The sequence below is a fragment of the Sus scrofa genome, chromosome 4 (genome assembly GCF_054392235.1).
Source record: "Sus scrofa isolate SSC_HxYL_T2T_F1_AM1 chromosome 4, Sscrofa_HxYL_maternal_Yorkshire_Landrace_v2.0, whole genome shotgun sequence".
Classification (NCBI taxonomy): domain Eukaryota; kingdom Metazoa; phylum Chordata; class Mammalia; order Artiodactyla; family Suidae; genus Sus; species Sus scrofa.
This window is the reverse complement of record NC_139386.1, coordinates 80,831,337-80,961,285: the sequence shown is the minus strand read 5'-3', so window position 1 is coordinate 80,961,285 and position 129,949 is coordinate 80,831,337. Positions and strand designations below refer to the sequence as shown.

The following is a 129,949-nucleotide window of genomic DNA, read 5'->3' as shown; positions in this document are numbered from 1 at the left end:
TTTTTCCAATCACATTGGGATGAAACAAGAAATCAGTTACCAGAATAAAACTGAACAAAATCACAACTATGTGGAGATTAAGCAACATGCTACTGAACAACCATTGAATTGATAAAGAAATCAAAGGAGACGTAAAAAAATACCTAGAGACAAATGAAAATGAAAATATGACACACTAAAATCTGTGGAATGCAGCAAAAGTGGTTCTGAGAAGGAAGTTCATAACAATGCAGTACTGCTTCGAGAAACAAGAAAAATCTTATGTAAATAATCTAACCTTAGGCCTAAAAGAACTAGAAAAAGAACATCAGAGCCCAAAGTTTGTAGAAGGAAGGAAATAATAAAGATAACAGAAATAAATGATATAAGAGACTAAGAAAACATTAGAAAAGACCAATAAATCTAAGAGCTGGTTCTTTGGAAAGATAAAATTGAGAAACCTTTAGCTAGACTCACCAAGGGAAAAAGAGTACTTAAATAAATATAATCATAAATGAAAGAAAAGTTAAAACTGATATCATAGAAATATAAATGATCATAAGAGACTACTGTGAACAATTATATGTCAACAAATTAGAAAAACTAGAAGAAATGAATAAATTTTTAGAACCATACAATATTCCAAGACTGAATCAAGAAGAAATAGAAAAATCTAAATCAACTGAATACTCATGAGGAAATTGAATCTGTAATCAAAAACCTCCCAAAAAACAAAAGTCCAAGAACAAACACCTTCATTGGTGAATTCTACTAAACATTCAGAGAAATTCTTATCCTTCTCAAACTCTTCCAAGAAATCAAAGAAGAGGAAAATGCTGCCAAGGTCACTTTACAGGGCCAGCATTATCCTGAAAACAAAACCAGAGAGAACATCACAAAACAAGAAAATTACAGGCCAATATCACTGATGAACATAGATGGAAAAATCCTCAACAAAATATTAGCAAGCCTAATTCAATAATACATTGAAGGGATCATACACCATAATTGGGTGGAATTTATTCTAGGGTTGTGAGACTGTTTTAACATCTGAAAACCAATCAGTGTGACATACCAGATTAATGAAATGAAGGAAAATCATATCATCCTAATAGATGCAGAAGAATCATGTGATAAAATGCACATCCATTTATGATAAAAAACTCTCAACAAAGTGAGTATAGAAGGAACATAACCACAACATGATAAAGCCACGTATGCCAAACCCTTAGCTAACATACTCAGCAGTACAAAGCCAGATGCTTTTCCTCTAAGATCAGGAATAGGGGAGCCCACCCTCTTCACTTGTATTCACATAGTATTGGAAGTCCTTGTCATAGCTATTAGGCAAGAAAAAAAAGACATGAGATTGGAGAGAAAGAAATAAAACTATTACTATTTGAGGATGACATCATTTTATATATAGAAAACCCTAAAGACTATACACACACATGCACACACAAACAACTACTAGAATAAAGGAATTCAGTAAAGTGGCAGGGTACAAAATCAATATACACAAATTGGTTATTCTCTTTTCTAATAATATGCTACAAAGAGAAATTAAGAATGCAATCCCGGGAGTTCCCATTGTGGCTCAGTGGTTAATGAACCCGACTAGTATCCCTGTCCCTGAGAATTTGGGTTTGATCTCTGGCCTCACTTAGTGGGTTAAGGATCCAGCATTGCTGTGAGCTGTGGTATAGGTTGCAGAGTTGGCTTGGGTCCTGAGTTGCTGTGGCTGTGGTGTAGGCCAGCAGCTGCAGCTGCTGGACCTCTAGACTGGGAACTCCCATATGCCTCAGATGTGGCCCTAAAAAAAAAAAAAAAAAAATACAATCCCCATTTACAGTTGCATCAAAAAGAATAAATACCTAGGAGTAAATTTAACTGAAGATGTGAAAGACCTGTACACTGAAAACTATGTCATTGATGAAGGAATTTTAAGAAAACATAAATAAATGGAAAGATAGTCCATGCTTATGGATTGGAGGAATTAATATTGTTAAAATGATCATACTATTTAAAGAAATCTACAGATTCAATGCAATTTGTGTCAAAATTCCAATGACATTTTTCACATTATTCGTTTTCACAGAAACAGAACAAACAATCCTAAAATTTGCATGGAGCTTCAAAAGATCCAGAATAGCTAAAGAAATCTTGAGAAAGAAGAACAAAGCTAGAGAGTCGTCCTCCCTGATTTCAAACTATGGTATGAAGCTGTAGTGATCAAAATAGTATGATATTAGTATTAGAAACAGACATGTGTAAAACAATATAACAGAACAGAGAAACCAGAAATAAGCCCACACATATATGGCCAATTAATTTATGACAAAGGAGCCAAAAATATGTGATGAAGAGAGGACAGACTTTTTAATGGTGCTGAGAAAAGTGGGCAGCTTCATGCAAAAGAATGGAACTACATCACTGTCTTAGGCTATACACAAAATTTAACTCAAAATGGATTATACACTTGCATGAAGGACCTGTAACCATAAAACTCCTAGAAGAGAACATCGGTGGTAAGCTGTCTTGGTGATGAATTTTTGAATCTGACTCCAAACACAAAATAAAAGCAAAAATAAACAAGTGGGGCTATATCAAACTAAAAAAATATCTACACCATAAAGGAAACCATTGGCAAAATGAAAAGACAAACTACTGAACAGGAGAAAATATTTACAGGCCATATATCTGATAAGGGGTTAATGTCTAAAATATAAGTAGCTTATAAAACTCCATAGCAAAAAAACAAACAAACAAACAAAAAAACACAACAACCAAAATAATCTGATTTAAAAAAATAGGCAGAAGCAGAGGATCTAAATAGATATTTCCCCACAGAAGGTACACAGATGGCCAACAGGCACGTGAGAAGATGCTCAACATCACTAATCATCAGGAAAATGCAGATCAAAACCACAGTGAGATAGCACCTCGTGCCTTTTAGAATGGCTGTTATTTAAAAAAGTAAAGAAATAGGAAGTATTGGCGAGGATTTGGAGAAAAGGAGACCCCTGTACCTCAATTAAAAAAAAAAAAAAACTGAAAAAAAAAGAAAGAAAATAGAAATCTATTTTAGAAAACACTGTCATGTAAATCTGATAATTGTTTTTGGACTTTAGAGTTTCTATTTTTTCTTCTCTGGAATTTACTTTGACTATTTCAAGTTGAGCTAAGAAACGAGATTTAGAGTAAAGAGACTTAACAGATGTTTACTTTCTAAGTCATTTAATCACATTCTAAGTTTTTCCTGTTATATAGTGCTCAGTAGTGCTTACCCTATCTTATAAGATGTGAATATCAAGTTTCAAAGTTAAGTCACGCTTTATCAGAACTCCTGATTTTCTCACCCGACCTGCCCTCGCCCTCGGTCTTACTCTCTTACTCTCCTGCGTAGTAGTAGTGTCACCACACACCCAACCATCCAAGCCAGGACGCTGCAGGTGCTTCTGACTTGCTTTATCTCCTTGGCCTCCAGAATCTGGCCCTCCAGAAATCTGGCCCTTTTTAACTCTGTCACTGGAACATCCTGAGTTTGTCTTTCTCCATCGACTTTATCGCTTGTCTGAGCTGCCTCTTTGCTATAAGTTTCCCAACATGGCCTTCCAGCTTCTTTCCCCCTTAGCATCCAGTCTCCAAAGAGCAGCTAGAGTGATCTTTTAAAAGTATCAGTCAGACCTGTCTTCCCCTTGTTTAATCTGTCCTCTGCTCACTTCTCTGACCTCTTTTCAAACCACTCTACCCTTGTTCACCGTGTGAAAGCCACACTGGTCTTCTCCTGTGTCCCGGTGGCCTTTGCCACAATCTAAAGTAAGCTCCCAGTTGTTCCCAACCACATCAGCCTGGTTTATTTTCTTTATAACACCTCGTTGATCATGTATTATTCATGTATTTGTTTACGCTCTATCCACTAGAAACTTAGCAACAACAGAACAAGAACTCTGTGTTATTCAGTGTTCTGACCCCAGCTCCTAAATAGTAACCACTGCATAGTTGATGTTGGATAACATTTGTAAAATGAATGAATGAATAGAATACTTTGTTTATTTAACAAATATTTATAATATATGTGCAAGGTGTGCAAATTAATATATGAGCAATGTGTACAAAATGAAGGTAAATCATGGAGTCTTGCTTAGTGGTAGGCAATGGGGGATAATCTCGTATGGCTGAGTGTAGGGGGGCAGATGCAGAAGCAAAGCCTGGAGAGTCTCAGGGGCTTGACCCAGTCACATGGCCTTAGTAAGCTCCTCCTCCTCCAAGGGTGTGGCTCCTTCTGGGGCCTGTACTACATGTGATTTAGAGAAATTAACCCATGTGGAATAGGAACTCTCTAGTAATGTCTGATTCTTCTGAGCCTTTGAATTGATGTGAGACATAGGCTTTGGTGCATTTGTTACTATTTTCAAATTACTACTGCTTGATACGCGATCCAGGCAGTCTTGAGATGAGCTAAACTAGGTAAGAAACTGCCTATTTATTTTTTCAAAGTGTTAAAGCATCTTGCAAACATTTCCTGTTCCTTTTCATATTCAGTTACTTTTTCACTTCAGGGTTCTAGAAAGTACCATGGAAGAGAAAGAAGAGAAAGAGCAGGTTCTGAAATGGAAGAAAAATAGTTCGTTTTTAAGGATTTTCTAGTTCAGTGAACAGCAGGAAGTACCAGGTTCCTCTTCTCATGAAATCTCGTCAAATGTTTAATCTCAAAAGACTCCAGCAGTTTATAGAAACGTTCCAAAAGTTGTGCCAGCTTATTTGAACGGAAGATAAATTCATGCATTTAACAGTCCCTCAGTCAATTGCAATTACCACCCTTGATCTTCCTCGTACAGTTCTTGTAACAAACTGGCTGTTGTCACGAGGAACAGCACCAGAAATGATGGGACTTGGAGGCAGGCTTTGGCTTGGCATCTGATTTGCAAGAATGCTTAGCATGTCCTTATTCTGTTTCTATGTCTCCAACTCCAAAATGTAAGCACCAGTGCCTGTGTTAATACCTTCTCTGTCATGCTGAGCACCCGGTCGTGTATGACACCCTAAACTCTTGAAGTGCCCCCCAGTGTATCGGTGACTATTCGCCTTTATTACTTGTTTTTAAAGAGACATTGGATAAATTCAATACATAGTAAGAATAGAATTTTTTTTTTGTTTTATACAACAAAATTTTATGATACTTCAGTGCAGGATTTCTCAAAACATTTTCCTCAACTTTTCTCATCCTAATACCTTCTTTATGCTACAGCCAAAGTCCAGCAGACAACTAACCTCAAGAAAGCATTTGTTGACTTTGACTGTATATCATTTTCCTCCAAGAAAAGATAAGATTAAATTTAGGAGTAAATAATACATGTACCAGAGGAGTCCTGTGGTGCAATTGGTTGAGAATCCAACTGCAGCGGCTTGGGATGCTGCATAGGTTTGATCCCCAGCCTGGCCCAGCCGGTTAAAGGATCTGGTCTTGGTGAAGCTGTGGTGTAGGTTGCAGCTGTGGCTCAGATTCAGTCCCTGCCCTGGTAAAAAGAAAAAAAAAATACATATGAAGAATGTTTCATAAAACAAAGTAGGACATAAATATAGATGGTGGTAATTACTGTTGGTTATTAATTGCACTTAGTCTTAATCCTAACAGGCAGGAAAGAAGGAGGTGGAGTGTGAGCCAGAGAGGAGGGTGGTGAGCTCGCCCTGCCCCCCGATCAGGTGCGCCCCTGCCACAGAGGCGGCCCTCACTCCCACCCTGGGACTGCTCCTCACTCAATCGGAGACTTGGTGGCATTAAAGACCGACACTGAGAACGGAGGCAAAGGACGGGGTGCCTCTGAGCTGTGCAGGTAGGGACGGGCAGCTCGGCATGGGAATGAGTCAGACGAGAGAGAGCTGGGGGCAGAGACCGCAGTGTGTGTGAAGGATCTCGTGACTGTGAACTTCCTTCAGGACATCCTCCCCTGGGACACGAAGGGAAGGGCGTCTTCTCGTGAAGCCGTTCCAACGGAGGAGAGCTGTGGAGGGTCTGTTGAGGGTCCCTGAGGGGAAGCGAAGGGGCTCCGCGCGCTGAGCAGCGCCCGCGCTCTGGCTGCGTGGCACAGGCCTGCTGCGCCACCTCCAGGTACTGTAAACACACATGGAGCCTTAAGACATTTAACACCCCTGCTGACACCAGCTTTGGTGATGACCATGAACACAGAATCTCCTCGGGTCCTTCCTGTCAATTGCTTCATTAGCAACCACCGTAAGTGAAACCAGAGCTTTCAGAGTCCATTTCAAACCTCCAAGCCTCTTTCTTATCTGTAAAGTGATAGTCTCATTGGTGATGGCTAAAAGATAGAATTAAAACAAATCACTTAGCCAGTACCTGGTGAATAGCACCTGCCTGATAAGCAGCAGCCATTGCAGGTGCTGGGAACCCCCGAGTGGGCAGTGCATCCTGGCCCAGTGGGGCAGGTGTCCTGAGCTCTGGGCTCTGTGGGAAATTGGAAACCACACGGCTTGGTCCTTGGTCTCTACTCCCTGGTGGCCATGCAGCACATGAAGAGCAAGAAGACCCTTGGTCTTGTGGCAAATGAGCGCTTGTCTCGCATGCAGGGGGATGAGGATGTGCTCCGTGAGCTGCATGTGGTCGAAGGAGGACAAGCCATCTTCCCATGTGTGTCCTGAGTCGTCAGGAGCCTGCACTGCACCTCAGTTGTCTCACGGTTCTTACCTTCACTTCTGAACTGCTTAGTTACAGGACGTTTTATTCTGCTTCTCAGAGTTGTTTGACCCATTGAGAGCTGCTTTTTCAGCATCACAGCACAAGCCCTGGTGGACCTGGGCTTAAATGTAATCTCAGAGAGATCCCTGTGGCCTGGCTACGGTCGTGGCCCTGAGGCTATGAGAGAGTCATGTCTGTGCCCCGCCTGGCTTTGCCCGGGCATGTCGCTGCTTCCCTCTTGATGTATTTCCTCATCAAACCTTACATCATTTTAAACTTTAAGCATCAAGCACAATAACACCATCACCTTTCCCGATAAAATACTAAACATGAAATGTCAAACATAGAAGAACAGTTTTTTTTAAAAAATATATATTTTTTGATTTGCCTTTCTGAGAAAGCTATCTGCTTTGTCAGAGTATTGGTTCATGGTATAAAAATTCCCGTTTATAATTAAAATTAATAATTGAGGAGTTCCCTGGTAGCCTAGTGGTTAAGGATTTGGCATTATCACTGCTGTGGCTCGGGTTCAGTCCTTGGCCTGGGAACCTCCACATGCTGTGGGTGCCACCATAAAAAAATTAATGATTGAAATATCAAAAATACTTCCAGATGGAGTTCCCGTTGTGGCTCAGTGGGTTAAGACCCCACTAGTATCAGTGAGGATGCAGGTTCTATCCTGGCCTCACTCAGTGGGTTAAGGATCCAGTGTTGCTATGAGCTGCAGTGTGGGTGGCAGACCCAGCTTGGATCTGGCATTGCTGGGACTGTGGTGTAGACTGGCAGCTGCAGCTCCAATTCAGTACCTGGCCTGGGAACCTCCATATGCTGCAGGTATAGCCCCAAAAAGAAAAAAAAAAAACCTCTCCATAGATAGAGACAGCGAAGAATTCTCACATAGCGATTCCTGTTGTAGCCTGGCCTGTGGATCTGGGTCTGACCACAGATTCACAGGTAATGGGTTTCCTTGCTTCTCCCCCTTTGCTTTGCCAGTGGTGAGGTGCCTTGTCCACGTGCACACTGGGGCCAGTGGTGAGGTGCCTTGTCCACGTGCACACTGGGCGACTGAAGCGAGCAGAAACAGTCTGAAGTGTCCCTGTGTCTCCACGGGGGGAGGGGGGACTCTGGCCTGAAACCACTACACAAATCCAACCAGCCAGTCAAATTTCAGAGGGGCAGGTGTGTCTGCACAGATACTTTCCCGTGTTCTCAGGGGCCTCTCCAAGGTGGCCGTGTGATTCAAAGTTGGGGCGTGCTTGATGCCACTCACGTTTTATTGTAGAACGTCTTTAGCACACGTCTTCCTGACCTGACTTCCTAATGTGCTTTGTTTTAGAAGTTTTCTTGAGAGAAAAATGGGACACACTATCGTAGCAATGAATAATAGAACAAAGAAAAAGACATTAAAAATTAGTGATTGTGTAAGAAAAAGAAAAAGTGAGATGCTATCAGGAGAAGTGTCTGCGAACATGTCCTATCAGGACTGTGAAGTACAAAGGCTTATGCTAAAAGGTCAAGTCACAGAAGGGCCATTAGAGGGCCTTTCACAGAACCACACGACGGCCTTTCTTCAAGACATCTTGGATGGAGGGGCTCTGTTCTTCTCACACGTCTTTAAACCCTTTCATAGTCCCTTTGTCCTTTATACACATGCGAGTCTTTCTGTGTAGTAGATGTTTGAGGGGTTGCAGTGACATAGATGATTAGTCCAGTTAATTTTTAATGTTATTTTGTGTATAGGGGGAAAAAGGACTGTTGGGGGTGCTGAGATTAAAAATAGGAATTATGTAAGGCAAGGGTATATTTCTAAGAAAGAAGACTCCCAAACCAGTTTGAGAGTACCATTTCTCAGATGTTTTTGTGGTTGTAGTTCATGAAGTATTTTGAAACATCGGAGATCTTAAAGCTCACCTAAGCCTTGTATTTCTTACTGCAGATTACACAGACGCTTTCATCACAGTGAAGGGAGAAAACAAAATTATACCAAACTTTTTATTTTTATTTTTATTTTTTTAGGGTGACACCCAAGGCATATGGAGGTTCCAAGGCTAGGGGCTGAATCAGCTGCCAGACTACACCACAGCTCACAGCAGCACCAGATCCTTAATCCACTGCGCGAGGCCAGGGATTAAACCTGCGTCCTCATGGTTAGTGGTCAGATTCATTTCCAGTGAGTCACGACTGGAACTCCAAATTGTGCTTAACTTTTGCATTTTAAATTAAATGCATTTTAATTTTGAGCAGAACTGAGTTTAGATGCCACGATGATGTTATTGATATCATAGCAAATGATCAGTGATATTTTCCCGTGAAGGATCCTCCTAGTGTTCCTTCATTCTGAAAGGCTCCCCGCTCCTCCATATGGAGGTCCTTCATTCTCAGAGGCTTCCCCCAACATGGGGGCCCTTGGTGAAGGCCCCATATCTCCTGGCCGCCTGCCGGTGGGTCTGCCACATGGCATCCTGTGAAGTTGCAGACTAAGGTTTTGAGAATCATCTTCATGGTGGGTCTTCTTGAGTTCATCACTGTGACTACCATTTTCCAGAGGGTAGGAAGGGCATATTATAGATTGAGATTAAAGCTGGACAGGAAGTACAATTGCAATCAGTGTATAAAAAGAGTAAAAAAAAATGCAGGTTTCATGGCATGTTTTAAAGTTTAGAATCAGAGATATAAAAGTGTTTTTTTTTCTCCTAGTTCGATTTACTTATTTTTTTTTAATTTTTAATTTTTTTGTCTTTTTCTAGAGCCACACCCACGGCATATGGAGGTTCCCAGGCTAGGGGTCTAATCGGAGCTGTAGCCACCGGCCTACACCACAGCCACAGCAACGTGGGATTCGAGCCATGTCTGTGACCTACACCACAGTTCATGGCAACACTGGATCCTTAACCCACTGACAAGGCCAGGGATTGAACCCACAGCCTCGTGGTTCCTAGTCGGATTCGTTAACCACTGAGCTACGACGCGAACTCCCCTCCTAGTTCGATTTAGATTTCTGTGTTGTTTTCCTCAATGGATAGAATGTAATGGAAATGCCAGATAATTTCAAGAGTTCTGCAGTGGAGAAACTGTGGCAAAAATCTTTTAGTTTATTACCAGGATAAGTCCATCCCAGCCACAGCGGACATCCTTACTGCTGCTTGGGTTTCTCTACAAAGTGTCCAGCAGTTGAATCAGAAGGCAGCAACACACGATAGACCTAGTTTAGTTCTGTCTTGAAAACCAAAGATACTTTAAGAAACAAGAAGCAGCCAGGAAGCCGACTCTGACAGTCCTGCCTGACCTTGTGGCATCGTCGTTCAGATTTGCTTCGTGGCAGAACAAATTCTGAGCACAGGCGGTTTGTCTGGGAGGGGACCCCAGCGTGTACCTTTGAAGTGAAGGAGCTGGGAGAGCAAAGCAGGAAGGGAGAAAAGTCAGCGCAGACCCGGCTGTGCTGTAAGACTCCTCGCTAGGAATCCTAGCCAGAGACCTCAGGGCAACCCTGGGGACATCCCTTAGAACTGTCCCCAAGGGGAGCCTCTGGCAGAGGAGCAGGAAAAAGAAGGCCGGCAGCACCTGCGCTTGTGCCGGGGCAGCAGATAAACCGGGAGCAGCCCTAGAGGACAGGGCTGGGCCACCTGTCATTTCTGCCACCACAGGTGACCTGTGTCAGGAAATGTCCCATGTGAAGGCACACTGGGGACGCAGGAGAGTGACACTGAGACTGTGTAGGGACACCGAGAACATGCAGAGTCATAATCTGGTGACGGAAATATCACAGGACTAGCAAGGGTTCAGGGTTTGGCCTAAGCAAGAGAAGATTTCTATCGATGGTGTGGAACCAAGAGTTGACACACCAGGTGGCATCTATCTTCAAATCTGAAATGGAAATTGAAGCTGGTAACAATGCAGGCAGCTGTCAAGGCAGCCCTTCCTCTATAGGAAGTGCAGGCTGTACTGGGCCTGCACCTTTACCTCAAGGTGGGGAGCAGAAGTTCAAAGTCAGCTGCCATTTTGGGGAATGTCTGGGACTTGATTATGTCCGTGACCCTTCCTCAGGCAGTCTTAGGGTGGCTGTCTAGCAGCATCTCTGTGAAGAGGTGAGACATGAGGAGCTCTTCTTATGTCAACCCCAGGACAGCACATGCATTAGGTCTTGCGTCTCTGGAAACCTCAGGGAGTTTTTGACATGATAAGGTGACTATTGGGGAATGAAGGTCCCAGGATGGGCTTTCCCAACAAACCCAAGAATGTGCTTCCTGTTATTTACAGAAGAAGGTAGAGGACAGGGTTTACTGGAGAGAGACAGGAGGGAAGGAGGGAGAGGAAGGGAGGGAGGGAGGAAGGAGGAGGAGGGAGAGAGGGGAAGAGAGGAGCTCCTCTGCGCCTCCAGGAAAGTCAGAATTCAGGGAAGTAACTGTGGCATCGGCCCGCGGCCCGACCCGAGCCCCTAATAAACTGCCTCCTGAGGTCAGGATCCAAGCAAGAGAGAAGCTGGCAGCCTTTGTATTAGGGTTTTTTTTTTTTTTTTTGGCTTTTTTAGCTATTTCTTTGGGCCGCTCCCGTGGCATATGGAGGTTCCCAGGCTAGGGGTCGAATCGGAGCTGTCGCCACTGGCCTACGCCAGAGCCACAGCAACGTGGGATCTGAGCCGTGTCTGCAACCTACACCACAGCTCACAGCAATGCCGGATTGTTAACCCACTGAGCAAGGGCAGGGACCGAACCCGCAACCTTATGGTTCCTAGTCGGATTCGTTAACCACTGCGCCACGACGGGAACTCCAGGGTTCGTTTTTTTGTTACACTGGATGCTACTCTAAGACGGACATAAAACTCCAGGAGAGCAAAAAACAGAGCCAAGATACACTTTTAATAGATAACAAAGTAATTTGCTTGCTTTCCTTTCCTTCTCATCCCTGACTGTAGTGAGAGGGCCTCCTGCAGCCCCATGCTGCTCCCAGTCGACCCATGGTCTGTCCTTACTGCTGCGTTGGTCTCGTGCTGACTCACGCCATCGGGGGCACCAGGTCGTATGTTTCCAGTAGACACGTTGTTGCTTGGAAAACTGCAGAAGGTGCTGCTGCACTGTGAGGCCAGGGACCGTCACAGTGCTGGGCTGCGAGACAGCGGTGGTCTGCCAGCCGGGCCGCGTCTGGTCCGTCTTCACCTGGGAGAAAGTAGTGCTGGGCCCCGGCTGCCTCCCAGGAGTGTGTGCGTGGGGGGACTGCTGTCATTTCCTCGGTATTGTGTGTGTGTGCTGGGGGCGGGGGGAGCAGGTGTCATTTCCTCAGTATTGCACGTCGTCGAGCATCACTCCCTTGAGCGTTTCAGTGAAACGGTCTAGTGCTAAGCATTGCGAGGAAATCTTGTCTTGTCATCTCTTATAGTTTCAACATGCTGTGTGTCACAAAAAGACCGGAAGCTTAACACTGCAGATTACTATGTCACTTGTGAGAACATTTGTTTAAATGTTGGTTTCTTTACTAAAATTGTGATGTTATAACAATTCCACACCGGATTAAACAAAGGGAATTTGAGAGAGAACTCTCGGAACAGAACCTAAGAGAGAAAAAGGTGGAAACCTGGATAACTCAGGCTTTCCCTGAGCCTCACGAGGAAAACTCCACCAGCCACTCCCTGGGCTTCTGCCCTGACCCACAGCCTGAGGGCTCAGCCTGCTCCCTCGACCCTTGCTGGGTCCAGTTTTCTCAGGAAAACTCCGTTTCAGCCGGCTGGGGCACAGGACAGTCCAGGCCCTTGGGTGCGGCTGTGCAAGGACCGCTTTCCACGTGAGAGCCCAGCTAGTTGTGGATGTGGGCTCCATTTTGACCCGTTGGGTCCTCAGCATCGGGGACGCCTCACAGCCTTCTCTCCACCCTGCTCATCCACAGCAAGTGAAGTGTGGACGGGCATCGGGTGGGGATTTGGGGGTGCCCAACCACGACGGCTTTAATTGCTGAGCAAAAGGTGGGCAAAAAAGAATGAGCCAGTCCCACTGAGAATACTGACCAGACACCACTGCCCACTGCCAGCACGGAGAGGGTCAGAACGGCTCCCGGGCTGGAGGCCGGAAACCACGGCCTCTACCTCTCTGTTGCATGCTTGATCATTAAGCTCAGCGGTTCCTTTCTCAGGGAGCCTGTTGAATTCAGCCCCTCTCTGTGGCTCCCGCCTCGACCCTGATCGCCGCCCTGTCCCCTCCCTGGTTACTCAGTGGTCCTCTGATCCTGCTGTTCTCTGCGCGGTCGACCGGCTTCCAGCGTCCGAGCTGACGGTGCTCCGTGTTCACCAGCTTCCTTAGGACTCTGGCTTATCACTTTCTCTTTCATTTTACTTTGCTCTATTATGAATATCACTCTCAGCATTTATTGTATAGTTTTGCCCAAAGTTTTTCAAGAAAAAAATGTGGGGGAAAATACTGTCCTTAAAGCGCTGTTTTAATTACCTTATCCCCTGTTCAAAAATCTTTAATTCTCATTGCCAGTCCCAAAGTAAAACCAAAAAACCTCCACAATCTTTTGATTCAAGACTTCATACCACCTAACTCCATTTATCTCCCCATTTTTTTTATGGCCACAAATGGAAGTTTCCAGTCCAGAGATTGAATCTGAGCTGCAGCCATGACCTACGACATAGCTGTGGCAACACCAGATTCTTTAACCCACTGTGCCACAGCCAGAACTCCTTCAATTAGTTTTTTTTTTATGTTTGTCCCACTTTCATTTCATTTTTTATTTGAATTGCATTTTTTCTTTTTTCTTTTATTATGATATTTATTTTTTTCCATTATAGTTGATTTACAGTGTTCTGTCAATTTCAGCAAAGTGACCTAGTCATACACACACACACACACACACACATATACACACACTTTTTCTCACATTATCCTCCATCATGTTCCATCACAGGAGACTAGATTAGTTCCCTGTTCTATACAGCAGGATGTCATTGCTTATCCACTCCAAATGCCATAGTTTGCATCTATTAACCCCAAGCTCCCAGTCCATCTACTCCGTCCTCCCTTGGCAACCACAAGTCTGTTCTCCGAGTCCACAAGTTTCTTTTCTATGGAAAGGTTCTTTTTTGCCGTGTATTAGATTCCTGATATAAGTGATGTCATGTGGTATTTGTCTTTCTCTTTCTGACTTACGTCACTTAGTATGAGAGTCTCTAGTTCCATCCATGTTGCTGCAAATGGCATTATTTTTAAATTTTTTATGGCTGATTAGTATTCCATTGTGAACATGTACCACATTTTCTTAATCCATTCATCTGTCAGTGGACATATAGGTTTTTCCATGTTTTGGCTGTTGTGAATAGTGCTACAATGAATATACTGGTGCAGGTATCTTTTTGAATGAAAGTTTTGTCTGGATATATGCCCAAGAGTGGGATTGCTGGGTCATATGGAAGTTCTATGTATAGTTATCTGAGGTACCTCCATACTGTTTTCCATAGTGGTTGTACCAATTACATTCCCACCAACAGTGCAGCAAGATTCCCTTTTCTCTACCCCACCTCCGGCATTTATTTGTGGACTTAATAATGATGGCCATTCTGACCAGTGTGAGGTGATACCTCATAGTAGTTTTGATTTGCATTTCTCTAGTAATTAGTGATGTTGAGCATGTTTTTCATCTGCTTGTTGGCCATCTGTATGTCTTCTTTGGAGAAATATCTATTCAGGTCTTTTGCCCATTTTTCAATTGGGTTGTTGGGGTTTTTTGCTGTTGAGTTGTATAAGTTGTTTGTGTATTTTAGAGATTAAGCCCTTGTCAGTTGAATCGTTTGAAACTATTTTCTCCCATTGTGTAGGTTGTCTTTTTTTTTTTTTTTTTTTTTTTATGGTTTCCTTTTCTGTGCGAAAGCTTGTCAGTTTGATTAGGTCCCTTTGGTTTATTTGTGCTTTTATTTCTGTTGCCTTGGGAGACTGACCTAAGAAAACATTTGTACAGTTGATGTCAGAGAATGTTTTGCCGATGTTCTGTTCTAGAAGTTTTATGGTGTCTTGTCTTACATTTAAGTCTTTAATACATTTTGAGTTTATTTTTGTGCATGGTGTGAGGGTATATTCCAGTTTCATTGATTTACATGCAGCTGTCCCAGCACCACATGCTAAAAAGACTTTTTCCCATTTTATGTTCTTGCCTTCTTTGTTGAAAATTAATTGACTGTAGGTGCCTATGCTTATTTCTGGTTCTCTCTTCTGTTCTGTTGATCTGTATGTCTGTTTTGGTACCAGTACCACACTGTCTTGATTACCGTAGCTTTGTAATTGCCTGAAATCTGGGAAAGTTATGCCTTCTGCTTGGTTTTTGTTCCTGAGGATTGCTTTGGCAATTCTGGGTCATTTATGGTTCCATATAAATTTTTGGTTTGTTTATTCTAGTTCTGTGAAAAATGTCATGGGTAATTTGATAGGGATTACATTGAATCTATAGATTGCTTTGGAGAGTATGGCCATTTTTACCATGTTAATTCTTCCAACCCAGGAGCATGGAATATCTTTCCATATCTTTGAATCCTCTTTAATTTCCTTGATTAATGTTTTGTAGTTCTCAGCATATAAGTCTTTCACCTCCTTGGGCAGGTTTATTCCTAGGTATTTAATTTTTTAAGGGTGTGATTTTAAAAGGCATTGTGTTTTTATATTCCTTTTCTAATATTTCATTGTTAGTATACAGAAATGCAACCGATTTCTGAATGTTAATCTTGTATCCTGCTACTTTGCTGAATTTGTCGATTGGTTTGAGTACTTTTTGGAGTCTTTAGGGTTTTCTATGTATAGTATCATGTTATCTGCAAACAGTGACAATTTTACCTTTTCTCTTTCTATTTGGATGCCTTTTATTTCTTTTGTTTGTCTGATTGCTGTGGCCAGGACTTCCAGTGCTATGTTTAATAAAAATGGTGAGAATGGGCATCCTTGTCTTGTTCCAGATTTTAGGGGTAAGTCTTTCAGCTTTTCTCCATTGAGTATTATATTTGCTGTAGGTTTGTCATAAATGGCTTTTATTATGTTAATATGTTCCCTCTATACCCACTTTGGTAAGAGTTTTTATCATGAATGGATATTGGACTTTGTCAAATGCTTTTTCTGCATCTATTGAGATGATCATGTGGTTTTGACTTTTCATTTATTAATGTGGTGTGTGATGTTGATTGATTCAAAGATATTGAACCATCCTTGTGAACCTGGGATGAATCCTGCTTGGTTGTGGCGTATGATCTTTTTTATTTATTGTTGGATTCAGTTGGCTAAAATTTTGTTGAGAATTTTTGCGTCTATAGTCATTAAAGATATTGGTCTATAATTTTCTTTTTTGGTAGTATCTTTGTCTGGTTTTAGTATTAGGGTGATGGTGACTCCATAGAATGTCTTTGGGAGTGTTCCTTCTTCTTCAACCTTTTGTAAAAGTTTAAGGAAGATGGGTGTAAGTTCTTCTTTGTTTGGTAGAATTCACCTGTGAAGCTGTCTGGTCCTGGACTTTTGTTTTTAGGGAGTCTTTTATATTACATATTCAATTTCATTTCTAGTGATCAGTCTGTTCAGTTGATATATTTCTTCTTGATGCAGTTTTGGAGGGCTATATGTCTCTAGAAAGTTGTCCATTTCTTCTAGGTTGTCAGATTTATTGACATATAATTGCTCATAGTATTCTCTTATGGTTTTTTGTATTTCTGCAGTATCCACTGAGATTTCTCCTTTTTCATTGTTTTTTGTTTGTTTTTTTTTTGTTTTTGTTTTTAATTTGAGTTCTTTCTTTCCTCTTCTTGGTGAGTCTGGCCAGAGTTTCATCAATTTCTTTTACCCTTTCAAAGAGCCAGCTCTTGGTTTTATTGATTTTTTTTTTTTTTGTCTTTTGAGGGCTGCACTCGCGGCATATGGAGGTTCCCAGGCTAGGGGTTGAATCAGAGCTGTAGCCGCCGGCCTACACCACAGTCACAGCAACTTGGGATCCGAGCTGTGTCTGTGACCTATACCACATCTCACAGCAACGCCAGATCCTTAACCCACTGAGCAAGGCCAGGGATTGAACCTGCAACCTCATGGTTACTAGTCGGGTTCATTAACCACTGAGTCATGATGGGAACTCCTATGTTGTTTTTTGAATCTCTAGTTTATTGATTTCCTGTATGATCTTTATGATTTTCTTCCCTTTGCTGACTTTGGGTTTTGTTTGTTCTTTTTCTAATTCATTTAGGTAGTGGGTTAAGTTGTCGATTTGAGATTTTTCTCCTTTTTTGAGGCAGGTCTGTATTGCTATGAAGTTCCCTCTAAGCACTGATCTTGAAGCATCCCATAGATTTTGAATGGTTGTGTTTTCATTATCATTTGTTTTGATATTTTTAAATTTCCCTCTTGATTTCCTCATTGTCCCATTGGTTTTTTTTAGTAGCATGTTGTTTAGTCTCCATGTAGTCAGTTTTTCCTCATTTCTTTTCCTTTAGTTGATTTCTAATTTTATGCCATTGTGGTCAGAGAAGATAAGTGAATTAATTTCTATACTCTTAAAATTTGTTGAGGTTAGTTTTGTGCCCCAGCATGTGGTCAGTCCTTGAGAATATTCCATGTGCACTTGAAAAAAAATGTATATTCTGATTTTTTTTGGATGTAATGTCCTGAAAACAATTAGTTTTTATAATCATTCTCTTGCAGCATCTCAGTGAAGGTGGACTATTTTTTTTTAATTTTTTTTTTTAATTTTCCCACTGTACAGCAAGGGGGTCAGGTTATCCTTACATGTATACATTACAATTACAGTTTTCCCCCCACCCTTTCTTCTGTTGCAACGTGAGTATCCAGACGTAGTTCTCAATGCTATTCAGCAGGATCTCCTTGTAAATCTACTCTAAGTTGTGTCTGATAAGCCCAAGCTCTCGATCCCTCCCACTCCCTCCCCCTCCCATCAGGCAACCGCAAGTCTCTTCTCCAAGTCCATGATTTTCTTTTCTGAGGAGATGTTCATTTGTGCTGGATATTAGATTCCAGTTATAAGTCATATCATATGGTATTTGTCTTTGTCTTTCTGGCTCATTTCACTCAGTATGAGATTCTCTAGTTCCATCCATGTTGCTGCAAATGGCATTATGTCATTCTTTTTTATGGCTGAGTAGTATTCCATTGTGTATATATACCACATCTTCTGAATCCAATCATCTGTCGATAAGGTGGACTATTTACCATTACCTTTTTACATCTATCCCTCAGAGTGAGCTGTCTCTGCTCGGGAATGCCCTTCCTTACTCTGTTTTGCATGTCCTTCTCCTGTCTGCCCTTTACTTCCCATTCAGATTTTTATAAGTTTTTTTTTTCATTTTTAAAAAGTTTTATTCATGTATAGTTGGTTTACAGTGTTGTGATAATTTCTTCTGTACAGCACAGTGAGTCAATTATACATATGTACACATATCCATTCTTTTTCAGATTCTTTTTCCATGTAGGTTATCACAGAGTATTGAGTAGATTTCTCTGTGCTGCACAACAGGCCCCCATTGACCATTCATTCCACATACAGTAGCATGTACATGCCAGGCCCACCCCCCGGGCACCCCTACCCCAAGGTGATTTCTTTTAAACGTGCTTTTCTTTCTCTTGAAGATAGTTTATTTTTTAAATTTTATTTTATTTTATTTTGCTTTTTAGGGCCTCACCTGTACCTGCAGCATATGGAAATTCCCAGGCTAAGGGTCTAATTGGAACTACAGCTGCTGGCCTATACCACAGCCATAGCAACGTGGGATCCAAGCCATGGTTTTCAGCCTACACACATCTCACAGCAGTGTTGGTTCCTTAACCCACTGAGTGAGGCCAGGGATGGAACCTGCATCCTTATGGATACTAGTCAGGTTCGTTTCCACCAAGCCACACAGGAGCAACTTGAAGGTAGTTTAGATTTGTTCATCGCACTGTCATGCCTACTGTCTCTCTCACACACACGCATTCTCCACTGGGGCTGCTTACTGCTGTCACCTCCACTACCCCCATGCATCACTTCCTGAGCTCCCTTATTTCCTGTCTGTACTCTGCCAGCGTGGCCTTGTCTGCAAGGAAGAGACCTATGTGATAGCTTAGCTTAGTTTCAATGGATTATAGATGAAAAAATTTTAATTATAAAATATAGTAAGTAATGCAAAGTAATATCACATATATGCACTGCCCTGACATCACAAATGCTGGCATTTGATGTTCTGTTGGAGAAATGGCAGCCAGGGCTCACTCATAAACACCCTAATGAGAAAGGGAGCTATAGAATCCCTTCCTTCCTATCTGCAGGGCCAACGAGATGAGGTCGATCCCAATTCCTAACTCTTAGAGAAGCAGAAGGGCAGCAGCACCAGCAATAGCTGGCAGGTACAGCAGGCCTGCACCAGAAACAGGCTGCTCGGAAGCCACTCTGCTCACTCCTGCGCCATCAGAGCCTTTTCTCTGTGTAGAGAAGGTCAAGGACAGCGTCCCCCAAGGCAAGTGACAGACTGGAAGGCTGCCTGGATGGGAGAGGAGACTAGTGCTGCCCGCGGGAGCTGGATGGCCTGGTTGCCTCCCAGAGCTGGGGACGCTGGCTAGGCTGGGCTGCTGGGCATGCCCGTGCTGGGCAGTGAGTCCTGGGCGCAGGCAGCAGAACTGTTCAGGGATGCACATCACAAAGTGTGAAAGAAGGAAAATCTCCGTCTGCACCTTGAGAGTTGCTCGTGGGAGAGGCTGAATTAGGGTGGACCGAAAGCCCACCAAGTGCTTGCTCCTTTCATAAGCCAGGGGAGAGGGATGCTCAGCTGAGGTACAGAGGAGAGGAGAGAGGGACACTCAGCTGAGATACAGATCGCGGCCACGGGCAGAGGGCACTTCTGAGCATCACAGATGCTCCTGTGAGAATCCACGTCTGCTTTTCCTTTTCCCTCTTCAGTTGAATACCCACACCCTTATGGTTTTATTTATTTCTATACATGAAGATTTTACGTTTCTGCCATTTGTGCATTTAATATAGATAGAATATATACCACTGAATTTCTACCGTTTACACATAAGACTTGGCTATTTGAGGGTGAGAGCAAGCAGAATTTGCATTTGCATTGGGCAGGCATTCAATTGACTATGAATCAAAGTCAGTATTCTTACTTACTGTTTGTATTAGTTTGCTGTGAGTGCAGTAACAAAATGCTGCAAAGTCGTAGCTTAAAGTGGCCTCTATTCTGGAGGCCCAAGTCAGAAATCTTGGTCAGCACGCCCTGGGGACTCCGGGGGGCGCTCTTTCCCTGCCTCCTCCAGGGCTCCTGCTGAGGGGTGGCTGCCCACTGTCTTCCGGGTTCCTTGGTTGCAGCTGTGTGACTCTGTCTCTGCCTCTGCTGTTACACGGCAGTTTTCCTACTTTCCTGTCGCTCCTCCTCTGCCCCTGGAGCCGAGGGCTGACCTCGCTCCAGTATGGCCTCATCTTAGTCAGTTACATCTGCAGATGTGATCATGTTCTGAGGTTCTGAGTGTTTGTGAGTTTGGTGGGGGGACAGTGTTTCATCCGGTGTATATACTGTTTGAGTGGGTCCCACCTTGTATTATCCACTTCAGCTTTATTAGCATTAAATTAGGGAGCTTTCGACTTTTCTGTTTGTCACCAAACTTGTAGTAGTGTATATATATGCCGTGTGTGTGTGTGTGTGTGTGTGTGTGTGTGTACCTTTAATAACAAAAATCAGTAAAAAGAAGTTCATGTCTACCTTTTAACAGAAACAATGTCATTTATGACTGTATTTGTTAACCCTTCTGCCCTAGGTGGGCCTAGATATGCAGACAGTTAATGGCAGAGGGCTTCAGCCTCAAGACAGGAGGCTCAGCATCACCCTCCATAACCCTCACTGGTTTGGAAGTGGTGTTGATGTGAGCTTGTGGGAACCGGTTATTTGAACTAAAGGCCTGCCTTGGGCAGTTCTGCATAGGGGGAGATTTATGGATGGATATAGGGATCGAAAAGTTAAATACAAATAAATAAAGTTTAAGCAAGCTATCTAACTTGACTTGTCAAGGCAAGCAGTGCAACCAGCTCTGTGCTCACAAAACCAAGTTGTTGTGGTCATGTCCGTGGTGTGATCAGAGGCTCACTGTCCTGGGCGGGGCGGGGCGGGGCGCGCTGGGACGCTGCACAGGGTCCTAGGGCCGAGGTGCCGAGAGCATTCAGGAACTTTTCCACCTCCTCCTTTCTAGCCAGGTTTTTAGTTTTTTTTGTTGTTAGTTTTTTTGTTTTTGTTTTTGTTTTTTTTGGAAAGATTGAGATCATTTCCTTTGTGTAAAAGTGGCAGAAAGGAGTTCCCGTTGTGGCACAGTGGTTAACGAATCCGACTAGGAACCATGAGGTTGCGGCTTCGGTCCCTGCGCTTGCTCAGTGGGTTAAAGATCCGGCGTTGCCGTGAGCTGTGGTGTAGGTTGCAGACGCGGCTCGGATCCCGCGTTGCTGTGGCTCTGGCGTAGGCGGGCAGCTACAGCTCCGATTCGACCCCTAGCCTGGGAACCTCCATATGCCGTGGGAAGCGGCCCTAGGAAAGGCAAAAAAGACAAAAAAAAAAAAAAAAAAAAAAAAAAAAAAGTGGCAGAAAAGAAGACTTGAAAAGGTTGGACAGAAGGGACTAATCCTGGAGACTTTCTGGAGGTGCAGTGCCACCCCCACTTCAGGCCACACTCACCCTTTCATAACCTTCATCCTGTCTTACTGATTGTTGAGAAGAAGGTCTGTGGCCCCATCGGAATAAACCACCTCCCTGCAGGCCCATGAGGCAGGCCTTTGAGCAGAGGGCGGGGAGGCCCCAATCAGGGTCCTGCTCAGGTTCTGTCCTACACGCGGGTTGCTGCCCGTCACAGGGCTGAGACTCGGCTCTCTGCTCCTGGGCGGCCTCCTGTGCTCTTCCCGGCTGCTGCTGCTTCATGGGCACTCGCCCGGTCCTGCTCCTTCTGGCAGGAGCCTCGTGGGCTCTCTCTGGGGTATTTACGTTAATTGACAAAAGGGGTGACTCCTCTGCCAGGGAGCCTTTCCGGGGCCTCAGGTGGGCCCAGTGCTGCTTCCCTGTCTCTTGTACCAAAGCACAGGATATTAACCTGGTACTTCCCACATTCAGTTATATTTCTTTGTTTATGTCTAGCCTACCTCCTCCAGCTCTTAGAACACTGCCTCAAGGTCAGGTCAGTTGTCTCCTGTTTTTACTCTCAGGCCCCACCATGTTTCTAGGAATAGAAGAGGTTAAAATTGCACGTGTGCTCAATGCAGCTGAGGGGCATGTGTTCATTCATCCCCGATAGGCCCTAGAGGAAGTCCCCTTGAAGGAAGGACTGTAAATTAGAACATGGAACCTAACAGGTTTAAACATGGCTTAATCTCCCTAAGACATGTGTAAACAAAAGTATCACTTACTATTCATCTGTAAGTATTAATACAGTACCAAAGAGTGACTCTTCGAATTAGCACAGGAGTTAAAAAAAGAAGCCTGATGTCGCCCTGGTATAGACATTTAAGCAAAATCTGCTTTATAATAGCCACTTCAGGGCCTCTGGGTCCGGAGCACTGATGTCGCTGGCTGGTCAGCCATGCAGAGACCTCTCTGCCTTCACCGTCTGGCAGGGAAGGTGGGTTTTCCCTGGCTCCGTCTCTGCAGCTTCAAGCACTGGCAGGGCTGCATCTTCTTAAACTGAAGCCAGCCTGAAGGTCCCCTCCCCCCTCCCACCGTTATTAGTCACAGACATTTTCCTGCCTTGACTGCTTGGTGCCAGCTCCCGTGGTTATTCTCCAAAACCACACATGAAGGTCCACGGCCTTAAAAGGTTGTATTCAGAGACCTTCAGTGTCCACAGGCCAAACCTCGAGCAGCACACAGTATGTGCTCCGTTGGCAGTTTGTGAATAAATGATGACCGGGGTGACGTACAGATGGGGGCTGAATGCCTCGTTTGCGGAGTGGGGCAGGGAAGAACCCGGGCTGCCCTGTGTAAACAGCACCTTCTTTACACGATAGCAGTTGACAGGGCAGCTTGTCCCCGTGCCAGCCATGTGGGAAGCTGAGGATGTGGTGTCAGGCTGAAGATGCCTGCACCCCTGCTGCCTCCCCAACAGCCTCTCTGGGTGTCCTGTCCCCTCCTGAGGCAACCTCCAGGGACGTGCAATACCCTGGCCTCACTCATCTTAGCTCCTTTTCATCTTTCCTCTGCTTATTGAAACCCTTGTCCTTCAAAGCCTAGGGTAAAATGCTGTCCATGCCATGGGGCTTCCCCCACTTGTCCAGCCAAAGGGAGCTGTCTTTACTCTCTTGAAAGCCCTCCAGCCCTTACTGAGGCCTCCCTGTGGTGCAGACTCAGGGTGGAAGCCACTGTCCTCATGGAGGGTTAGATGATAAGCTTCCTAAGGGTAGGGTCAGGTACACTTGTTCTTATGGTTCAGCGTGGTTTCTTCCACCAGGTAGGGACATGGCCATTATTTAAAGAAAGAGGAAGACAGGGAGGGGCTGATAAAAACACAGCAGGATCCCAGTTAGAAGAAGGCTGAGAGGCTCAGTTGCCTCTGTGACAGCCTCAGTTGTGACATTAAAAATTGTTTATATCTTTATTTACTTTCAAAATAATTCAGCCCATGTGCAAATGGTTTTATTTTATGTTTCTGTGAAAGAGGAGGAAATGATGAATAACATGGATAAGAAAGGATGTTGAAATTTTGATAAAGTACAGAAATATAAAATACTATTTTTATAGGAAAGAGAGAATAATAAAAATTATCACGAGATAGTGAGCAAGTATCTAACTTTACTTTTTTTTCTTTTGCTGAAAGAGGCCACTATTAATCATTTCTTGCTATTCTGAGCATGTATTTGTGCTGCTGCAGATCTCTATGCTCCTTTTTGTCAGTTTGAGCCCTTCCTCGGTCTGGAAGTGACAAGTGGTGACGGTGGGAAGCTGACAGAATGAGGCGCAGGCAGGAGAGTCTTGCTCATTTTTCGGGGGGTGGGGGTGGAGACACGGAGTCTTCTTACAGGCATTTAGTGTTTCCTCTGTCGTTTTCAATATGAATGAGTGCTTGCTGTATCTGAAAATGTTTCTCAGACAAAATCTAATCTCCACCACCTTCTTAAGCCCTTTCCTTACCAGAAACAGCCCACATGTCTTAGGGCAAGATCTCGCAAATGCATTCCGTGGCTGTCTGCTTTAATCTCAGAAGACTAGGGAAATGGTGTTTGTTTCTGGGTTGCTCTTCCCCAGTTACCCCAGTGAAGGAACCTCCCGGTGATCCAGAGGTCTGTGAGCGTGCTTTTGCGTGGCCGCATGATGTGCGCAGTGGTCTTGAGCAAGCAGGCTCTTCCTGTTTGTTTTTTATTCCATTCCTTTATCATCACCAAGCTGCTGTAAAAGTTTACGGCTCCAATACGCCCATCTGTTCACTGGCTTTGGGGGCTCTTCATGTTCTGATGTAAAAACATGGTTCACCGCCCTCAACGACTGGCCTGGGCTAGTTCTCTTAGTTCCTTCTGCCGCACATTATAGGATGGAAGTTGAAGGATGGGTGTGGACACAGGCCTAGGCAGCTAGATAGAGGCATATGCAGAAGACGATGTAAGCAACTAAAATCCTGTCCTGTTCTCTTCATTAGAAATGATCTATGAACTGGGACTTTGGGGTCAGTAGATGCAAACTATTACATTTAGAATGGATAAGTGATGAGGTCCTGCTGTACAGCACAGGGAACTATAGCCAGTCCCTTGGGATAGATCATGATGGAAGATAGTATGAGAAAGGGAATGTAGAGATTTCCAATTGTGGGTCAGCAGGTTAAGAATCCGACCAGTATCCATGCAGATGGAGTTCGATCCCTGGCCCTGCTCAGTGGGTTAAGGATCTGGTGTTGCCCCAAACTGCAGTGTAGGTCGCAGAGACAGCTCAGATCTGGCATGCTGTGGCTGTGGCTGTGACATAGGCAGCTACCGCTCCGATTTGACCCCTAGCCTGGGAACTTCCATATGCTGTGGATGGTGCCCTAAAAAGATACAAAACAAAAACAAAAACAAAACAAAACAAAAAAAAAACCAAGGAAAAGGAATGTGTATGTATGTATGACTGGGTCACTTTGCTGTACAGCAGAAATGGGCACAGTATTATAAATCAACTACACTTTAATTTAAAAAAGTGTATAAAAATATGTTAAGGAAGCAAAATTGTGTGCCAAGCAAATCTTTATCTTAGCTACTAGAACATAAAGAAAAGAAATGGTGCATGAGTGAAGATCTGATGGCAATATAAAGCTATTTTTGAAAAATTCCACAGAAATGATGACCATTGATGAGAATGAAGAGTTTTGATGATTTTGAGTGTTTGAGAATCTAACCCTCAACCATGCAGAAGGAGTTATTTTCAGTAGGTCTCTAGTGCTCAAATGTCTCTGCGGCCTTCGGAGACTTAGCATTTCTTTTGTCCTGTAGTTCCTGAAAAAAGAGAAACCATGGAAGAGACTTTCTGTAAGTGGACTAAACAACAGCCAGGTCTAGAGGATGGTTTTTAAAGGGTTAACTGGTCAGTCAGTAAACCCTACTTTGGTTGCCAGGATGAGAAACTCATTAAAGCTGATTTTAGAAATGGCACTGTTGGAAGTGACTCTCATGGAAAGCAGCTTTAAGAAATAAAGCCTGACATTAAAAGCCAGAAAGTCACGAGAGCGCCAGTCACTCTCTTTGGATTTTCAAGGTGTCTCTGGTTGAAAATTTTCATTCTCCTCTCTGGAGACCAGCCTCTTCTGGAAAGCCCTTCTCCCTTATCTTGCCAGCTTGTAGCCAACTTGGGGTCCAGGCAGCAAAGGGCCTTAACAGTACCTGTACCGCCAAGCCTCCTTGGGTAGTGTCATCGGATCACAATTTCTGTATCTCTTACATCAGAATATTGAGAAAAATCTGATTAACTCATCTCTCCTCCAGTCAGCTAGGATGGGAGGTAGGTCTTCTGTACAGACCTTGCCCTCCAAGACATATCTCTTTATGGAACATCTGAGAAGAGGGGTGGGGGGGTGGGGGGGAAGGGTGGCAACCACCTGAACTATGTTTGCAGTGATACCAGCTGTGTACGAGGTTCTGTGTTTGGCGATAAGAAAGAACAGTAGTAAATGGTATTTACTGACCATTTATTGCCATCAGATAGCATATGTCCAATGATACATTTAAATATGTTTAATCCTGCATCCTTGTGGCCGAGGTATGATTATGATGCACAGCAAGGTAGCATGACGAGGGGCTAAATAAGTGCGTAAGATAAATGGTATGTGGTTAGATTCTAGAAGAGGAAGGGCAAGGACACTGAGCTGAGATGGTCAGGAGACCCTCCCATCTGGGGAGGGTCTTTTTCTTTTTGAAAAGAGATGAGTTGAATGGTCCTGAGACTGAGCAGAGTGTGTGAGCTCACGTTTACCTTTAAACACACCTGTTAACACTGCCTATCGACTTCAAAGTCAAGGTGGGAGAGTAAGTCCCCCAGTTCAGCCTCTGAGCTCCCAGACATTCTCAGCTCCCCCCTCCCCGGCCCCCGTTCAAAGACCCCCACACACACCTCACCCTGTCTCTCCCAGCAGCCTCCTGCCTTCAGCCACACGGGAGCTCAGCTCGAGCCTGGACGATGCCTTTCTCCCCCCGCAGTGCCCCCTGACCTCTTGCTGCCTGTCAAGTGGCTGCTCACTGTGCACCTTTCAGCTTGGCCATCGTGTTTGTTCTTCATACTTTGTCCTCCCCATTCTTGCCTTTCAGAGGTGGCCAATCTCCTCTCCACTCCTGCAACACCTGTAAGTATTCCTTACATGGCCTATGACACCCTGTGCAGCCACATCGTACACATCCATTCTTCTTTTACTCGGCAACCTCCTTCCGCCCAGGCTCCTGTCTCGTTCTTCTCGAATCTCCAGCACTTGGCAGAGCACCTGGCACACAGAAGGTGCTTCCTGAGTGCTCTGGCCCGGCTGGATGATGGAAGGGGTATGTGATGTTAACCATGACGGTGGTTCCTGCGGGATTACAGTCACGTTTGGGTACCACCTACTAGGACAGGCTGCGTTACCATGTGACTCTTCATTGCAGCTTCGCAACAGCTCTGCCAGGCAGGTGTTCTAGGCAAGGAGGCTGAGCTCAGGAGGGCAATGCGACAAGGCGAAGTTGGCCTTCTGAGTGCAGACTTCTGCACAAGCTGCTTCTAACACATACGCTTGGCTGGGTCCGAGGGACACTGCCAGGATGAGCTGCTGTTCACCACAAGCCCTTTCCAAAGTGGGAACATTTTCACTGACTTCTACGGCAATGTGAGTCCTTCTGCAGACGCTGAGGAAAAGCTATGAAGGGGACACCTCTGAGAGAAGACAAGCCCCCACGCAGGATGAATTTAAATGGTGGCACTGTTTTTTCTGTACCAGAGTCCCTCAACCAGGCAGAGAGGGCGGCTGCTCTCTGGTCTAGCCCAGAGTCAGGCTCCGGGCTTGGCCTGCTCTCACCCTCATTTGGGCCTTACCTGAGCAGTGACCGGCTGGTGGCCCAGTTGCACTTAGCAGTGTGGTGAGTGGAGACTGAGGGGCAGGCTTAGCCACTTGCACGTTTTATTCCTCAAGCCACAGCTATGGTGTCTTCCTTCCCACGAGGGTAAGGACACAGTGGACTGGAATATGTTTGACTTTAGAAAAAGCTATTTCTATAGTTACCTTTTAGTCTTCAGAATTAATGTGGAATCAACCTTGTAAAAATAGAGGAAAACAGTTAATTTTCTCTCCTTTTTTCTTCTCTTTTTTCCTTTTTCCTCCGATGGCTTCCCTTTATGTCTCGGGGATAATTCACTCAGAAGCTGAGCTTTACCTTCCAGGTGAGGATTAACGACAGCTTCAGTAGAAGGAAGCACAACATGCTCTTGATACGGCCGATGTCATGCAGTGATCCCTAGTGGGCTTCCCCCCGCCCCCAATGGCCCCTTGGCTCATTCATGCTTCACATCAGACTTGCAGTGCTTTCTTGCGCTGAAGGTAGAGGACGTGTAAGCCGTGCCTCGGTAGTTAATGCACGTGCCCTCTTGTGTGTGAAAATCAGCCCAAGGATTTGCTCCCGTTAAAGAGTTAAACTCACTTTTCGCCACTCATTTATGATATCATTATAACTGCACTTCCCTTTTATTTTTGCAGAAATGCAAATAAATCATCAACCTAAAATACGAGAGGAAGCAAATGGTAAATGTTGCCACTTTTTGTCTTTTTAGTCATTTGAAATAATTTATTTCTGTTTTAAGATCACCTGCCCTATACAATTTTTAGTATATTCTAGTTGAGTTTAAAATATTGATTAAAAAATACTGAAAATGAACCTAGAAACAGGTATTAAATTATAGTTTGACTTATAAAGAAACTGATATTTATAAAGAAACTAACTAGCAACTTTGGCCACTAACACTTTTCCCCTCTAATAATTTAAATGTATGGGGGGAAAAACTATTTTTCAAATAATAAATAATTTTTATTATTTATATTTTTTTAAATCACTAACTTTGCATACTGGTTTGTCAGTTTTATATTTAAGTCTGTTGAGATTAACTTTTTCTATTAGCTCCTCTTAAAATCAACTTGCAACCTATTGACATGTCCACTTTAAAGCTGATCTGAGTGAGATCTATAAATGCATATTCTAATATGCATATCAAAACAAACCTCTGTATTTTCAAAAATGTTTTTACAGTGTGCGGTAATTTGAAACTAGGCAAGTTTTAATGCCAATATTGTTATATTCATAAAGTCCTGTATGGATTAGGATGGCCGCTGAAATGCAAACATCATGTCCACCTGATAATTAGCATTTGCATTTATTGATAGTAGAAATTGCATTTTGGCTTACATTTTACTTTTTGTTTTTTTAGTTATTTATAGAGGAAAGGCTGTGCATGTGTTAACATGGACAGAATTTTACTAATGTTTAAGAACCTCTTAGTAATTTTAAGGGGTCTCAAAAGGTCTGTGTCTTACAATAAGCCCCTAAGTAATAAAGCTTGAAATGACATTCTAAGTAGAAAATTATCCATTAATTCCAGAACTTGGCAGGGCATACATGAATAATGGAGGCTAATAGTTTTAAACTGAAGATTCTCATTAAGGATGAAAATGTTGAAAGTCCTTTGTTAACAGTATTAGCCATGTAATCAATGTAAGTGACACCAGATATAGTGAAGTGAGTTACATTATACAGCAGAATTGTTTACCTAGGAATTTGGTAGATACAGGGGTTTTTTTTGTTTGTTTGTTTTTTGTTTTTAGTAGATATAGTTTATCAGTGTAGTTTTGATTAAAATAAACTATTATAAAATTTTTGGTTATTTCTCTGGTTTTAGTTTATTCTTATGGTCTCACTTAAATGTTTTTGTTTTTTTAATACAGATGTAGATTAATCACAGACCTTATCTTGTTAGAGACCATCATTATTTTTCTGTGAACGGTCCCCTCTTATTTTATTTCATTCTTAAATTCTGAAGAATATGATCCAAATGTCTTGAAATATGATTCTAAAATTATGTTGGTCGCCTTAGAGTTATATGAATAAGCTAATTTGTGATGTGGAGAAGTTCAATAGTCTAATGTGATGAGGCTGTGTTACATTGTGAGTAAGTGTTGACGAGCAAACCCGAGTCTCAGATCTTAAAAGTACATGAAGCACGTTTACATAATTCCTAGCTTTTTATGTGGCTGCGGTAGGCGGAGAGTAGACCAAGATGCTACTTACGTGTAAGGCTAAAAGGAAGGCTAAAGGAAGGAATCAGCTGAGTTCATTTCATTTCATTCTGAGGTGATGAGCAGCAAGTGCAGTTGTGTAGCCTCGCTAACTCTGGGCCATGTTTACTGAACTCCCACAATGACCTAGCACGTGTTTCCCAAATCTTGACACCTTATAAATATTTATCATTCTATGGGGAAAATCATTTCTGAGTTAGACTGGACATGGTCATGACATAATATTTTTAGTATACATTGCTGGATTGAGTTTTCTACCTCGTCGGTGTCCTTTGTATAATGCCCTTATTGCTAGCCACTATGCTAAACCCTCTTATCAGTGCCAGTACATTTGTATTAGTTCTATAGTAATAAATACAGTTAAATTAATTCTAATTCTAATAAATTTTCTCAAGATACTTTTGAATGATCTGGAAAAACAGCCATCTTGTATGTGAATAATGATGCACCTTTTCTTGTCCTAAGATGCTGTCTAGGCTCCTGTACAACGTGGAGAAGCAGCAGTGCTAACGTTGTAGAGACACACAGAGTGTTTGCTATGTACGGGCCCAATGTTGTAGATATATTCATTTCTTTAATCCTCACAATAACCCATGAAGTAGGTGGTATCATTGTTCCGTTTTACAGGTGATGAAACTAAAGGACAGGGAAGTTTTTTTTTTTTTTAACTTGCCTAAAATCACACTGATGGCAAATAGATTTAGAATATGAACCCAAATGGTTTGACTCCATAGTTTACCATTTTGCTTTAAAGGAACTTCTGCCCCCAGACATTAAGAATGTGTGTGCTTATGCTTGTGTATATATCGTCTCTATCTTTGGGTTTATTTTGTTGTGTTATTTTTCTAACTTATTAGGCCATATTTCTAGGTCTTTAGCTTTCAACCTTACTTCAGACTCAAGTGAAAGGAGGTTTTTAACTGTCAAGGGAGATTATTGTTGTCAGTGTTATCCTTATTAATCGCTTTTTCACGTAGAACTTCCGTGGAGATAAATTGTGTTTCCGCTAAGCTTCCTTTGCTGACAGTTATTTTCTGCCCAGCCTTTCACTAAGGGTGCAGCCCCATTGGGCTCGCTTCCAAAGTCCCGGGTGGTCCGGCTCCCACCTCCCTTGGCCGCCCCCCCACCGTCATTGATCTTCCCACAAGGGCAGCCCCAGCCTTCCTGACTGCTGACTGCTCACCACTCTGTTCTGCTGGTGCCCCTTCGATTGTTATTATTATTATTTGGCATTAGGAGATTTTTCTTAGCTTTCTTGAGAATGAAATAATGTACAAAACATTTGGAGTTTTGAGTTTGTTATATGTGTTCTTTGTTTTAGTTTTTGCAATTTATTTGGAATCTAGTTGTGTTATAGTGCAAGGGCTTTAAAAATATCCTCCCAAGAAACAGAGTCAGACGTGTCAGAAACTTAAGTCAAGCAATTGGTAAATGAAAGACCTCAGCTCTTGACCATTGCACAAACTGCTGCTTTACTTTTACATGGCTCCACTTTGCATATGTTCTCAAGGGTTTCTGGCTTGAGGGGCCGGAACCTGCCTGGAGCATTTCTTTATTTACAGCTAATGCTGACTCTTTGTAGAATGTTTAGCAGCGTCCCTGAGCTCTAGTCACTGGATGCCAATAACATTCAACTCCGGGTCGTGACCGTAAAAAATGTCTCCAGGCCTCACCAAATGCTCCCTGGAAGCAAGATCACCCCCGTTGGGAACCACTGACCTGGAGAACAGTGTTATGTGGGAAAAGGGGCTGAGGAGTGTCTGGAAACATAGATGGGTTAGACCGTATTTGCTAAAAATGTTTGCAGTTGTAACACTTCCTATCCCGTGTTCTCTTCCAGAACCTTGCAGATTCTTCCTCAAATGGTGGAAGCTTCCTGGGGAGGCCTTTAGACCCTTCAGCTGAGGGCACAGCAGCCACGCTCCGTGACATCTCTGCCATGCACTGGAGGCCACAAAAGGCGGTATGGCTTCTGCATGGCTCTATCTGGGGTATCTGTTCATGAAACCAGCCCCACACTCTGGGGGGGGGGGCGCCTAGGCCACATGGGGAGGCCTGCACGGAGAGGCACAAAGGCTGTTGCCCTGACCCCCAGCTGAGCTTCCACCAGCGGCCACACCAGCTTGCTAGTCACGTGAGAGAGCCGTCCTGGGTGCAGAACCTCTGGGCTGCAGTGGACCAACCCAGCCAATGGTGTGTGGGCCAGGGATGGTCCTTCTCTGCCAAGTCTGCCCTGACTGTAGACTCATTGGCAAGAGCCGTAATTATTGCTGTCTCAAGCCGTTACGTTTTAGTATGGTTTGTTACACAGCAGTGGATGAACAGGGCAGAGGGATTGGTATAGGGTCACTTGTGTGGACGTGCATACACCAGTCAAGACTTGAATTCTAGGTAAAATAAAGACCATGGGTTGCTAATCTAAGTCCTGTCATACAGTGGTGGCTTGGACTAAATACATGGAGATGAAAACGTGGAGTGTGTGAGAACTGTTAGCGAACACTCAGAGGAGGCAAGTTGAGGTTTCTCTGTTAGCCAGGTAAGGTGGGGGGTTAGCAGGTGCAGGGGGACGTGGGGAGGTTCAGCAGCACTTGTAAGTTTGAGGGGGATTTGGGATAAGGACACGGCAGAAATGCCATGGATGAATTGCTGGAATCCAGGCTCAGGATGGTCCCAGGAACCTGGGTGTCTGGTAGCAACTTGCCACTTAACTGTCATGCCGGCTTCCCTGCTAAGGATCAAGTTTGGAAGTGGAGCTGAGTATCCTAACCAGAGAGGCAGGGATTTGTGGTAAACGGCACTAAACACAGTCATTCTACCTTCATCGTGATGTAGTACAAGCTGCAGCGTGCAGAAAAGCTGCTGAGCGTCTTGGTTAATGGTGCAGATTCTAAATCTCGATGGCACCACTTCCTCACTGCGTGGCTTGAAGAAATCAATGTCTTTCTCTGTGAGCCTCTGTTCTTTCTTATAACGTGGAGACAATGATAGAAACCATCAGGGTGCTGTGAGGATTAGGTACAGCACTTAAACAGACCCTGGTGCGTCTGATCTACCCAGTAGATGTTCGCTGTTAAACTCTGCTTTCCCTCAAGATGAGATGTGTCTCGGGTCTTGAGCATCTGGTGGAAGCCTCGCTGGACCAGCATCTGGGCTGGACCTAGGAGCCCACTGTGGTGCTGTCCACGGTCTCTGGTGCTGATTCTTTATGTAGCCTGTATGCTGGGTGTCCTTCACCACAGCAATGCATAATAAACAGAGTCAGAGAAATAACAAGACTCACCCTAAACCAATTCAATGTGAAATATATAATAGATTCATTGCTGGTAGTGTTTTATGGTTGTTTTCCAGATTTAAGGTGGATAAAATGAAGCATTGTTTGAAACCATATTCTAGGAAGCATAACTGTTTCTAATTCAGTTCAAATTTATCCCATCTCCTATGGTAGTAAGCTCATAATTTCCCTGTTGCTTTATATTTATAGTAGGATTAATGATATTTGACTCTTGGAAGCACAAAAATATTTGTAAAGTACTTTAAATTTTCGAAAAAAAATCTCATGATCCTCTTACGAGGTTGCATTTTGAAGGACTTGTGAGTTTATATTCAAAGGACTGTTTAGAGATAAAATTATCAAAATTAGAATAAAGTAATAATTTGTCTTGTTTATAATATCTTTGCCAATCTCATTGAAATATATTTACACACCCTTCAAAATTTGGGTGATACAAGGTCAATATTGTTTCTATTATCTTTGTGCAAATAACAAGACCAATTATGAGATAAATAACAATGTCCTTGTCCTTTGTACAAAGAACCACAGTAATGGCATATCATCAGAAAGACTCGTTCTTTGTTAATTGAGAAATATTTTTATATTGTGCTGAAATGTTCCTAGTAATACCTTGAAAGTCCTTCCTCACATATGAGGTCTTTCTTTTCAAAAAATGTCTTAACAGATCCCCAATCTTTCCATCATTCTTCTTTTGAGAAGCTTCCATGTGTCAAGTGTACTAGGCCCTGAGGACACAGGGACATTTAAGGGAGGGAGGTGCATAGTGATGACGTTCATTTGCATGTCCAAGGGCGGGCGGAAGTGCACACAGGGTCCCGGAGAGGCCGGGGGAGAAGGGTTCATTCCAGTGACTGGGAAGGGGCCCTGGAGATGCTTCTCAGAGGAGGTGAACTTTGAGATGAGCCTGGGGTCAAAGGTGTTCACCAGATGGAGGAGAAGAGGTGGAGGAGGGACATCAGGGCCAGCTCTGGAGATGGGAAGGTGCCCTCTGGAGGCTGAAGCATGGAGCACAGCAAGGGGCTCCTGGGAGGAGGGGCCTCTGTGGCAGTGCTGTGGGCAGAGGGTGTCAGTGCTACGAGTGGCCTTGAGCTGAGCATTGGGCAGGCATGCCAGCCTATAAGGGAGGTGAAAATATCACCATGGAAGAAAGGATGGAGAGGATGTGATTTGTTCTGGCTTCTCTCATGGAACAGGGGGAATGTGGGTGGAAGGAAATCTTGGATTTACCACCTCAAGTCTGGGGGACCCTCACGGGGCTGTGGCTGAGGGGGTGGGTCTGGTTAACTTTAGGGCCTGCAGTTCTCCGTCTCTCCTGCCGCGATGCTCCCCCCTCCATCAAGGAGGAGCTGCACAGGCATCTCAAATGTGAGAGTACCTGTCTTCTTAGGCTGCCTCCACCTACCCGTCTGTAACCAGGCCTGCAGAGGTGCTGCCTGCAGAGGTGCAGCCCCAGAGGTGCCCCGTCTGTTACCCTCACTGCCTCCTCCGTGAGGCTGGGGCATGTGTCAGGGGCAAGTGCTGCTGTCTGTGCCAAGTGTGCCAGTCCCACGGTTTTACTGAGCCTCATGTGACTTCACGGCAGGCAGCTTTGAGAGTTTTCCCCTCAGTAGGTGAGCTAACGAGTCCAGGGTAAGAGCTTAATTTACATGCATCCTCCCTGCCTTTCTGTGAGTATTCATTCAGTGGATAGTTGCCAAGTAACAGAAAATGCGTCTAGCCTTAGATGTTTCTATGTTTAACCACAGGGTCATTTCTGAGCTACAAAGTCAAGTGCAGGAACCCCTGGAACAGAAGGCACAGAATAAGGTAAGGACAAAACGTTTGGCTCTAGGGGCTGGCGTGAACTCTGCCCGTGATGGGAACTTTGTTCACCAAAATAACTCATTCGTACCTTCCTAAAAATAGACCTCCAATTAGTTAAAAAAAATGTGGAGAGGAAAATGTTAACAGCAGGCCTGCAATCTATTTTTTCCCCTTTACCTGGGAAATGAAAGAAATGCCTCAGTCAAATCCCTTGCATACCTGCTAACATTCAGACCCCCTGGAAGAAATGGTAACGGCGTCTCTAGGTAAAGGATGATTGAGAGCTCCTGTCTGTGAGATGCTCTCCTCAGCTCTTCCAGTTTTCTCAGCCCAAGAAACTGCCCCAGACTCAGCGGCTCAAAACAGTAATTTGCAATACGGTAACCCCTTTCAGTGGGTTGACATGGCTCAGCTGTAGGTGAATTTGCCTGGACCCTCTCCTGTGATTTAGTCCGACAGGATGGCAGTGCAGGATCTGAAGGTACACGAGCCGGACGTCCCTGGGGGCTCAGCCACGCAGCCAGTTCCTGGGCTGGGCGCTCACCTGGAGTTGCCTGCCTCCCCGAGGCCTCTCTGTTGCCTTGGGTTTTCCCATCATGGCTCCTGGGGTCCACCAGGGAGGGCTCTCACAGAGCCAGGCTGACATAGACTCGGAAGTCCCAAAATGTCACTTTCTGCTGCATTGTATTGGCCAAGGGCAACCAAGTCCTGAGGGGAGGGAAATCGACTTCAGCCCTTCTTGGAACAGGAGAACTCACCCCTCCAAAGAGCAGGCAGGCTGGGAGGTACCAGCCAGACCTTCTTCAAATAAGGTCACACACACAGGGGGCCACACCTGATCTGTCCAGGTTGCCTACTGTAAGTAAAATAGGGCTTAATAACGCTGCATGCGTTGTTTATAGCTTGCATGTTAAATCTGAACCAGCAAGTGTTCTAATGTGGGCTGGAGGGGACAGTTTTGAATTATCTTGTTCATCTCAGGCAGGAGTCTGCAACCTTTTATGATAAGAGGCCATTGAATCTGCATCTTAGGCTTTGCAAAACAAGGAACCATGGACAATTCATGGACACACGAGGGTGCTGTGGTCAGTGACACTTTAATTACAAAAACAGATGGGGGCGGAGTTCCCGTCGTGGCTCAGTGGTTAACGAATCTGACTAGGAACCATGAGGTTGCAGGTTCGATCCCTGGCCTTGTTCAGTGGGTTAAGGATCCGGTGTTGCTATGAGCTGTGGTGTAGTTTGCAGATGAGGCTCGGATTCGGCGTTGCTGTGGCTCTGGAGTAGGCTGATGGCTACAGCTCCGATTAGACCCCTAGCCTGGGAATCTCCATAGGCTGCGGGAACAGCCCAAGAAATGGCAAAAAGACAAAAAACAAAACAAAACAAACAAACAAACAAGCAAAAAACAGGTGGTGGGCTGGATTTGGCCAGCAGGCCACAGTTTGCCAACCTGGGCCCACAATCTCTCCAAGAACACTTAGCCTGTGGTTTGCTAGCCAGTCATCAGTGAACTTGATATTAGGTAAGATCTATAAACTCTGTTGAGTCTGATTTAATAGTTTGACTCACATGGTCCCTTAGAGCCTCTTGAATGTCTATCACAAAGCTTTGACATAATAGGGATGCTTAATATCTGTAAATCATCTGGTCAGCAAGTATTACTGAATTCCAATGGTTGGCATAGCCTTAGGCCCTGAAGTTCAGGATTTTCTAGTTCAGTTGTATCCGTATTTATTGCGTTGAGCTGCATGAGAACATCCATTGAGAGAGCATATACTTTTCATTGGTTAAAGTGAAAGTGCCTGGTAAGCCTCACTTGTTATTGACAAGACATGCAGATCTGTGTGGGCTGTTTAGAGATCAGATAGTGTGTCTAGAAGACTTTTAAAATATTTTTAACATGAAAGAAAAAGTTCTGCGTCCTAAGATGTAGTCACCAAGAAAATTTTTCTTTGTTCTGCAGCAGGATTTCTTCAAGTGGTGGTTGCTGCTATAGTATCATCCCAGATTTAAGGTTGAAAGCCAACAAAAAGAGGATAAAATGGGACAGTCTGAGGTAGATTATCAGTAATCGTTTATTTCTTAGTCAACAGACTTTTTTTTAAGCCTTTCAAAACACTGGTAAAGACAAGATAAATATGTAGACTTGAATTACATGAAATTTTTTTCCTTTGAAAGCTTTGAGTTAATAGAAATGATTTCTAAAGGGGTTAACAGATGACAGTGTTTTCTGGTATGATTTCTTAGAGTCGAGTAGGTAGCAACTTTAAGGAAAGAAAAGGAGAGAAACATATATAGACAGAATATCTGAACTCATGTTCTTTTGATTTTTTTGGTGAAGAAATTTTCAGAAATTATAGGAAAAAAACCTTGTAACTGTGACACATGTTATAAGCAATACAAAAACTAAAAACATATTTTTAGGTCTGATACAAATAAACTTTCTCAGGACAGTGGAACTTTTAAATATAGATTCAGAGTGTTCCTCTATGTTATTTTCTACAAATATTCCTGTTTTGTATTTTTATTATTATTATTTTTGCCTTTTTAGGGCTGCACCCTAGGCAAGTTCCCAGGCTGGGGTCGAATTGGAGCTACAGGTGCCAGCCTATACCACAGCCACAGCAACGTGGGATCTGAGCTGCATCTATGACCTACACCACAGCTCGCGGCAACACCAAATCCTTAACCCACTGAGCAAGGCCAGGGATCGAACCCACATGTTCATGGAAACTAGTCGGGTTCATTACTGCTGAACCACAATGGGAACTCCAAGAAATTCTTTAACCTCTTTTTTTTTGTTCTCTTGTGATCACGCCTGTGGCATGTGGAAGTTCCTGGGAGAGGGATCAAACCTGTGCCACAATGGCGACCCAGAGCCGCTACACTGGCGAAGCCAGATCCTTAACTCGCTGAGCCACCGCGGGGGGGGGGGGGTCCCTTTACTTCTTGAATCATTCATCAAAGCAAGGGGGAGCTTTCTCTAAGAATTGGTATCATGATAGGATTCTCAGTGGAATTACAGTTTGAAATGTGCATGTTCCTGTCCTCCCACAGGAATTGCAGCCCCTTAGGGCCCACTTGCTCCAGGGTGGAAGGGCTTGGCCCCTTTTAGTCCTCTCCTCCTTGGCATTTTGGCACCAAGGATTAGGCTCCATCTTTATGGAGTGTAACATTTCTAAGTGTATCAAGTGTAACAGTATGTGAAAAATTTACCTGACACGGGTTTTGTTAAGCCAGTCAGGGGTACTGGAATGATGTCTGTGGGTATATTGGGGAGGGAGAGGAGCATTTGTATTAAAAGGGAAGTTAACACCTCGGGGGAGGCATTCCTGAGAACTCAGTGTCCAGAATGGTGGTAGGTCTTTGCCACATTTTGGAAACGTAAGCAGTGCTCACGAGGCAGGGTGTGTTTATGGAGCCTTTTGAAGTGACAGCAGAGACATCTTTCAATTGCCCCTGCAATCCAGAGGTGACCCGTGGTGAGTAGATTGCGTGCCTGCGTGGACTTCCCGCTGACAGGTCCTCAGCCTCTCTCTGTTCGCTTGACTGCCTGGTGTGGGCTCAGTGTCCGAGGCTTTCACTGTTGGGCAGTTGATGGTGTCGTTTTCCAAGGAGCACAGAGTGATCAAATAAATACCATCTCAATTTGTCTTTCCAACTAAATCAATCGTAAAGCAAGACATAGTTCTTTTTAAAAGATGTTTTCTGTCGTGCTCTGCTCGTTCAGCCTTCAGCTCCTCTCGTTCAGCTCCTCTCGTCGGCCCTGCAGGAAGCCTGGGCATCCATTTTGCCTACATGGTACATTGTCTCTGTTTCAAACGCATCTTTTCTTCATCCTCCCTCTCTCGAACCCAGATCCCTTTGCTGGGTCCTGCAGACAGCATTCTAATCCTGTATAATCCTCCCTGTCTTGTTGGTTCCTTCCAAACCTTTGGGCACTCCTGTATTTTTTCTTGAAAACCTTTTTAGCTCTTTTTGCTTTGTCTTTAGGTCTTCTGCATGCTCCCGGTGATTCTGGCATAGTCACCAAACTGTGTTACCTAGCTTGGCAGGACATTCCTAGTGTAGACCTGCCTTCACACCAGGCTACCCGTGTGTCTGTCTTCCAGTCCCACGCAAAGATTTGACAGAGATGCCTAAACACACTCCTAAATCTTCCAGCCAAGCACCTGGTACTAAATACTTCCAAAACATATACAGTTCTGAAAAGACCAAGGCTTATTTGCTTTGTAATGGAAATGCTATATTTCCAAAACTTTTCCACATGCTACCTTCCAAAAAGGAGCCCATGATTAGCAATTATGTTAATATTTCTTGATTTCACTAACTATTCACTTCATAACTAAGTAGATTAAATAGAATTCCTCATTTCCTAGTTTCAGTATGGTTCTCCTCCACAATTTCGTATTGATGTCCTTTTTCCTTTGCAGAAGGAGATTGGAAGGTTACTGTCGTCACTGGGGATCTTGAAAATGCTGGCACCACGGCAACAGTGTCCCTTTACGACTATGGAGAAACAAGATGTGCGGGTCCTATTATTTTGGGCTCTGGGAAACACCAACTGTTTAACGCCAACAGTGCAGATACCTTCAAGGTAAAATCTCATGCTGTAACTTTCTTACTAAGACATATTACAACATGCGTTCCCTAAGATGGAATAGAGGACATTTTCTTGGGGAACATGAAATCCTTTGTCCTAAGGGAGTTAGGAAATAGAATAATGACAAGGATATAAGATTTTTGTTTCTCCCCTACTTTTCATTTGTATAAAGCCATAGAGTATAGGAACTTAAGAAAGTTTAAAAATTAGAGGGAAAAAATTTACTCATAATCCTGCTGTCAAGTCAGATGTTTCCATTTGGAGTATCTTTTCTGGTACTCGTCCGCGTCCATGGAGCATGAGGCTCTGCTGGACAGAGGGTGCAGCCCCAGGGCCAGGACTTGGTCTGAGGGGTCAGATGGTCAAGATTCAGATGCTGACTTTACCACGCACTAACCCGGTGACTTCTGCCAGTCCCTCAACTGCCATGTGCCTCAATATCCCTCACCTCAAAGGGTTACCATGACGATTAAATGAATTAATTCTTGGAAAGTGTTTAAGGCAGTACCTGAAATGCTCCATAAATGTTTGCTTTTAATATTGTGTAATGCAAGAAACTTTGTGGTCCCTGATTTAAACAAGGAGCTGGTCTTTCTAGTTATAATTTTTATTGATTAAATACTGTGTATGGAAAGCTCCAGCTGACATGCCCAGCCTGGGTTGGGCCAGGCCAGGCCAGGGGCAGGCGGCCATGGAGCAGGATGGAGACTAGCTGTCCTGCGACTGGCTCTGAAAAAACAATACTGAGTATGTGAAATTTACCATTGTATTTACCATAGGTGAATGAAGCACTTTGTTGGACATTTATTTTTTTTAAATTTTTTACAAGGTATAGTTGATGTACAATGTTCCTTCAATTTCTACGGCACAGCAAAGGTGACCCAGCCACCCACACACCCGTTCTTTTATTTTTCTAACCCCAAAGACCAGACAACAGTTCCCTGTGCTGTGGAGCAGAAGCCCGCTGCTCTTTGTTGGACATTTAAATGGCTTTGAGGTCTTTACTATTGTACATTATGCTGCAACAAACACTTTTTTACCTTAATTTCTTTTTTTTCTAAGCAAAGCTCTTTTTTTTTTTTTTTTTTTTTTCCTAACCACTGCTGTCTTATTCCATTATGACAAATTCTGAGAAGTGGGATTACCCTTGAGCCATTCTAAAAGTACTTTGTAAAATGGTCTAATTTATAGCACAGTGCCCAGGGGAACATAGAAAGTAATTGGTAAATTTTAGTTGTTATTAAATCATTACTACCCAGCCCTAATCATGGTATCTATTTCTGCCGTACATAGTGTTTAATATCTTTTAATTAAGTTTCTCAGCACCTTATTGCAAGTGATAGTATGTGATCGTAGATCTATGTAAATTATCTTCACTTCTTACCTTTTTGTTCAAAGAGCTTTATGATGATCAGCTCACGTACCATAACACGCCCTCATTTAAAGTGTACAATTTATGGTGTTTAGTACATTCACAGAGTTGTCCAGCTATCACCATACTCTAATTTTAAAACATTTTCACAACCTCAAAAGAAAACCTATAGGCAGTAGCAGTAACTTCCCAACTCTCTATTCTCCAGCCTTTGGAAATCAGTAATTTACTTTTTATCCCCAGATGTTTGCCTCTTCTAGATAATTCATATAAATGGATTCATACAACATAGAGTATTTTGTGTGTGGCTTTTTAAAATTTAACAGGAGTTCCCAGTGCGCTTCAGTGTGTTAAGAGCCCAACTCAGTGTCCGCGAGGATGCAGGTTTGATCCCTGGCCTCGCTCAGTGGGTTAAGGATCCCGTATTGCCGAAAGCTGTGGCATAGGTTGCAGATGGTGAAAGGGATGGAGTAGACACAGGTAGTTGTAGGAGTCCCAATAAAGGACCACATTTAAAGAAGGAACCTTAGGGGACCTGGGGAGATCTCTGCAACAAGGCAGGTTTGCTTCATTAGTGGAGCCATGAGAATTGCCTCAGGTCATTGGGTGGGGGATGGGATGAGGTCTGCATTCATATTCAGACCAAGGACAAGAGTTTGAGGACCACCCTTCTGCAGATTTGGATACACCTTACCAGATATTAAGGAGGAGCTTACTCCCAGAAAGGAAGAGGCAGGCTTTTCCAACCCCCACTCGCCTTGGATGATAAACCTGTAGCTCACCGGATCCTCAGGGCAGAGTGTCCGTGCCTGCCTGCTTGCATCTCTCACGAGTGTCCTATCTTAATAAATCTATTTCTTGCCTATCACTCTGTCTCTCGCTGAATTCATTCTGCGCAGAGACATGAAGAACCTGAACTTCAGTGAGTCCAGACACAGGGTGAGTGATTCTAATTTAAAACCTCAGGTTCAAGTCCCAATCTGGGTTTTGGCCAGGTTCGAGTCCTGGCATATGGGTCCAAGTCCCAGTCTGTGTTCTGGCTAGGTTCAGGCTGTTAATACTGTCAGTTTCAGTAGGACTTGGATCCAGTGTCGCTGTGGCTGTAGTGTAGACCACAGTGGCAGCTCCAATTCCACCCTGGTCTGAAAACTTCCATATGCTCCAGGTGCAGGTGTGGCTGTAAAAAGAAAAACAAAACAAAAAAACCAAAACAAACAGCAAGCATCAGTATTTCATATTTTATGGCTAATACTTAGTTATATGGGTATATTGCATTTGGCAATTCATAATTGGTAGACATTTGGGTGTTTCTATTTTTTAGCCATGAATAGGAATAATTGTTATGAATAATGCTGCTGTGAACATCCAAGTTTTTCTGTGCTATTTCTCTTGGGTAGATACCTAGGAGTAGAATGGCTATATCATATAGGAACTCTGTGTTTAACCTTTTGAGGAACTTCCAAACTGTTTTTCAAAGTGGCTAAAACATTTTTACATTCTCGCCAGCAATGTCTGAGGACTCCTATTTCTCTGCCTTCTCACAGAAATTTGTTACTGTCTTTTGATCCTAGCCATCCTAGTGGGCGTGAAGTGATGTCTCATTGTGGTTTTGATATGCATTTCCCTAATGACTAATTATGTTGAGCATCTTTTCATGTGCTGGTTGGACATTTGTACCTTCGCTGGAGAAATGTCTACTCAGAGTCTTTGCTCATTTTAATTGGGTTATTTGTCTTTTCACTAATGAGTTCAAAAGTCCCTTAGATATTCTGGCTATGAGTCTCTTATCTCATAAATGACATATAAGTGTTTTCTCCCATTTTGTGGGTTGTTTTTACACTTTCTTGATGGTATGGGTTTGAATTACTTCTGGTGTCCTTTCAATTCAGCCCGAAGGAGTCCCTTAAGTTTTTCTTGTAAGGTTGTTCTATTAGTGATGAATTTCCTCAGTTTTCCTTTGTTTGAGAATGTCTTAATTTGCATATAGAATTCATGTTTGACAATTTTCCTTTTGGCTTTTTGTCATTGTAGTGTTTTCCACTGATTTCTGGTGAGAAGTCTGCTGTCGATTTTATTGCGCATCCTTAGACGTGAGAGTCTAAGAGTTGTTTTCTTTTGCTGCTTTCAATGTTCTCTCCTTATTGTCGGCTTTCAGTAGTTTGAGTTGCGTCTGGATGTACTGCCTGCCTGCTGGTCTTCCCAGCTGCCATAATGGCAGGGTCGCTGGTTTTTAAGGATACTGTGGAACTGGTAGGGGAGAAGTGAAAGCAGATCAAGTCACAATGCTCACAACCATCTGTTCTCACCCAGGTTTGTCGTGTTCATTGAGTTAGTGCTCTTCGGATTGTGACAAGCCTTCAGTTAATTTCGGGAGTCCTGGGCATTTTGACTTCAGTCGCCTTTGCCGTTGCATTTATGGAGGAGGCCCTAGCACCCCATTCCAGAAGTCCTGCTGGCCCCTCTTCACTTTTATCGTGTTTTGTTCCATTGTATTGGAACTTCTCTTCCTCTATGAAATCTTCTGTTTATGACTGTGATTTCTACCATCTGCTGAAGATAGGTAAGAACTGGCCAAATGTAAATGTGACTTTGTGCCTATACGACGTCATGTGACCAAATCCACAACATTTATGAGCCACCAGCCAAGTGGTGTTGAAGCACCGACCGTCTCTTTACTGTCCAAATGCTGAATGTCTTCCACTTGTGTAACTGGTCTGCGTGAGGCCACGTGGGCCGCTGCAGTGGTCTCCTAACCTGATCAGAGCTCCTGAAGGGGAACTCGACTGTAGGATGGTGGAGAGAGTAGCGCAGGCTCCTTCCTTCGGAAGACAGGCACAGGGATGTCAGGCTTTGCCACAGTCCTGACAGCTGCCCTCCACAGGCCACAGAGTCCCCAGAGGAGCACCTGCAGTGTCACGAAGAGCTAGGCTGAAAAAAAGGAGACCTTCTTCCAGAAATGACCAAGACAAGATCAGAGCAGAGTCCATTAGAGAGGAGTTTGAGGAGGGCAGGCAGAGCCGAGTCCCTAGACAGCGCAGGCACTGGACCTCACTCAGTGGCTGAGTCCCGAGTCCCTCCACTGCCTGACATGGACGAGACACTCACGACTCTCTGTTGAAAGCATGGAAGTTTAATGAAAGTGACTTGGCTGAAATTTCTTTAATGTTTGCTGGTTTCCCTTGAGGCATGCATTGTTAAATTCCCCTTGTGATCACTCTCACCTTGAGGGCATCGTAAAGAAATCCCATGTATCGTTAGTATTTACTTCGAAACCTGCCCAGAGATCGGCTAAGCTTTTTATGGCATTTTTGCAAATTGAAACACTAAATAGCACTCTATTGCTTGGGAAAAGTTGGTGGCTAAGCCATTCACTCCTAGAAAGTAGTTTCCTGCTTCTGGTTTACTGTTGTATGAAGGCAATTAATTTCGTAGATGAATCGCTTTAATATTTATTATGAGCTCCCAGGGCCCTTGCACAATCGTGTGCACATCCCTTATGCTCCTAGGATAGAGTGTGTGATACATTTTTGCCTTTTTAAAAACAATTTATAGCAGCAGGAGTTAGAGGACTCATATTTGAGTTCCTAGTCTGACCTGTACTATCTAGGAGATGAGGGCAAACCACCTGATGTTTCTAAGCTTTGAGTTCCTCCTTTTGTAAAATGGGTACAAAAATGCTTCTGTTCTAGAAACATCCAGTACCTTCCATGGTCATGGTACAGACTGAAAGAGTTCTGAATTAAAACACTTCATAAAAAGTATAAAACATCCCTGTCTTTATCTTCCTGAGGCAGATTCTTACAATCCTGCCCACAGACTTGAGGAGCCTTCCTGCTGGGGTGGGATTTAAGAGAGTTTTTCAGATGAATGAGGGCAGGGAGGCAGCTTGGCAGATGGCTGGTAGGTGGCTCTTGCTGGCGCGGGGAGTCTGTGTGGAGCCGTGGGGGCCGAAGTAGGAGGAGGCAGCAGAGGAGCCAGACGAGGCGGCGGCGGGGCCAGAGCAGGGCAGCCCGCGTGCAAGAAGCAGCAGGAACATTCATCTTGGGCCTTTTCAGTGTTTACAGGTTAGACATCCATGTGGACTCACAAGTTCTTGGCCATTAGCTAAATGGATGCCAGCGTGTCATCCTGGTTTTGGCACAACTCTGTACCACTTTATAGCTTTCTTTTCTCTCCTCCCCTCCATCTTCCTTCTTTCTCTTTTTCTTCTCCATTTGTTTGTTTGTTTGTTGGGAACTTGGAGTTGGGGTACACTCCAAGCTGACTTCACCTGGCGCGTAGGGATTACAGCCCTAAGCCAGTGTCCCACCCATGCAGCTGACTCTCCTGTGATGGCAGGTCTAGGGACAGTTTAACTTGATCCTTCTTCTCAGTGATAAGAGCTGAAGTATTTTTGAATGACATCTCCATTCTGACCACTGAACTGTCACAGGGGAATTCTCATCAAGAACAGCCTGTAGAGGAGTTCCTTCTTTGGCTCAGTGGGTTAAGGAATCCAGCGTTGCCGCAGCTGTGGTGTAGGTCACAGCTGCAGTTCAGAGTCAATCTCTGGCCATGGGTGTGGCCAAAAAAATGTTTTAAAAACCAAGAAAAAGAAAAGCCGGTAGAGTAGTTCTGCTTAAATATACAATAAACGTCAAAAACCAAAACCGCAACACAGAATAAATTACAGAAAGAAGGTAACCACTTTTCAGGGGGAAATCAATTTTTCTCAGAATGGCTAAATATTCAACGAAAAGATTATTGGCTGCAAATAGTAGTCAGTTTTTATTTCTTGGAGGAATGGCAGAAAAGAATGGCATGGCCCCCTCCTTAAGAAGCCAAGAAACCTCTGTGGAGAGAGAAGAAAAAGGGCGTTTGCTGAGCTCTCTCCGGGATGGGCGTTAGATGTTGAAGCTGAGACGCCAGAGAGAAACCGTCTTTCTGTGACCCTCTCCTTAGAGCTGGTGAAACGGTCTTTCCCAAGACCAGCACGTCTCCTCGTGGCCTTCATCCTCCTCTATATTTCAAGGTTGTGTTTCTTCAGCCATCCTCATTCTTTCTTGCCTCTTCAGGATGCTTCTGTTTAAACCTCGTCTCCGATCTCTTGTGTTGCCGAAACTCAGAGTTCTGAGTGAAGGAGAAAAGCACAACGCTATTGCTTTGCAGGCAGAGGGGGACACAGAGGGCTCAGGCCTTCAAAACCTGTGTGTTCTTCTCCCCCCTCCCTGCCCCCGAAGATTTGGTGAGGAGTTTTATAGCAATGCTTCAAGGGTGGGGTTGCTAAAGAGGATCAGGGTCTGTGCAGGGCCAGCCTCCTTTAATCTGGCCTCGGGGGCTCTCCTGCTGGGCTTCTGGGGTTCTGAGGTCCTCAAACTATGTGACCTTCTCTCTGGAATAAAGCAGCTTCGACAAGTAGTTAACATCTTCCTTTTGTTGGGGGTTTTGGTTCAGCAGAAGAACTCAAAATATTGTGCTGTGTGTATCCCTGAGGTGGGACCAGGACCTGCCCCCAGGCTGCACTCTGGTCTCCTGCCAGCTCCTCCCTGGTCTCCGAATCCCCTCCCTTCCCTGACCAGCACCTGTTTGAACCTGCCCTTTGGAACCCAGGGAAGGTCATGGAGGCTGAATGAGGCCTATTTCCTGAAAACAAGAAACGAGGGCCACAGAACGGCTTTTGGGCCCAGGGGTTGCAGGGCCCTGCTTGGTCTTGTTTCTGACATACTCATGTCTCTGGCTCTGGAGCTGCCCCTCACTCTGCTCATAAATTACTGGGCTTTCTCTTTCCTTTCTTCGCAAACCTTTGGAAATACTCATTTCCCCTGTTGCTTTGTCTCTTTCTCTTCCCTGTTCTCTCCTAAATCTTTGCAGTTTGGAGTTTTCTCCCTTCACTCTATTTCAGCCCTGTTGTCTAGGATCAGCAATGAAGTCCTCATTTTCCCAGTAGTTCTCCTGGGTTGCTGGTCAAAGAATTATGGGCCAGAGGGGCAGTGCACTGAGAGGTGTGGGGATCAGATCTCCCAGATTCAAACTCTAGCTGCTGGACCAGCTGTGTATCTGTGAGTAGTTATTTAAAATTTTATGCTCAGTAAATTGTGCAAAAAATCACTGCACCTGTCTAAGAGAGTAGTGAGGATTATATGGGATACGTAAAATGTTCAGCACAGAGTAAAACCTCAGAAATTTAAGAATATTTTTATTGCATTTGGAAAGCAAATGAACAAAATAATTTTGAGAAAGGGGAGGTGACAGTTATGGCTGTATGCTACCCCCTCCCCCCTTCGAGATGTTAAAATCTTAACCCTGGGGAATGTAATTTCAATGTAAAAACAAGAGGTCTTACTGGAGTAGAACTGATGCAATACTGGCATCCTAATAAGAGAGAAGAGCCACACACAGGGAGACCCTGTGTGATGACCAAGATGGGGACTGAGGGATGCAGCCATAAGCCGAGGAGTGCCAGGGACGGGGGTCACCACCAGAAGCTAGAAAGGACTCTGGCCAGAGTCTCAGGGGAGCATGGCCTTGCTGACACCTTGATTTGGGACTCACAGCCTCCACGATGGAGAGAGGACATGCATTTCGGTGGTTTTAAGCCACCCAGTCTCTGGTCCTTTGCTGTGGGAACCCAAGGAAAATCATATACCAATGAGCAATCCGATGCTTCACAGGGCTGGGAATGAGAATAGAAAGAGGATGTGGGCATCTACAGGCCGGGGGAGCTAAGGGGGCGAGTCTGCCATGGCTGCAGGTGGCCCAGGTCTGCAGCCTTTCCTGCAGCTGTGGGTTGAGGACAGGGTAGGAGGGTTAGCGGAGGACACAGCAGGGGAGGAGCAGGGCTTCAGGGAGGGAGAAGGGGGAGGAGAAGGTGTCAGGGAGAGATGCTGTTCACATCAGGCTGCGGCAGGCAGAGAGCTGGCCTAAGGGACATCAGGCCCTGGAAAGCAGCGGGACCCAAAGCTCTGTTGGGAGATGGGGCTTCGTAGAGGAGGAGGGCGCCTCTTCATCACCTTTGAGACCAGAAATGAGGATAAGAGGTAGATGTCATGACAACCGTGGGATAGAGATGCAGTACCATCAGTGTGGCTCTAACGCTTGTTTAGAGACTGTGAGCTTGTTCCCACGTGATTGACACCTCAAGGAACAAGGTGAGCGAAACAGGAATTTCCCATGTGTTTCTATGCACATGATGTCCCCATGAAACATGAGGTGAACACAGAAAACACCACCCAGTGGAATGAGGGCACACAAGAGCATACACCACACACGCGTGCACTCACTCACATTCACACACACACTCACCTACCAGCTGTCTCAGTCACATCTCTCCATACCTGGTGTATAAACTTTCCGATTTCTGATATAACCTTTCTTTTACTTCCTGACTATAACTCACAAGCTGCATTTGACCATTTAATCATCATGTTCAGTAGAAAGTACTGAACATTTACAAATATAGGCTTTTTGATGAGAAAAATACACAAAAAGAGAAATACCTTCAAATATCCATTTGGAGTAGGGGGACCAGAAAACCCCTATCAGACCTCTTAGGAAAAATAGGACAAAATGCAAACAAAGTGTTTCAAATAGTTTCTCACAAAGCATTTTAGGAAGACCAAATTGTTCCATCTTTCTAAAGATATAGTCTTCAAAGGATATTATTTATGTAAACATAGTTCAGCAGGTGCTTATAGAATTATTATATATATATATCACATATAATTTATATAATATTATGCACACAATATTTTTGATACTGTCCCAAGACCTCTGAAAAGTATAGAACTATTAAATAAGAAATAATCACATTGAAGAGAAAGGACATTTATATATGAAGCAGGTAAGAGGCCAGGAGTTTTATGAGTTAGTGCCCCATTAAGCAGTACAGATAAAAATGCCTTAGATGCTCAGAGAGAGGGTCTGCAGAGCTCTTGGGACTGGCTAAGGCACAGTTGTTTATAGCTGTTGACTAGGTGACCTTCAGCAGGGATCAGGCTATGCAGAGAGTGTCGTTCTGTGAGGGGACCGTAGCTCACTAAGCTCAGGAGGGAAGAGAGCTGTGCCTCTCTCTGGATGCATAGCTCATTTTTTTGTGTTTCTTTGCGCTTCCAAAATATAAACTTATCAGCACTAAACTCAGCTGTAATTATCCCTTTTCTAAGGGTCTCTGCATCTTTAATTTGCCAGGTGACCAAAACCACAAAATATTATTTTTTAAAAAATTGTGGCTTTTTTTTTTTTTTTTTTCGGTTTTTTCTAGGGCTGCACTCATGTCATATGGAAGTTCCAGGCTAAGGGTTGAATCGGAGCTTCAGCCACAGCAACACTAGATCTGAGCCACATCTGGGACCTACACCACAGCTCATGGCCACATCGGATTCTTAATCCACAGAGCGAGGCCAGGAATTGAACCTGTGTCCTCTTGGATACTAGTTGGGTTCATTACCACTGAGCCATAATGGGAACTCCTATTTTTTAGTGTAATCAGAGTTCAGTTTTCAAATCAGTTTTCATAGCTACCTTGGGCATCTATATAATACATGGACTGGGAGTTTGTGTCAGTATGTCCCTCATGGTCTCATGAAGAGAATCAGAGAGAGACACGTGGACAAAATTTTGAAACTGTTGATAAACCAATGAGGTATCAGAGGTGAGCACAGGGAAAAGATGATGAAGGGTACGTAGCCTGTAACACCAGCTTTATGAGGGGTCTCCTAAGGACTGTGAAAATTACCTGATTCTACTCAAAGTTACTGCATTTGATAGAACCGTGAGGACCTGCCCGAGAAAACTAAGGGCCCAGAAAAATGTGCGACAGACAATGGGATTACACAGTGCCATGTCCCTGATGCTATTCAGGGTAGGATATTTTGAGTAAGTTTCATGAGAGAATCACTTATTTCATTAAGGACTGTGATGTATTCCCACTACACTCTTATGAAATAATGTCTAGGCTGGTGAAAAATACTCTGTATGAAACAGGATGATGGATACATGTCACTATACTTTTGTCCAAAGCCATAGAAAGGGCAAGACCAAGAGGGACTGTATGTAAATGATGGTGATCACGATGAGTCAGTGCAGGTTCATTCATTGTAACCAGCGTACCACCCCGTGGGTTGTAGGTAACCGGGGGTGGGGGTGGGGGCGGGGGCGCTCTGTGTGTGGGGACAGCAGGTACATGGGAAATCCTCTCCCTCCCCTCAATTTTGCCCTGAATCTTAAGCTTCCCTGAAAAAAAATGAAGTCTTAATAGAAGAGGAAAACCAAGAAAACAGTGACATCTTTTATGCTTATGACTTGAATCTCATGCTGAATGGTTTTTACCTGTTGTATGTTATACCCTAGGAAGCTGCATCAAGTTAATTGAACTTGTTTTAAACTGTCACTAAGTTTATACACCTGGGAAATACAAGCAACCTGGTCGGACCCTCAGTGTCATTACCTTAGTTATGACATCACTGGCATGACCCCAGCTGTGTGCTCCTGTAGTGGAAATGATTTTCATTTCCCCAGACCCTTTCTGTGTCTGCAGGTGCCACACAGGCAAATGAACATTGTCTGTGATGTCTAGGCTGCTAGAGAATCCAACCAGCACCCAAGGCATCTGAAACTCTGTGGATGATGTCTCCTGTGGGTGCCTCAGCAAGAGTTCCCCAGCAGCCTCCAGGATGTATGCTAAGTGCTAACAGGCAAACACTGATTCTTCTGAGTGGAGACCACCACTCGTGTATAAAATGGTGTGTCTAATACAAAAGTTGAAGAAGGTAGTGAATTACTCTCTTTTTATTTTTCTTATCAGTTGGAGAGCTTAAAGATGGACATCTTCTCAACGTAAAATCAGAGACATTTATCTTAGATGTGGCTGATTAAAAAATGCTAAAAACCATCTCTCTTTACAAGATTTCCTTGGCTACATACCAGCAAAGAAGTGTAACTGCTTTTTGGCAAGCAACATGGCACTGGCTTTTAGGTTTAACATTTCAAACACAGTTTTCATTTTTTCACCTCCATGTTTGTTTCGTGAACACAATTCCTAAAGTTCCAGATCTTGCTATACATGAACATATGTGCTTGAAGAGCTCGTTGGTTATAGAATCAGGCTTACACTTCACTTGGTAATAGATTTGAAGATGGAATTGGAATATTAGCCGTCGTAGATACTTAGGGATGGGCTCAAAGATTCCTTCTCCATTTCAGTTCCTGTGTTTCTCCTAAAAATATCCCTTGCTTAAAAAAATGTTGCCAGTAATGGACGAGGAAGAACACTTGGCATCTCAAAGGGAGATGGATAGTTCTCACACTCAGACAATGCTGTTGTTAAGGTTACTTAATGCTGACTCTGTGGTACCCCAAGTAAGCTGGGGTGCATCCATTTGTTACCTTTGTCTTTAGAGTCTGATTTGCCACAAAATTAGGTTTTTGAAAGAAAATTGAACCAACCAAGCAAGTTCTCACCAGCAGAGACATCTCATTCTTGTTTGCGTGATAGAGTGTTGAAATTACTATTTATTGACCCCCTGCCAAGGGCCAGGTTTGTGTGGAATATTCTCTATACAACGTCTAATTGAATTTTCTCGACCCGCGATGATGCAGGCTGTAACATAATAGGTACCTTGAAAAGAGCAATGGGCACACGCCCTTGGGAGTCTAGGTCTGTCAAACTCTGTCAGTCTTTCACTATATCACACAGCCCATCAGGTAAGAGCCTGACGTACTTTAACAAATCTAAAGAGCAGGGCCAGAGGTATTACTCATTTTTCAAAGGGAAAACTCTTCTAAACTGGGAATGATAGTTTCTTCTTTTATTTGGATGTAATCATTGTCGTTGCATGGTTAGAGACTTCCCCACTAAAATATGCCACAGCCTAGGTCATCATCTCACAAATCCATTCATTCCTTTGACCACATGACTGACTATCACCCACGTGATAGAGGGGTGTGTTTTAAGTCATTGGGATGGAACATACAGCATGGCGACTATGTTTAATAAGTCTGAGATAGATATCTGAAAGTTACTAAGGATCACAAAGAAAAAAATTTCATCACGAGAAAGAGTTCTGTAATTCTGCATGGTGACAGATAACTTGGCGTATTGCGCTGGTCATTTTGTAATGTATACAAAGAGAAAATCATTATGTTGTATCCTTGAATCTAATATAATGTTATGTTTCAATTATACCTCAGTTCAAAAATTAACAGTCGGAGTTCCCTTTGTGACTCAGTGGTTAAGGAAACTGACTAGGAACCATGAGGATGTGGGTTCAATCCCTGGACTCACTCAGTGGATTAAGGATCTGGCATTGCCGTGAGCTGTGTTGCAGATGTGACTTGGCTCTGATGTTGCTGTGGCTGTGGTGTAGGCCAGTGGCTGTAGCTCCAGTTCAACCCCTAGCCTGGGAACTTCCACATGCTGAGGGTGCGGCCCTAAAAAGCAAAAAAAGAAAAGTTCTATCAAAAAAAATTAACTATCTATACTACAAAGCTACAGCCATCAAAGCAGTATGATACTGGTGCAAGAATAGAAATATAGGTCAGTGGAACAGGATAGAAAGCCCAGAAATAAACATATGCACCTGTGGCAAATTAATCTTTGACCAAGGAGACAAGAATATACAATGGAAAAAAGATAGTCTCTTTAGTAAGTGGTGCTAGGAAAACCAGATGGTTACGTGTGGAAAAATGAAATTAGAACATTCTCTAACACTGTACACAAAAAATAAACTCAAAATGGATTACAGACCTAAATATAAGGTCAAATACTATAAAACTCCTAGGGAAAAACATAGGCAGAACACTTTTTGACATAAATCACAGCAATGTCTCTTTTGATCCACCTCCCAGAGTAATAAAAATAAAAATAAAGAAAACCCAAATGGGGCCTAATTAAACTTAAAAACTTTCGCACAGCAAAGGAAACTGCAAAGACAACCCACAGAATGGGAGAAAAATCTTGGCAAACAAAGCAACCAACAAGGGATTAATCTTCAAAATATACAAATATGTCATACAGCTTTATATCAAAAACAAACAAACAGGAGTTCCTGTTGTGGCTCAGTGGTTAATGAATATGACTAGGAACCTAGGTTGTGGGTTTGTTCCCTGGCCTCACTCAGTGGGTTAAGGATCTGGCGTTGCCAAGAGCTGTGGTGTAAGTAGTAGGCACGGCTTGGATCCCACGTTGCTGTGGCTGTGCTGTAGGCCGGCCACTGCAGCTCCGATTCGACCCCTACTCTGGGAACCTCCATATGCCACAGGTGCAGCCCTAGAAAAGACAAAAAAAAAAAAAAAAACCCAAAACCCACGCAAACAACCCAATGAAAAAGTGGGCAGAAGATCTAAGTAGACATTTAGATGGCCAAAAAGCACATGATGGCCAAAAAGCACATGAAAAGGTGCTCAACATCACTAATTATTGGAAAAATGCAAATCAAAACTATGGTGAGGTATCACCTCACACCAATCAGAATGGCCATCATTGAATCTCCAAACAATACATGCTGGAGAGGGAGTGGAGAGAAGGGATCCCTCCTACACGGTCAATGGGAATGTCCGTTGATGCAACCACTATGGAAAACAGTATGGAAGATCCTTAAAAAATTAACTATAGAACTACCATATGATCCAGCAACCCCACACCAGGCATGTATCTGGAGAAAACCATAGTTTGAAAAGGCACATGCACCCCAGTGTTCACTGCAGCGTTATTCACAATCACCAAGACATGGAAACAACCTATATGTCCTTTGACAGAGAAATAGATATGGTACATATATACAATGGAATATTACTCAGCCATAAAAAATAATGAAATAATACCTTTTGCAGCAACATGGATGGACCTAAAGATTATCATACTGAAAGAAGTAAGTCAGACAGAGAAAGACAAATACCATATGATGTCATTTATATGTGTCGTTTAAATGATGCAAATGAACTTATTTACAGAATGGAAACAGACTCACAGACTTTGAAAACAAGCATATGGTTACCAAAGAGGAAGGGTGGGCGGGGGAGGGAGGGAGTCCAGGTTTGCCAGTGGCAAAGGCAACTTTTGTATATGGGATGGATGATCAATGTGGACCTGCTGTATAGCATGGGGAAATCTACTCAGAGTCTTGTGATCACCTGCATAGGAGTGGATATGTGTAGGCGTATGGCTGAACCACCTTGCTGTACAGTGGAAATTGCCACAACATTGTAAATCAACTAAACTTCAATAAAATTAAATTAGAAGTATTAACCATCATAGCCCTGAAACTTCATCAACCAAATGAAAAGGAGGTTATAGGATGTGAAGTTCATTGAGGTACAATAAAGCTCTCTCTTCTCCCAGAATTAGGGGTAGTGGACTGTTTGCTTCTTGGTGACCCTCCGAAGCCTTTGCCCTCAGTACAAAGACATCTACTGCTTGGAGGTCAATGCCATCCACTAAATAGGCCGCCTTGCCCGCAGCTGTCCGCAGGCGGTCTTAGGGTGCCTGATGCGAATGGGGGGACGTGGACTTGCTTCTGCTTCATATCCAGCATCCCTTCACTGCCATTGGTGTGAAGATGGACATGTTTGGATGCCCTCACCATCAGCCTGCGCTTTGAATGGTTTTGATTCGATACCAAGGTACGTAGCTTGGGGGGCTGTCATAATCCTGATCTGAGGTCACTTGGTTTTATCATGGATTAAGTCACCCAGTAGGTCATAATAGATCATGTTTCCAGCTTTCGGATTCTTAATAGATCAGGAAGATGTGAGCCAGGCTCTTTATCCTATTCTTATTTTTCACTTGGATTCATTCTTTTATCATTTCTTTCTTAAAAATCTTACTCATGCGGAAGTCTAACCCTCCAGGATTTGGGAGGTTCTAATGCACAGACGGTGACACACATTTGCTGCTCTAGCTGAAAACTCTGTCCTGGTGTCACTGGAGTACCCCCAATGGCCACACTCTAGATCAACCTAGATCAACTTCAGAGAGTCCACCAAAGTTTCAAGTTCTTTCTATGCCAGTATTTCTGTCCCATTGCCTAAATAATTAATAAATGTCATATTGTAATGCTAATGAAGAATACGAGCATTGTCCAGGAGGCTAAAAGCTCTAAAAACTATTTAAAGCAAATATTTGAGTAGTTTTCAGTTTATTCAAGTGATTTCACTCAGGACTTCAACCTTTGTTATTTAAGTTTGCTCGCATCTTCCCGTCTTTGTTTCTGAACTTCGGGCAGTAACATTTACTTCCTTCACTGCCTTTTCTGGGAAAGACTGTGTGTCTCTATAAGATTGAATTTGTTCTTATTAACTTGAAGACTTTTCTGAAGTTCAGAAGTATACACGGCTTGCTATCACCTTATGTGATCATAAGTAAACCTGTCGTCTTCCTCATACGTTCGCTTCCATTCTGCAGTGCAAAACTTGGATCTGGACCAGCGGCAGTTATGTACATGCTTCCAAGAGAGGCCACATTCTCACAGGACCTCAAAATAGCCCGCTAAGATAGTCTCAGCAACAGGGGGTCGGGGAAGAGATGGAGTTTGCTGCCATCATTTGAATTATGTAACAGATTCATGCCGTATGTAAGTAGCTGGTGACTGTGTTGTTCATACAAGCCTTAAATTCAGACACATTCTCTGTATTTATTTCAACCTTATGCCAGAAAGACATGATGTATATAAAGATGACTGTTTCTTTCACAGCCATTGTACTGTCAAAGAAATGAAAATCTATTTTGTGTGGTGTCTTTGCAAAGGAAAAAAGAGCACTCTCTCCTAGAGCAAATTGTGCAGCATACTTTGATGCTGCAAACCGCACGTGTGACATTTGCGGGCGCCAGGTGGATGCTGGAAATTAAGGAGCGACAGCAGCTCTGTTACTTCAGGTGGGAACAAGTCGCTAGTGATGCCGTGCGAGAGTGAAAGCACTTGCTCCTGAACTGCAGTGTGGAGGAGAAAGCTGAAAAACGCTTGACAGTGCTCCAGGTGGCAAACGCCAGCATTTTAATAAGTCAGTACTGCTGAGAGTTCAATGGAAGCGCTCATCTGAAAGGGAAATAAACTGATGGAATTGCAGAGTGGCCAGCATGGTCCCCGTCCTAAACAGAGGGCACATGTGAGCTGGGAGCGGCCTTTCCAAGTGCACTCGCCTGACCACATGCTCCGGTGGATGCCGGGAACATCCGCCAGGGTTTTCAGAGAGAACTAAACATCCTTTCCATTCGGCACCAGCATGAACTTGTAATTATCTGGGGATAAGCCACACGAAGTAGTATTTTATGATGACTTGTGTGCTGGAGTATGCGTGCTTCTCTTAAAGCAGCCTGGGAGCTGAGGGGGCAGTTGATGCAGCATCAGGATTTCCAGGAAGGGCATTTTCTGGAGTTCCCTGGTAGCTCAGCAGCTTAAGGACCCAGTGTTGCCACTGCAGTGGCCCCAGTCGCTGCTGAGGATTAGGTTGCATCCCTGGCCCAGGAACTTCTTTAGCGCCATCAAAGGGGGAACAAAAAGGAAGGGCATTTTCTAAAAATCTGTAACCCTTAGTTCTATCTGGGGGCAATGTTTCCTCACATCTAGTAGCTGATCACTTTTTGAATAGAGTTTTAAAGGCCCTGCCATTCTGTCTTTTGCCATTGCCATTATTGATTACTGTTATTATTAGATTTGATTGTCAGAATGTTGTTCCCAGAGGGCATTCCAGTCCCCTTCATAGGCATGAAGCCTCTAAAACTAACCGTATACTGAATTATTGTTTCCCTTGGAAAACAGTTGGAAATAAATTGACTGTTAACTCTTGTTCCCAAGTAGGTGCCACCAAGATCCCTGTGCTCTTCCCTCAGAAAGAGAAATTTCACGTTATTGTGACAAACGACGCATGTAATGCGTGCCCTGTTCCCGTGGAAAATGCCCGTTCAGACACTGTGCTGCTTACTGGTTAGAGTTGCTCCTGGAGAGGAGAGAGGCTCTGGCCAACGTGGCATTGAGGACCTACCCTGGGCATCCATGCTGCCCGTCACAGAGCTGGTGCGGAAGGTGGCTCCCCCACCCAGCTTCACAGCAGGACCCGTCGGCAGGCCAGGCCTTTGCTTCTGCCACTCATGATGGTGAGAGGGCCCAGGCTGTGCAGATGCAGGACGACAAGGATGAAGGCACCGCGGAGGCCATGCCGGGGGCCGGGGGGTAGAGGGGGTCCCTCCTAGTCCAGTCCTGCTCTGTAACAAGCACCACACAGCCGGTGGCTTCTGCACCACGGTCACAAATGTCTCACGATTCTGAAGCCTGGAGGTTTGAGAGGAGGGGCCACCCGGCGGGCTCTGGGGAGAGCCCTCTTCCAGGCTGCTGGCCACCAGCTTCCCGCTGCTCCCTTGCGCGGCCCAGCATATTCTCATCAACCCCTTCGTAGTTTTTTTTTTTGTCTTTCTAGGGCTGCAACCTGTGGCATATGGAGGGTCCCAGACTAGGGGTCGAATCGGAGTTGCAGCTGCCAACCTACACCACAGCCATAGCAATACGGTATCCTTAACCCATTGACCGAGGCCAGGGATTGAACCCAAATCCTCACAGATACTAGTCGGGTTCTTAACCCACTGAGCCACAACAGGAACTCCTCTTCATAGTCTAATAATCAAATGTGACGTTCTTCGAACTCTAGAGTCGCTGAGGTCAACCTGGGGTGTATCTGCACAGCCCTTCCCAAAGCATTCCCTGGTTCCTGCCTTGAGTCACCTGTTCCTGGGGGAGGGGTGGCCAAGGTCACATATCCTGCAGCTGCTTCAGTTCTCAGCCCCTGTCAGATGCAGGCCCTCAGACGTCTGTGATGTGGGTAAACTTGAGCGTAATACCCAGTTTAAACACATTTCAAAATTTCAATTTTCAATTTTCTTTTTTTGGCAGAGTCCACAGATTCGAAAGGTTGGGATGGGGAACACCCTCTAAAATTTCCAGGTTTTTAGCTGATTCCAGTTTATGGCTTGATCTCACAGTTTTTCATGGGGCCCAGGATGGTAGAGAGAAATCCAAATGGAAATCCCATTGACCACGTGCTCCCTCCCTCCCTGGCGTCCCCAGGGCCCTCCTCTTGCCATCCTGGGACGGGAGTCAGTTATAATCAAATCAAAGCAGTTTATATTAAAAAAAAATCTATGTAGTCAGTTTCAGGAACAGTTTGTATCCTCCTCTCTGAAACTAGTCTATATGTTACAGAGTGGGCACAAGCCTGTGCTAGAAGACCGAGAGAAAAACTCCCAGATGTCCCCAAAGCCATGAGAAATCTGAACATTTACCAGATTTTTGTTTCCCTATAAAATGCAAATATGGGGGCCAATCATAGGGTAATACACAGATTAATATTCAAACATCTCTTCCTCCAACCTGGCTTCTCCATAATCAACCTTAGAAAACACCTATAAGTTTATTTAATTTAAATCTTCATTTGCTTTCCTGTCTCATAAGTACACGTTCATTTTACATCTCAAACATGAGTCTTGTCTTTTACGTGACTCCAAGTTCTCTCTCTCCCTCTTTCATCCTCTCCCCTCCCCCCTTTTCAGCCGTGCCCTTGGCATGCAGAAGTTCCCAGGCCAGGGATCAAACCCCAGCCACAGCAGTGACTCAAGCCACAGCAGTAACAACACCAGATCCTCAACCTGCTAAGCCACCAGGGACCTTCCCCCCACTTCGTATCTGCCTGTCCATCTGTCTACCTGTCTCGCCATCTCTACCTACCTACCTACTCACTATCTATCTTCCTACCAAGCTGTCCATCACCTCTGACTCACCTAGCTGTCACCTGTCTGTTGAATTAGACAACGAGGGGGAGGGATGACATCCTCCATGATGCTCCGAAGACTCAAGCCGTCGTTATTTCAGTTTCTTCAATGCCGGTGGCAGCTCACTCTCACTGATCCATCTGGCCAGCAGATTTTATTGGCAGCAGCAGTTCTGTGCCACAAGTCAGCATTTAGTTTCAGCTCTCGTTTTCTATGAGAGTCACGGTGGGGGACGGGGAGGGGTATGTTGAGGGGGACCCCAGCCCACCGTGATAGCTTGCAGGCCAGGAGAATGAGTCACGTATCAAGCAGGAAAGTGCAGCCTTCGGCATGGAACTCTAATTACTCCCCCGTTGGCTCTGGCAGTATCCTGGGTCGATGAACAGTAGGCACCAAACGAGTATCCATATGGTTCCTGTGGAGTATTTTTCATTCTTCTTTAGCCGGACTCAGACACTGAGGTCCCTGAAAGCGGCCTGGCCTGTGAGGAGGGGACTCCAGACTTCGGGGTCGTCACCCTGTTGGAGGATGAATTCTAGAACAGCCTTTCCAAAGGCCCCAGGTGCATCTGACAGACCCTCCCTCTGCTTTCAGCTCCCGGAGGGTGGGGCTCTGGCTTCTGCATCCCTGTTCAGTCTCTTCTTCAGGTCATCGTGCCTGTGCTTTGCTGTTAAATTGGGCCACAGGAAGGTGTCAGCCTTCACAAAGAAAGTTACCCTTTGCCCCGAACTCAAATAGCAATTCAGCATCACGTAAACCAGGCCTCCGTCCTGCAGGCCCAGCAGCGGTGAGTGGACACTGTCAGCCGAGCCCACTTGGAGCAAAATGGGAAACCTCCTCCATCCAGCAGATGCAGACACTTTAAATGCCCTTGATTTGTTTGCTCTTTGCAAACCAAATATGATTTGATTCCCTGGAGAATACTGTCGTGTTCCGGGGGAGAGGGGCGGCTTTTGCTCACAGGTACAGTCACGCACACACATTCAGGCACTGCAGTTTGGTGGCACAGCTGTGTCCCCGGGGCCATGGGGAGGGAAGGTGTTGATACACGTGTTAAATGCCGGTTAGCTTTGCTGTTTCAGCTTTGTTTTGATTTCCTACGTGGACCAGGTTCACCTCCTGGGTCACAACTTCCAGCGGTTTTCGTGTGCCCAGGCTGCCAAGGCCCTGCACCAGGCAATCCAGCCATCCTGGTCCTGAGTCAAGTCCCTGCTCTGAATTTAGGGGCCTGGGGGCTTTGGGCAAATGACACAACCTCTCTGAAGCTCCGTGAAAGAGGAGGAGGAGAGAGAGGAGAGGAGAAAAGAGAGAGGGAGAGAGAGAAGGAGAGGGGGAGAGAGAATAACAAAGACTAGTTGGAATATTTTAAATCTAAAATTAGATACCTGCCTGGAAGTTCCTCTTGCTGATGTTAATATTTTTGAGAAAGATAGTTCATATTTGGTTCAGTTATAGCTAATTATTAAAATGGGGATTAACTTCTGTCTGGACATGAATATTTGCCTTTCCCTTTGCTTCTAGTGATGTTATTACTTCAGAAACCGTTATGCAACATGGACATCAGCCTGCCCACTGGTGGATCCCACTTTGGCCGTAGTACAGTCTGAGTGTGACAGATCGCTTGTCTGCTGCCTTTGGGACGACTGCCGGGTCTTAACTCTGTCTTTCATGGGAGTAAATGTGAAACTTTGGGGGATGTGACTTACAAGAAAGGGTAGATTCTTATAAATAAAAACGTTACTCTCCAATTATAAGCAATCCCAGTGAGAGAAGGGGAAATTATTTAATAAAGTCGCTGACTACATAGAGATTTCTTTGATGAACTAAATTTTGAAAGCATGTTCTGGAATGCATAAAGGGACAACCATTAAGAACACATTAAAAACAAAGAGCAGGAACTTTCAGAAAAGGTCTCTGTAAGCCTTAAGCCTTGGAGACCTGGAGACACGCAGAAAGGCCAGTGGCCATTTAAAGCCCAGATGAAGGGAGGAGGGATGTGACACAAAAGCCAGGACGAAGGCAGAGCTGCTGACCTCTGGCTGGACCTCAGTGAGAGAATTTCTAACCTGGAACCCGAGGTCAAATCAGGTGGAATTTCAGCCCAGGAAGTTGAGGACATAGTCAGATAAGGCACATGGCATTGGATGTACCTTCAGACACACTCTAAATCCTTCTTCCCCAAGGGTGCCTTTCATCCTGGTCCAGGTCAGCACGGTCTCTGCCCAGATTCATGCTCTGGGCTCTTCAGTGCCGCCCCTTCCCATTTCACTCTGCTCCCCTGAGCTCCTTCTTTGTACAGCGGTCAGGAGACTCTTTTAAAAACATGAACTGATCATATTGTCTCCTGCTGACAACCCCATCCCTGACGGATACCTGCCCACCTGCCCTCTGTCCGCCTGCACGTCTCCTGGCCAAACAGCCCAGGGAATTTCTTCCTGCGTCGCACACCACCCATCCAAGCCCACTCCCACAGTCGGGCTTACAGTAGCTGTTCCCTCTGCTGGCAGTGCTTTCTCCGCCAAGGTCCACCATCGGAATATCTTTTCGTCGTTCAGATCTTGGCCTGAACATCACCTTCTCGTAGGGCCCTTCCCTGGCCATCCTATGCAAGAGGGCGGCCCATCCAGCCTCTGCAGAGATGGAGCAGGTCCTTGCTGTTGTCCCCCCTGGTGTGTTTATTGTCTCTGTCACCCCACGAGGGGGTTGCACCACGGGGGTAGGTGCCCCGTCTGCTTGTCTACTTGACTCCATGCTAACTCTCCCCAGGGCCTGGAACGGGGCCTGATGCATGATGGATCCCAAGAAGAGCTTTTGCCTGAGTGGCTGAATGCTCGCAGGATTAAGAGCAGGGGAGAATGCGGGGGAGGGTGGTGACAGAAACAAAGGAGATCAATGCCCGTTAGGGCAGGGGTCCTGGGGATGTTTTTGGAAGAGGTGGAATCAAGCTAGAACTTTGCCCAGGGCTTGGAAAGGTGGAGGAAAGAGCTGGCTACGTGCTGTGGGCCAGGGGCTTAGGAGGGAAGATGCTGATGGAGCCCAGGAGGGACCGGCATGGTGGGAGTGGCGGGGAATGAGACGAAATGGTGAAATCTGAGTAATGACAGGCACTTTTGAACTCTCCAGACCAGCTGAGAGACGAAGTAGAAAACAGAATGTTTGTTCTCATGTGTGCGAAATAAAACTGTTCAATATAGAGGAGATTATGCTACAGTTAATTTTCTAAACAATTTCTCCACTTATACAGAAAAAATTATATGTCGAATGACTCCAGAACACCTCATTATTCCATCTAATTCTGTTGATGTTTACACAGACATAAAGAAAAACATTTTTCTTTAGAATAATACGCACTCGGAGTTACCCGTATGGCACAGCAGGTTAAGGATCTGGTGCTGTCACTGCTGTGGCAGGGGTTCCATCCTTGGCATGGCACGGGAACTTCCATATGCCGTGGGCGGGACCAGAAAAATACGTGCACGCTTCATTTTCACTTCTTAGAATGAGTTTAACATTAAAAAATCCCACTTAGAGAAAGTCATAATTAACATATGGCCTATTTTTTATTTTCACAGAAGAACTATAAGAGCCATTTCATAATTGGGAAATGTGACATTTCCTTATAGAGCTTATTTTTGCTATCATAAAGGTTGACCAACTTAAATCTCACACAATTAGAGCCTTTCTATAAAAATAAGAAAAAACCAAGAACGTACAGATAAAAATTCTCCATCCTTTTTAACACTGCAAAGATGGGGTGTGTTAATAACAACCACTTAGCTCATTTTCTCACACCAAGGTCATCCTCAGCTGCCTTGGTTCAGAATGAACTTGACTGGCAGTTTTGAACCCAATGTGCTGGAGGCTGGCGTATGAATTTGCATGCTCCCTGTGCAACTGTGGACTAGCTCCTTTAGCTCAATTTCCTCAACTGTGAAATGGATTCAATAAACAGTGTCTTTGCAAAAATGCAAACTGACTGAAATAAGCCTTATGCTAATGATGGCCCGTTCTGACGGAGAACTTGCCCTTCAACTTCTACCAGCCCCGGGAAATGCTATATTATAAAAATCCATCAGCTTGATTTGGGTTGAGACTTTTGGGGAATAGCATCTTTTTTTGCGAGGAACACATGAAGATTCATTAACAGGGAACGGTCTCAACGTGGAAAACTAAGGCCAACAAAGACATCTTGAAGCAGAAGCTCATCTAAGTGGTGCGGAGGCAGAATGCGGGGTTCAGTTCTGCGAGAGGAGGGTGTCTGCCTTAAGAGGAGGTGAGGGATCTCTGCCTGGTCCTCCCCCTGCCCTGTTCAGCAGGGGCTGTGCCTGCAGGGAGAGCTGTCCTCACCCCCACGGAACCACTGTAAGAGGCCGATTATCATTAGCTCTGCTTTTTCCTCCAACAGGAAGACCTTGACAGCCAGGATCTCTGAACAAGGCAGATACTGCAGATCTCAGAAACCTGTGACCAGAAAGTAGGAGGAAACTGGCGGTGACAGAGCGCATCTGTCAGGTGGCGTCTTTGGGAGTGAGCCCTGGAGCAGAGGCAGTGGGGAGTCAGGCAGCAGTGGGCTCTCTGCGCCCGGACATGGCAGGGAGGGGCTGGGCCGGCCAGGAGGGGGAGAGGTGACACGCACTGTGGGGCTGGACACAGTTAGGATAGCGGTGTCCTCTATGAGCAGGAAGCCGTGTCTCCAGGACTCCTCAGGGAGGATCCTAAGGAGAGAGATCCCGAGACAGCAGCGAGCTGAGGGTAAAGCCAGATGTGGCCTAGAAACAAAACTGCAGCCGCAGAATTAAAATGGATACTTAAACCTGGGGGTGAGAAACGGCGTGCGGGGGTAGAGGATAGAGAGTGAAGAGTAAACCAAGGTGTTTGGGGAAAAGAAACAATAGAATATAATAATAGCCATAAAAATAGAGTGGAACGAAATTTCTAGATTTACTGAAAGACAATCACGTATAAATGAAAAGGCTCATCAAGGTCCACGCAAACCAGTAGAAACAGCGCCGCATCCAGACACACCGTGGCATCTTTTGAGAGGGCTGAGGAAAATCCCATAAGTGTTCGTTTAAAAAAAAAGATGCTGCTAAACCATATACACAATTTACATTAACACATTTACACCGATTTCAATAGGCTTATATTTTCTGATTGTACTTATAGTTTGATTCCACGTTCTGCTTTCCTGGGCAACGAGAGCCAATTCAGTACTTTCCAAACTCTGCCTTTGGATCTGTAGAAAGAGGTCCAAATATTTACCTCTTATGTTGGTTATGAGGGTCAAACCATCAGCGCAGCTGGCCTCTATGGCTAATGAAATCTTACACACTACAAAAATTAGAGAATGCAATCTAATGTGTTAAACTGGAAAAATTAGTGTAAACTCAACCTTAAAAAGATTCGGATTTTTTTTTTTTTTCTTTTTAAGGCCACACCTTCAACATATGGAAGTTCCCGGGCTAGGGATTGAACCGCAGCCACAGTAACACTGCATCCATGCTGCATCTGTGATCTACACTGCAGCTTGTGGCAATGCCAGGTCCTTAACCATGGGTGAGGCTAATGGACCCTATGAACCCTATGTTATGTCTGGTTCTTAACCTCTGAGACACAGTGGGAACTCCACCAGGAAGATTTTTTTTAGACTGTGACCAGCAATTATCCAAACAGCAGCAGCACTTTGACCCACCCACTCTCATGGTCTCCTGTGCCCATGATTTGTCCCCAGGAAGGCAGAGCACACTAAACAGAACCAAGAAGCCTGGGTGGAAAATGGATTCTATGTGTTTCAGAGGGAAAAGCCAGAACTGGTCTGGAATATCCCTTTGTTGTTCAGAATCGGTGTAGCTTCAGAAATGTCAAGGGCAGTGCTGAAGGACAGAAGGGAAAATTTAAAGGGGGTTGCCCTGGTTAGGCTGGAAGTACCATCGTCCTAATATGATAATAATCATCATAGTTAATTGAAACCAGTGGAGGCAGTGAAAAGCCATGCATTAGTAATTGTATTCAAAAGAGAAAAGTGAATATAAAATGTACGCAGTGGAGTCGTAGTACAGGAAGGGTATATATCATAGTATATGTTTAATTATTTATTGATTTTAATAAATGAAGGAGTGTTAACGAATGGGGTTTGGTAAAGCCCTGCGCCATTTGAAATTTTAATACATTCACTTCTATAAAGGATGTAAACAATCTGCAAAATGCAACGGAAAAAACTACCCGCAGAGTATCATATTTGATTGAGGAAATCTTATCTTTCAGTGTATCCACCATGATTCTGGATAATTTTGATGTCCATTGGGAACACTGCAGTTTTTATTACCTGGGATGTGAAAGAAAGGAATTAGAAAAAAATGAATCATTAGCAATTTAATTTAAATAATGAGTAAATCCCATCTCTCCTATACTTTGCAAATTGTTTACATCTTCTATAGATGCAAATTTAAAATTTACATTTAAAAGCTGCCCATTTACTTTATGGATGTCTTGATTATATGAGTATTTTGGCTATTTTAATTATGTGTCTCTTTATAAGTACAAAAATGTATGTATTTCTATGTGTGTGGGAAGGAAAGAAAAAACACAGAGAATTGTAAGTAATTCAAGTAATCCGGGAAAAGTAAATACTACGCCACTGCAAGGCAGGACTGCCTCGGTCCAGGACGCCCCCAGCAGTCCACTGAAGGAGGGGTGACTGTGTGCTCTGAGATGGTGAATTAGATTGATGCCTAGAGCGCAGTTAACTATGCAGACAAAAATCTCTAGACCTCTAGATGGCCTTGCTAATCATGACAAAATGCTGCTAAGTATATGTTTTTATAGAAAAAAATCTTTAAAAATAAATATAGATTCACAGGAAGTTGCAAACATAGTTCTGAGAGTACACTGATTTTCAAATATTTAACCAGACTTCCTTGCATGACCATTCTCGGTCATGTTGTGAATGCTTTCTCTATATGTTGCTGAATTCTAGTTGCTAAAATTTTGTTATGGATTTTTGTGTTTACATCCATGAATGATTTTAGCCTATAGTTTTCTTTTCTTTGTTTTGTGACATTTTTATCTGATTTCTGTTATCAGCGTAACAGCAGTTTCATAGAATGAGAAAGTATTCCCCCCTCTTCTATCTTCTGGAAAAGACTGTGTAGAATCAACACTAATTCTTCTTTAAACATTTGGGAGAATTCTCCAGTGAAACCATCTCTGGGTCTGGAGATTTCTCTTCTTGGAGTTTTAAATTCAATCTCGGAGTTACCGTTGTGGTGCAGCAGAAATGAATCTGACGTGTATCAGTGAGGATGCAAGTTTGATCCCTGGCCTCGCTCAGTGGGACAAGGATCTGTTGTTGCCGTGAGCTGTGGTGTAGGTCACAGATGCAGCTTGGATCTGGCATTGCTACCTCTCCGATTCGACCCCTAGCCTGGGAACCTCCATATGCTGTGGGTTTAGCCCTAAAAAAGCAAAATAAGTGAATAAATTCAGTTTCCTTATTGTATAGCTAGTCAAATGATCTATTAAATTTTGTGTGAGTTGTGCAGGTCTGTGGGTTTTTTTTAATGAAGTGGTGTATTTCATGTAAGCGGTAAATATTTTTGTGTAGAATTGTTATAGTATTCCTTTATTATCTTTTTGATGTCTATAGAATATATACTGACATTCTCTGTTTTATTTCTGATATTTGAAATGTGTATTCTCTTTTTTTTCTTAATGTAGTTTTACTAGAAGTTTGTCATGTTTATCGATCTCTTCAAAAAACATCTTTGTTTCATCGATTTCTTTATTCCTCTGTTTCAATTCCATTGATTTCTGACATTTTTGTTATTTCTTTCTTTCTGCTTGCTTGGCTTCATTTAGATCTTATATTTCTAATTTCTTGAAGTAATTTTTTGTAGATGATTCACTTGAGTCTTTTCTTCTTTTCTAGTGTATTTGGTGCTATACATTTCCTTCTCAGAGCTTTAGTTGTGTTCTATAATTTTGACATCTTATGTTTTTCATTCAGTTCAATGCATTTTAAAAAATTTCGCTGAGACTCCTTTTTTGACTCATGGATTGTTTAGAACTGTGTTGTTTAGTTTCTAAGCATTTTGACATTTTCCTATTATCTTTTTATTATTGATGGCTAGTTTGATTCTCTTGTGGACAGAGAACATACTACATATAATTTCAGTTTTTAAAATTGGTCAAGGTTTATTTTATGCCCCCAAGATATGGTCTCTTTTGATATATGTTTCAAGGGCTCTTGAAATGCATATATATTTTGCTGTTATTAGATGGAATGTTCTACGAATGTCAATTAGTGGATAATAATTGTTCTTTTATAGACTTGATTTTTCTGTCTCACTATTCTATCACTTGTGGAAATCTCCAATTATACTTGCATATGGGTTCTACCAATTTTTGCTTTGTTTCTTTGGCTCTAGCTATGTGAAAGATGTAATAAGAGATGTTTGACTAGAGAAAGGAAGTTTGACTTGGGTTTGAAAGGCCGGGAAAAAAGTATCCATACTTGAGAAAGTGGCATTTGAGCAGAATCTTAAAGAGTGGGAGAGTCTGGGTCAGACAGAAAAGTGAGGGCAGGACCTCCTGGGCAGAGGGCCAAGTCGTCAATGAGAACCTGGAATAATTTGCATCCCTGTGTGCTCAGCATGCTCTCAGTCTCCACTGCCGGTCTTGTGGAGGGATGCTTTTGCTCTGCAGTGTTGACTTACCCTCTTGCTAAACACAGAGTTATGCATAATTAATTGTTCTACTTTTTAATTTTGGAAATTTAAGCAGCTGGATTTTTCTTCTAAATATAGAATTCCATATTTCTTCTTATTTTGAAGCTCTCTTATTTGGTGCTTCATATTTAAGATTGTTATATCTTGTCGAACTGACACTGTTGTCATCGTAAAGGGATCTCGATCTTCGGTAATATCCCTTGGACATAGTCCAGCACTGACAGAGCCACCCGGCTTTCTTATGCTTAGTGTTTTTATCTCATTGTCATCTCTTTCTATCAAACTGCCTGAGTGTTTATACAGTACATCTCCTGTACATAAAATATAGTTGGATTTTTCTTTTTTTCTATGGCATTTAGTTGGAATATTTAGTCGTTTTCTGTTTTCTGTTTTTGATATAAAATTCACCAAATTTCAAACCAGCTGTTTTAAAACATAGAAATCAGTGGTGTTTAGTACATTTACACTGTTGTGGAATCACTGTCTGTATCTGGTTCCAAAACATTTCCACCTCCCCCAAAGGAAACCCTGCACCCACTAAACGTTCCTCTTGTTCCTCCTGTCACCTGTCACGCAGACTCTAGCAACCATTAATCTGCTTTCTGCCTCTGTGGATTGACCTGTTCTGGATATCTCAGAGGTTCATCCGTATTGAAGAATGTATCAATACTTTATTTCTTTTTCATGAATGAATACTATCCCGCTGTTTGTATATCCCACATCTGTCTATTCATGCACTGATGCGCATTTGGATGGCTTCCGTCTCTGGGGTATGAGTAGTGCTGCTATGGACATTCGTTTACAAGTATTGCTTAAACATTTTTCTTACAATTCTGTAGAATGTACACCTAGGAGTGGAACTGCTGAGTGATATGATTATGATTTGTTTAAATTCATGAGGAACTGCCAGATTGTGTTCCATGCTGTACCCTGTTATTATTTTAATAGTTTTTTGAATATATATGCTCTAGATACTATAACCTTGTCAGAGATATGATTTGAAGTATTGCTTTATTCTTCCTTTCTTACCTTCTCTGGGGTTAATTTTTTTTTTTTTTTTTTTACTGTTCAACTTCTCTTTTGGCATTTTACTTGTGTCTCTTGCTTCTTTTTAATTTTTGTGGCTTATGTATGTATTATACATTCTTAACATATCACATGTAATACATTAAACTTTAAAAACTATCATTCTGTGGAGTTCCCATAGTGGCTCACCAGAAATGAATCTGACTAGCATCTGTGAGGATGCAGGTTCGATCCCTTGCCTTGCTCACTGGGTTAAGGATCCAGCATTGCCATGAATTGTGATGTAGGTTGCAGATGCGGCTTGGGTCCAGTGTTGCTGTGGCTATGGCATAGGTTGGCAGCTGCAGCTCTATTCTGACCCCAAGTTTGGAAACCTCCATATGCCATGGGTGTGGCCCTAAAAAGACCAAAAAAAGGTACCATTCCATTTATGTCCCTTCCATTCTTTGTACAATTATTGTCATATATATTTACCTCTATTATGTTATAAGCTGCCAAGTGCTGTTGTATTTGCTTTAAATGATCAACTTATGTGTATAAAATTTAATGAAAGTAGAAAAATTCTCTTCTATATATCCCCATATATTTACTAATTCCATGTTCTTCCTTGTTTACCATAAGTGTACATGTTAATCTGACATAATTTTCTTAAGCCTAGAGAATTTATTTTTGCTTTTTTTTGTACTGAAGTTGGCGGTTATGAATTTTATTAGTTTTTGTCTGAAATAAACTATATTCATATGTTTTCATTTTTGCTAGATATAAAATTCTAGGTTGACAGCTTTTTATTTCACTTAGCTTTTTATTTTATGTATAATTTACTTATATAAATACATGTAAATACACTGTTTCATTGTATTTTGTATTTCTAAAGAGAAATTAGCTATCATTCTTATTTTTATTCCCCTATGTATAAAATGTTTTTTTCTTTGGGTGCTTTTAATAATTTTTCTTTCATTTTCATCAATTGCACTATGGTTTGTTTAGGTATGGATATCTTTACATTTATCTTTCTTGAGTTTTATGGTGATTTCTGACTCTATGGGGTCTTGATCAAATTCGGAAACATTTTAATAAATATTTCTTTGTTTTTTCCTGCCTTATTTTCTCTATCTCCTTTCCTTCTAGGACTCCAGTTACATATATGCTACTTTATCTGATTGTGTCTCACAGGTCACCAATGCTTTCTTAAAATTTTTAATTCAGTTTTTTCCTGTTGTATACTTCATTATGGATAAATTCTTTTAATCTGTCTTCAATTTTATTGATCTCCTCTCTCTTTTTTTTGGAGAGAAGCTTTTTTTTAATTTTTTGATTTACATTGTTCTGTCAATTTCTGCTGTACAGCAAAGTGAATATATATATTCTTTTTCTCATATCATCCTCCATCATGTTCCATCACAAGTGACTAAATATAGCTCCTTGTGCTATACTAAAAATAGTCCCCTCATTGTTTATCCACTCCAAATGCAATAGTTTGCATCTGCTAACCCCAAACTCCCAGTCCATCCCATTCCCTCCCTATCCCAGTCTTTTCTTCTTTTGTATTTAAACTGTTATAAATTTCATTCTATTTTTTATTTCAGGTGTATTTTTTAGAGCTGAGATTTCCATTTGTTTCTTTTCACAATTTTCAGGTATTGCCCGAAAACCCCTGTCTCTTTATCCATTATGTTTACATTTTCCTGTAGGTTCTTTGTCATATCTATTATAGCTAAAGTTCTTGTCTCTTAAGCATCTGGGTTGATTGTGGGTCTGTTTTTATTAACTGATTTTTTCTGTTGACTCTGACTCACATTTTCCAACTTCTTCACACGTCTGTTGATTTTTGATTGCATACTAGAACTTGTGGATAATACTGTAGAGACTCTGGATTTGGTTATATACCTCTGAAGAGGGCTGAGTTTTGTTGAATTACTGGTGGATCACTTAAGCTGGTGGAGGTTTGCTTTGATGCCTTGTTAGGGCAGGTATCTCTCAGTTTTATCCCTAGCCACAGGAGAATCTCTTCAATAAAGAGACCTAGTTTTCATTCCTAATGCATGGCATTTCTGGGGATCTGCTAGAAAGCCCTGGCTATTCACCATGCTCTTACAACTTACTGGGACTCAGTCTCTGAAGTCTCTCACCTGTGACCAGCAGCAGCTGAAATTGCCACTCAGTTCTTTCACCTTCTGCCTGCTTTCCAGTCTCCTTGGAGCCTTACCTGCATGTGTGCAGTGCAGTGAGTGATCTAGAATGTGATTAGAATTTATGTGCATCTTTGGGGATTACCTATTTTTCTTTCCTCCCTACTAGGATTTCCAATTTCCAGCTACACTGGCAGTCCCCAATTTAATCTGCTCATTCTTTTTTTTTTATTATTACTCAAATGAATTTATCACATCTGTAGTTGTATAATGATCATAACAATCTGATTTCACAGGATTTCCATTACACAGCCCAAGCACATCCCCCCACCCCCCAAACTGTCTCCTCCAGAGACCATAAGTTTTTCAATGTCTTTGAGTCAGCATCTGTTCTACAAAGAAGTTCAGTCTGTCCTTTTTTCAGATCCCACATGTCAGTGAAAGCATTGGATGTTGGTGTCTCATTGTACAGCTGACTTCACTTAGCATGATAGTTTCTAGGTCCATCCATGTTGCAAAAAATGCTGGTATTTCGTTCTTTTTAATGGCTGAGTAATACTCCATTGTGTATATGTACCACATCTTCTGGATCCACTCCTCTGTCGATGGACATTTAGGTTGTTTCCATGTCTTGGCTATTGAAAAGAGTGCTGCAATGAACATTGGAGTACATGTGTCTTTACGAGTTGTGGTTTTCTCTGGATAGATGCCCAGGAGTGGGATTGCTGGATCAAATGGTAATCTGCTCATTCTTCAACAGATTATCCTATGGCCTTATGCTTGAGTTCTAACCTCTTTATGCCATGTAGACTTGGAAATGACCTCAGGGAAAAAGGGTAAGGTCTTTTATATACATCTTGCCCATTTTCAAGGATAAGGTCTCTCCCCTCCCCCCATAGTTCAAGGTCAAATCCCCTCTTTTTCTGCCTCCTCTGGTTGTTTCCCAGGGCCTTTACACAGTTCTTTGTATTTTATCCAGAGTTTGTCACTGTTATCGCTAGAGAATTAGGTCAATATAAGCTACTCTGTCATTAATTAAACTGGAACGCAATGCAGAATTGATTACAATCTGTTTATAATTATCCAAGATGTATCAAGATTTGTGAGAAAATCTGGAAAAAATATCTCTGCTCTGTTTGAAGAAATCAAAAACTCATGCTGTAGACATTGGTTTTTATCCTTTATCACACAACTGTTTTTAAAGATACCAGGTTTTGTTTTCCAATGCATCCACTATCAGCAATTTAGATGGCAAAATATGGTAAAAGCCACTTTTCATTCATTTGGGTGACATTAATTGGATTACAGATTATTACTGAGTTTAATGAAAAGCATCAAATGTGTCTAAGAAGGACTAAGACTTTTTCTTGGTTACTTGGTTTCTTGATGTACCTAGCAGCAGTACATCATAATAAGTCATTATAACTTACCATATTATCATCAAATGTTTTCATTCACCAAATTTTTTATAGAAATCAAAGAGGATGAAGGAACACATGGAAATGAAAAAATCAACAATTAAATTATTTATTCAACAAACGTTCACAACCACCCATTACACCACAAATACTGGTGAATACTAAGGGTACAGAAAAGAAGACGTAGCTCAGGTCCTCAAAAGGGTGGAGTCCAGCGGGGAAGGTAGCAAAGTAAGTCAACAAGAAAAGGCCAGAGACTGAGACGTCTCAAGTTTCATGAAGAAGTTGAGAGCACGGTGTGGAATTTACCCGAATGAGCTTAGAGCTAGTTGCTTGCAAGTCTTTAGACACATGGCTGGGTAATCAGATGTTTGAAAGGCCGTTCACTCTGAAAGTTATGATCAAATTCAGGGACTGGGGACTGCAGATGGGGGAAAACCTACCAGAATGTGAGATCATGGGGTTGTTGAAGTTTTTAGGATTGGTGAGAAAAGAGCATCTGAACCTAGCCTGGACTGTCAGTGAGGATAAAACATAAGGTATGCTTTAACGCAGAGTCTAGTTTCAGAAGGAAGTCTGAATATTCTAGGACACAAATATTTCCCCTTTAGAAATCTTATGTATTGCTTACTTCTTTGTCTTTTTTTTTTTTTTCCTTGTCTCTTTAGGGCCGCACCCGTGGCATATGGAAGTTCCCAGGCTAGGGGTCGAATCAGTGCTGCAGCTGCCAGCCTACACCAGAGCCACAACCACACCAGATCTGAGGCACGTCTGTGATCTACACCGTAGCTCATGGCAACGTGGGATCCTTAACTGAGCGAGGCCAGGGATCCAACCCATGTCCTCATGGATACTAGTTGGGTTCGTTACCACTGAGCCACAATGGGATCGCCTCGCTTACTCCTTAAACTGGGGAAAGTTTCTTTTCCAGCTCTTTCAAGAGCGGTGTCCTGGTTGGTATACTGAAAAGACCAGGAGGCAAAGCCCTTAGAAAATGCACACCAGTGGCAGCCTATGAAAAATTATGGAGGAGCTTCCTGCTTCCTGCTTCCTGGAAAGGCACATGGGAGCTGATTGACAAGAAGAGTATTTATCCAGGATGTGTATAAGACAAAAACATCTTATTTTCATTTCCATGTTGTACAGTATAACAAATTGCCTATGCTTATGGTTGCTTCTTGAATTTTGTGGGGGTTTTTAGGGAGGGGTAACTCCCTTTTAAAAATTTATCCTAATAATGTTCAGGGTTTCTAATATTAGAACCCTGTTTCCAGTCTTTACATCCACACTTCTGTCCTGAGCTTACAAGCTATAATTTTTTTTTTTGTCTTTTTGCCATTTCTTGGGCCGCTCCCTAGGCATATGGAGGTTCCCAGGCTAGGGGTCCAATCAGAGCTGTAGCCGCCGGCCTACACCAGAGCCACAGCAACGTGGGATCCGAGCCGCATCTGCAACCTACACCACAACTTATGGCAATGCTGGATCCTTAACCCACTGAGCAAGGCCAGGGATCGAACCTGCAACTTCATGGTTCCTAGTCGGATTCGTTAACCACTGAGCCACAACAGGAATGCCAACAAGCTATAATATTCTTTTGAAGGGCAATAAACATGTAAAATGAGCCATCCTGTATGAATTCAGATATTGAATTAAAATGAAACACCCCAGATGGGATTTTAGTGATCACAAAGCTAATTTGTGTTCCAATATGTTTTTCTAAAACACGAAAGCTTTCTTAAATAAGAATATAGGCTTTGTACAACATGAAATTTGCTTCTAGAATAGAATTTAAGTTTTTAAAAACATAACATGTACCATTTATTGAGAAAATTCTGAAGTTCTGCATGAAGAGATTTAGTGTCTACAAGATAAAAAAATCCAACTGGGTAATAATTATGTATGTGAAAATGGCTGGATTAAGAGTTACATCTTTTTTAGGGTCGAACTCACAGCATATGGAAGTCCCCCAGCTAGGGGTCAAATAGGAGCTGCAGCCACCAGCCTACACCACAGCCACAGTCACACCAGGTCCGAGCTGTATCTGTGACCTACCCCACAGCTCACAACAACGCCAGATCCTTAACCCACAGTGCAAGCCCAGGGCTGGAACCCACATCTTCATGGGTACTATGTCGGGTTCCTAACTTGCTGAGCCATGGTGGGAACTCCAGAAGTCTAGGGAGGAGATAGAACTTGCCCATGATTCCAGTGTCAGAAAGTTACAAGGTCGTGGTGCTTGGCTTTGCACAAGGTGCCTCTGATCCTAGCCTGTGCTCTCATGCCTCCCTCCAGGCTCCCACTGCCTGCTCCTGATGCATTTCCCTGAAGCTGTGTCTCCATTTGTTAAGAATCTGTTCATATCTGAAAGCATACTAAATTCTGTTCAAGTAAAATAAAACTTGGAATTTAAAACTTCAGAAACAACCATCACTTGCTCTGCCTGGTTTAACTTGCTCCACTTCCTGCCTCTTCTCCGACTTGCTGCTTATTCCTGAAGCCCAGGCCCCTCCCTGCCTGTCCTCCGTAACCCTTTCTTATTAATAACTTCAAGTACCCTAATCAGACACTCTTGGACAGCAATTTGTTTTTAATCTTCATGTTCTGATTATGCAGTAGGTTTCCTGGTATTATTGCAATTTTCACAATGTGACTTTAGAATTATAGGAGTGGACTATATTTGCACATTTCTTCTGCTTTTTTCTTTCTGACCCTGTGTCTCTCAACCCATAGGCCCTTTTGGTCCTCAGGTTGAAAACAATTTTGTTTTACTCTGCGACTATGTTATTATTTTATTAGATTACCTTATTATTCTTCAGGTTTAACTACTGAATAACTAGTGCATATTAATAATTACAAAAATGTAATAGATATAAATGTAACTATAGTTGCTAAAAACAGATATAGAGAAAACTAGCTGGATTTAATCTACTGGTTTGCCCGGGGTCAGTGGATTCTTGCTTCACCATGTGCATGAAACTAGTTCTTAGGGAAATTAGTAAGGAGTAGGTGGGGAGGGACAGGGTGGCCATTGAGTTCAAAATGGAATATGAATTTGCAGTTTGAAAAATCAAATTGGAGATGTGGGGGGGTTATTTACCTTTTTTCTTTTGCACTGCAGATTAACCTTAAAGATGTTGGTGAAATTTAGAAGATACGTGTTGGACGTGACAACAGTGGAAAGGATCCTAGGTGGAACCTGGAAGAAATGCGACTTGAGAAGATGAACACCCAGGAGCTGTTGTGTTTCGCTGTTGATCCCTGGGTAGCTGAGAATGAAAACGATGGAGACCTACGGGAGGACATGCCCGCCGTGAGAACGAACAGAGCGCCTTGGCCAGGTAGGAAAGCTCATTTCCTTTGCGATATATATGAAAAGTTAAAATGGTTGAGGTGAGTTAGAAGAGAGGTCAGCAACCTGTCTCTGTAAAGGACCAAACCGTAAATATTCTGCTTTGGGGGCCATGAAGTCCCTCAAAACCGCTTTGCCTGTTAGCTGCCATAGTGAATACAGAAATTAAGGGAATGGCTGTGTTCCAGTAAAGCTTCATTTGTGGGCACTGAATTTCATGTAATTTTCATTGGTCAAGAAATAGCATTCTGCTTTTGATTTTTTGAACCACTGAAAGCAGTAATAAGCAAGGTTAGCTCCTGGACTGCAGGAACCCAGCGCTGGCAGAGTCAGCCCAGAGGCTTCTGTCTGATTTAGAGCATTAGGGCCTTGGGCCTGACCCTCATCTGGCTGCCCAGAGCGGAGGGACAATGTCCGTAGAAGGAGGTGTGTGTGTCATCAGCCCATCTTTCTATAGACTCTTTTGCTGGCCATTTGGATGTGACTTGCTTCTTGGCTAGACTATGCTAACAGCAGCCAGCCACCAGGAACTTAGGAGCACCTGGATCAGTAACTGAGGTTTTGTTCTTGTTTTTGCCTGAAACTGGACTCACACGTTGCTTTAATTTTCTCTCTACCCGTTTCATTTGTCTCTGAAAACCACCTCATTATTGCCTCCACCACTGTAGCAAAAATGTACTCCCAGTGGATACCAGCGGCTTCTTTGTTCCAAACAAATGCCTCTGTGTGTGTGTGTGTGTGAGTGTGTGTGTTTGTGTGTGTGTGTGCATGTGCATTTCCTCCATGTCCAACACCCCTCTGCTGTACCTAACACAGTGGACCCCGCATGTGCAGAGGCAGAGATTTCGGGAGGCTCTGGAAGCACGCACACTGGGTGCGTCTGGCTCAGGATGTGTTTAGCTGTGTCACCCCAGGCCAGCTTCTTAGCCTCCCCTGGCCGGCATCGCCTCATCTCTAAAACGGGGATAAAAATAGTGCCTGTGTCATAGGACTGTTTTGAGTACATGAGCTCATGCACTTAGTCTTTAGGATAATGTACTCATGCTACTTAGTTCCTGGCACATCGTACTCAGGCAATAAGCCCCAGCTATTACCATCACCACGTTAAATCTCTCCCCATCCCTGACCTCCGTTACATGATGCCTGTTCTTGGATGTTTCCTCCAACCTTTTTGCTTCTGTTTTTATTCCTGGCTCACTTGGTCCTTGTCCTGACTTCTGGTTCCCTCTGCCCAGAGGGATAACAGCCTCCGCCCTCACACCCTCAGCTCTGTCCTTTGTCCTGCCTGGAGCCCTGATTCTGTCAGGCAGCTCATCATCTCATTGTCTTTTTTTTTTTTTTTTTTTTTTTGGTCTTTTTTCGTGCCGCGTGAGGTATATGGAGGTTCCCAGGCTGAGGGTTCAATTGGAGCTACAGCTGCCAGCCTACACCACAGTCACAGCAACGCAGGATCCAAGCTGCGTTTAAGACCTACACCACAGTTCATGGCACGGCCGGATCCTGAACCCACTGAGCGAGGCCAGGGATCAAACCCACATCTTCATGGATACTAATTCGTTTCCTTACTGCTGAGCCACAACCAGAACTCCAGTCTCACTGTCTTCTTTTTTTTTTTTTTTGTCTTTTTGCCATTTCTAGGGCCGCTCCTTCGGCATATGGAGGTTCCCAGGCTAGGGGTCGAATCGGAGCTGTAGCCGCCAGCCTATGCTAGAGCCACAGCAACGCCGGATCCGAACCACGTCTGCAACCTACACCACAGTTCACGGCAATGCCATATCCCTAACCCACTGAGCAAGGCCAGGGATTGAACGCACAACCTCATGGTTCCTAGTCGGATTCATTAACCACTGAGCCAGGATGGGAACCCCCCGTCTCACTGTCTTTAATGTGCATTCATGGTTGATTCACCCAACCGCTTCCCATGCAGAGGTAAACACATATGTGTATCTACAGGTATTAGGCACCTACTGTATGCCAGGACTAGAGAGCACCGTGCTGACCTGGCTCTGGGTCCTGGGCTCTTGTTATCATCGTCAGTCTAATGACCCTCTCCTTCCCTCCCATCATTCCCTTCCACTTCCCCCAGGAAGGCTTGGCTCTGAAGCTCACTGGCGCCTGGAACCCCTCATGTGCCTACCATCCTGCACTCAGCCTGTCTCCTCTACACCTACACCGAGCATCTGCTCCCCCTCCCACTTCCTGGGGAGGAGCCACTCCTCCCAGCAGGGGCCCTCTACCTGTTGAAATGACGAGGGGCCATGGGCCACAGACATACTTGGTTAATGCAGATATGATGAGATAGATTTAGGCTAAGACCAGACGAATGAATGGAGAAGTGTTTTATAATGTTAATTATTTGTATTTGTACGTATTTTGACAGCTTGCAAAAACTGCCTTTTCATATAAAACCTCATTCAGTACCCACAGCTCCCAATCCTAATGGTTTTAGTTGTCCTAGGGTCTTGTGAGGGTAGCAGTCATGTCCAGCGATGTCAGGAAGACTAAAGTGGAAAAGATAGAAGGGTCCTAAGAAATTTAGCATCCTGGTTTTCACCCCTCATCACCCTAGGACCTATCTAAACCCTTTACCCAGTTGCTAACAACTGTCAAGGATCCATTCTGCTTTTTTAAAATGATGTATAGAAGAATTTTGAAATCCATGGTGCCAATAAGAAAGAAGAAATCTAATTGGTCTGATTTATTCATTATTTTTCAATTCATAGCATCTTAAAATACTGCCTTATTTTATTTCATTTTATTTACTTTTTAGGGCTGCACCCACAGCATATGGAAGTTCCCAGGCTAGGGGTTGAATTGCAACTGCCGGCCTATGCCACAGCCACAGCAACGCCAGATCTGAGCCACACAGCTCACAGAAATGCTGGATCCTTAACCCACTGAGCAGGGCCAGGGATCGAACCTGTGTCCTCATGGATGCTAGTCAGATTCATTTCTGCTGAACCATGATGGGAACTCCCAAGACTGCCTTATTTTAAAATGAACTTTGGAGTTCCCGTCGTGGCGCAGTGATTAACGAATCCAACTAGGAACCATGAGGTTGTGGGTTCGGTCCCTGCCCTTGCTCAGTGGGTTAACGATCCGGCGTTGCCGTGAGCTGTGGTGTAGGTCTCAGACGCGGCTCGGATCCCGCGTTGCTGTGGCTCTGGCGTAGGCCGGTGGCTACAGCTCCGATTCAACCCCTAGCCTGGGAACCTCCATATGCCGCGGGAGCGGCCCAAGAAATAGCAACAACAGCAACAACAACAACAACAGACAAAAAGACAAAAGACAAAAAAAAAAAAAAAGAACTTTATTTGGAGTTCCCGTCGTGGTGCAGTGGTTAACGAATCCGACTAGGAACCATGAGGTTGTGGGTTCGATCCCTGGCCTTGCTCAGTGGGTTAACGATCCAGCGTTGCCATGAGCTGTGGTGTAGGTTGCAGACGCGGCTCGGATCCTGCGTTGCTGTGGCTCTGGTGTAGGCCGGCGGCTGCAGCTGTGATTTGACCCCTAGCCTGGGAACTTCCATATGCCGCGGGAGCAGCCCAAAGAAATAGCAAAAAGACAATAAAAAAAAAAAAGAACTTTATTTAAACTCTATTGGGCAACTATTTTGTGTTTCTTCCAGTTGCCTCCGAGTTGACATATTTGCACAATGTGTTACATGCAGAACAATGTGGAAGACAGTTGTGTGAGTTAAAAAAGATTCCAAGGTACAAAAGAAACTCCATTGTGCTTTAAATGAACTATTGATTTGGGGTTCATTTAACTTAGCAGCAATAACGGCTCAGCAGGCTTTCCCTGCTTCTTTCTGTTCATCCTTTCCCTAAACTAGCTAATGAAATTTTATCCATTAGCATTTCCCACTTAAAGCAGTAATCTCTTAGCTGAAACACACCAACCATTCCTTCAGATGCTTTCTTCTACAAAATAATACAACGTGATATGTGATACGGAGTGCTAATCTCATCCAGTCGTCTCATTTCTCTCTGGTTCCGACAAATCCATTCAGCTGCCCCAAACCCACGCTGAATACTTGCTTATTTAGCATAAAGTTATTAAAAGAAGAAAATGAAAAGGTAATGACACCCCCTTGTTGAGGCACTGAGCATGGAGCTGGCTCTGAGTCTCCCCTTTGGAAAGTCATTTTGCTGCATTTACTCTCCTGTGACAACACGAAAGCCACAGCAGATCCAAACCACTGAATCGAGGCTTCTCTGATTTAGGTTTGAAAGGAGGGGTAAGCTGGGGTTGACCTTCAATAGTTTGAGATTGTGCATCTGTCAAAACATTCCGAAGTCAGGGCAGGGAAGAACAAAGGGAGATGTGGTGGATTTTTTTTGTTTTTAATTAAGCTATTAATACTTGCCAGGCTGGATAGAGTCCTAGGGACACACTGGAGGTTTATATATATTTTTAATCTCGCAGCACAAAAAGAGTGCTCTCCTTTGCAGTTGGCACTTACACTCTGAACCAATTAATTTTGTGGCTTTGCTTCTTTTCAAAAGATCGCTGGAATGTTTTCAAAAGAAAAGAATTTTTGAGACTTAGTATCTAAATCATCTCTCTTTGGGGGCTGATGTAGATTTGCTGGTGGGTCTGGAGCTGGCTTCTTGGGAGACCCGGTTAGTGGGGCTTGTTCGTGCACGTGGCTTCCATACCTTCTGCTAGGTCCTCACTGCCTGCCATTCGTGGGGACAGGAACCGGGAGCTGTTCATGGCCCTGGATTGGTTCCTGGAGGATCTTTAGTTAAAGGCTAGATGGGATGCTCAGAGCTGATAAGAAGGCCAGCCCAGCTCACAGTGGCCTCTTCACACTCTGGCTCCAGGCTTCCTTTACGAGGGCTGGATGGTAGTGGGAGGTGAGGTTTGGGGCCACATCTGGGGATGAATAAATGTTCGATGCTAGATCTGGTCCTCCATCTCTAAACTGGGAGGCTACCTATATAGAAGAGCCTGGGTGGAGAGTCTTTCATGTAGAGCCCTGCTTAAGATAGAAGGTCCCATGGAGTATCAGTGTGTCTGCCCCCACGACAGGGTGTGTGTGTGTGTGTGTGTGTGTGTGTGTGTGTGTGTGTGTGTGTGTTTGCACATCTCTCTGGGGTAAGTGCCATAGGCCATTTCCCAATGGAAATTTGAACAATGGACCCTGGGTGGAGAATGGACGTCTGTAACACTAAGGACACAGCAGAAAGAATGGTATTTTTATTTGACTCTGTTTATTTGATAAGTGAAGGTTTTTCGGTGTTTTTTTTTGTTTGTTTTGTTTTGTTTTTGTTTTTGTTTTTTTGCAGCAGATTGAGAACTCTTGGAGGTTCAGACCCAGAGGGAATTGGTTACACCCCTGAGCTTACTGCATACAGATGGGGAGGCCTTTCTAGTGAGCTTCCCTGGGAGGAGCCATAGCACGTCGGGCTTGAGGGGTTGATGACACTGGTCTCTGCCTGCCTTCCCTTCTTCTTCTCTCTCTGGTGGATGGTGCTCCTTGGAGACGGTCGAGTCTGGGAAGCCACATCCTATTGTCCACTCCTGCTGGCACATGCAGGCCTAAGATTAGGAGACACACCAGAGGGCTGGAAGCCAGGGAATAAGAGCAAAGTTGGGAGTGAGAGAAGCTGAGGAAGGTAGGCATGGTTTAAGGCACAGACCTGCGTGAGGAGCAGCCATAGCACATTCTAGATGATTCATACTTGAGCAGAGCCATGGACAGCAGCAAAGAGCAAGACACAACATTTGATGGATGGATGGACAGGTGGATGGATGGATGGACAGATGGATTACTAGGCGTTCATTCATTCAGTAGTATTCAGCATTTACATGTGCTGGGAGCTAGAGCCACAAACCTAAAAGACCTAAACCCTGCCCTCAGGACACACGTGGTTTAGGGGAGGGAGTCCAAGGTGCCCTGGAGGCAGGTAGCTCAATTCTGCAGGAGGACAGTCAGTGAGGTGGGCAGGGTCCTGGGCAGTAGATAGTCTGTGACCACATCCTCTGTATGATGGATCATCAGTCATTTCAGATGATTTTAGTAACAGAGTTCACAAGCATTCTTTCATTGTTTATTCAAATCAGACCAAATTGAGAAGATTGCTTCACCTTAGAGCATTTCGCTCACAATTGCTAGATAAATCTAGGAGGAATATTTCCTGGTTCAACTAATTTTTATGCCTTTCTGGTCCTGGGCATGGTTGACTGTGGGGTAAGGCAGCCGCCAGCTCCTGTCCACGTTTGCTTCTGGGGGTGACTTTATCGAGTCGAACATGCTTCTTGTGTTACATCATGATGTCTTGGATGGGTTAGGGGGGTCCTTCACTCCCAAAACATACAGTGGCCCTTAATGATCCTGAACATAGAGACACATGAAAGCCTGATGGTGAAGGACATGATGCATTTCCACAGTTAATTCCTAGTGTCTAAATATTTAAAACACCCCATTTGTGAAGAGGCTGCCTTTAATGCCACGAATCTGACGCTTTGGGTCACCAAGAAATGGGCCACTGAGGGAATGAAAAACTCCTTGGCATGATAGGATATTAGAGGAGATCCTTCAAATGGAATTGGGTTAAAAATCACAGAACATCACCAGATGTATTTTATAAAAAGTTAATTGAACTCAATTCCTTGATATATTAATTGGACTCAATTCCTTGATACAAAAAATAAGGCAGGTATCATGTATGAGACGTTTCTAGATGTCATCCAGTTATTTCTGTATCTGCACTGATATTATCATCATGTGATAGATTCGAATCTTCACAATCCTAACTTGAGGAGTGCCAAAATAATAACTTTTTTTGGTCTTTATAACTGATTAAAATCACACACCTCATGAGGCAACTTCTTTGGGTGATGGAAATATCCTCTTGTCTTGATTATGGTGATAGTTACAGGACTTCTAAACATTTGCCAAAACTCATCAAACCATAAACCTTAAAAGAGGGCATTTTGCTACATGTAAATGTTTCTTTTTTTGCATTTTTAAAGATTTATTGGCGTATAGTTATTTATAACATTGCGGTAATTTCTGCTGTACAACAAAGTGACTCAGCCACACATATACACACACATCCATTCTCTTTCAGGTTCTTTTCCCACATCGATTATCACAGAAAACTGGGTAGAGTTCTCTGTGCTCTACAGCAGGTCCCTGTTGGCTGGTCACTCGTACACATCCGTGTGCAGATGCCAATCCCAACCCCTTCCCCCACGTGTCCACTTTGGTAACCACACACTTGTTTTCAAAGTCTGTGAGTCTGTTTCTGTTCTGCAGAGAAGTTCATTCGTATCCGTTTTTTAGATTCCACTATAGGTGACATCATATGATGTTTGTCTTTCTCTGTCTGTCTGACTTCACTTAGTATGGTATCCTTGTTGCTTCAAATGGCATTACTTCTTTTTTTTTAGTGGCTGAGCAATATTCCATTGTATCAAACTCTTATTTCCATTGATGATGGAAATCTTAATCATTTAAACTCAAAATAAACTCAGTAAATGCCAACATAAAGCTGAGTTTCTCCTGCTCAAAAGCTGGTCAGTTTAGGATTCTTCTCCTTCTGCTCCCTTTCTGACTCCGTGTGGACACCTCCGTTCCTGGAATTCGCCCTCAGGTGTGGCCAGGACCCTGTGTGAGCAGCACCTCTGCTCTGTCTGGCCATCACGGAGGCGTCTCACTCTGCCTCCTTTTTGGGCACTGCCTCTTCCCTCCTGACTCCTGCTGAAGGAAACCCAGAGTCCACCGTGCCTTTGGTTTTCACTCGTAAACCTCCAATGAAAAGGAAGTTTCGTACTTCAGTCTCCTCCTCAGCCGTGAGACATTTCAACATAGCCTTGTGACTAAGGAATTACACATCCCCATGAAGAGCAGACTGTATATAATGTAAATCCATATGTATATGGATGCTTGGACTTTTAACTCTGTGCATGCAGTAAGCAGCAAAAGAAGAGTCCTAGATTCTTTGAAAGGAAATCCTAAGAATGGTATGTGTGGAGACGTTAATGCTTGGAGGTGATGCTGGTGAATCATCATTAACAAACACGTGGCACAGACTCTGGCCTGAAATGATGTTTGGAAAAAACAAACCTGCAGGGGAAATTTGAAAGATGTTTGTGTCCCTAATGAGATGTGTTAAATCTTCTCAGCCACACGTTTATAAGCCCAAAGAATGCTGAGCTTTGCAATGAGACAGGTGCTATGTAATCCTTGAGAGATGGGAAATGCCTTGAAATGAGGGTAAATATAGGCGAATATGAGGATGAGCGTGTTGCCGATGATGACACTAAGAACACAAGTGAAAAAATGTCCCCAGATGGAGAAAGTAGGTAATAATGAACTGGATGACAGTTGTGGCAAAGAGAAGACAAGCATTTTCCTTTGTGCTGATGGCAGATGAAGATTTCAGAGCAGCTGAAGCTACTGACTAATTGTCAGAAAGAAAAATTCAACATCAACTGTGGTAAAAAGACCATTTTAAAATTTTTGGCAGAAGGGTCCAGTGTATACAGATAACCTAACTCAGCAAGCTGACGCCTTCGAATCCTTTTAGCTAGGGGGGTGATAGATACATTAGTAACCACTTAGAACCCAGTGCTTCAAGAATGGTAATTGGTGGTCAGAATGATTGATTAGTAATACTTGCCTTTGCGCATGTTCAGGCAGAATGGTCTCTTCCACTCTGTCTACAGTACTGACATCTAGATGCCCATCCTTGTATTTTTCAAGTATTTGAGCTTGTTGTAAGTTGTCTTCCAACCCCCAGTTTGCCCTTACACATCACATCACAGTGGGATCCCTCAGGAGTTCACGTCTCGTGTATGGGTGTCTCTCTCTTAAGAATAATTTGTCAGCCTCTACTTTTTCTGCAGCAGAATGAGGGTCTTTGAGCTAGAACATATGGCCCTGTCTTTAAACCAGTGACATCGAGCCCTGACTTTCCTGTCCAAGGACAGACACCCAGCAAAGGTTTCACTGGGATCTTCACTTGCTGTTTGAGGACACGGTGTTTTAAGGTGTGTCCAAACAACGCGGCGACTTTAAATTTTACTTCGCATCATTAGAGAAAGAAGAGTTTTATGTTGCTTTAAGGATCATGAAACAGTAAGGCGTTTTTAGAATCTCTTGGGATGTATTTAGAATTTAAAAAAAGAATCTACATGCTTTTGTTGCAGAACTGCATAGCCAATGCTTAGTGAATTATATTATCTAATACTATTAAAGTAGAGTAACTGTTACAGATTCCAGCAAAATGTCTGTTGCTCCTAATGGGATCATATTTTTTTCCCTTCACCTTCCAATTTAAACTATGTGACTCTTCTGGATGTAGTTTGAAAATAAAATTTAATGCTCATCTATGATAATCATCACTTTGTTCTAAATTTCTGGCACATTTATTTCTTTTTCTTTGTTTTGTTTTGTTTTTTTGATGCATGTTTTGATCCTTAATTTATAACAGCTTCTCAAAACAGTGTCGAGAAGTATCTGAGGCAGGTGCAGGGGCACAAGGCCCACAATGTGTGCGTGGCATGACGACCCCTGAGGGACATTGGAGCGTTGTTCCTGCTCTGAAATATAGTCTCCGTTCTAAATGAGTTCCCGTTGTGGCTCAGCGGGTTGAGAACCTGACATAGTCTCTGAGGATATGGGTTCGATCCCTGGCCTCGCTCAGTGGGTTGAGAATCCAGTGTAGCCACAACCTGTGGTGTAGGTCACAGATGCAGCTCAGATCCTGCATTGCTGTGGCCGTGGTGTAGTCTGGCAGCTGCAGCTCCGATTTGACCTTTAGCTTGGGAATTTCCATATGCCACAGGTGCAGCTATAAAACAGAAAAAAAAAATGTGTACTTTTAAAAGGCTTTAATATTCTTTTTTTTTTTTTTTTGTCTTTTTAGGGTTGCACACTGGTGGCATATGGAGGTTCCCAGGCTAGGGGTCGAATCGGAGCTGCAGCTGCCAGCCTACACCACATCCACAGCTATGTGGGGTCCAAGCCACATCTGTGACCTACACCACAGCTCATGGCAATGCCAGATCCTTAACCTATGGAGCAAAGCCAGGGATCGGACTGGTGTCCTCATGGATACTAGTCAGGTTCATCATCACTGACCCACAATAGGAGCTCCAATATATTATTTTCCTATACAGACTTCCAGTCATGCTTGTCCACGTAATTGTGTCCATGAAGAATTCTACCGCAAGTTCTGGCTTCATTCACGCAGTTACACATGTTATAAAACTAGATCGTTGTAACAGGTAGTTTATCAGATTTCTTCGGTTGTCCTAAATTCATAAGTGTTCTAATTTTCTGCTTAAGCTCAGCTGGGTTTCACTCTGGGGCATCTTAGAACACGTAAGACTGCACAGAGGAACGGATTTATCTTCTCTGCTCGCACCATTTCCCGGTACACCACATTTGTCTTCTTAAAGGTCAGGCCTGATGGAAACAGGCAATGTTTCTCACTTACCTTGTTTTCTTACTTGTTGGATTTTCATGTCTGAGTTCTTTGGAAAATGTTAATGTGAATTTCTATAAATGCAACTGTTCAGTGGCACACAGGATGATTTATAAAGAGTGCTAGGATCTTGGGATAAAAAGTGCTCATAGTATCCAAGTTATTATTCATATTAGTAGTATCAACAAGAGCGCTCTCTCTCCTAATTAGTGACTTCCCCCAGTGTCTCAGAAATCACCCCCCTTCCAAGGTCAAATATAGTGGATTGTAATTTGCTGGTACTCACTGAACTCTGTTTTAAAAAATCATATTTAAATTTGCATCTCTCTAGGATCTTTATATTCCCCCCTTCTCAGGAGGGCCATTAAAAATCTCCATTATTGGAGTAGTAAATCTCCTTGAAGTAGCAGCATGAGTGACCAGCTGTGATTAGAACAGCCAAACTTCAGGGGGAAAAATTGCCACTTTCATCTAATTAAGAGAGAGAAGAGGGGTTTTTAAATTTTTTTTTTAATTTTTTTAAATACAAGTTTCTCCTAATAACTGTGAAAGTGTAGTGGTTAATGAAAGTGTGTAATTGCTAACAATAATTATTTTGAAACAGTAGTTCTGGGAATAGCCAAGAGTCTGTGTGAATGAGGTAAACATGAAATAGCCAAGTTCGAAAAGGGGGACACTGAAGAAAACGGGGCCACGTGCCACGGAGAAACGCATGGCCGCTGGAATAAACATTCTGATTCCATTCCAGGCGGTCTGACCCCATTCAAAGGGAAACTAAACATGAGAAAGGCGATACCAGATCTCTGACGTTTCGGTGGTGGTTTCTGAGATCCAAGGTGGCCAGGGGCCAGACCGAGTCTAACGTATTTATCAACCTCAGTCCAAAAATAACAAAGTCAAGTTTTGGCATGGACAGGTAATAAAAAGATTCCTGTGAACTCATGCCCACGATTATTCCTCTAACTTCTAACTGAAAAGACGCACAAACACAATTATTGGGATGGTCTCTGGATACCAGTTAGGAAGGACGGTGGGCGTGGTCACGTCTCGGTGTGCCCTTGTTGTTCTGGAGGTGAGTCGAGGTGGGACTTGGCCAGGAACACTGCCACCATAATAAGCCCCAGTTTCTTCTTCTATTAAAAACAAGAAATAGGAGTTCCCATTGTGGTGCAGTGGTTAATGTATCTGACTAGGAACAATGAGGTTTCGGGTTCGATCCCTGGCCTCACTCTGTAGGTTAAGGATCCGGCGTTGTGAGCTGTGGTGTAGGTTGCAGATGCAGCTTGGATCTGGCATGGCTGTGGCTCTGGCGTAGGCCGGCAGCTACAGCTCCGATTAGACCCCTAGCCTGGGAACTTCCATGTGCTGAGGGTGTGGCCCTGGAAAATACAAAACAAAAAACAAGAAATACCCGCCCCCCACCAAATAAAAAAAACCCAAAAAAACAAAATACCAATCAAGATTCCACTTCTAGCTAGGGCAGTCTAGCTTGGACCAAAATGACCATCCTGCTGACAACCAGAAACGTTCGGTAAATGTCTTTTTTGAGTTTTGAAGACACTGGAGAGCTGCCAAGGCAGTTAGGACTTGAGGGTCCACAAGCCTGGGGGGGAAGGCAATTCCAAGGAGGACCTGGTGACATTCAGCAGCGCTATCCTTCCTGTCCTTCACAAGCGGAAGCTTGGGTCAGAAAACCCATCGGGGAGCCTGAGATGCTGTGCAGAGATTTTGGAGGCTGGGGGGCCAGGATGCAGCCCAGCAGTGGAGAGACGCCCTCAGTGGTAGACGCCCTCCTAAAGTGGTACCTTTGTGTGGTTCTCTCCAAGCAGAGCCTGAGCAGGTCTGGCAGGTCATCAATAGGGCAAGGGACCGCAGAAAGCAGCCAGAGAGGAGAAGGGGAGAGGAGAAGAGCCCATGTACGTGCGCGTTCCTGTGGTCGGAACCTCAGGGCGCTGACGGCCCTGTGGCTTCAGCAGCCTCAGGGGAGGGAGCGCAGGTCCCAGGCCACACAGTTAACCTCCACCCCCGCCAGCAGGCTCGCTCCATCCAGGAGCCCGTTTCACACAGGAACTTTGGGACCGTGGCCAGGCCTCTACCTGAAAAATTACAGAAGATTATTGGAAAAATATAAAAAGACACAAATTATTAGAGATGTACTTTGTTCCAGGATTGGAAGAATCAATCCTATAAAGGCCTCACGTGTCTAATTGATCTGCAGTTTCAGTGCAATAGCAATCAAAGTTCCAGAAGCATTTTTTAATGGAAATTGGCAATCTTATTGTAAAATTTATGTGGAAAATGCAAAGAGTCAAATACACCCCAAATAATCTTGAAGATTATTAATCTTGAGAAAAACAGTTAGAGGCCTCGCACTAATAGATATTAAGATTTATTTGAAAGTTAAAGCAATCAAAACAGGATTAATTGGTACAAGACAGATAGAGCAGAGGCACAGGAAAAACCCAGAAAAACATCTACACAGCCTTACAAGCAGCATCAAGGAAAGGGTAGTCTTTCAGTAAATTCTGGAGTTCCTGTCATGGCTTGGTGGTTAACAAACCCGACTGGGATCCATGGGGATGCAGGTTCAATCCCTGGCCTCATTCAGTGGGTTAAGGATCAGGCGTTGCCATGAGCTATGGTGTAGGTCGCAGACATGGCTTGGATCCCCCGTGGCGGTGGCTGTGGTGTAGGTAGACAGCTGCAACTCCGATTAGACCCCTAGCCTGAGAACTTCCATATGCCGCAGGGGCGGCCCTAAAAAGCAAATAAGTGAATAAATCAATGAATAAATTCTGAGAGTCAATTGGGTATCATTAAAGGAAAAAAAAATCATGAGCCCTATTTTACACTAAACCTAAAAATAGATCCCATAAAAATTTAGGTCCAAATGTGAAAGGTTGTTTCTTGGGTTTTTTCTTGGCTGCACCTGTGGCATGTGGCGGTTCCCAGGTGACATCACAGCTGCAGCATCCTGGATCCTGAACCCTCTGTGCCACATGGGTGCTTCTAAATAATAAAATATCTAGAGGATAACATAAGAGAAAATCTTCATGACCTTGGGAGTAGATGTGGATTTAAAATTTTTAAAAATTGTGCTAAAATATACATAATGTGAAATTTACCAGTTTATTATCATTTTTTCTTTTTCTTTAGGGCCACACCCACAGCACATGGAGGTTCCCAGGCAAGGGGTCAAATTGGAGCTGGGGCTGCCGGCCTGCACCACAGCTACAGCCATGCCAGATCCCAGCTGCATCCGAGACCTACACTGCAGCTTGTCAATGCTGGATCCTCAACCCACTGAGTGAGGCCAGGAATTGAACCTGCGTCCTCATGGATACTAGTCAGATTCTTAACCTGCTGAGCCACAATGGGAATTCCCTGAAATTGCCATTTTAACCATTTTCAGATGCACAGGCAGTGGCATTAAGTACAGTCACACTGTTGTGACCCAGTCACCACCATCTCCAGAACTCCTTCCTCTTGCAAAACTGACACTTGGAACCCATTAGACACGGCTGCCCCTTCTCCTTTCTCTGAATCCGGCTCCCCGGCACTTCTTCTATGCAGAATCATTCAGTATCTGTCTTTTTGTAACTGGTTTCTTCCAGGCAGCACAAGGTCTTCGAGATTCCTCTGTGTTGTAGCAAGTGTCAGAATATCCTTTTTAATAAGGCTGAATGGTATTCCCTTGTATATAGACACACATTTTGTTTAATCTGTTCATCCATCAATGGATTAAAGTGATTTCAGTGGCTGCTACCTTTTGGCCACTGTAAATAATGCTGCTGTGAACAAGGGTGTATATAAATATAGATGAAGAATTTAAAGACAAAACAGAGAAAACACTCAGAACAAAGGAAAAAAGGTAAATTATACGACTTTAATTCTAAAGACGTGTTCCTCAAGACACCATTAAAAGAGTAAAAAGGCAAGTCACCAAGGGTGAGAAGATATTGTAAAATAAATATAAGCTAAGGACTTGTTTCTATAGAATGCCCACAAATTAACCAGAAAAAGGAAGGGCACCCCGTTAAAACATAAACATGATACTTGCATATGTCCTTTGTAAAAGAGGTTATCCAAATAACCAATAAACATGAAAATGTATCCAACTTTATTAGTAACCATGAAAATACAATGAAAACCACAACAAAGTGTCTGTGCACTGTTAGATGGCATGAACTGGAAAGGAATGACAATATGAGGTTTTTTTTGTTTGTTTGTTTTTTGCCATTTTTTGGGCCGCTCCCGCGGCATACAGAGGTTCCCAGGCTGGGGGTCTAATTGGAGCTGTAGCTGCCAGTCTACACCAGAGCCAGAGCAACACAGGATCCGAACCGCATCTGCGATCTACACCACAGCTCACAGCAACACCGGATCCTTAACCCACGGAGCAAGGCCAGGGATCGAACCCACAACCTCGTGGTTGCTAGTCGGATTCCTTAACCACTGCGCCACGATGGGAACTCCAACAATATGAGGTATTGATGAGCCTCTGGAGTCCCATGGCCTCTTACACGCTGAGCCCAGGACATCAACATTTTGGAAAACTGAGGTCCATCTACCAAAGCTCTATAAGCCAATTCTCCAACAGAAATGTACACACGTGTGCAAAAAAAGACACGTGTGAGAGTGTTCTGAGCGGTGTTATTTGTAATGCCCCAAACCTAGAAACAACTACTGTCCACAAATATTACAGATACATAATTTGGAAGAATATCAGCAATGACAATGAAGCAAATTCGGTTCAACAAAACAGTACGGATGAGTTTCATGAAGGTGGAGTGAAACAAGCCAGGCAGAGAGAGGACACACTGTACATGCTTCTGCTTGTGGTCCCAGACTTGGCAAAGGTGTCTGAAAGTATAAAAGTCAGGGCAGTGGGTCCACTGAGGAGATAAAGACTGGGATGGGCCATGGCGGGGTGGGGGACTTGGGTGCTGCTAAGGTTTTATTGCTGGCATGGATGTGTGTGCACTGAGTGGGTTGTACACTTAGAATTTGTATACTTTATATCTAGTTAACAAATAGTCTGTTTACAAATTATGTGTATATATATATATATTTTATGTAATATATATATATATATACATACATGTATTTCAATACATAGTGTATTCAGAATTAAAGCTACTGGGAGGCAAACACCCATGGTGGAACTTGCACATTCTGGAGGCAGATGCTGGGGTCTGAGTCCTGGCTCAGTCGCTCACTAGGTGTTGTCCTTGGGTAACTCATTTAAGTCCGTATGTCTCATTCTCTTCAACTGTAAAGCAAGAAAACACGTAGTGCTTACCTCATGAATTATCATAAGAATTAAGTGAGTTAATGTATTAAAACCCTTAGGAGGGTTTGCACATATTAGGAACTTTTATTACCATTAGTAGTAATAGTAGACAAAATAAATGTCGTGATGAAAATTTTAAAATCTTTTTTACTAAGCCATATAATTGAGGAGGACAAGAATTACACATTACCTGTTTGTGCATGTCCCACAAGGCATAAGACATGGTAATTTTCACAGTGATAGTAATAATATAGTAGAAATATATAGCCATAGTGTAATGCACTAGTATAATACTAATAGCAGTGCTATTATTCCTAGAGAAAGGAAGCATCCTAATGGTAACTGAGTTTATTTTTTATTGTACAGGTTGATGTTTTTTCCATTGAGGCAGTGGCTCTTGGAGAATTGGAGAAAATTTGGATTAGTCATGATGGGACAGGTCCAGGTAAGATTTGCTTAGTAAGAAATTTGTTTTTCAAATTAATTAAAAGTGTACCCTTTGATAAGAATTTTTTTTAAGTAGCAGAAAAGGCAGATGAAAGAAAAGATGAATGTACAGCCCATGTAAAATTGAGATGAGAAAATAGTTCTCTTTTAAGAAATTATACTTAGATGAAGTTTCGTCAGGTTAGATGTACTGTATGATTTTTAAAACTCACTTCTGCGTTATTGGGAAGGAAATGTCCTAGGAATACAGGAGCTTTACTGTGGTGTGTGTGTGTGTGTGTGTGTGTGTGTGTGTGTGTGTGTGTGTGTGTAAAATCTCTAGACCTAATAGGCAGTATTCAAAATCACATCAGTGGAGCAGTCCTGTGCCACAGTGGGTTAAGGATCCGGTGTGGTCACTGCAGCTGCTGTGGTGCGGGTTCCATCCTCCATCCAGGAACCTTCACAAGTTGAGGGTGTGTCCCCCCCAACAAAAATCTCACCTCTCAGGTTTCTGGGCAGGTGTTTCTCCTGGGTCCCCCCGGCACCCCCAGCACATTCTTCAGCAAACTAGCACCTTGGGAATCATCTGTGATTCTGTCTCTCTCCCTGCTTCTGTCCCTTCCACAGCTGTTAACTAGGTCTTGTCAATTCTCTTTCATTAATGTCTTTTTTGTCTCCCTTAGAACTGCTGAATTCAAACCTAAGTTTGACTCCGGAACCTGTGTTCTCTACTGCTCAAATGCAGCTAGGTGTTTTAACATCTATCATATAATCTAAACCATTTCTACATGCCTTTTTCCCTTACTGCTAGATTTGGAGGTTTTTGAAGTCTGGTATTATACATCAGTAATCTTTATTCTCTCAGTGCCTAGTTTAGTGCTTACTAGAATAGAAGCATAATTAATGACAATTTAATGAATGTATTTAAATTAGTGACATGATTTTAAGTAAATCTCTTTAAAAGGCATGAAGCGAGCTTAAAATGGCTTTTGCAAGAAAGAAGCGTGTGCATTTGGGGCCAAACCAAAGAGAAAGGAAGAAGAAAGGGGTAGAGCGAGTGTACAGGCAGAAAAGAGACAGATAAAAGGAGCTGGGGATCACAGGGAGGAGACTACGAGAAAGATGCAGAATAAGACGCTGAGTAGAGGAGGGAAAACGCCCTGTGCTGCCGCGATGCCCGGTCCCTGCTGAGGGCTGCGGCCTCCCCATCATCTTCACGAAGGATGGGGGCTTTTGCACCGAGATTTCCTGCTTTTATCCTGAGTCTCCCCCAAAACAGTGCCAGATGTGCAGAGCAGCCGATTACAGATGAGGCTGCAGATGGATCAGAACAGAGCAGTGAGGAGAAATCTCTGGCTTAACCAGGCTCTAGTTTTAAGTTATTGTGAGACTCCTATGGCGATGAGGGAAGCAACAGCATTGGGAGATCGAACCCAGAGATTTCAGGGCCACCGTGGAAGCGGAGGCACAGGTGCTGTGGGAGTGGGGGCCCCTTCTCGACGAAAGGCAGGCGAGGGGATCACACCAAGGGGCAGGTTTCTGAAGAGTAAGCTGTTATTACTGTGGTTGGTTGATAAAAGAATAAAAATGACCAAGGGAAAATTAAAGGGACATTGTGATTTTTAAATATGTTTAAGGAGCTAAAATAACTCGTAGAAAAAGCTTTAGGTGGAGGAAGCAACAAACTTCTGATTATTGATTTTTTTCAATGAAACATTGATTACTCAAATCTGCTCAGGTGTGGGAAAAACTTCAATTAAACTCTCCAGACCCTTTTTTAACTTCTCATTGTAAATAGAGAAGCTACTAACATTATTCTTTTATCTTGAGTATGATTGTATCTGTGGGTATCTAACCTCAAATAGAATAGAAAACTTTAGGAAGTTCCCCTGTGACATGAAGGGTTAAGGATCCTGCATTCTTGCAGCCGTGGCACAGGTCGCAACTGCTTTGTGGGTTGGATCCCTGGCCCAGGAACTTCCACATGCCACAGTGTGGCCAAAAAAAAAAAAAAAAGAAAGAAAGAAAAAAGAAAAAAAAATTCAGTAAAGAGACTTATGTTTACAGCAAACTTTGTAAATCTTCAGAATATTTAGGAATCATCTGAGTTTTTTTTTTTTTTTTTTTTTTTTTGTCTTTTGTCTTTTGTTGTTGTTGCAATTTCTTGGGCCGCTCCCGCGGCATATGGAGGTTCCCAGGCTAGGGGTCGAATCGGAGCTGTAGCCACCGGCCTACGCCAGAGCCACAGCAACGCAGGATCCGAGCCGCATCTGCAACCTACACCACAGCTCACGGCAACGCCGGATCGTTAACCCACTGAGCAAGGGCAGGGACCGAACCCGCAACCTCATGGTTCCTAGTCGGATTCGTCAACCACTGCGCCACGACGGGAACTCCCATCTGAGTATTTTAAACACAATAGCCTCTTGGGCTCACCCTGAAGATTCTGATTCAGTAGAGGTTGAATCATCAGAAAAATGCCTTTTTTTGGGAGTTCCCTTCGTGGATCAGTAGTTAATCTGACCAGTATCTATGAGGATGTGGGTTTGATCCCTGGCCTCGCTCAGTGGGTTAAGGATGATCCAGGGTTGCTGTGATGTAGGATAAGGATCTGTGAGCTGTGGTGTAGGTGGCAGATGCGGCTCGGATCTGGCGTTGTTGTAGCTGTGGTGTAGGCTGGCAGCTGTAGCTCCGACTGGACCTCTAGCCTGGGAACTTCCATATGCTGCAGGTGCAGCCCTAAAAAAAAGCAAAAAAAAAAAAAAAAAAATTCCTTTTTTTTTTTTTTAGTGAGTATCTTAGGGGATCCTGATTCCTGTGGTCTCAGACCACGTGTTTAAAACCTCTGCTTTCTGACGTAGGAGTTCTTTGTTTCGAGCCTGCTTTGCACAGGCTGTCTGTCACAGGCTGGATGTTTAGATGGGAGCAAGGCAGGTGGTCTGTGCCTCACAGCTGTGCCGGGTGGGACGGACACGTATGAAGCATGACACCTGGTCTAAGAGTGATCCTTAGAGTGGCAAGGGGACCTCTCCTGACCCAAGAACATGAAGATCCCCCAGAGAAGATGAACAGTGATGGGGGGGAGGTGGGGTGGGGGGCTGGGTTTGGCGGGACACTCAGGGGTTCCCTGACCGAGGGATGGGGCTGGTGACACTCAGGCAAGGGACGTTGAAAGCTGTCACTCTAACTGGATTTTTAAATTCTTTGACTAAACCCTTCTTCCTACACTCTTCACACTCTTCACTAAAAGAAAAAAAAATTACCATGATGCAGTATCTAGGCTGTGTTTTTCTTTCTTTTCCTTTTCAAACTTTGTATGAAATCAGTTCTGATGACCCCACCCCCCAATCTGAGCCCAGATGTTGCCGTGCCCGTGACCGCCTGTTCTTTCCTCTCCCTCAAGGCAGCCAACGTCCTTTTTTTTATATATATCATTTTTTTATTTTTTTTCCCTTGTTTTAAAAAAGTCTTTACTAAATATGTAGGTATCTTTAAATATACTTTTGATGGTTTTTGTGCTTTGTAAAAATTGTGGCATGTTATATGAAGTCTGTTGCAACTTGATTTTTTTTCCACTCAAGATTGCGTTTCTAAGATTTATCCACTTCTTCTGTGGTGTTATAATTCACTTTCATGACTCTGTAACATTCTATTGCATTACTACATTCATTCATCTCATATGTGGATAATTGTGTTGGCTCCAGTTCAACAGTCACACACACGCTGAAATGAATGTTCTTATGTGTGCGTGGCTCTGAGAGATGCCTAGAGAGGTGGTTTCCAAAAGGGGGGTGACTTGGCCACTGCTGGGGACACTGGGACATTGTTTGGAGGTTGTTTGGGGGCTGTCACCCTGGGGAGGGGGAGCTACTAGTGTCTAGTGGGTAGAGGCCTAGGAAGCTGCTCAACATCCTACAACGCACAGGACGCCCCTAATAAGGAATTGTCAGGCCCCTGAATGTCAGTGGTGCTGAGGCCAGAAACCTACTCTAGGGTAAGTCCACGGAAGCCAGCTGCAGGATCAAAGAATATGATCATTTGCAGCTTTTTCAAAAGAGATTATACTGTTTTACTGTTACCTAGAGTGTATAAGAATTTATATTAGGAGTTCCCGTCATGGCGCAGTGGTTAATGAATCCGACTAGGAACCATGAGGTTGTGGGTTTTATCCCTGGCCTTGCTCAGTGGGTTAAGGATCTGGCGTAGCCGTGAGCTGTGGTGTAGGTTGCAGACGTGGCTCAGATCCTGCGTTGCTGTGGCTCTGGCGTAGGCCGGTGGCTACAGCTCCAATTCGACCCCTAGCCTGGGAACCTCCATATGCCGTGGGAGCAGCCCAAAGAAATACCAAAAAGAAAAAAAAAAAAAAAAGAATTTATATTATGTCATATTCTCGCAAACACCTAGTACATTTATACACTTAATTTTTGCCTTTATTAATTGGGTCTAAGGTGGTTTGTATTTATGGTCTTACTTTGCATTTCCCTGATTTCTTAGAAAAAGAGCGAGCATTTTTTTTTTTTTTTCCGGCCCATGGCATATGGAGTTCTGGGGCCAGGAATAAGATTCAAGCCACAGTTGCCACTAAGCTGTAGCTATGGCAATGCTGAATCTGTAATCCACTGTGGGAGGCTGGGGATCGAACCTGCATCCCAGCGCTTCCTAGTTTATCTCACACTCGGTAATAGTCCCAACGTGAGCAGTTGTGATGACAGCTTTCCTACCAGCCCTCAGGAGCCCAGGGGTTTCTCCTCTTGTTGTTGCACCATCACCTTGGTCAGAGCTGGTCATAGCACAAGGAGGATGGGAGAGTTCCCGGCAGCAATGCCTTTCAGGCCAGTGGGGTGGAAGCTGCCCACCCTCTCCTCTGGTCACACCTCCTTACTGAGAAGTTAGCCTTCGGGTTTTCTGTAGCTGCAAAGTCCCCTGGGAAATGTGGGCTGGAGCCTGGCAGTGACTGAAGAAGGGGGTCAACCAGCAGTTACCCCCACAGTACCTTGTCTGATTTGGGGTATATTTTGCTGAACTGAAATCCTTAATTTTAATGTGGTTGCATTTAACAACATGGTATTTTTTTCTGATGACCAGCACATTTCATACCTTAAGGAAGCCTTCTTTCTCTACCCCTAAGATATTCCAGGTAGATAGATGGATGGATAGATAGACAGACAGACAGATATGGGTAGATATATATAAAGAGACATTCCTCTAAGCATGTGTGTTTATACACACACGTACTCGTTCATGTCCTGCCTCTCTAAGACTTAGAGGTCTGTCCACCCCACCTGTAGTTGATGTGTGTGGGCGACAGGAGGGTAGAATCCACTTTCTCTCTTTTCCATGTGTGGACTCAGTGGTACCCACTGCCTATCACAGACTCCTCCTTCTCCCGAGGGTTCTGTGGAGTCTACTACCATCCTTCCATCCCATTCAGGTGGTCTTTGCTTTGCATGGCTTCTGTCTACACTAATTCCAGGTACAATGATTAGTTAAATGACAGACATCCCCCAACAACATTGTTCCAATTTCAGTTCCCACAGTATGATCATGATAAATGCATAAAGTAGGAACTCCACTGCTGGCTCTTCAGGTCACCAGTCATTACCTAGGTAACAGATGCCCATCTGGAGCCCTGACCAATCACTGCACTTCTCTCAGAGCCTATTGGTAACTCATCACTGCCTCGTTACCACGGTTCATGCACAGACAGCAAAGCATGTAGCTGTACTGATGCCTCATCTCCTGATGGTAAACCCAGGGGACACTTTACAAAGGTGAGTAATTCAGAGATGAAAGCACAGCAAAGAAACAAAAAGGGGTAATGCTGGAAGTGAAGTTCAAGTCCAACCTAAGAGGAGTTATAGAGGAAGTCTCTGACTCTGGGAATATTGACACCGTCACCATTGGAGAGACTTCAGATAATAGCCAGTGGAATTCAGTGATGGGAACTTGTGACCAGGAACGGGGGAAAGTGATTGTGACACATCCTGGAGGAAGTGATGTCTGTAAAAACTTCACATTAAAGGAGCTCTCGGAGACATTTGATGGCCTTAAAAGCACAGAGGATAAAATGTTAGAAGCTAATCGAACCTTAGAAAAGAGTTTGACAATTTGCTAAGGCATAAAAAGATGCCTGCTCTTTATAGTGAGTTATAAGCCGAGAAGGGAGGCAAGCACCATTCAAATTACTCTTGATAATTTTTTTAACAAAGAAATACACCTTTTAATATTAGCTGTTTCTAATGTTTTAAATTATGGTGTGCTAATATTACTGTTGATTTTCTTTCATTTCCTTACACATTTATCGCTAACAGTAAGAGAGTTTTTGATGTCTTGGATGGTCTCAGTGTGTGGTCTTTTCATAGCTCTGCACTACTGCTCAAAGCAGTTACTTAAATGTCCAGGTCAATTCCCAGTCCTTTTGTTTCTGTTCCATCAGTCAACTTATCTTTGCCAACCAGTTCTGTGTTGTCTTATTTAGTATAGATTTTCTTTTCTTTCTTTCTTTCTTTTTTTTTTTTTTTTGTTTGTTTGCCCCGAGGCATATGGATCCATGTTCCTGGGCCAGGGATCAGATCCGAGCCATAGAACCTAAACCGCGGTAGCTGTGGCAACACCGGATCCTTAGGCCACTATGCTGGGCTGGGGGGTCGAACCTGCCTCCCCGTCCACGTACATCTTGTAATGCACTCATCAAATCTCTTGTAAAACCCTAGGGTGAATCCGATTTAATTTTGTTCAAGTTTGAGAAAAACTGACATCTCTGTAATTTCTTCATGTTCACAAATGTAGGCCTGCTTTTTCTGTTTATGTCTTCTTTCCTGTCATTTCTTCCATTTAGGTAACTTTTCTATAAATTATACTACACCTGTTTTTGTTTTTTTTCTTTTTATGGCCACATCCGAGGCATATGGAAGTTCCCAGGCCAGGGGTCATCAGAGCTGCAGCTGAGGGCTATGCCACAGCCAGAGCAGCACTGGATTCGAGCCGCATCTGTGACCTACTCCACAGCTCATGGCAACTCCGGATCCTCTACCCACTGAGCAAAGCAAAGAATTGCACCTGCATCTTCACAGAGACAACATCAGGTTCTTAACCCACAGAGTCACAATTGGGCTCCATTCTTTTTTTTTTTTTTTTTTTTTTGTCTTTTTGCTATTTCTTTGGGCTGCTCCCGCGGCATATGGAGGTTCCCCGGCTAGGGGTCGAATCGGAGCTGTAGCCACCGGCCTACGCCAGAGCCACAGCAACGCAGGATCCGAGCCGCATCTGCAACCTACACCACAGCTCACGGCAACGCCGGATCGTTAACCCACTGAGCAAGGGCAGGGACCGAACCCGCAACCTCATGGTTCCTAGTCGGATTCGTTAACCACTGCACCACGACGGGAACTCCTGGGCTCCATTCTATGTCTGTTTTTAGATTTATCCTACATTCTTAAATTTTTACGGAAGTTGAATATTATTACTTTCATTGGGTTATGCTTCTCACCATTATTTTCAGGTCAAGAGAAATGTCAGGGATTTTTATAAATTTATTATATCTAATCATTTCCCTCTTCTCTCTTGATTCCACTATTTTCTGTAACTTCTTGGGGTGTTTAATTTAGAAAGTCAGGTTATACATGAATAATGACCATTCTGTTTCTTCTTTTCCAACAAATTACTTTTCATTCTTCTTTCTTCCTTTTTTCCCTTCTTTTTTCCCCCTTATTTAACTGCATGGACAGGTGCAATAACCAGTGATAACTTCGAAATGTTCACCATTAAGAATGATGATTTTGATGTTACATATTTAAACATATCAATCTTCTATAGATAATGCACTGAAATGCATTTTTGTGAATTTACTTCTTTCTCTATTTTTGGCTGTTAAGTCCTTTTTTTAGAATTTCAGGGTGAATTTGTGTCCCTGAGAGAAAGCCTTCTCTTTTCTTCTGCTTCCACTGCTCCGAGTAATTAGGAGGCTCATCCAGGCTTGCTTTCTCTGCTGGTATAATTTGGATGGCATATTTTTGTTCCCAAATTGCCTGACAAGTGTACTTAAAAAAAGAACATTTGGAGATTCTATGAATAAAAAAAAAATCACAACTACTAGTATATTTTATGCTGAGAGTCAACGTGATCTCCTTTGTCAGTTTTCACAGGAAATGGCTGGTTTCTTGAGTGCGTTGTTCTTAAATGTGAAGAGGAAGACGACAACCAGGAGGCACTGTTCCCGTGCAACAGGTGTGCTGTCACCGGTCCCTCACTGCGCGCGGTGATGCGCCCTTTGTCCAGGACTTCCAGCTGGACACCAGCCTGCCCCTCCATCTGTCTGGCCACATTGCACCCTCCTTTAAAACCTGAGTGGAAGGCTTGCACTCCCTAGGAAGCTGCTCCTTATCATGTTAGTAATTCTCTTTTTCTTTGTAACACTTAGTATTTTTCTCTTCTGGAATAGGCATGCTGCAATGAAAGGAAGCTGAATTAGGATTTCAAAAGCAGGTCTTTGAATCTCACACACTTGCTGTTTCCCACTAGTTCTGCAGACGTGGGTGCTGCTCTCAGCTTCTCTGAGGTTCAGTTTCCTCATATGTAAAGTGGGGATGATACTTGTTCCTCCTGGTTCATTGAATCATAAAATCAAATAAAGGAATATATAGGAACTGTGAACTCTAAGGCATTATCCAAATAATGGTGCAGATATAAGTTAAGAGAATTAAGTTGCAAGGGTAGCTCTGGAATTCATTGACCATTCATAGGTGTGTTACTTCAATTCTCCAATCCTCAATTTCAGAATTTTATGATAAGAATGATTAAGTAAGACCTACCTACTTTATAGGGTTGTTATAAGTAGACTATCAATATATCCTTAAACAAAGTGCCCTAAAAATGGAAATGATATAATTTCCCATCATTCTTCATTAGTCTGCAGAGTATGTTGATTCAGTCATTGTACAAATAGTAATTGACCACAAACCATAGCAGGAAGTGGGACAGTTGAGGAGTTTCAGCGATTCAGCAATATATGGTCCCTACCTGAAAGGAGTTTATGGAATCCCAGGTGAGAGCAGATGCTCCCATCCTAAGGGCCATGACAGAGACGTGTGTGAGAGCCCAGGTGCCAAGGTGGATGTCTCTGTGATTGCATGTTGCTGAATCCAGAGAACATGTGCGTTGCATTGTGTTGATTCATTTATTCCCCATCATTTATTCAAGCAGAACTTTGCACACCTCCTAGGTGTCAGGCAGGATACCACATCCTGGATATATAGAGATAAAAAAAAAAAAAAACCTGTCTTCAAGGAGTTCCCATTTTATGATGAGAGACGGGAGGAAGGATGTGGTCCTAACAAAGCTGGACAGCTGGGCAGCTGGATGTGCTCTGAGTTTAGCAGGCATCTGGGCATCTTTGACTCCTGAAGTGTTGTACACTTTTTCAGACACGCAGAGAAGCCCCTCAGTGGACTGAGTGGGTTTTACCTTACAATAGTTCTGATTCTAGGAAATACCCATTCTTCTGAAACTTATAAGGAGTTGCATTCTTACTTCTCTGAAGGAGATGTGTAACCCTTCGCAATCTTCTGTTTGTTTTCTTACTATACATCCATTTGACATGCAGGTGCATCACAGTCGTGATTGCCATTTTGTAACATTCAGGCTCTAGGAAGAGACCTTATATTTTTAGTTTATTCAAGAAATCTTTTCATTCCTTAATGGGGTGTGAAAAGAGCAAAGATTAAAGTTTTTCAGGGCTGGCTTTGAATTACAACTCTCACTGAGTAGCGCTAGGAGGCTCCGTTTCTTCTTACATAAAATAGCAATAATGACACCTAATTTGGCAAAGTTGTTTGAGGATTTCACACAATACACATAAATTACCTGCAGATATCTTGCAATGATTAGAAGCTCCATGATGATAAATGGTACTGCAGTAGAAACACTTTTAGATTAAAGAAATCTTTAGACACAATGCCATATGTGGAAAAGAGGTGAAAAATTTTATTTCTAGATTATATGTCAAGTATTTAGAACTCTCCAAATAATTACTTTTAAAACTCTAGGTCTGTACAGTCCAATACAGTAAGTAGATTTTGTAAATGATCCTCTGAGGACAGGCCCCTGCAAAAATCACTGCATTCACTACAAACTTGATTTGTTGGAAAATTCTACTGAGACTTTGGAGAGTTTAGAAGCAGGTTTTCCTAGTTTCCCCAGAATAACGTAGCCATTTAAACTCATGCCTCCTTCTACTAATGAGAAAAGAAAAAGTATCTGAAAAAGAAATTATTTAGGACTTTACTGCAGGGTCAGATGAAAATAGAGGGGGTTCTCTTCTGCCGTGGGGCCCTCTTAGGTTTGCAGCCCTGCCCTCTGTGTGCACAGGGTCTGGCACTTACCGCTCCCTGACCCTGTAGAGGCTCCCGGTGAAGCGAGAACTCTACGAAGCAACTCATCCCAGCCTCACCCGCGGCCTCAGAGGGGCTCCATGACACTTCTGTTCCACAGGTGAGGAAGCTGAGACGCCCAGAGGTCAGATTTCTTACCTAAACACGAACAGGGTTCAGGGCCGGGGGGTCTGACTCTTGAACTGAACTGTCCCATTGGGGATTAAAAGCTCGTGTCTGTTGAGCTCCTGAACTGCCCCTGTCCCAAATCAAGGTGTGAGGAGGTGTAAAAGGCATGTGCCAGCTGCCAGAGACGAGGAGTCAGTAAGACTGTGGTTGTGGAAGTCCATTCGGGCTGCTGTAACAGCACCCGGCAGTCCGGTGGCTTAGAAACGATGGACGTTTATTTCTCTTGGCTGCAGGGACTGCATGTCTGAGATCAGGGTGCCAGCCAGGCTGGGTCCCGCTGAAGGCTTCTTTCAAGCCGCCAGCTGCCAACTTGTTGCTGTGTCCTCCCTTGGAGGGTGGGGAGGGGCTCTGGAGCCCCCCGTAGACACTGATCCCACCCAGAAGTCCACCCTCCCAACTTTTACAGCATTTAGGGGAGACACAAAGATCCAGGGCCCGGCAGTCAGCTCAGTCATTTGTGGTATTGACTATATGTTGAAATGATTACAATTTCCATCATCAGTGGATTTTTTTTCTCCCACATGTGACTCATATTTTCTCTCGAAGAGTCCTGCTCTAGAGTCTGAGGGTTTAGCCACTGTATAGACCTACTGATCAGATGATGGGGAGAAATAAAGGCTTCCCTTATGGAAACTCCAAATGAGAAAGTTTACCGATTTTGAGATGTACTAGAATATTTGTGATGTTACCAGAGGATGAAAACTGCCCCCAAAAAGGATGAATCAGTGTAACTTTCAGCTTGGGTACCCGACAAAAGTCCATGGCAGTTGCCCTCCTAAAGTTCATTTGATGTGGCTTGAAATCTCCCATGCTTTTAAAAATTTCTCGGCTTCTCTCTGAAGGACTCTTTAAACCCTTTGTGTGTTTTATTTCCACTCTGAGCCACGTGCCCTCTCTGTGTCACTTCCCTTCCCCTCCCTCGGCAGGTGGCTGGGCGAACACCAAGATGACCTGCCAGACGGAGCGGGAGCTGCTCGCCGAAAGCCGCTTCGGTACAGGAGGAGGGATGGACCCCCTGCCTCCTGAGAGGGCCACTGCGCCTCCCACAGGCTGCTTACCTGCCTGTCACCGTGTGGCTGTCCTTTCCTGGACGGCAGCAGACACCTGCAGGGCCAGCCTGTGTGGAACACATCCGAGGCTCTTGGGAGAAGCTTCTGCCCGAGTTGGGTGCATCGCTTCCTCTTCTTCTCACTTCCTCCCCGAAACCTGGCACCTGCTAGGTCTACGAATAGGTGGCCTTAGTGGGAAGTGACTGAAGAGGCACAGAACGTTTGATTACGGTAAGATGTTTTCATACAACCTATGCTAATTTTCAAGCAGAAGTGCTATTCTTAGATAATGGTCTGTCTCTCTTAGTATTGGTGGTAAAATAAAGAAGCAAATGTGAAAAGAATACAGTTGATTGGGTTACATTTCATTCCTGCTGCGCTTCACGCTGATCTTCACCCTCCTAGTTTCTTGGAGCTGGTCCCTGGGTCTGCAGCCGGCAGCAGCCAAGAGGCCTGCCAGGCGCATGTCTTCCATCCATCCGTCACTCCCTCCATTAGCCTCATACACTTGTCGGTCTGATGCTTCGTCCAGCCCTTCCATCAGCACCTGACATAAAACCCAGTGGCCTGCACAGCAGCACCACAGCCTTGCCCTCAGGGCTGGAGTCTCAGTGCTGCCCTCTCAAGGTGGACGCTGTTATCAGCGCATCTGGTAGAGGAAGCGGAGGGAGAAGAGGCTCAGCCCCAGCTCAGTGTGTGACAGAAACAGGAGTGCAGAGCCTGAACCCGGTGGTCCTACTCCAGAGCCAGCACCACCTCCGCGTGTGTTTCAATGTCCCGGGAAATCACACAGCGGGTCCCCAACCGTCACATCTTCTCACCACCTGCATGTTCATGTCACATGCACGTTCCACCTGGACCACTTAGACTCAGCGGTTTTTTCCTTTAAACTAAATTGGATTATGTGGGAGTGGAGAGAGATTTGCCTCATTCTAAAGCATATCCATAATATCCTTTAAATCATTTATGTCATTACATTTTTTCCTTAAAACATGTTAAATGAATCTATAGCTAACACAAACTTTAGGTTATATATATGCTACCTAAATTTATAAACATCCAGTGAGTCTGACAAATCGTGATCAGTAAATAATGGTTCAACAAATAGAAGCTGTTGCTGTCATGGCTCACTTTTCACTGTTCCACGATTGAGGACCAATCTAGTCTTTAGAAATGGTACATTTTCCATCTGAGTTTGAAAACACATCAAAAGCAGAGCTTCAGGGAATTCCCATCGTGGTGCAGCGGAAATGAATCCGACTAGGAATCTTGAGGTTTGGGCTTGATTCCTGGCCTTGCTCGGTGGGTTAAGGATCCAGCATTGCCATGAGCTGTGGTGTAGGTCACAGATGAAGCTCAGATCTGCATCGCTGTGGCTGTGGCGTAGGCTGGCAGCTGTAGCTCCGATTCGACCCCTAGCCTGGGAACCTCCATATGCAGCCCTAAAAAGACAAAAAAAAAAAAAAATGTAGAGCTTCAGAGATTTATTTGAAGTTTAAAACAGTGTTTTGTTTTTATTTTTATTTTGAAGTGGTCAGCAGACCAAGTTAAAGGTAAGCACAATGGGTACCTCTCCCGCGGGCTGTGGGGACAAGTAGGGACCACTTCCAGGCTGGACTGAAATACCGCATGATCCCAGTACAAGGCAGGTACTGAGGAATTAAGCCGAAGTTTGCTCCACGTCTCTTGTGTGCTAGACACACAGTTACTGGGGATAAAAGGGCAAAGGGCTCAGTGGTTTTCTTGCCCGTGGGGGCTTCTGTGTGGTGGCAGCCACATGAGTTGCCTGTGTCTGCACCCCGGTGAGCTCCCCTGCTGCTGGCCCTGAGCCCTTGGGGGGTTGGCATCATTCTGTCCCCTGCAGGCTTGGTTCCCGGCAGGCTTCCTGACTCATAGTAAGTGCTCTGTGCCTGTTAATGTGTGAATCACCCTCCTACAGTACAACACACTGTTGAAGAGATTATCCCTGATTCAGCTCATACTTGTATGGAATCAGTACTCACAAGTAATTACACTCAAGTCCTCTATTTTTGCCAACTTACCTACAACAACGTATTTCAATGCTACACCTAATCCTGCCTTTGTACCCCCACCATGGAGATTGGAGTTGGCAGTTTCTCAGTTCTATCCAATGGCATTTTTACAGCCCTTCTCCTGTGGGAGGAGATGCTGTAGACACTGACGTCATCCATTGTGTGTTGATGCGGGTTTATTTTGTTATCACAGCACTCTTCTTAATCACTGGCTGGATTCTGGGACTAGCTGAGGCTTCCCCCATGTGTAGTGACTTTCCTCTGAAAACTGGGTAAAGGACAGAGAAGCCATATGTATTTCTGAATTTGCTGAGAAGGCAGAAGTTAACCTAATAGCAAATACGTAATATCAAGAAGGCAAATAGATTCTTAAAGTAAAAGTCGGCTGGAAAGAAGTGTCCTTTTCTTGTGGAGAGAACCACATAAACTCCTGAGCCAGGCACCTGCCTCGTGTCCTGTGGAGATGCCAGGGCTGCGATACAACCATAAAACTGTGGGTGGAGGCGAGGCTCTGTATTCAAAGCCCTGGCTTTACCTGGAAGGAAGATAAAGGTATTACATTCAAGGTGTGTGTTTGAATTTCTAGTGTAGCCAGAAGATGGAGGTTGGAGTAAGTCTTTTCATGCCAGTGGATTGTTTTGAATCACTGAGTTTATAGTCAATTTTAAAAATCAAGACTGAATGAATAATTGAATAAATGCCTGAAAAGGAAGGGTGGCGTCTTAACTACCATCTCAACTACCCGCATCAAGAAGGGTGGATTCTTGAAGGACTTGGGTCTTCCTCCCCAGAATTCTAGGCTCAGGTTTACCTTCCCCGACTCCTACTTGAAAGGAGGGAAGGGGCCACTGAGAGAAGTCAGGAGTGACCGGCACACATGTTCCTGTCACAGCCACGCATGGCCCCACTCCCACTGGACAGGATTCCTGAGAGCAGAGTTTCCATCTCGTTTTTCTGGGACCCTATAGCACCTGGGTCAGTGCAGACACAACACAGTCTTATGCTGTTCTAATGGAAAGTAAACATACTTAGGAATGGTAGCGATGAGTAGGAAGGCTGAGAAAATGGAAACATGCTAGGAAATTCATCTTTTTTTTTCCCGACAGTATTTGTGATTCTGTTTTAGCCCAGGAGGAGGGTCTCAGAAAAGAGATTGGAGAAGGCTCTTGTTTAGCCCATGTCATTGTCAGTAAATGCAAAGGGAAGGCTCCTCAGGAAGACTCAGGACGATACAAATGTACTGGGAAGTGACAGCCCCAGAAGTCGTGGGTCAGAGTGCATGGTGATGTCCCCGGCACACTGGGAAAGCTTCCAGTTGGTGATGGGCTGCCTAGCCCACCTCTCCCGAGGCATTTGCCTTCCAAACCATGGAAGCGCAGGCCCCTCCTTGAAATTACACACAGATTAGTAACTTCGCACTGGATACCCTATGGACAAAAGACTCAGCGGGAGCTCACAAGTGTCCCTTTTTGTAAGCTTCCGGGTCCTCTAAATTATTTCACCACCAGCCCCCCATCGTCATATCTCGTGTGACTCTCTAGTTAACGTCACGGCTAATCTCCTTGATGATTACTGGCTTCTTCAATTTTAACAGTAAAATTGGTGGTGGTTGGAGTTCCCACTGTGATGCAAGGGGATCAGCAGCATTTCTGCTGCGCCAGGATGCAGGTTCAATTCCTGCCTGGCACAGTGGGATAAAGGAGCCAGTGTTGCCATAGCTGTGGTGTCAGTCACAGCTGTGCCTCGGATCTGATCCCTGGCACGGGGAACTCCATATGCCAGGGGTGGCCAAAAAAAAATTTATGGTTGTTGAGGGAGGTCAAATTTAAACACGACAAGCATTTGAAAGTTTCATAGACATTGAATGTTTCAGCAGATTGCCTAACACTTAAAGATCCTTTTTTCTTTTTCTTTTTTCTTTTTGAGTTTAGCAGTAGGACTAAAGCATGGCATGCAAAGGTCAATGCCAGGAGTCCCGCCTTAGTACTGATGGTGTTTTGGCTGCCCAGCACCCACCCTCCCTTTCTAAGAACACCCCACTTTCCTTTGGAGAGATTAGCTCTTCCTAAGAACTATGTTCCTTGTGCTTCTGTCCTTACCTCAGTTGGGGACAGGCTGGTGACCCCAGCAAAGCTGATACTCGGATTTTGAGTCTTGAATGGCAGAGAGATCACAAAATGTTGGCGTTTCAGCCCCAGCCAGCAAGGGGCCTGAGACTTCTGCCCCTGGTCCAGGGTGCCCCCTGGGTCCCTCCCTCCTCCCCAGGCTGCCTCCCCGCCCTGGAGCTGGTCTCTCAAAGACACTCCAACAGCGGCTGAAGTTGGCATCATTTGTCTTTTCTGCAACCAAATTCAACACTTCCCCAGCCCGCTTTCATCCTCCCTTCCTTTCCCATCATCTGTCTGTGTGTCTGTCTGCCAGAAGGTCTTTCCTGCTTCCAGCTTCTGTCTTACAGACCCTCTCCCCACTGCTTCCCATGTCTTTAACTTTGGCCTTAGTGAATAGCCCGTGGCATGGATATCATTGTAGGACAGAGCCCTGGAGGAATAGGAGTAATAGGCTTTACCTGTTGTTGTCATTTTATGTTACTTTGATAATTGCATGCATGTAAACAAAGCCCATGCTAACGAGGAAAGCCAGGCTGCTTGCTCAAAGTTTGTGGACCAAGAGAGAGGGGCTGCCCTCACTCCCCTTGGCATTGGCTCAGTGGCCTTGAGAGAAACAGAAAGCTTGAGTGGAAGGAAGGGAGGGTTTCCAGTGGCACTGCCTAGAGGCTGCCACCCCGGAAGGGGAAGCTGGAGGTGCTGCTGGCAGCCGCGTTGCATCCCGAGGCTGTGCTGGGCCTGTGTGTCAGGCTCTTTACTGGTGGATCCTACGTTGTGAGAAGGGACAAAAGTCAGGGAAACTGCCAGTTATTGATCAAGTCCTGGTCTTTTGTGGCCATTGCCACTGAGTTGTGGTTTGGCTTCCAGGGCTGGTGGCTGCAGAAGTTGTGAGTCAAGTTCTTCTGTCATCATCAGTCTGCCTACTGGCTGCTTATTTAGCCTCTCAGTTAGCACTTGAGTCTGTGACTTAGGTTTTATTTATATTTAAGACACATTCTCTTGGCTTTTATTTCCATTCCAATGCAAAGGAAAGGAAATGTTAGGAAATAAAAGTATTTGCCCAAAGCCACCTCTTGCAACCCAGAAATTATAGTTTCTAACTGAAGGGTAATTTTTGCTTTTTTAAATTAAAATTTTTTTTATTTAATTTTATTGGAGTACATTTAATATACTGTGCTGTATTTGTTTCAGGTGTATAGCAAAGTCATCAGTCATATATATATAAATGTATTCATTCTTTTTTCTGGTATAGGTTACTGCAAACTATTGAGTAGATTTTCCTGTGCTATACAGTAGGCTTTTGTTACTCATCTGTTTTATGCAGTAGGGTGTGTATGTTAATCCCACCCTCTCAAGTCTTCCTCCCTCTCAACAGTTTCATCTGTGGTAACCATAAGATTGATTTTGAAATCAGTGAGTGTTTTTCTGTTTTTTATTTTATTTTATTTATTTTATTTTTCAGGCCACAGGTGCGGCATGTGGAAGTTCCCAGGGGTGGAATCAGAGCTACAGCTGCCAGCCTACACCACAGCCACAGTGACACCAGCTCTGAGCAGCACCTGCAGCCTACACTGCAGCTCACAGCAACGCCGGATCCTTAACCCACTGAGCAAGGCCAGGGATCGAACCTGGATCCTCGTGGATGCTAGTCAGGTTCATTTTCACTGAGCCAGGATAGGAAATCCTGTTTCTGTTTTTTATTTTGTTTTGTTTTGTTTTGGTTTTTTAGGGCTGCTTTTGTGGCATATGGAGGTTCCCAGGCTAGGGGTCGAATTGAAGCTACAGCCGCCGGCCTACACCACAGCCACAGCAATGCCAGATTCTTAACCCACTGAGGGAGGCCAGGGATCAAATCTGAGTCCTCATGGTTCCTAGTCAGATTCGTTTCCTCTGCACCACGACGGGAACTCCCTGTTTCTGTTTTCTTAAATAAGTCCTTTTGTATCATTTTTACTAGATTCCCCATATGAGTGACATCCTATGATATTTGTACCTTCTTTTTGTCTGACTTACTTCACTCAGTGTGATAATCTCCTGGTTCATCCATGTTGCTATAAATGGCATTATTTTGTTCTTTTTTATGGTTGAATAATATTCCATTGTATACATGTACCGCATCTTCCTTATCCATCCTGCTGTCGATGGCATACATGAAAACTATCTTCAGTTCCTCTTTGTAGTTTCTCAATGCAGGTGGTCAGGGTCTGATTATGAAGATCATTACAAATCACACCTTCTGCCTCTGAGTACCTGATAAAGAGCCTGCAAGGAAACTGGAGAGTTTTATTCCATGTGAATCTGGTGTGCAATGTATTATTCCCAAACATCATCCTATCAGAAAAAGCTGGGAGAGGCACTTCAAATGCAGACCCCCAGGGTCCCTGCAGGCTTCATGGGAGAGTGGTCTAGAGCATTTTGTTTCTTTTCTGCCCTACCCAGGGCATGTAGAAGTTCCCGGGACAGGAGTCGAATCTGAGCCACAACCTTGACCTAAGCCACAGCTATAGAAATGCTGGATCCTTTACCCACTGCAGGAATTCCTAGAGCATTTTTGCTGGTTCACCTGTTTGAGTACAAGAAGTGCCAGAGTGATAGATATTCTTATGCAGCTGGCAGGTGCTGGTCCTTGGGTTGGCAACTGTTGCATTAAGAGTTCCACTGTTGTGTGTTGGTGAGACGGAGGCTGTCACATCATTTATCCTTCATATAAATGTCACCCTGACTGCGTATGTACATCTACATTTGTGCTTCCTGAGGTTTGGAAACCGTGCAGCCTGGGATGCGTTTGAGTTACCATGCTTGTAACTTCCCACGATGCAGGGAGTGAAGATGGGTTTGGGCAGACCATGTCCGGCAGACGGGGGTCCTTTTGGCTTTAAACCTTGCCAACTTCCTGAACCCAGAATAGTTGTGAAGAACCAGTCTTCTCAATGTGACGAAGTTCAGGAAAGAGCCAACTTGCAGAACCCATGCAGGAATACAGGATGCAGACAACTAGGTGTGAGCACAGAAGGGGGCAGGGCCAGGTGGCAGGAAACCATGCATCATGCAAACAGCCAGGTCCACGGGCAGACAGAGAGAAGCAGGGACCTCCAGACTGACAGGAAACCACACATTTTAGGGTGATAAGTGCCCTAGAGGGAGACAAGGAAAGGTGGAAAAAGGGCAGGAATCTTCAGTGTCTGAATGTAACCTGTTGCTCATTATGCCCTCATTATAATAAAATTAGCCTTGCAGATAAGAACTATCATCATGCACCGAGGCCTTGACATTTCGGATCAAGGCTAAGTAAGGACAAAAATCCCTCCTCCCTTCAGGAAAGTGGAGCTGGAATGGAAATCAGGGAACGCAACCCCCAAACCCTTCCTTCCCAGTGAATATTCCGCTCACGCCATTGGATGTTCTTACAATCCATGTGCCAGAGAAACACAGGGCAACTGCTCTCCTGTCTGCCCACTTCTCTGTATTTCTCCCTTAAATCAATCCTCACTGTTCTTTCTCAATTTCCATCTTGTTTCTGAATTCCTTCTGCAATGAGACAAGAAGCTAACCTTTGGGAACACACAGACTGTTCTGTGTGGCCCCAAAGCTAAGAACAAGTCTTAGATTTTAAAGGGTAGTGAAATAGACAAGCATACAAAGAACAAGAAGCAAAGAATATTTGGCAGAGATCTCACATGCACTGCAAAGTCTAAAATAATCAGTTTTTCAAAATCAAATTCTGTAGTAGACATCAATTATCTACACAACTTAACATGCATGTTTCAGAAAAGGCAATATTTTGATGATGTATTTTTGCAAGACAACTGATTTACACATATTGTGCCAAGGTCTGCATGACAGACTTAAAAAAATATGAGCTTATATGTATTGATCAGAAAAATATGGAGGCTCTTTTGGATCCTCAAAGGCTTAGGTTGTCTTTTTTTTTTCCCATTTTTTTTAATTACTCAAATGAATTTATCACATCTGTAGTTGTATAATGATCACAACAATCTGATTTCACAGATTTCCATTCCACAGCCCAAGCACATCCCCCACCCCCCAAACTGTCTCCTCCGGAGACCATAAGTTTTTCAATGTCTTTGAGTCAGCATCTGTTCTGCAAAGAAGTTCAGTCTGTCCTTTTTTCAGATCCCACATGTCAGTGAAAGCATTTGATGTTGGTGTCTCATTGTATGGCTGACTTCACTTAGCATGATAATTTCTAGGTCCATCCATGTGCTAAAAATGCCAGTATTTCGTTCTTTTTAATGGCTGAATAATATTCCATTGTGTATATGTACCACATCTTCTGGATCCACTCCTCTGTCGATGGTCATTTAGGTTGTTTCCATGTCTTGGCTATTGAAAAGAGTGCTGCAATGAACATTGGAGTACATGTGTCTTTGTGAGTTGTGGTTTTCTCTGGATAGATGCCCAGGAGTAGGATTGCTGAATCAAATGGTAGTTCTTTGTTTAGTTTTCTGAGGAATCTCCATACTGCTTTCCACTGTGGTTGCACCAATTTACAATCCCACCAACAGTGTACTAGTGTTTAGGTTGTCTTTCAACATGACCCGTGAAAGGGCTTGCATTTGCTCATTTGTTCCTTTAACAAATAGTTATCAAATGCCTATCTTCAGATCTACATCCAGGAAAAGCTAAAAACAACATATTATCTATATGCAAGGAAACTACAATTTAATAAGAAATGTAATTTTATCTTCTACACAAGGTAAAATAAAGCACAAAAGCATTAAAAAACAATAAAATAATTGCTTTGTGGCCCCTTCCAGAAAAAGGTTGCTAACCCCTGATGTGAATTTTCTAAAACGAGTTAAAAATCTGTGTGTATTTTTATTTGGAATACTATTCAGAAAAGCTGTTGAAGAAGCAGTAAGGAGACACTGTGATACAGCAGAAGAGCTGGGAGTGCCTGGGGGGGACCTCGTTCTGGTCCCACCATGAACTCACTGGGAGTCTTAGACCAGGTACCTTGCTGGTCCTGCTGCAGCCAAAAATATCTTCTGCTAATACTGCATTCCTCCCCCTTTCCACATTTTAAAATAGCCGAGACAATCTGTTTTCAAATGTAAACACACATGCATTGTTCCTAATTTCTTTTTAATTGCTGCAACCGCCTTTCTACAGGTTTTCTGCCACACATAACCACTCGATCTGCTACATTCATCTGGAAATAACACGATGAAAAATCCACCCACTAATGACACTGATTCTGGTCCATTTGTGAGCATTACTGCCCCCGGGGAAGACTAAGCACTCTGTGACTTTTGAGAATAAACAAGAGTTTCCTGTAAATCACTCATAGGATAGACCACCAACCAAATTATATCCCTCTCTTCTTTAAATATTCCAAACTATATAGTTTCCAAGATTAATTAAATAAATTCAATTAGATTGGCATTCAATTAATTGAATGCCAAAAATGACATGGGAGAAATATCTTGTCCATGCACATTTCTGAAGTCACTTGTTTTTTTTATTGTTTTGTTTAACCTTGTTTTTTCTTTCTTTCTTTAATTAATGATTTGTATATTTTTTTTCATTATAGCTGGTTTACAGTGTTCTGTCATTTTTCTACTGTACAGTAAGATGACCAAGTCACACATACATACAAACATACATTCTTTTTTCTCACATTATCCTGCTCCATCATAAGTGACTAGATATAGTTCCTAGTGCTATACAGCAGGATCTCATTACTTAATTTATTTTTTTTAGGGCCGTGCCTGTGGCATATGAAAGGTCTCACCACAGCCACAGCAACTCCAGATCAGAGCTGCATCTGCAACCTACACCACAGCTCATGGCAACGCCACATCCTTCACCACTGAGCGATGCTTGGGATCAAACCCGAGTCCTCATGGATACTAGTTGGGTTTGTTTCTGCTGAGCCACAATGGGAACTCCCTTGTTTTAATGTTTTAAATTGGAACACAGTTGTTTTATAAGGTTCTGTTAGTTTCAGGTGTACGGCAAAGTGATTCAGTTATGCATATATATATATATATATATATATATATATATTTATTCAGTCTTTTTCAGATTCTTTTCCCATGTTGATTATTAGAGAGTACTGAGTTGAGTTTCCTGTGCTATACAGTAGATCACAGATTTTGAAAACAAACTTATGGTTTCTAAAGGGGAAATGTTGAGGGGGATAAATTAGGAGTGTAAGATAAACATATACTCACTACTCTATATAAAACAGATAACCAACAAGATTCTGAAGTCATTTCTTTCCCATAGTTTGTCCTACAAATGAATCGTAAATAAGAACCTGTATTCTGATTGGCCAACAGGGATGTGCTCTACAGCACAGAGAGCGCCATCCAATAGTGTGTGATCACCTATGTGCGAGAAGAATTGAAACGAGAATGGAAGGGTGTATATGTAAGCTTGTGAATCAACTCTACTTCAATAAAACTTTAAAAAAATGGAAAAAAAGTTAAAAAAAAAAAACCCTGCATTCTGGGACAGCTGGGGACAAATCTATCGAACCACACAGACTCTGACCATATTGCTGCCTGTTGTTGCATATTTATAGAAGGACCAGGGATTTTTGAAAGGATATAGAAAATCTGCAGGTTGAATGATAAATAAGGAGGTACACTGTGAATTACTGGGCAAAATCTGTAGCAAAAATAGGACGATTAAAATCAAGAAGCAGAGGAAGAGAGAAGATGGCAGAGTGAGAGGATGTGAGGCTCATCAACTCCCATAAACACTCAAGAATGCAGCTACATGTGGAACTATTTGCACAGAAAACTTGTGATAGCTGGCAAAATGAAGGAGCAAAAGTTGGGACGATAATTTATTTTTAAGATGTCCCATGAAAAATCTACTTCAAAACCTATCAACTCCATGTCATATTACTATCTGTAAAATACAGATGATTTTTCCCCTGAATTTGTCAAAATAAGAACACTAGTTTTATCTATCCATTGAAATATAGAATGAACATGTCTGCTTGCTTGTTCACTTGCAACCTGCTTCCAACTCACTCTCCCATTTCTTCTGCCCTCACCACCAACAAACTATAGTGTTTCATCTGATGAGGAGGGGGCTTTATTTTGTCAACTCAAAAGATTCTACTTCCTGTTAAAAGGTGGCTTGGTTGGCTTAAATAATGTTGCCTCAAATGCTCAAGACTCATTTTTTTTAAAGTCCTATTTGTTAAGATGTAACTTACATACAGTACAGTTAATTTTATTTGTTAAAGCAGACTGTTTTTTAGTGCATATAGAGAGTTCTCATGTACCCACTACCCCATCTACCTGACAGCCTCTTCCCTTATCACCCACCCACCAGACAGTACGTTTATAACAAGGGAACATAACGGGCACATCATCACCCAGAGTGCCTGGTGTACCTTAGGGCTTATTCTCAGAGTTGCAAATTCTGTGAATTTGGAAACCTGTACACCCTCTTGTATCCATGTATCCATCGTTTCACTGCCTTAAAACTCCTCTGGGCCCCACCTATATATCCTTTCCTCCCCCCACCCCCTCCCCAGCACCTTTTTATCTTTTACTGTCTCCATAGTGTTGCCTTTTCCAGAATGTCACATAGTTGGAATCATACAATATGTAACCTTTTCAGATTGGCTTACTTTACTTAGTGATATGCATTTGATTCGCTCAGATATGCATTTGATTCGCTCATGTCTTTTCATGACTTGATAGTTCATTTCTTTTCAGTGCTGAAAAATATTCTACTGTCTGGATGTAGCACAGTTTATTAATCCTACTGAAGGACAGCTTGCTTGGTCCAAGTTTTGGCAATAAGGAACAGAGCTTTTGGGGTTCCCGTCGTGGCTCAGTGGTTAACGAATCTGCCTAGGAACCATGAGTTGAGGGTTCAATCCCTGGCCTTGCTCAGTGGATTAAGGATCTGGTATTGCCGTGAGATGTGGTGTAGGTCACAGATGCAGCTCAGATCCCACGCTGCTGTGGCTCAGGCATAGGCCAGTGGCCACAGCTCTGATTAGACCTCTAGCCTGGGAACCTCCATATGCCACAGGAGTGGCCCTAGAAAAGGCAAAAAAAAGGGGGGGGGGATAAAGCTTTATGCCTCTGTGTGCAGGTTTTGCACAGACATAGGCTGAGATATATTTGGGTAAATACATTTGCTGGCTTGTATGGTAAGTGCATATTCAGTTCTATAAGAAACTGCTAAACTGTCTTCCAAAGTGGCTGTATCATTTTGCATTTCTAGCAAAAATGAATGACAGTGCCTCCAGCTCCACACCTCCACCAGCATCTGGTGCTGTCCGTGTTTGGAATTTTGACCATTCTCATAGGTGTGTAGTGTTGTCTCGTTGTTTCAATTTGCATTCCCCTGATGACATATGATATGGAGCATCTTTTCACATACTTATTTGCCATCTGTATGTCTTATTTGGTGAGGTGTCTGTTAAGGTCTTTGGCCCATTTTTCAACTGGGTTATTTGTTTTCTGATTGTGTATGAGTTGTATGAGTTCTTTGCATATTTTAGATAAGAGCCCATTATTAGAGATGTCTTTTTGCAATTTTTTTTCTCCCAGTTTGTGGCTTTTCTTCTTATTCTCTTGGCATTGTCTTTTGCAGACCAGAAATTTTTCATTTTAAGAAAATCCAGACTATCAAATAATTATTTGTTGGGTTGTGCCTTTGGTTTATTTCTAAAAAGTCATCATCAAGCCCAAAATTATTGAGATTTTCTTCTATGTTATCTTCTAGGAGTTTCATAGTTTTGTGTTTAAGTTTAGGTCAGTTATCCATTTTGAGTTAATTTTTGTGTAAGGTGTAAGGTTTATATTTAGTTTTTTTTTTTTTAATCATCTGTTGAAAAGAGTGTCTTTTTCTAAATTGACCCTTTTGGGTGTATAATTTGGATAGCTTTCGACAAATGTCAACACCATCACAACTGAGGTATAGAATATTTCTATCATTCCCAGATTTTTCTGTGTCTCTTTAGAGTCAACCCCCCCCCACTTTAATCTCCTGACCCTTTCAACTCCTCCTCTGATTTGTTTATATTCCTAAAGTTTTTCCCTGTTGTAAATGTATTATAAATGGAATCATGTGATATGAAACCTTTTATGTATGGCTTCTGTCACCCAGCACAATGGTTTTGTAATTCATTCATCCTGTTACATGTATCATAGTTTGCTTTTATTGTTGACTGTTACTACATTGTATAGATACACCACAATTTGTTTATCCATGTACCAGTTGATGGGATGTTTGATTTGTTTAACAATTTGAGACTACTGTTAATAAATCTTGTATAGACATGTGTGCACAGGTCTTTGTGTGGCCATCTGCTTTCACTTCTCTTGGGTATATGTCTAGGAGTGGATTGCTGGGTCGTATGATAAATGCATGTTTAACTTACAAGGAACTGTCAAACTGTTCTCAAATGCAGCTATACCATTTTACATTCCCAGCAGCTGTATATGAGGGTTCCAACTGCTCCATCTTCTTGTCAACCCTTGGTACTATCAATTTTTAAACTTTAGCCATTCTAGTATCTTATCGAGTTTTAATCTGCATTTTTCTAATGGTTAATAATTTCAACATCTCTCCAGGTATTTATTTTTCATCTGTCTCTTCTTTGGTGGTGTGTCTGTTCAGATATTTTCAGTTTCTCATTAGGTTAAGAGTCATTTAAAATACTCATTTCCCCAAAGCTGACCAGGAACAGGGGATACCTTTCCATCTCCAAGAGATTTCTTGTTGGCGCTTCCCCCTCTCCATCCTCATTTTTTTTTTCTTGCCAAGATAAGAAAAAAGGGGCTTGTTGGTAATGAGTCAGTGGTGCGAGGAACTATATTCCTTGTTACCTGCCCACGTGGCCACTTACAAATCCTCCTTGTCCACTGAGTCTTTCCCAGAGAGACAGGCTGATACGCCCCCTGGTGGGGCATGGGGTCAGGGGCTGGCCTTCCCTGCTCCTGCTCAGGCAGGTCTGGTGACCCAGTGGGCTTCCCTTTCTGGCCCAAACATGGGCTAAATGTTTTCACTGCCTTCCAGGTGAGTGGAAAATAGGGGCCTGCACTAGAGCCCACCTTGTAGGACCAGCCTCAGCCTCACCTCTGTCAGTCTCTGCTCTCATGGCTCAGCATGAGATGAGTTACTATGGGTTAATAGTGATGGGTTACTATGCCTGGGTTCAGCAGGGCCTGCGCTGGCCCGAGGGGCCCAGGGTGAGTTCCAGGATTTCATCTCATGCTGGCACCACGGTGAAGGCATGTTCTCCATCCAGTCTCACCAAATGCAAATGAAGTTCATATTTGGATGTCCACCTGATGCCTGTCTTCTTGATCTATTTGGAACCCACTGGAGTAAGAGGTGTTACTGGAGCTGATCATTTCCATACCGTTTCAAATGCATGTGCTATTAATGGAGTGTCTTCCTCACACCCTCACTTCCATCAATTCTGTTAAGTACTTGCCGAGTACTTAGCATGCTGCAGGTATTGAGGCTTTAGAGATGTTTAAGTTTCTGTGCCTGACCTTGGAGGACTGAAGTACACTCATATGGGAGAAAGGAAGGAGATATCTACCTTATCATTTCCTCAGAGCATCTTTATCTGTGTCACATCTATTTCCCTTACTCTGCCTGGGAGTGAAAATAGATGATTTTATTCAACTTTTCATCTCTTTAATGCTTCCTCTATGCTACTTCTCAAAAATGTATCCATCACAAAAAGCAACTGGATGTAGGAATAATTTTATCCCGAATATTTTACTGGTGATACAAGCTCATGATTGCAAACATTATCACCGCTGGATTTTAAGGTCTTATAGAGCCACCATTTTCGGTGCAGTAGCTAGCTGGCTCTTTCCTGGCATTGAGGCGATGCAAGCTTTGTAAACAAATGAGTTTAGAATGATCTTTCCCAATTAGAAATGTAAAATCTTTCAAATTAAATACTTCAGAGATTACATTTGGAATGGAAGAAGTTAACTTGGAATCCATGCACACTTGGGGTGTAATATTTCTCACCTTCAAAGTTTTTTCAAGTTTGTAAATCCTCATAAGTTAGAAGGATGGTAAATCATTCTGCCTCCAAGCCCTGGATGCTGACAGATACTCAACAGTATGTATCCCTGTCCGTGTACACAGATGGAGATGGACAGAGATGGACCGCGGGCGTTAGGACAGTTGAAGACTCTGCAGAAGCGCAAGATGGCAAGAGAACACAGGTGGTTAATGCTTCAAGAAAAAGCCATGACCCTCCCTCTTCAGCAGTCATCCCAGGACAGACTGTTCTTCCTGGAGTGACCGTGAATTCCTCAGAAGACAGTAGAAAGGTCTTTTGTATAATCAATTGTGGAAATCCAACAGAAGGACAGAGGCTGTCTGTCAGCAAGGATGGCCTGTGCCTTGGGTTCAGGCAGTTTGTGTGTCTACTGTGGATCCTGAGAAACTACAGCTTCTCAGGATTGTCACTGTGCCAGTGTTTTGCCGGGCTGTTTATAGAGCAGGGCAGCACGTTGGGGTCCCGCTCCAGGATCCCGGCGTCCTCCCCCGTGGCAGCCTCTTCTCACTCATAGGACCTCAGCTCTGGTGTCCCCCGCACATGCAGCCTCACCAGCTGCTCCCAGGGGCCCCGCTCCTCCTATCCCCCATTCACGGTCACTCCTTGTCCCATTTCCCTGCCGTATGTTCTGGGGAGAATGTCACGTCCTCCCCGAGAGTACAAGTGTATGGTGGGTTTGTTTACTGGCTCTCTCCCCCCACGGTAACATGGGCTCTAGAAGAGCAGTTCTTTTGTTCTGTGCATCACAGAGCCCTTAGGGCCTGCGGAGCCTGGCGCACAGTGGGAGCCCACAAAACTGTGATGAAGGATTGAATACTAGGTTACCAGCCATTAGAACTAATAGGCCAGGCAGCTGCCCGTTTAGCAACTAGGATATCTTTATCTTTAAATGGTGGGCATCTTTAAACTGAGCCTAATATTTGATCAAAAGAGAAGAATGAGGCTAAATCTCAGCACGGCGACCAGCGTAAAGGAGCAGACTCTGAGGGGCGGCCGTCCTAAAACCTCTGCCAGGCCATGCCTGCCGAGGCTGCCCACCGCCCTTGCTGAGACAGAGCACCAAGTTCAAAGGACCAACCTTTCCCTGTGTGGTGAATTTGGGTCCCTTCCGTCGCAGTCAGAGAAGGCTCTTCTTCTTCTTCTTCTTCTTCTTCTTTTTTGTCTTTTTGCCATTTCTTGGGCCGCTCCCGTGGCATATGGAGGTTCCCAGGCTAGGGGTCTAATCGGAGCTATAGCTGCCGGCCTACGCCAGAGCCACAGCAACGCAGGATCCGAGCCGCGTCTGCGACCCACACCACAGCTCACAGCAATGCCGGATCCTTAACCCACTGAGCAAGGGCAGAGATCGAACCCGCAACCTCATGGTTCCTAGTCGGATTTGTTAACCACTGCGCCACGACGGGAACTCCCGGCTCTCCTCTTCTGAGCTGACTGTACCTGGCTGTCAGGGAGGGTGGCTGCTGCAGGAGGGTGGCTTCAGCCCCTGCAGTGTGGCAGAGAGAAGCTGCTCCTGTCCACCCATTTGCCCCACCCCCCATGTCCATTCAGACCCCAGGGTGTAACTGGGGGCGGCGCAAGTCCCTGGCTCAGGATGCTGACACTCCTAAATAGCTGTGGGTTATTTCATGGTCTGCTTGTCTTATAAAAAGAGGAAGCCTGGGAGTTTCACGAAACAGAATGGACAGAAAACATGATTAGATTTCCCAGCCTCATAGTTTTCTGATCAGAAGCGTCTATGTCAGTTCACACCCTGAACCATCCTTCAGGGGAGACAGTTCGGCAAACTGTGATCATTTATTTAACTTGTGGCTTCACAGGGGTGTATTGACTTCACATTGTACTCGGGTAGGTAAATTCATCGGCCTCTTAGAAATAGAATTCCACACTTGCCATTGGTCAGCATCCATGAGGAAAAGAGACACACTTCATCCTGTTTACACATGATCTTGTCAGAACATTAACATCTTCGAGGAGATCATTCTTTTTTTAAATTTGAAGTTTTACCTCTGAATGGATTGTGATATTTCATGAATTTTTAAATACTACACAGTAATCAAAACAGCAGGGTATATCATTAGAAAGTGGATGTTTCATAGACAACATCCTAGTTAGAGAGAATTGAATGCCTGTGCTTCGTTGTCATCAGTCTTTTTTTTTTTTTTTTTGCTGCCTTTGTTGATACAGATTTTATGGGAATTAGAACATTCATTTCTGATGAGAACCAGCTGCACTCAGCATATCACAGGAAGAGAGGAGTTCCCATTGTGGCTCGGGGGTTAAGAACCCAACTAGGACCCACGGGGGTGCCAGTTTGATCCTTGCCCTCACTTACTGGGTTAAGGATCTGGCATCACTGTGCCTGTGATGTAGGCTAGCAACTGCAGACCCCACTTGACCCCTACCTAGCCTGGGAACTTCCATATGCCACCAGTGTGGCCCTAAAAAGCATGGTGAAGAATTCACTCAGTTGGAGAGTAAATCAAATCATCACCAGGATAAAATAAAATACATCCCTAAGATAGTAGTGATTAGAGGAGGGGTAAATTGGATAACATTTTTGGAAGCTCACATCTGAAATAAAAGTTTGATGAATTCTAAGGGGTAGGGAGGAAAAATATAGCAAAGAAAGGAAACTAATAACAACTAGCTAGAGGCCAAAATTCTGACTAAGTTAACTAAAATAGTAAAGCATTAAAAATCTGGTTCTCTAAGAACATGTTAAAATTAGTGAGTAGGAGGGAAATTTGGTTGCAAATGTATCTTCATGGTGTATGTACGCGGTGAACATCGCCAGGTAAGGGCAAACCATGACTTTGGGAAGGAAAGTTAAAAAAAAAATTAATTTGACAGCCATCTAAACCATCGACTACAACAGTATTCTTTTAAATAGCTTCCGGGTATTTTTCTATGTTTGCGTGCAATTCGTGGGACCTTGTGAAAAGGGAAAAACATACCTACGAAGACATTGCTGCTCAAAATCCCTGTGTCAGTAAGAATGGAAGCTGAAGGTGTCTGTTAGGAGGCAAGAGAGTCTCCCCGGGGAGGGGGCTGATATGCAAGCTTCTTTATCTTCCTGAACCAGGAGATTTCAAAAACATTTTTTTCCTGAAAGATCCCAGTGGGATAGGAAGACATAGTCTGGGAAGGAGTCTCACGCTATGGAAACCATGGCCATGAATGGTCCTGTGAAGGGGACGGTATTAATCCGCCGAAGGTTTGATCCTCCCCTGAAGCCACGTTTGCCTTCGAGTAAGAAACACGTGCTCTGGAGAGAAGATAGAGGGTTCACGCCTAGAAAATCTCCCCAGTCAGCTTTACTCCGTGCATAACTCCATACACGTTTGTCAAGCCACTTTTTCTATTTGCGTCTCTGTGGGAACAGCTACTTTGTTATTTTTCTATTTTCTCCTTAAATGTCCAGAACACTTTTAAGGTTTCCCAGTGGCAGAATCCCTCTTAACAGAGCACGTGGTCGCCCGTCAGAGAAAAGCAAGCAGGTGTCTAGTTAGACTTCTCCTTGGACTGCGTGAGCTCCGGGAACCCTCTCAATACATCCTGGTCCAGACTTCTCCGTACCTGGAGCAGCTCAGGGAGGCAGCATGAAGCAGGACAAACCCATCTCATTCTTTCTTAGGGAGTTATCACTCTTCCTGAAACTCCCCAAGATGGTGCTGAGCAAAATGACATTCTGATTTCAGCTCTTAACTTATTGGCCAAATGGCCTTGGGTGAACCAGTTTTTTTTTTTTTTCAAGACTACTGTTTTCCTCTATAAAATGTGAATAAGCAAGTTCCCATTGTGACTCAGCAGTAACGAAACTGACTAGTATCTGTGGCAACGTGGATTTGATCCCTGGCCTCGCTCGGTGGGTTAAGGATGTGATGTTGCCCTGAGCCATGGTGTAGATCACAGATGTGGCTGGGATCCCGTGTTGCTGTGGCTGTGGTGTAGGCTGGCAGCTGCAGCTTAGTTTCAGTCCCTAGCCTGGAGACTTCCATATGTGTGGAGTGTGGCCTTAAAAAAAAAAATTGTGAATAATATTGCCCACCTCTCTTCTGGCAAGGATGAAATGAGATAATGTATGTAAAATTGCTCTTAAATTATGGAAATCATGACAATGATGGTAACCATACCATGGTTCCTTTAGAGTTTTTGGTCTTGCCCTGTGAACAGGTGCATCCCTCCCTGCGTGTAACTAATGACAGCCTTGACTGACAATTGGAGGCTTCAGTAACTGTTTCCCTTTTGGGGGCAAATGGTTAACATTTGTTTTTCTTTCAGCTTTACTCTAGATTGCAAATGCTTCTGTAACATCAAAGAATAGGGGCTGCATCCTGGGTAGTCTAAATTGAGCTGGTTTATGGGAATGGTAATTCTGAGAATTAATTTTCTAAAGGCTTATGATGACTGGTATCTTATGTTACAGCCTCAGTAGAGTCACCATTGGCAGGGTGGAGTAGTATGAAGCTCTCCTCCTACAGAGGCCCAGACTTTTTTTTTTTTTTTTTTTTTTTTTTTTAATAATCAGCTAAAGGAGTTCCCTTGTGTCTTAGCAGGTTAAGGATCTGGCATTGTCACTGCTGTGGCTTGGATCGCTGCTGTGCTGCGGGCTCAATCCTTGGACTGGAAATTTCTGCATGATGCAGAAATGGCCAAAAAAAAAAAAAGAAAGAAAGAAAGAAAGAAAGAAAATAAACCACGATGAGTTAAAAAGGAGAGATCCAACTGTATATAATACATATAAATGTTTAATTGATCATAAAGGTATGACTAACAGTAGTCTGTTAATTATTTAATATATGGGTGGTCGGCAAAATTATAAAAGCAGACACTAAAGTGTTTAATAAACTTTTTTTCACAGAAGTGAGCAGTATCACCCCCAAAGGGGTCATGGAAACTTCAGTGACAAGACTAGAATTTCTTGTCTTGAAATAGCAGGGGTTGAGAGTGAATTTTATAGGCGACTCCATCACTAAAGATGGGTTCAGGAGAGACACTTCACTGGAGCTGGCTATTACTAAAACTCTCCAGTCTTAGCCACACTGCCAGCTCTCCAGGAGACATCTGGGGTTAATGGGCCCATCGCTGCTCTCCTAGAGACCCTCTGTCTTCTTGGTGGACACGCTGACATTGAGCCACAGGCAGGATGAATGATGACAGTTTAACAACACTTGGAGTCTGTGCTCCAGAGGCAGCCAGAGCAACTGAACCGCTTGCAAAAATGTGTTCCTGGAAGTTGTGACATCATTTCTGCCAACCAGCTCTGCAATTTCTCAAAATCCACCACTGCATCAGCGCATTCCTGTAACAGGGAAACCAAGGCAGCTGATGGTGGCTTTGGGCTCACGGCGTGTGTCCAGCCTGAGGCTGAAACCCTGGACTGTCTCTAGGAGCTGGTAGCCCTGTCTTGGTTTCTTTGCTGTGATCTAGGATTCAAAATCCAGATGGTGAGGAACTAAAATCTCGTGAACCATGTAACGTCTAACAAATCAGCTTTCTCTGAATTTTAATTTTAAAAAGTCCTTAATTAGATAAAATAGTTAAATACATCTCTTCAACAAGTTTCCACAATCTGCCATAAACGACAACATCAGCAACAATAACAAGCCCCACATTGGGAACCCACCGTCCTCTGGCTGACTTGTGTCAAGTGTCATCTTAACCAACAACAGTTAAGGCGCAAGTACAAAGAAAAGACTACAGCTGTATTTTCAGCGTCCTGCAGACAGGCAGAGACCAGCCCCGAACTCCTGGTGGTCAACGCTGTAGAAACCAGAAAAATGATTTTCTTTTTAACTTGAATGGTTCACTTACTTTATCTCTTCTGTTTTTTCATTGCTGGTGTCCTGAGGCAAGTGGACATTTGGGGGTGAGTCATCTTTTACAATGTCCTACATTTTTCATGGAATTTAATGGAAAGAGTTCAAAATAATATTATCTAGTTAAACTCATCCTCACAAATATTAACTAGGCTAAGCCCTGTCGTTTGGCAATTCGCAGTGGGCAGTTTCCGAATCGTGGTTAACAGGCCTCTTTTGGCGAATCAGTCTCCCCCACAAACTCTCCACAGGACATCCAGATGCTAGGTTCTCACCTTTAGATCATTCTGCTCATAAAAACACGTTATCCTGGAGATGTTCTTTGCTCTCTTGTCTTGCTAGCCTAATATATGTTCTTAAAGGCTGGTCTGGAGTCCCTCATGGTGCTGCAGGTTAAGAATCCAGTGTTGTCCCTGATGTGGCTCTGGTTGCAGCAGTGGCATGGGTTCGATCACTGGCCTGGGGAACATCTACATGCTGTTCGTGTGACCAAAGTAAATAAAAAATAAGTAAATAAAGGCTAGCCAATCACTAATCAGTAAAGAGAATCATTATGTTAAAATAATTCTAATTGGATGCAATCAACTACTGATATGAACTCTGTTATAAAGGTTGCAACTGAAAGCCAGGTTGACCTGCTGCTGGACTGGGGAATCGGAGGGACTGGGCGCAAATATTAATTCTTCTACTTATAACTGAGCCCCAATTTCCTCATTTGGAAGATGGTTTAATAATACCTAGTTTGCAGGGTGATTGTGAGGACCCTGTGAGGACCCCTGGAACCTATTTAGCACAATGTCTGATGCAGAAGATGGTACCCCCAAAGTTGGCTCTATTAATATAACTAAGCCTCTACAGCCTGGTTCCTGTGTCTTCTCTCATCTGCACTCTGTTGCAGGTTGCATCTTGCGGGCAGTGCACATGCACAGATTTGGGTCAGCCGTGAGGTCTCTGCAGCCCTTCAAATCTTTTTAAATAGAAAAGAAACATATAAAACATGAGATGAACTTTGACCACTGCAGCTGGTTCTCTCTTTAGAGAAAGGCAGGGAACTGGTCAAAGAATTCTCTCCAGAGAGAAAGGACCAAAACATTTTATCAGGTAAAAATAACGGTGAGGACAGAACTGTGCCTACAAAGCTTTGAGAGCAAGTCCACAGAGCATCGCATTTCATTTTGTTTCCCTCTTCTTGGTAACTGCTTACATGATGTGGTCATAATCACTTTGAATATGGGGCACTTTTCAATGTCAATGATGGGTCAAAGTTCAACGTTCACACAATTCCTAGAGTGTAAAATCCCACATGTCATCTTATTATTAAACGAGAGTACATATTGTTCAAAAGTATAAACCATTACCGTTAAACTTTGTATTTAATACTGCGTGCCCTGGTTGGAACATGAGACAAGTATTTTTTATAATCCAATGATGAGTTATTTTATTATCAAGCCCACAATGCTTCAATCTGTAGCCTTTTATCAGGAAATACACTGAACAAGAGAGGTAAGGTCTTTATTCACATAGGAGGGGTGGTTAACAAGTAGTAATTAACAAGTTCACAAAGAAAATAACTTCTGTTAATAATATGTATTAGAAAAAGATTTAAAAAGTATAATGTGATAAAGAATAATTAAGGTCTGTGACTATATTGGGTAGACTGTGAGGCTTGTCCTAAAACTGGGAGAGGGCTTCTTATGTAATTTGTTTCCATTGGTAAAATAACACAATTTAGTTTAAGAAAAACGTATAAAGCACAGAAAAGTCTTTTGAAAACTTGCCTGGGAGTTTGGGGTTAGTAGACGCAAATTATGACATTGAGAATGATAAGCAATGAGGTCCTGCTGTACAGCACAGGGAACTATAACCAGTCTCTTAGCATAGATCATAATGGAAGATTATATAAGAAAAAGAATGTGTGTGTGTGTGTGTATGGCTGGGTCATTTTGCTGTACAGGAGAATCGGCACAGCAGGAGTTCTGGTTGTGGCTCAGCGGGTTAAGAACCCGACATAGTGTGTGAAGATGCATGTTAGACCCTGGGCCCCGCTCAGCTGGTTAATTATTTGGCATTGCCCCAAGCTGCAGTGTAAGTCTCAGATGTGACTTGGATCCAATGCTGCTGTTGCTGTAGCTTAGGTCTGCAGCTGCAGGTATGATTCGACCCCTAGCCCAGAAACTTTCATATGCCACATGTATGGGCCTAAAAAGACAAAAGAAAGAAAGAAACTGGCAGAACATTGTAAATCAACTACAGTATAATAAAAAATAAATAAAATAAACAAAAACTTGCCTTCAATGGCTATTGAAGTATTTACTTAGTTGTTCTCATTAATGGGTCCAAATAGGTCCATTAATGCAAAGGTTGATGCCTTTTAAAATTTTATAAACATTTTTTAGAGCAGTTTTCGGTTCACAGCAAAACTGAGTGGAAGTACAGCGAATTCTCATCACCTCCCATCCTCAGTGTGTGCAGTCTCCCTGGATACTGACAACATCCCACCCCACAGAGGTTCATTTGTTGCAAGCCATGAGCCTACAATGACATGTCATCGTCATCCAAAGTCCACAGCTTATATGGGTTCACTCTCGCTGTTGTACGTTCTGTGGGTTTGAACAAATGTTTAAGGACACGCCCCCATCACTGTAGTGTCATGTAGAGCAATTTCGCTGCTCTGAGAATCCTGTTATCTGTCCATTCATTCCTCTTACTTTTCTAAGTCCTGGGAACCACTTACCGTGTCACCATCTCTGCAGCTTTGCCTTGGCCAGGATGTCACAGAGTTGGAATCTTATAGTATGTACCTGTCTCAAAGTGGCTTCTTTCACTAAGTACTATGCATTTAAGTTTCCTCTGTGTCTTTTTGTGGCTTTATTTCTTTTTAGCACTGGCTAATATTCCATTGTGTCCATATATCACAGTGAATGATCCACTCACCTGCTGAAGGACATCTCAGTTGCTTTTAAGTTTCGGCAAATCACAAATGAAACTGCTATAGACACCAATGGGCAGGGTGTTGTGTAGACATAAGCCTTAAATTCATTTGGGCAAATGCCAAAGAATGTGAATGCCGGACTGTCATATAATATTATCTTTAGTTTTGTAAGAGACCGCACCTGGAAAAAGCAACCTTAGAAGGGCTTACTTAATTTAAATTAAATTTAATTTAAATTAATTTAAGTTAATTTAACCTAAAACTCTACTGACTAATTAATACATACATTTGCCAACCAAGAATGAATGAAACCATTAATAAATTACCATATTATTTCTTTTAGGTTGAACTTAGAAACATTGGTTCAATCATTAAATCTCAGGTTTCTGGAATATAGTTCCTGGCTTCAGGAACTGGAATTGATCATGGGCAGCCTTCTAAACTCGAGTTGCATTGATCAATGAGTTTTTATAAATTGACAAGGTAGTGAGCTAATCCGGAATCTGTTATATATATATATATATATATATATATATATATATATATTTTTTTTTTTTTTCTTTTTACTTCAATGAGGTACTGGAACGTCGCTGGATTCTGTGACTCACACAAAGTTACTGTCACCTGGGAGTGACAGTCAAAATTGGTGTTCTTTGGAGGGAAGACAGCGAAAACTATTTGCCACCTTGCTGACATTGCTCCTGGGTTTTGCGTAAGTTTTAACCGTTGGACATTAGCACAAGCCGTTGCTCTTTGTCTCTGTCTCCGTGTCTCTGTCTCTCTTTTTCATTCTCTCTGCTCCCTGGAAACGGGATATTGTTTGCATAAAAAGTCAGGGCTTTCTCTCTGCTCTGTATATAGCCAGACCTGAATTGTCTGATACAGCAGCCACTAGCCAAGGGGGGCCATTTGCATTTAAATTAAGTAAATTAAACAATTCAGCTCTTCATTGCACTGGCCACAGTTCCATTTCTCAATAGCCACCGCGCACAGATATGTAACATCTCTATCATTGCAGAAACTTCTGTAGGGCAGTACTGTTCTCAAGTCACAATTCATACTTGGGTTCAACAAGTGTTTGGCATTTGAAGAAACTCAGAGTGAGAGCCTCTCAAACAGGCTGGGAAGAGTCCATTGGTAAATACCCAGGAATTTTGCAAGCTGATTGATAAGATATTGGTATTTTTCTTTCTTTTTACATCCGCACCTATGGCATATGGAGGTTCCCAGGCTAGGGGTCTAATCAGAGCTGTAGCTGCTGGCCTACACCACAGCCACGACAATGCCAGATCTGAGCTGCATCTTCCATCTATGCCAAAGTTTGTGGCAATGCTGGGTCCTTAACCCACTGATTGAGGCCAGGGGTTGGACCCACATCCTCACAGACGCTATGTTGGGTTCGTAACCTGATGAGCCACAGTGAGAATTCCAGCTATTGGTATCTTGAAATTGGCCATAGTGGTAGTAGCATTACATCATGGAAAAAGCCTCAAATCCGCTTTTCTTTTCTTTTCCTTCCTTCCTTCCTAGCAAGCTACTGCCTGACACTGTTTGTGTCAAGAACTTACTAGAGAGAAAAGACCAGACAGTTAACATTCTGACTATGGAGCTGCTTGGGTGATGATGCCTTTATCCAGCCAGAAGTGCCAGCCACTGTGGACCTCGTGCTGCTGCCACACGCCACCTGCAGTTACTCTGCCTTGACGATGTCTTCCCAGACCTGGCCCCCACTGCCGCCTGGAGCAGAATGGCACCGACACCCACCCAAACTGCCCGAGGGTCTTACCAGCTCCCAGCTAGTCACACTGTCTCCTCAGCTCGATCCCTTTCCTTCCTCCGTGGCAAGATGTCCTTCTAAATGTCATCACTGGTCACATGGCTACCGATCAGGTGGGAAATAAGATTGAACTTCACGTGACTTTTCCTGCCATCTCATTCCTAGGACACACAGCTCTGCTCACTCCTCTCCCGCCACACTGTCATCCTCTGCCTCAGCTCCTACAGTTCTCCTTGGGGGGTGCACTTGGCCGATCTACATCTTCTCATCTCTCTGCCTTTAACTGTCTGGTCCCCCAACTTCCAACCTTCCCATCGCTGTTCAAAATCTGCTTCTTCCCTTTGTGGCTCTGCTCATAATGTGCTCTCCCTTTAGGCTCATTTTTTGTTTTTCTTCCCTGATCCTGTCACCCAGCTCAAGCACCTCCTCTTTAGAAAGCCATCACTAGGAGTTCGCATCGTGGCTCAGTGGTAACGAACCTGACTGGAATCCATGAGGATGCAGGTTTGATCCCTGGCCTCGCTCAGTGGGTTAAGGATCCAGCATTGCTGTGGCTGTGGTGTGGGCTGCAACTCTGATTTAACCCCTGGCCTGGGAACTTCCAGATATCTTGGATGCAACCCTAAAAAACCAAAAGAAAAAAAGAGGAAAAAAAGTGAAAGAAAGCAAGCCATCACTAACTGTCCTTTCCCTTGGGGACTGGATACAGCAAGACCCAGGTGGCTCCCAAACCCACCTGCAGGTGACTGTACCACTTATCTTTCAAAAGGACGTGGTTACCTTTTCTATGTGTCCGTTTCCTCCGCTCCACTCCGGACACCAAGCTGAGTCCTGGCATGCTGTAGACAATTAGTGCATACTTGGTGCAGGAATCCCAGAGCAGAATCCAGGTCCTTTGGAAAGCTGTGCCAGGTTTTCCCAGGCAGATCTGATGCCACCTCTATTTTGACCTCTCCATCCTGCCCTGGGACATGTGTTTTGTGTACACCTTCTATGTGGTGTGAGTTCTGCTGTCTGTGAGGACAGAGATCTTTCTTGCACTGTAGACTCGACTTTGGTCTGCAGAGTCATTTGAAAGTTTGATATGCAAAAGACGGGATTGCTGGAGAAGACTTTCAGGATCACCAAGAATATTCAGTTTTAGGTCTGCCCATAATGACCCCTTGCCTGGACACAGCCAGCTACTCTGTCAGCTCCCATATCACCAAGAATGCACTGGAAAAAGACATTTCTCATTGGCTAGTCATTTTCCTCCATCCAACTCCAAATTGCTGCTCTTTTATCGACTCCTAGGAATATGCCTTACTCTTGAGCTGTTCTGGAAAAAAAAAAAAAAAAAGAAAGAAAAAAGCAAATGTTTTTCAAGCAAATATAAATTCCCAAAGGGGAATCTCATGTATTAAACAGGCTCCCTCCTGAAGAAACCAAAAATGATGGAGTTCTCACTGTGTCTCAGTGAGTTAAGAACCCAACACGGTGTCCATGACCATGTGGGTTCAATCCCTGGCCTCTCTCAGTGGGCTAAGGATCTGACATTGCCACAAGTTGCGGTTTAGGTCACAGAAGCAGCTCAGATCTGGTGTGGCTGTGGCTGTGGCTGTGGTGTAGGCTTGCAGCTGCA

The 129,949-nt window shown here is 43.6% G+C and overlaps 1 long non-coding RNA gene across 1 annotated transcript; it reads left to right on the top strand.

Annotated features, from left to right (window-relative positions):
- Positions 1 to 53,794: 53,794 nt before the first annotated feature.
- On the top strand, positions 53,795 to 129,671 carry LOC102166699 (uncharacterized). Its single transcript, XR_014843822.1, has 12 exons — positions 53,795 to 54,075; positions 54,857 to 55,025; positions 62,616 to 62,722; positions 74,628 to 74,847; positions 90,963 to 91,041; positions 99,161 to 99,411; positions 101,391 to 101,513; positions 102,508 to 102,861; positions 122,357 to 122,564; positions 122,662 to 123,669; positions 127,128 to 127,263; positions 128,082 to 129,671. It is a non-coding gene; the product is annotated as an uncharacterized LOC102166699 (long non-coding RNA).
- The last annotated feature ends 278 nt before the right edge of the window (positions 129,672 to 129,949 follow it).